This window comes from Equus caballus, chromosome 15 (genome assembly GCF_041296265.1).
Source record: "Equus caballus isolate H_3958 breed thoroughbred chromosome 15, TB-T2T, whole genome shotgun sequence".
Classification (NCBI taxonomy): Eukaryota; Metazoa; Chordata; class Mammalia; order Perissodactyla; family Equidae; genus Equus; species Equus caballus.
In genome coordinates, this window is record NC_091698.1 from 52,496,899 (window position 1) to 52,640,574 (window position 143,676).

The 143,676-nt window shown below is 47.0% G+C and overlaps 5 long non-coding RNA genes across 11 annotated transcripts; 3 read left to right on the forward strand and 2 right to left on the reverse strand.

The window, feature by feature from the left end:
- The first annotated feature begins 3,526 nt into the window (after positions 1–3,526).
- Positions 3,527–23,749, forward strand: LOC138917853 (uncharacterized). The gene is made up of 2 exons (XR_011426424.1): positions 3,527–3,744; positions 17,770–23,749. It is a non-coding gene; the product is annotated as an uncharacterized lncRNA (long non-coding RNA).
- A 564-nt stretch (positions 23,750–24,313) lies between these two features.
- On the forward strand, positions 24,314–62,950 carry LOC111768084 (uncharacterized). 3 transcript variants are annotated; one of them, XR_011426422.1, is made up of 4 exons: positions 24,314–24,431; positions 32,066–32,132; positions 60,605–60,812; positions 62,568–62,950. It is a non-coding gene; the product is annotated as an uncharacterized lncRNA (long non-coding RNA). The 3 variants fall into 3 exon arrangements; XR_011426423.1 differs by lacking the exon at positions 24,314–24,431 and adding an exon at positions 31,792–31,895; XR_002800117.2 differs by lacking the exon at positions 24,314–24,431 and having other exon boundaries at positions 32,013–32,132.
- A 5,378-nt stretch (positions 62,951–68,328) lies between these two features.
- On the reverse strand, positions 68,329–84,169 carry LOC106781697 (uncharacterized). Of its 3 annotated transcripts, none has more exons than XR_011426425.1 (7): positions 83,925–84,169; positions 81,690–81,842; positions 81,307–81,399; positions 81,051–81,125; positions 79,823–79,970; positions 79,030–79,182; positions 68,329–68,680 (listed from the first exon to the last, which is right to left on the reverse strand). It is a non-coding gene; the product is annotated as an uncharacterized lncRNA (long non-coding RNA). The 3 variants fall into 3 exon arrangements; XR_011426426.1 differs by having other exon boundaries at positions 81,292–81,399; positions 83,925–84,161; XR_011426427.1 differs by lacking the exon at positions 81,307–81,399 and adding an exon at positions 77,152–77,648 and having other exon boundaries at positions 83,925–84,061.
- Positions 84,170–96,248: 12,079 nt separating this feature from the next.
- Positions 96,249–105,815, forward strand: LOC111768085 (uncharacterized). Of its 3 annotated transcripts, none has more exons than XR_011426429.1 (3): positions 96,249–96,406; positions 96,491–96,637; positions 100,708–101,403. It is a non-coding gene; the product is annotated as an uncharacterized lncRNA (long non-coding RNA). The 3 variants fall into 3 exon arrangements; XR_002800120.2 differs by lacking the exon at positions 100,708–101,403 and adding an exon at positions 104,174–105,815 and having other exon boundaries at positions 96,262–96,406; XR_011426428.1 differs by having other exon boundaries at positions 96,268–96,406; positions 101,008–101,395.
- LOC138917854 (uncharacterized) lies at positions 104,376–115,212 on the reverse strand. Its single transcript, XR_011426430.1, has 4 exons — positions 115,076–115,212; positions 114,520–114,681; positions 112,880–112,959; positions 104,376–105,137 (listed from the first exon to the last, which is right to left on the reverse strand). It is a non-coding gene; the product is annotated as an uncharacterized lncRNA (long non-coding RNA).
- Between the last annotated feature and the right edge of the window lie 28,464 nt (positions 115,213–143,676).

A 143,676-nucleotide genomic window follows, 5' to 3' on the forward strand; every position in this document is an offset into this window, starting at 1 on the left:
ACCTCTTCTATCCCGCCGGCGCTCAGCCGTCTAGTGAAAGTGCAGACAGCTGTTTAGCCAGCTTGCAAAGATGGTTCCTTAATGTTCACATTTGATTCACTTCTTTTTTTTTTTTTTAGGAAGACTGGCCCTGAGTTAACATTCGTGCCCATCTTCCTCTACTTTATGTGTGTGATGCCTGCCACAACATGGCTTGATAAGCGGTGCATAGCTCGGCACTAGGGATCGTTACCCGGGACCTGGGGTCACTGAAGCCAAGTGGGCGAACTTAACCACTATGCCACAGGGCTGGCCCCTCATTTCCTTTTTATTTCAACTTTTAATATCTGCTCTGGTCACAGCAGATATAAGAGAAACCTCTACAGAGTCGTTTTACTCTGTCACATTTATTAGATTTTTATATTTTCTCATTCTGCTTTTGAAAGAAATTGTTTTTTTAAGACTTCTGTGAAAAGGAAGTCTTCTTATGTGTGGTTAACCTGAACGAAGGAGGAAGGTAGTTTACTATAGATCTTGCTGAAAAGGAATCATGTTTTAAGATTAAAACATGTCACACCAGATATTTGTGCAAATCAAAACACTTTGGTAAGGAACTTGGAGGAGCTGTGCAAATCTGGAGACCGTGAGGATTAGCTGCTTGAGGCTGGCAAGCCAGCCAGCCATTGGCTGGAGCCTGTCGGATTTTTTTTTGAGGGAGGCAGGGGGTAGTGTCAGGTGAAAAGCTGTACATATTTTTATCTGGTTTTGCAGAAAGAAGTTTGTTACTCTGTGTGCACTGAAGAAAGAGGAATTTCTAAGACACACTCTGTATTTGACCAACGAGCCCCTCTCTTTGTTTTGACTACCACTTTTATGCAAAGGACTCTCAAATCATGCTCCAGAAATGAATTTCCAATTGCCTGCTTTCCATCTCCACCTGGGTATCCTGCTGGCATCCTAATCCAACATGTCCGAAACCGAACACGCGCTTGGCTTCCTCAAGCCTGCTCATCCTTCTGACTCTCCTATTTCTGTTATCAACATCATTGACCGCCCGGTCACCTCTGCTTGAAACCTCAAAGTGACCTTTGATTCTTCGTTCTCTAGTGTCTCCTCTCATCTGATCAATTGCGAAGTCCCACAGACACTCCTTTTGCAATATTTATCACAACCACCCCTCCCATCCATTCCCACTGCTACCATACTGGCTCAGTTCTTATTTCCTCACTTTTTATCTTGACTATCAATGTTCTAATTAGCCTTCCCGCTTCCAATGTTCCTCTTGTTCCAACCATCCTCCATTTTGCCTTGCCTCAGGCCAGTCATCCTTAATGAATAATATGCGGGTCAGGATTAGATGCAGCTCCCATCCAGCAGGAAAAAAAAGAAGGAGCAATGCCCTCTCCCTTTAGGAACACTTCCTAAAATTTGCACACACTATTTCCTTTATATTTCATTGAACAGAATTTAGTCACATGACCACTCCTGGCTGCATGAGAAATAGGAAATGTAATCGTTATTTTGCACAGGCATATACACAGTTAAAAATTGGGGTTTCTGTTAATAAAGAAGCAGGAAAGAATATACTGAAGGGCAAGTCCTTCATATCACTTAATATTCAAAAGCTTGCAGTGGCTCCCGTTGAATTAAGAATATACTCTTCAGGGACCGGCTCCGTGGCCAAGTGGTTAAGTTCGCATGCTCCGCTTCAGTGGCCCAGGGTTTCACAGGTTTGGATCCTGGGCATGGACATGGCACCACTCATCAGGCCATGTTGAAGTGGTGTCCCACATGTCCCAACTAGAAGGACCCACAACTAAAAATATATATATATATATGCAACTATATACTGGGGGGATTTGGGGAGAAAAAGCAGGGAAAAAAAAAAAAGATTGGCAACAGTTGTTAGCTCAGGTGCCAATCTTTAAAAAAAAAAAAAGAATATACTCTTCAGTGTGGCATTCAAGACCCGCCGTGATCTGGCCTCAGTTCACTCTCCAGGCCTGTGCCCTCTATGCATGCAACATAAATGGGGCTCTGAGGTCCTTTTGCATTTTCTTGCCCCTCCATCCAGTCCCAGTTCAGATACCACTTCTCTCCCAAAGCCCTTCTTAATCCCGCCTGCTCCAACCCTGCTTTGCTGCCTATAGCTTTTTGTGCTGTTCTCGTGCACCCCAGAGCTGTGTTAATGGTTAATCCTCAGTTGGGAGTGGAGAACTCCCTGCTCTATTGGCACCTTCACTGGACATAAGTGAGCTGCTGAGTGGGAGAGTAGTGTTTGGGGGTGCCTTATGCCATGCCGAATGTATCTGTCATTGAACTAGCAAAACCTCTTGTTAAGGAGGAGCTGGTCTCTTGGGGCTTCTTTCAGGGACTGGCTGCCCTGTGGCTGCTCTGCCTACTTGTGAGGCAGACCAGGAAACAGGTGTTCGCTCTTGGCCTCCCCAAGAGTTGGTAAAGGGTTTCACCTGCTGCCTTCTTTGTCTCTCCTTTCTTTTTTTAAGCCCTCTCCTTTTGCTCTTCCATCACATTTCTTGTGTCTTTTCACAATTTTACATGCCTCCTGCTTCTAGGTATTTAGTACCAAAAAAATTATTGATTCTTGTACTTAGACACCTTCCCTCGCAACGCTTGTAGGTGTTCTCTCAGGGTTCTAGATGTATAAGTACCAAATTATAGAAATACTACAAGTGGTCCAGTCTGGCACCACTTACCATTTCCACCACCATCATCTGATGGTTGAATCTCTCAATAGGTTAGACTATTTTCCAGCAGGTATTTATTCTCTTCTTTCTCCCACTTGGATGGGAGTATACTTATTCACCCCTTTGACTTTGAGCTTGACCACGTGACCAACTTAGCCACTTGGAGTAAGTGGATGTGAAGCAAGCAGAGACATCAAAATGTTTTTGCAGACTTGTACTTGAACTCCTGCATACATGTGATTCAGTGTGCCCCACATAGATGTTGTCCCTTTAGCCTGGCACCAGAACAAAGACAGAGTGTGTCTGAATCCAGCCTGCAGCCTTGAGCAAGCCTAGCTCCCTCACAGCCTAAAGAAGAGCACCCCAGGTAATGCACAGACCTATGAGCGAGAAAAAGAAATGTGGTGTTGACAGAACAGGGTCCTCTGTTTGACCTCGCTCTGTGAGGGGCTCGTGGTGGCTGAGAGCTGCCATCCCACTAGCTCAATTGCATCCCTGTTATATCCCTTAAGGGACGTGCCCCCACTCCTCACCCCCGCCTTGGCCCCAGCTGCCCTTGGCCACCAGTCCTCTGGACTAATGCTCCTGTGCCAGTGACGCTGCAGTTGGCAAGGAGACAGTGTGGGCAGCCCCGTACCTGTCCTCTCCCCCGCCCCGGTCCCCAGAGCCTCCAGCTGACACTCATTTGGCCTTGTGTTGACTTTAAGAAGTGTTTCCCGTTGTTGAGTTTGGGGGTTGTTACTGGTTGAAGTGGGGGCAGGGTTCTGTCTCCTAGGCGTTAACTGTCTGGGACAAGCAGTCTTTGGGTAACAGATTTTGCAGAGCAGGTCAGAGAACTTCCTAGAAACAAGCAGCACCTCTGTCCCAGAAAGAGGTGGGGCTCAGGCTGAGAGGCGGGGCTTGTCCTACTCTTGAATTCACCGCCTTCGGCTTCGGGGAAATGAGTTGGTGGCCTCCGCTCACTGGTGGGTGGCCACACAGGTGGCGTCCTCTCCAGGTGCCTTCTTGTCCTTCACAGCGTCTGCCCCGTTGTGCGAACAAAGTGATGGACTTTGCCAAGGTCAGTGTGCGGTGGGAGGATGTTGTGAGTGTTTGCCAGGCCTGGATGGTAGTCATCTCACACAGTGTGTCGGGAGAAATCAGCGTTACATAATTCCAATGAATTTTGTGCTTTTTTGGGGAAAAATTATTTAGAATAACTAAACATGAATTTTTTGAATGTAGCCCCTGGGCAATGAATGGAATTTTGTGCTCCTTTACAATAAGTAAGGTTAAATTTATAACACTGAGGGAGAGACTCTTTCTGAAAGAAGTTACGCAAAAAGCACTTTAATGCTGCTAACTTTGTTCTCTGTTTTTATGTTCATTTGCTGGAGTGCAAGACATGCTTGACACAGTGAGTTTTTTCTCCGATGTATTTAAGATGATATATTTGCCTGAATTACTCCTGTATCATTGCTGATAATATTGGAAACTAAAATAAAACCTAATTGGAAACCCTTAAAAAAAAAAGGGAAATGTGGTGTTGAAACCCCCCAAGTTTTGGAGTTATGTGTTACGCTGTGTTATCCTCTCTTCAACATCTGTTCCAGTTATCTATAACTGCATAACAAACCACTCCAAAAAGTAGCAGCATAGAATAATAACCATTTTCTTGCACTCATGAGTTTTTAGGCTAGAGATTCAGAGAGGACACAGCATCGGGTCTCATCTCTGCTCCAGGATGAGTGGAGCCTCAGCTGGGGTGGCTTAATGGCTGGAGATGGCTGAGATCGCTTAACTGGGGCCATATGGCTGTGGCCTCGGTTCTGGCTATTCTCTGGGATCTTCGGTTCTTTTACACATTGCATCTACTGAGGCTGGAATGTCCAGCATGACTCTTTCATTCACATGCCTGGCACCTGGAGTAGGGTGGTTGGAAGACCTGGGGCTGGCTGGGCATCTCTCATCAATATGGCTAGCTTGGGCTTCCTCACAGCATGGTGATCTTAGTGTAGTCAGACTTCTTACATAGTGGTTGACTTCTCTTAAAGTGAGTGTTCTAAGAAATCTAGGTAGACGCTGTAAGACTTCTGATCTGGCCTCAGAAGTTCCAGAACATCACTTCTTTCACATTCTGTGAGTCAAGGAGGTCACTAAGGCCGGCCCAAATTCACAGGAGGAGAATTAGACTCCAACTCTAAAAGGGGGAGAGTAGCAAAGAATTTGCAGCTGTCTTTGATCTTCTGTAACATGTTTAAAGTTTCAAAGTGAATGCGTTCTAGAGCGGCGCAGCACACCTAAGAAGCGCCCAAGCTCTAGTGTCTCTCTGAAAGACTTTTAGAAAGTTCCTATGGCATCTTTTAATCATGTTGTTAAAACCATGACTGCATCATCCATCAGGAAGAAGAATTAGTTTCCCTCATCAAAGCAATGCTATGGACTTTTTACTTAATGAACTGATAAGAATGATGTTTTTCCTACCTTGTCAACGTGACTGTTTATCACTCCCCATGTACTTACGTACGGTAGGTGGTTTGTATTATACACACATGCTGGCTTCTGCTTATCTCAGTTCTAACTTCACATCTGATGACAGTTCAGTATTTTCCATATTATTTCACTAGAATTGCTAGTGGCATCATTAGGTCACGTAGTCGGAATTATTTTCTGCCATGAAGAGATTGAAAAAGGAAAATTATATCCTTCATCACAGGCCAGTTTGTTTTCCAGAGTACTTCTTTACCTTTATTGAGAGACACCAGGTAGTTTAACAATTATATTAAAAAGGTTACCCTTCAGTTTAATTCTTTCCACGTCAGCAAAACACAGCTTTGTAGACAATGCAATGTGATTTTTAAAAAAGAATATTTGTCTTTCAAATAGATCAGGTTACTGAGCAAACAGAGCAAGTCAGGTGAAAATCCAAAATCATAAATAAGTTCTTTCTTCCCTGGTGGACAACTCTGTACGGGGTGACATACTGGAATCACAGTGCTGGTGACTGTGACCTGCACCCCTCCCCCTAGGCTCCCCTCAGTGTCACCTCTACCCACCAAAAAGGAAAAAGGGGACCATGAATGCTCCTGGAACCAAAAGGTCAGGCCCAGACTCAGATAAACAATTTGAGTCAATACTAAAAGGGAATTTGGTCAGAGCAGGAGTAAAAGGCAGGATGAAACAGAACTAAGATGTCTGTTTCTATGGTTTTAGAGAAAAGCTAAAACTGTATTAACTGACATTTTCTTCTTAGAGAGGACTAGTGAAGTAAAAGCATCGACAGAGATGAGTTCAAAGATGAGAATATCAAGTTAGTTTGGTGTCTGTGTTTTGTGGGCAAGGGTCCTAAGGGTAGGGATTTAATTCAACGACACAACCAGATGTTTACTGAGTTGCTTAAGAAGAGTAAATCACTCTGCAAAGCCCACAGAGTGAAATACAAAAAAGGGGAGTACGGATTACTTGGAGAGCTGATTAAAATGCATATTCCTGAGCCTGGAGGAGCGCCTAGGAACCTGCATTGCAATGAACCACTCCTCCCCTCCCTCATCTCACCTCCCGCAGATTACTCAATCAAAAAGTATTAATGAGGGCATTCCATTAACAGAGTTTAGAATTAAAGGGAATTCCAAAATAAGGTCTAGGCTAGGCCTTCAAAACCTGTCAATCAAGTCGTCATTACTGAGCACAGTGCTAAGCGGTGGAAGCAGGTGTGCTTGGAGGGGAAGGGGACTGGCGAGCGTAGAGAAGAAGTGGATATCAACTAGAATGAGTTATAGTTGTGCCAAGAATTTCTTATGCCTGGCACTGGAATTCACTGAAATCTGTTTGGGAAACAGCCCTAGACACCTGAAAAGACAACTAACCTTACAAGTAGAACTCAGTGGTCTCCAAACTTGACTCCCATCAGAGTCATCTAGAAAAAGTTTAAAAAGGATAGATTCCAGGGCTCTAACCCTACAAACTTTGGTTTTGTAGCTCTGGGATAGGAATCCAGGTATGTATCTGCATATCTTTTTACTCTTCCAGTTAATAGATTAATGAAATATAATAACCAATGCAATGGAATCTGGATTAAAAGAAAACTAAAACATACTTTTGAGACCCACTAGGGAAATTTCGTGTGGATGGTATGTTGAACTTAATGTTGAGTTTCTTAGGTGTGGCAACAACATTCTAGATGATAGGACAGTGGCCTCATTCTTGGGAGAGGGTGGAGAAGTATTTAGGGGCCAAATGTCATGGTGTCTGCACACCACTCTTGGATGGCTTCGTAAAGGGGCAACGTGTGTAAATGTAAAGAGAGCAATGCCGTGGAGGAGGCAGGGTGTTAACGGCTGGCAAAACTGGGTGAGGACTGTGTGGGTGTTCATTGTTTTGTTCTTAAGACTTTTCTGTAGGCTAAAAATTTTTCAAATTACAAAACAATTTTTTTCAAGAAAGAATGAATGATGGAGATCCTTGACTTTATTGCACAACAGATTTTGTCACCGACTGGTTGCCTGAGGAACTCAAGGGTGGGTTGGGAAGCATTTAATTGTTGTTCCAAATTGGTTTTTTTCCTTTTGTTATGTTCAGGAGATGCAAACACCAACCACCCTGAACCAGACCAAGCCTCATGCCTATGACCTTTGCCTTATGTATAATGCTAAGATCTCTGCAGGAGGAGCTTAGGCCTTATTACCACAACCTGCAGTATGTGGAAGTGTGTTTCCAACTGAGCCTGTGCAAGCGAATACCCACCTCTCCCTTTTAAATATTCATTTCCCATCCAGAATAAATGTCCCTGCTTCCCTTTCTTCAGGGACACCATGACTTTGGAAATGATTCCTCATGGTCTCTTATCTGCTGCAAATATACTTTACTTTGTAGACAACTACTTCTTTTTTTTTCTTTTTGAGGAATATTAGCCCTGAGCTAACATCTGCTGCCAATCCTCCTCTTTTTGCTGAGGAAGACTGACCCTGAACTAACATCCGTGCCCATCTTCCTCTATTTTATATGGGATGCCTACCACAGCATGGCTTGCCAAGTGGTGTGTAGGTCCACACCCTAGATCTGAACCAGCGAACCATGGGCCATGGAAGCAGAACGTGCAAACTTAACCGCTACACCACCAGGCCAGCCCCTTAACATCCTGTTCTAATAAATAACAGGTGCCCTTAGAGGGAGGCAGACAACACTCCTATGGGAGTTTAAAGGAGCAGAAGATTTCTTCCATATAGGGAAAGGACCAAGGAAGACTGCCTGGAGGAAATGGCCTTTGAACTGGGTGAACCCCAGGCCGCCAAAACAAAATATGTGAACTTAACTGCTGCGCCCCTGGGCCAGCCCCAAAATGTGTCTCTTTGCTTTATTTTTTGAAGAAGATTAGCTCTGAGCTAACATTTGTGACCAATCCACCTCTTTTTTTGCTGAGGAAGACTGGCCCTAGCTAACATCCATGCCCATCTTCTTCTACTTTATATGTGGGACACCTGCCACAGCATGGCTTGCCAAACAGTGCCATATCCACACTCGGGGTCCAGACTGGCGAATCCTGGGCTGACAAAGAAGAATGTGCAAACCTAACCACTGTGCCACCAGGCTGACCCCGAGACAACTACTTCTGGTGGAGAGTCTGATATAACTCACCAGGAGGGAACCCACTTTGGTTTTGGTAACAATTTGAGCAACCATAGTAGAAAGGAATAGATTATAGAAGCTTGGAGCCGTGAGAGGTCACGGTGGCTAGAACTGTGGTTCTCCACTCACTTTCCGCTAGGACACACATGACAAACGATGCTCATACACAGTGCCCACAGCCCCAGGTGGGCCGAGGCTTAGATGTAATTCCTGGCTACCCACCTTGTAGCACAACAGATTTTCCTCCTGTTTAGGAAAGAATGCTGGCCTTGCAAGTAAGTGACATTATCATAGGGATAACTGAATTCATTCAAATTTATTTAAAAAATAATAATGTCTGAACTTCTCTACTTTTGTGTGGAAGGGATTTGAAAATTCAATCAATCACTCTAATGTACAAAGAAAATGTAGATTATTTGCTGTCTGTAACAGATCCAGTCTTTGTCATGGGCAGTCCCAGCCCTGGGTTATTGAGGGGAGAAAATGGCTTTAACTTGATGGAGACTGTGCTGGCAGTCTTTCCAGTTTAAATGGCCTCATGTGGATAGCTCAAGTCTTTGGGTAAATACTCAGCCTTTCAGACTTCCTCTCTAACAATAAGTGATTCTACAATGATGTGATATAGAATATTTTAAGAGAGATTATATTTTTTTAAAAAACTGAGAAAGAGCGGTCCTTTGCTAATAAGAAGAATGCAGGGACGTTGTGGTAGATTATGAAAATAGTCCCATTCTTCACTTCTCCCTATGTCCTGACTCTTTGTCATGCTACTTTTCAGGCCCTCCAACTCAGTCTGGGCTCAGCCATTTGATTTTCTTTAGCTGATGGGTATAGCTGGCCTGAGGCAAGCAAAAGTTTGAAATAAGCTCATACATCGGGCTTTTCTCTTATGCCCATGCCAATGCCATTAGAACATGCCTGGGCTAACCTGCTGGAGGATGAGAGACACGTGGAGTACAGCTGAGTCCCCAGTTATCATCGTGGAGTTCATCCTGCGTAACTACCAGCCAGTCAACCCCAGATGTGGGAGCAAGCCCAGCCAAGAGCAGCAGAGCAGTCTAGTTGGCCCCTCCTGAAACGTAAGCAACAAACACTTACTGTTGTGCGCCACAGAGGTTTTGTGGTTCACTGTTCCTCTGTTCGTCCAAGTCCTCTAAGAAGCAGATGCCAAGATGGGATATAACATACAAGGATTTTATACAGGAAATACCTATGAGAGAGAAAATAGGGAGGGAGCTTCAAGCCAGGAGAGCTGTCAGAAGGTGATGCAAGTCCAACCCCAAGTGAAGGAGAGCAGGAAGGAAGGTTGGATAGAAATGTCCTAGACTGTTTGCAGTCTAAGGAAGGTTCAACAAGGCTACCAGGGAACCTCAAGCCAAAGTCAGCTGTCAGAGGAGTCTCGATCCTTCCAGGAGCAGGTTTCCCGTAGTATCTCCACTGCACTCAGCCATTGCCTGGGAGCAACCTGTGGGAAGTACGGCCTTGGCACAAACTTGGCAGTGGATTTCAGAGCACACTAATTGGCCAATTAGACTAATAAGCCTGTAAGCTTTTTTTCTGATGGCTGCCACGATTACACAGCGTTATTGTGGTAAGACTGAACTCCTAGAGGCATAGACTCTCTACTTACTGTGGAACAGCAGATCTTATATGGGCGGTACTGCTTCTGAGGAGGCATTCTGGAAATGTCTGGGGGCGTTTCTTGGCTGTCGTCATGATTGAGGGCGTGCTACTGGCATTTAGTGGGCATGGGCCAAAGATGCCAGACATCCTGCAACGCACTGGACCATCCTGCACAACAAACCATCTCGTGTCCTTCACGAAGTTTCAGTATCCTATCTGAGATCCACAAGGGGAATAATCTGTTCAAAATGATCTCAGCCGAGAACCTAATTCTATCTTACACAGAAACATCAAATATTTTTTTGCCCAATGTGAACATGCGCTGAATTTCTAAGACTACAATTGTGGACACTGAAAAAAGATTGCTTTGTTTCAAACTTTACTAAGTGTTGGTTTCCCATATTAGGAAATCATGCTACGAGCAACACTACTTGTGGTGTGTGAATCACCAATACGATGCTCCTGAGACAATCTACATTTGCGGCTGTGGCCACCGTGTGCTGTGCACAAATGTTTGATTATTTCATTATATCCCCTGGGATCATTCCCAGGTATTTGCTCATGGTGAGACATATGTCATTTTATTATACTGATTTTCCCGAAATTAAGTGGTAGTTAGGCTATATTACTTATGAATTTCATTTTGGGATGAAAGAAGGTGCTAGGTCTGACATTGTTAAGAACCACTCCTGTTGAATGAGGATCAAAAAGCTACAGAAGGATTGTAAGAGAGAAGGGAAATGTACATCCATATTCGTAGCAGCATTATTCATGATAGCCAAAAGGGTGGAAGTAACCCAAGTGTCCATTGATGAAAGAATGGGTAAGCAAAATGTGGTATATATATACAACCGAATATTAAAAAGCCTTAAAAAGGAAGAAAATTCTAATACATGCTCCAACGGGGATGAAGCTTGAAGACATTATGCTAAGTGAAATAAGCCAGTCACAAAAGGACAGGTAGTGTATGATGGCACTTGGAGGAGGTACCTAGAGTAGGCAAATTTGTCCAGACAGAATCTAGAAGGGTGGTTGCTAGGGGCTGGGAGGAGGGGGATGTGGAGTTGTTGTTTAATGGGTATAGATTTTCGGTTTTGCAAGATGAAGAGTTCTGGAGATTGGTTGCACAACAATGTGGATATACTTAACACTACTGAGCTGTGCACTTACAAGTGGTTAAAATGGTTAATTTTGTATTATGTATATTTTACCACAATAAAAGAAAGAGAGAGAGAAAGGGAATGTAATTCTAGCCCAGGTCAGACTCTGAGTAAAATATAAATGCATACTACTAAGTAATAGTGTCCATTGATGTTATATTGATATTTAAATACATAGGTTCACATGAATGTATGTACATATATATTTGATATTATATTAAAATTGATAAGAAATTATATGACCCATGGAGAAACTGGTAACTCAGGCAATCCTTTATACCAGAACAAGATTTTTTTTTAGAGAAGAATTTAAAGAAGTTGGAGTTTAATTGGAAAGTCTGGGTGACCTCATGACCTTTGTTCTGGTTAACCACCTATTGTGGCCCCCCTCCAGGACGCCCTTCTCTACTCTGTGATGTTGGGGCTGAGCCGCATTCCCCTCATTCCCTTGCCAGCTGGCTTCCCGTGGTCCTGGGAGGCACTGGTGGGAAAAGGGAGGGCAGAAGAAAGGAGGGAGGGCTTCTTTCCTGCTCCTACCTCCTGCCGGGAGACGGCTGGCAGCAACAGACAGCTCTAGCTACAGCTACCACCTTCTGTCTGCAGTCTCAGCATCAGCCTTGCACAGCCCCTCGGAGGTGCCAGCATCAGCCGGGCCACACCTTCCCCAGCAGTCAGCCCTCACCCAGCTGTGCCTCTCATGGAGGACTGAGCACTCGCATGTGGAGAGAGGTCTGGGCATCAGCCTCCTGGTTTCTAGTGATACCACCTCTTCCCTTTTGCTTCCCAGCCCAGTGGTAGCTGCTGGGTTATTAATCTCTCAGTTATTAACCTCTGGGTTACCTCAGCATTCCTTTTTGATTTTCCCCCCAGCTATCTAACCACCTTGGTAATCAATTGCCTGTATTATATCTCTTCCGGTGGAAGTTCCTGGTGTGATTTCTTTTTTCCTGGCTGGATCCTGACTAATGGAATCTTTTAAAGATATACCATGTCTGTCTGTCAATAAAGTGGTCTGGTGGCGATGCTGCCTCTACCTGCGTTCCTAGGGAACAATCCCTGTGGCAGCTTGATTTTGGTCTCTAAAACTATTTTCTACTGAAAGGAAGCAAGGCTCCTGGGAGAGTAGCTGACTCTATGACGCTCTGTTTGCGGCACAGAAAGCAAAATAGGTTAGAAAGTCTCATTGTGAAAAAGCAAAAATGCTTGCAATGATCTCTGGGACTCCCGTTGGCCAGATTGTGACAACTCAAGCATTGAAAAGAAAAGCAAAATATTTCATGAAAAACTTGATAAGCATAATGATACTTAAGAGGTGTAACTAAAATATAGCACATTCATGGAAAAGCAATCATGAGTTTTTTGATAGTGCTTGCAGAAAACGTTCTTTATGCTAATGCAAACACAACACCCCACAGTCAGGTTTAGTTAGCACCTGATACCATCAGTCAAAACCAGGCAGCAACAATTCAGCTTCACCCAACAAATACTAGAAAGAGAAATCCTAGAAAGAAAACTGTGATCCTGTATTCTAGCCCCAAATAGTAATTCATGTCTTCACTAATTCAACCAATCATTTCAATAACTATTTATTGGGTGTCTATTATGTGCATTATACTGGGCACCTGGGCTACAACAGTGAGGAAAATAAAACACAAAAATATCTGTCCTCGTGAAGCTTACATTTTAGCTAAGAGAGTCAGTATACAATAAGCCTAATAAAGAAGTAGACTGCGTAATAGGTTAGAGGGTGGAAAATGCTATGGAAAAAAGAAAAAGGAGAACAGAGTGAAAACGCTCAGGAGACCCAGAGGTGGGCCAGTATTAAATCAATAGGCCTCATTGCGAAAGTGAGATTTGAACAAAAACTTGGAGGAGATGAGGTTACCCAGGTGGGTATCTTGGCAAAGAATATTCCAGGCACAGAGAACAGCCACAGCAGAAGCCCTAAGTTGGAAATGTACCTGGTGTGTTCAGGGAAAGTGAGGAGGCCATTGTGGTTGGAGGGAAGCAAATCAAGGGGAGAGTAATGGGAGCTGTGGTCAGAGAGGTGTCGAGAGAACCACATTGTGCCGGGCCTCGTAGGTCATTATGAAGACGTTGGCCTTTATTGTGAGTGACGTGGAGGGCTGTTGAAGGGTTTGGGTTCTGATTTGACTTGTTTGAAGGGATCTGCTGGGTAAAGAATAAGACTGTACCAGGGATTCTAGAAGAGGAGCTGCAAGACCTGTTGGGAGGCCTTCGTAATTACTCAAGTGAGAGGAGGTGAGCACTCAGGTCAGGGTGGTGGCACAGGAGGTGGTGCAAAATGGTTCAATTCTGAAAATTTGTCAAAACTTGACAAAAAGGAAATACTAAACAGCTAACACACGTGTCACACAGCTGTTATGAGAATGGGGGTTGGGATCAAAACTTACATCTACTTCAGGATCCAGCAAATATATCTTCAATGAAGAGGAATAAAAGAGGATGTCACCTTTTTATTGAAATATGGGAATGGGATGGAGTAAAAGCCAGGGTATAGGTTAGGTTAGAGAATAACAACTGGTGAGTGTCAACAAAGGAGGAAACGGTAAGAGGGTAAGCATAAACGAAGGAAAAAGGGGTCTGAACTAACAGTATTCCGGGGCCAGTTAGCGTAAGGGAAAATAGCCTTAATAGTCTCACCTCCTGTAGTGATGGCATGGATGTTCAAGGTGACAATGCATCCATGTCAACAGGGTATTGAATAGGTTTCTTATGGCATATTTAAGATGGCCAGAAAATAGGCAAGACATTTTAGGGGAAAAAATTCATCCAAAATGATTGAACTTTCTTTCTAAGCTTTAGGGCTTTACAAGGTATAAACTTGATTCCTCCAATTACATCTCACATCACATCTCCTCCCCAGACGAGAGGCAAATGAGGCATGGCAGTGCTGGGGTTGGGTTTTGGGTTTCGCACATCAGTGGATTCAGTCAAGTCTGGGGTTCAAGGCTTAGTCAAGTCCTTGCTTCAACTGCAGTGCTCTGTGCTCTGTGAGCCTTCCAGACGCTTGCGTGGCTGCCTGGCCCAGGCATATGGAGGCCTGCCCAGTGGTGGGGGGCTTTGTGCGGGGATGGAGAGAGTCTTCATATTTTGTTCCTTGCATATAAAGCATTATCGTTAACAATATCAGGCTTATCTGATGATGGGATGTGATTCCAAGTGGAGTGTTATGTTGACTAGGCCTTATAGTTCCTTACTGAGCAAAATGCTGATGGCGTTTTTAGCCCATAACTTTGTGTGTTCCATTGTTGGTATTTTGGTTCTTAGCATCTCTGAGGAATCTCTACTGAACCATTTCTTAACTTTTGCAACTATTATCCAGTTGTTACCAATCATAATTTAAGGAGATTTGAATAAAGGCCTGTCTCACCTACTTTTGTTATTTAGTTATCTTACCACATTCGTTATTTCATGTTGATGTGGAGTCCCCTAAAACAACAAATCCTTAACAATTTTTCCAACATGACTCACATATCAAAGCTATTAATAATATTGACTAGCTTCCATGGGGCCTCACAATATACAAGACACCAAGTTTTATATTACTGAATTCTCCCAACAATCCTATGGAATAGACACCTTTATGATCATCATTTTACTGGTAAGAAAACTGAGTGTTGGAGAGATTAAGTAACTTGTTCAAATCACACAGCTGGTAGATGGTGGAACCAGGATTCAAATCTAGCCCATCTGACTCCGGATCTAAACTCTTAACCACTCCTACCTATGTGCAGAATTTGCCTGGGAGCTTATGAACACCAGCAAGTACAGCCTGTGGGCCAGATCCAGCCCTGTACCAGTGGGGACTGCTAGAGCCAGCCAGTGCTGCATCTCCCCTACTCCTGTTCCCCACTCTACTCCCAGAGCCTGCCTCCTTGGCCAGTGGCCACAACTTGCTGCTGCCCAGGGCCTACTGGTCACCACCAACATGTTAGGGACTCTACAATTGGTAATTGCTGGGCAACAAGCAGTCAAATCTCAGTCTGAGAGCTGATGGCTGGGCAAGTCACCTTGCTTCCAATGAGGTACTCCAGGTAACAAGGCCAGGCTCTCTGAGAGGCAGGAATCTGGGTGTTATTGGAGCGGAGTAAGACTGACAGTGCATCAACCCCGTGCCCTTCCCCACTGCCAGGTCCCTCCCCCTTGGGCCAGCAGGTCTTCCTTCTAAAATGCCTGTGTTGAGTTGGCAAATGGGCACAAAGCTGCTCACCACCCAAGAGGACCCACTCCACGCAAACTGGGAGGGCTGAGGCAGAAATTTTCTCTCTGGTTATATAAGTACCTATATAATACCCTCAATTCTACCTCTTGGTTCCAAAGCTTAAAATATTTGTTATGTGCACTTTTACAAAAACTTTGCCTACCCCTGCTCTGCACCATTCTAAGGAAGTTCTGGCATTTCCACTAATTTAGTGTAGACCATATTTTGGTCCAGGTTTCGGTCAACCAATCAAACAAATGAATTGCTAGTTACTCCTGGCCCCTCAAGCAAACATTGAATCTGGAATCTCTGTATATTGAGCCTACATCAATAAATTCAACCTGACCCAATTTTATACTCCTTCCACTCTGATCCCACATCCTTAAGATCCATTCCCGCACATATCCCCCAAGTTTCTGTCTATATAAAGGGGCAAAATCATACAATTCTCTTGGTGTGATATCACACCTCCTCATGGATCATAATTTGTACCTCATCTTATGGGACTTTTGGGAACTTGAGTCTAGTTATGGGTCTAGAAGGAGAGGTGGTGGGGGTAGTTCCTTTGGAGGATCATTACGGGATCATTACCAGGAGGATCAACATCCTCAGATGGTAGAAGTGCTGCTCCTACTGGCAAAGAAGGCTCAACAGAATTTGGGGCTTAAGGTCCCCAGCTTCATTAGAATTTGCTCATATATCCCCATCCCAGTTCTCAGGGTTCATTCCATTCCAATCAATGCCCTTGCTTTAACAAAAGAGGTATTACATGGTTGGGAATTCCCTTTGTGTTGTAACTCAGCCACCCTGGGATTAGACCTTGGATTTAGTTTCCCTGTGGCTACAGGAGACTAGGACCTCTTTCAGGCCAGTCATTGGCACTTCCACGTCCTTAACGTAGACCTTGAGGTGGGAATTTGAAGTCTTAAGCTCATCATTTTCTTTCCCTGTGTTCCCCAACACAGTTAGAAGCATTACACTCTTTATTTCGTTAAAATGATCTATGGCATCAAATACTGCATCACCCAGAGCCTTGGTGTTCCATAGACACTTGATTACAGGTATCTAAAGGTAATAATTTTACAAACTGTCTTACTACTGCAAGCCATGGAGTATCAGTGCTCAGGACGACTGAGTGTCATTCTGACAAGGCTGACCCAAGAAGGCCTTCTCCCTGTTTATCTTCCTTCCCTCAGAACACCTTGAGTTTCTGCCCTAGACTTTGACAAAGTAGTTGAGTCTAAATTCTACTAAATATTGGGTTCTGGGAACATCATTCTCTCTGGAAACAATTTTTTTTTTTTGGTGAGGAAGATTTGCCCTGAGCTGACATCTGTTGCCAATCTCCCTCTTTTCTTGCTTGAGGAACATTAGCCCTAAGCTAACGTTTGTGCCAATCTTCCTCTCTCTCTCTTTTTTTTTTTTAATTTTTTTCCCCTGCTTTTTTCTCCCCAAATCCCCCCAGTACATAGTTGTATATTCTAGTTGTGGGTCCTTCTAGTTGTGGCATGTGGGACGCTGCCTCAACATGGCCTGACGAGCGGTGCAATATCTGTGCCCAGGATCTGAACCGGTGAAACTCTGGGCCGCCAAAATGGAGCATGAGAACTTAACCACTGGGCCGTGGGGCCAGCCACATCTTTCTCTCTTTTTTTCTATGTGGGATATCCCCACAGCATGGCTGATGAGCAGAGTAGGTCCGTGCCCAGGATCAGAACTTGCAAACTTGCGCTGCCAAAGCAGAGCACGGGGAACTTTAACCACTCGGCCATGGGACTGATCCCTGGGAACATTGTTAAAAGCCAAAGTGTTATAGGTGGTGCTGAAATAATCTCCTGTGTCTTATTAACTTCTGAGGTCCATTCTTGGAGAGACATCTGATCCTGGAGGAACTGAAGAACCCAGCTTTATCCAGGCATCAAGGAATTGATGGGAGTTAGAATAAGCAGTGAATTTTCAAGCTGGGGGTACAACTTGACTTTGGAGCATATGGCAAATTGCATTTTATAAAAATGGCCCCACAGTGAACTAAACCAGACACAAAAGGACAACTATTGTATGATTCCACTTATATGAGGTACCCAGAATAGTTAAATTTATACAGACAGCAAGTAGAATAGAGGTACCAGGGGCTAGGACGGGGAGGGAATGGAGAGTTATTGATTAATGGGGGCGGAGTTTCCGTTTGGGGAAGAAGACAAAGTTCTGAATACGGATGGTAGCTATGGTTCCGTAATAATGTGAATGAACTTAACCACTAAATTGTATACTTGAAAGTCGTTAAAACAGTAACTTTTTGTTATGTATATTTTTACCACAATTTTTGAAAAAAGGAAAGAAAGAAAATGGCGCCATAACACTATTTCCAGTCCCACGTGCTCTTTTAGAACCTGGCCACTCTCCCATGAAGAGGGGGAGTCTGTGTCCGCACATCTTAAACTTTTTGTGTTCTGCTTTGTGACTGCTCTTTCAGCCTCCTTGCTCAACAGAGGACAGCAGAAGTGTTGCTGGGCGACTTCTGAGACTTGGTCGTAGAAGAGGATACCACCTCTGCCTGGTTCTCTGTTCATTTTGACACGCACCCTTGGAGCCCTGAGCTATGCTGAAGGCCCCTTGCAAGAGAGACCATGTGAGGAGGTCGCACAGAGACAGAGAGAAGCCCAAGGAGCCCCAGCTGTGTGAGTCTTTCCGGGGCAGATATCAGACAGGTGAGTGAGGAAGACTGCAATACTCTGGCCCCAGCTACTGTCTGAGAGACGAGGGCTTGAGAGAACCCAAGTGAGAACTGCCTGCTGAGCCCTGTCAACTCTAGAACTGTGAGAGAGAATACTAATTGACTGTTGCTGTTCGACACTAAATTTGGAGTGGTTTATTGTGCAGCAACACAAAACTGGAACACAGTTGACTTAATGTATTCATCTGACCCATTCCAGAGCCTCCTGGGGGTAAAATGTACACTGCCCGGTGGCAGTCCTGAGAGGATCTCAGTCCCAGAGGGTGGGAGCAAGACCGTCTAGGAAGCTTGCCTCTTCCTCTTTCCTGAGAGAGATTGCCACATCCCTAGTTGACAGCAGACTTGACGGAGAAACTCAACACACTGGGAGAACAAATAGCTGGATACGGTTATGGGGGACATTTGTTCCCCACCCCTCACGTTTCCTGTGCAAGCATCTACCTAGAGCCACACTCCTGGCCTTTCTCCATCCTCTCTCTCAATCTTCCTCTCAGAGGTGGCATCTGGTAGGTGGCTCTGAGAGAAAGATCTGGGCATACGGCGCAGCCTCTTCCTTTCTTGGGATAGGCCTGTTTTCTGGTCGGCACCTCTGCTGTGCAGGACAAAGCTTTCACCCAACTGGGTCCCGGACTGGGGAGTGTGTCTAATTCAGAGAGTAAGTCTTCGTAAACCCACTTGGCCACAGAACTTAGCCGTGTTATCTTGATGGCTTTATAGATAATGAGTGATATTTTAATTTCCATCTGCAGACTCTTGTGTCTGCATCTCAAATAGTTCAAAACTCAGGAGGGAGGGAAAAAGGATATTATTTCTTTGACTTCTTAAAACCCCAATAATTCCTATCTATGTGTCAAAATTTTCCCCATCCTTTAATGCCCAGACCAAGGGCCCTCCCTAGGACCCCTCCCCATGAAAGCAGAGCTGATGTGTCCTTGTTCCACCCTCTCACTGTCCTGCCTTGTCTCCTTTACAGGCGCTTGTCAAATTTGGCTTTAGAGTTAGCTGTGGACTTATTATATTTCACTGCCACATAGCATAGCTTGTTCTCAACTTCAATGGTTGGGCTTTAAAACAACCGAAACTTCCCTTTTATATTCTGACACTTCCAAACTGAGAGTTATATGCCAATTTCAGACCCTCATGCATCAGCTGACAGAAATGAACATTTCCAGCTATCACACGGCAGAGCTGCTTGCCAGCCAACTGCTCTCTTCTGCAGTTGCATCATTTTTTGTCACTGTGGAAGTTTCGGGACAATTTTTAAAATTTTATTACATCTCAGTGGTTATTTTAGAAAACAAATATAAAGTGGAAAAATGAAAATGCTCACCCTGGTGATAAAAAATGAAGAGCTCAGACTTGATTCAGTTAAGGCAAAGATAGAAATCATTAGGCATTCTGCATGCTAGGAATAGGTAACCTCAGTTTGGATATTTGTTTTATTTATAGTAGCTGACTTTTGTGTTTAACTGTGAAGGAAAAGAGCAAAGTGGAAAAAAAAAAGTATAACATGTTGTATTATTCAGGGTTCTCCAGAGAAACAGAACCAATAGGATGTGTGTATAAATATAGAGAGATTTATTTTAAGGAATTGGCTCATGAGATTATGGAGACTGGCAAGTCCAAACCATGCAGTTCAAGTCTGAAGGCCATCTGCTAATGGAATGCCCTCTTGCCCAGTGAAGCTTCATCATTTATTCTGTTCAGGCCTTCAATGGTTGGATGAGACGCATCCACAGCTGGGGGAAATCTGCTTTACTTAAGGTCCACAGATTTCAGTGTTAATCTCATCCAACAATACCCTCACAGAAACATCCAGAATAATACCTGAGCACATATCTGGGCACCATGGCCCAGCCAAGTTGACACATATAATTAACCATTGCACACAGTGGGAATCTATCTTCAAAATTATGTGCAAAAGACAAGGGATATTATGCTTCTTAATCCCTGAGAATATTTAAATATTATTTTTGTATATTATTTTGAAATCCCTGGAAATATACAAATTTTGTATATTTTGGCATAGTTATAAGGAGCAGAAAATTAAGGGACTGCTTATAAACTCCTTGAAGGAAGGTGTTGTATAAAACGGGGATCATGTGGGTGTAGATCTAGGTGGAAAGCCATTTGCAATGTTTAGCAAAAGGATATTAAATCAAAGCAATTGTCAATGAATTTTATCAAACAGCCAAAATTTTTACAATGAACATTGGGTTAACTGGAACCTCAAGTACCCACATTTTTTTTCTAAACTCTGAAATGATGAGGAAGAAGCAAGTCACCTGATGATAAACTCAAATTAGGAATATAACTAATATGAAGGAATCGCAGAGCCATCTCCAGCACTGGCATATATCACCACCTCAGCTCGTGCTTCAGAACTGTAGTGATCAACCTTTGCATCATGAAAGACCTGGTTAAGAAAATGGCCAGAAGTTCTGGAGATGGATGGTGGTGATGGTTGTAGAACAGCTTAAAATAGCTAAAGTAATAAATTTTATGTTATGTATATTTTACCACAGTAAAAAAAAAAAAAAACCAGTATGCTGATCACTGACTTTCTTGGTTTGGTATGTATTATTCCTGGTGGTTGGTTAGGACTCTGTGGTTGTAAACTACAGAACCAATAATAGCTAGCTTGAGCAGAAAAGGAGAATTTTAAGGATGCCAGGGTATATCTCAGAACCCAAAGGCAGGAGTGCTAAGAGGTCTCAGGGAGGACTAGAATCAGGACCTGGAAGGCCAGTGGGACTCTTCCTTGTCTCTGCTTTTCACCGTGATTCTGCTTCACCCTCATCCTTTCTACAGCCTGGTGTCTCTGTCTCTCTGGCCCACAAAGTGAAATATGCTCATTGCCTTTCTCTCTCTATGGCTCCCAAGTTTACTTGGCATGTTAGAATCCCACGTTGAGATTAACTTGCAGTCTCTCACTCCCAATTCCATATTCCTAAGAAAGGGAAGCTGATTGGCCCATCCTTGGTCAGGTGACCTCCCCTGGTCCAATCAGCAGTGGGCAAGGGGTGGTACAAACATGGTTGATTCCTAGAGAGGCGTAGGTGAGCATATACCTTAGACAGTGTCTTAGTATTTGGGAATACCCATCACACTAAGCCAGATGTTCTTCCCTCAAGCTCTTGTCACACAGTCACATTCAGTTTAGTGAACATAAAAGAATATACAATGATGTGAATTATATGGTTAGTAGGTGAGTCAGTGTCACTTCCTCCTCCTATACAGCCAGATTCTCCATCTTGGGAGAGCCTGTTACCTCACTGTAATGGCTGAAGAAGTGGGTAGCCTTCTTGGAGTGTTTTGTTTCCAGCCTAGTCCTCCGTGGAGCTCTAGCCCTGAGGGGAGCACAGTAGACTGTAAGTCCGTAGTCCACAGCCCTGACTGCTTGCCTCGCTTTCTCTGAATTCCCAGATCCCACGTGGCACTGGCAGCCTCCCTTATCCTGTGATAAGCGGAGTCCTTTCTATTTTGCCTGTACCCTGTATGTCTCCCTCTTTGTAAATTCTTGGCCAAGGAGAGAGTCTCTTCGCCTCCTCAGAGGACTTTGTTCTCTGAGCCTCCATGGGTCCCTTCCCTGTGGCCCTTCCTGCAATGGCTCTGAGTTGCCAGGGAGTTGCAGGGTGGCATTTATGCATGGTCTAGTCTAAAAGGTATAAATTTGCTTTGCAACATTCAAGTGCAAGAAACATTGTATTTCTTCTTTAAAAAAATCAAATTAATCCATTCAACTGTGAGCTCCCACCTGCCAGCGGATGGGAAGTCCTGTGTGGCCATTACTGGAGCTGGCCCTCATCTCCATGGGACCCATTGGAGATCCTGGAGTTTACATGACGCCAAGAGCTGTGAGAAACCAGATCCCTGGCCCAGGGGGATGGCCAGCAGTGCAGTTGTTCCCTTTGCTGCAGGATAGGCTGCTGAGCTGGTCCCACCACCTGCTGCCCTGAGTGGGTTCAGAGAAACCCTTCATGACTTATGGGGCTCACAAAGAACCTCCCTGAGGTCTTGAGGCCCCCAGAGATCTACAGGGGGTGCATGCTGGCCTCACTACTGTGTTCCAGGATCCTCTATCTCCAGAGTCCTTTTTTTTTCCTCTTGGCAGATCATATCTGCCCTTTAATCTTTAGCCTCATCTCACCCCTCTGCAACCTGAGCCTGAACTTTAGAAAATAAAGGCCTATTTATTATCCCACAAAGCAAGAAAAGTTCCTACTTCTAGGACATAGGCATGGGAGTAGGGGGCAGGTGGAAAAGTGGATACCACACATTCCTCGATGAGCCTAAAAAACTGGCACCATTGATTTCTTCATCAGGAGAAGCTGCCAAAGCCACCCATTTGCACAGCCCCTCACAGTTTTCCCACCCCAGAAAGGAGAGGAAGGTGTCCAACCAGATCCCAGACCACAGACTTGGAATGGGAAGACCCCCTCCAGAGAACTTCACCCCCAGAGGCCGCCTGACAGCAGCAGTGTCAGGGTGAGCACCCCTCACTCTGCAGCTTCCTGTGGGAAGTGGTGAGCACAGAAGTTTTTTTGACAGAGTAAAAACATCCTAAGAATGCAATGCATTCCTTATGATGATTATCTGTAAGGGTAAAGTATTAAATCATAGTTAGTAATTATTTGTTTTAACACATAATAAATGAGAGATGTTACATCGTGGGTACAGCCTTCCCCAGGAAACAAAAGACTTGGGTCTTCAGAATTTCTATTACAACTCCTCTAAATTGTAAGCCCACAGAAGTTAGTGTCCCCATTCTGAATTGTCTCTGCCCTTCCACATTCAGACACTACAGGCCTCCGTAATGATTCAGCAAATTGACTTCTTTCTGCTCCCAGTTCTTCATTTAAGCGCCCAAGTGAAAGTGAAAGATAAACCCTTGCCCAGCGTTTCCCTGTGGACCTGTACTGAGGAAGCGCTTGTGATATTTGCATCAGAAATGAGGCCAGGTGACCCAACTGCCGGGAGAGTTTTGTGAACACATGGGTTGGGAGGGTCTCTAATTCTTCCAGGGAGTGAGAGCTCCTGAAATGAGCTCACTGGAGATGGGTGCATCCAGAATTGAGGCCAGCGTCCATCTATCCAACGGAGAAGTTTCCTCAAAGAGGGAGACCCATTGTTTCTCCGTCATTAGATATCCATCACCATTGGAACTCTCACTCTCCAAATGTTTGCTATAAAGACTTGGCAACACTTTTACTCAAAATTCACTATGTGAATCAAAAATCATTCCATCGTAGAATTGTTGTTGCTCCAACAACAGCATTGAGGTTGTTGAAATCCGGGGTGGAAGGTATGCCCTAGACACATCTCATTCTCCTGGTAGAAGCACGCCTCCTGTCTACGTTGTTCATATAGATTGTGATGATGTAAGAAAGCTGAAAAGCCTATGAATTAAGTATTTGAGCCTATGAGGCTTAAAAAACCCCATAACTTAGAAGAAGAGAAGTTGAGAAATGATAAAGTATATTATGAGAAGTGAAAACATAAGGCATAACCCATGTGCATATTCTTTCTACTGTGTATGTAGATTTATTTCTGTGCATTCTATGTATTCATTTTGGATCTTTAACAAATAACTCATTATTTATTTATATTACATTGTTGTGATGGAGAAGGAAAATGTAATTCATATCCAATAATCTGAACCAGTATCATTATGTTTTGCATACAAAGGTACCCACTAATAAATTCATTAAATGTTAAATAATTAGGTAATTATTCACTGCTTTATATCAGTGGTTCTTACACCTTAGCAAGCATCAGAATCCCCTGGAGGTCTTGCTAAAACTCAGATTGCTGGACCCCATTCCAGAATTTCTGACTTAGTAGGTTTAGGATGAGGTCTGGAAATTTGTATTTTTAAGTTCCCATGTGGCGCTGCTGCTTGCTGGTCTAGGATCACACTTTGGGAAGCACTGATTTATATTATTCAGAGCTCCTTGGCAGATTGTTCTCTGTGTTTGAGTGTTTTCGTGATTGAGAGGCTATTGGTTGGCGTTTTTGGATAGGTTGGGCATGGATGATCGTTTTCCCCATTTTAACTAATGACACATGGACACTTGCTGTTCTAAAATCTCCAGCATATTCTTAGGCTCAGATGAGATTCAGATAATCTATTATGCCTGTGCTGCCAACTTGAGGCTGCCTGGGGAGTTGGTTGGGAGGCACCTTGCCACTCAGCAGGCCCACATTCAGGACGTGGACACCTTCTGATGGGTGGGCTGTGCTGGGAGAGAGCAGCAGCCTGAAAGGGACTCCACAGACCCGCAAGGAAAAGAGAGGAAAGCGCTGCCTTCTGCCTCAAGGCTAAGAAGCCCTTTCACTGCTGATGAAAACATTTGAAGAACTTGGCCCAGAGCCTGGAGCTGGGAGAACCAGAGGCATGGGTAAGTTATTAAGTGCCCTGTATAAAAGTCCCACTGGGCAATTTAGGGAGTGCCTGGCTTGGCTATTGAATGGCATCCATGGAAAGGAATGCATGGCCACCAGGCCCTCTGCTGGGTCACGAGGAGGTGTTAGTACCCCACCCTGGGTGGGGGCTGCAGGTGGGACACTTGGGGTCAACACTGGGCCAGGTAAAAGGAGAGAAAGAAAAGAATGAAGAGAGAGAGCCATTTTCAACTTTTAGGATGCCAAATGGGGTTTTAAACATTTTGGAGAACTGGAGCAAGGTAGGGAGCATTTATTTGCCTGAGGAGTCATCCTCACCTCTCTTACCCCAGTATCATTTTTCAGAATTCATCACCAGATTCTTGAGTCACGTCTGGAAGCAAAGCTTTCTTCTTGACGTTAAATCAGAAGATGTGCACATTCAGGTTTTCCCAGCCCAGGAGAGGAGATTGATAGAGGCCTCAGGAAGGGAGATCTGAGCCTTTCCCCTCTGTTGATGTTTCCTTAAAGGCTGCAATGTTCATGCTGATGCTCCTCTCTCATGTTTATTACTTCTTGGTCTGGCTGTTTGGAAAATGGGGCTAGGAATTTCTGTCCCATCCTCTGGCATGAGGGTGTTGTGGGAATCAATTCACTTTGATTTGAAAGATGAGTGAATGAATTATTGGAATATTGACAAAGAGTGGGAGTCTTTGTGTTCTGAGATTGTTTTTAAGGTGTTCTGAAATCCACGAGGGTGAGGTTTGTCTGATTTTTCATTGATATCCCCAACTCTTGGTACAATGACAGATACAGAGTAGACAATCAAAAAGAATATTATTTGTTGACTGAATGAATGGGAAAGAGAAGAAACATAGAACTATAGAATTCAACAACCGGAGGGATCCTTAGGGTCAATGTCAGAGCTTGGTTTCTAAGCCCCGGCAAGGTTTATACTTCTCTTCAAGCCCATGTAGCCTCAAGGGTCGAAGGCCAAGCAAGCCTCCGTGATGGAGCCCCATGCAATCTCACATTCAGGTCCCCTTCTGCTTTGCAGTGATATGAAACTCATTTGGAAAAAAAAAAAAAACTTGAGCTCTAATTATTGGCTCTCTTTTTGGCAAGGAAAATAAAAAACATTCCAATCCAGCTCTAAGCATAACATGTCTGGTCTTAGTCACTTTTAGAAAGTTTTTTACAAAAAAAACCTTGGAAACTTTCATGGCAATCTATGCCTCATTCCAGGTTCACGGAGCGGTCAGAAAACATATCTGTGAACCTCTTCTCAGTCACAACTAAAGGCAGCCTGGCCTCCCAAAGGGTTCTCCAACATCTTGGACCCACCAGCAGGTTAGCTCTTAGCTAAAACAATCTGGATGACAATTGTCAGTCAGAAAGAACTGTAGAAGTTGTGTGGTCCCTTCGTTACCAAGGTTACACGGCTTGCCATGGTCACCCAGCTGACCAATGGCAGACCCTCTCCATGTCCCAGCCTGAGGACACTGCTCGTCAACTGACCCTGGACACTTTTCAGGCCGCGGGGCCTGTCATGAGAGGGGTGTGGGTTGCGAAACTGGCAGGCTGTGGGTTAACGGCCAGGGAAGTTACACACCTCCCTCTGCAGCCCCTGCCTGCCCTTCCTCTCACCACTGCAGCACAGGACAGGCAATCTCTCCACGTGGCTGCCCCTGGTTGCCCCCGCCTGTCTTGAACCTTCCCCGGCTTTTCCCTCAGCATTGAGCCGCTGTGTGTTTGTGCGAGCAGAAGCAAAGGTTCAGAAAGACGTTTTCCCCCTGTTAACAATGGTTACCTCGGGCGGTGGGACTGGAGAGGCAGATGGAGATGATTACCTTTCCTTTATCCACGTCTGTAGTGCTTGACTTGTTACAACCAGCATCGATTTTTAAAAATCCAACAAAATTAAAAAGCAAGTTGCAAAAGGATGCTTATGGTATGATATCACGTGAATAAAATCAAAAACTATAAAAATCAGTATTAGGTATTGTTTATGGGATTATACCTAAGTAGCAAAAACCCAAACCTGCCCAAACACTACACACCTGCTGGGGAGAGCTGTTAGAGAAGGGAGGGGCGGTGGCATCAAGGGAGGCAATGCCACTGGATCTGTGATATCTGTTTCCTAAAAAGAAAACAACCTCAAAGCAAATATGGCAAAGGTTAATGTTCATTGCAGCGGGAGATGGGTAGTTAGATGACTCTTACATTAGCCTCTATAATTTCCACGTTTGAAATATTTCATAAGTTCATTAACTACAATAAAGATGAAAAGCCCTGAGTTTACCTTATTTATGACTTATCATCTTAGCAACTCCCTAGACATCCTCCAGGTATAAAAAATGTGGGAAGGAAAGACGGCGGAAGGAAGGAAGGAATGATCAACATGAGTTTGGGAGAGCTAGTTTGCTTTTCTGATTTTTCTTATTCTTTGTCTTAGTCGGTTTGGGCTACTATAATGAAATACCATAGACTGGGTGGCTTAAACAACCAATATTCACTTCTCACAATTTTGGAGGCTGGGAAGTCCAAAATCAAGGTGCCAGAAGAAGCTGTCACTGAAGGTCCTCTTCCAGGTTTGCAGATGGCCACCATCCTCCTCTTCTAAAGGCACTAATCCCACCATAGGGGCCCCACCCTCATGACTCCATCAAAACCTAATTACCCCCCCAAAAGCCCCACCCCCAAATACCATCACATTGGGGATTAGGGTTTCAACATATGACTTCTGCGGGGGGACACAAACATTCAGTCCACAGTATTCTTCTACAGTGTCTTATTTGGCAATACATAAGAGAGAGGGGCACAATTAATGTCCTTTGGATAAATGGATAGATGGGTGGATAGATGGATGGATAAATGGATAGATAGATAGATGGAAGGAGGGTGGGTGGATGGGTGGATGGATAAGTGGGTAGACATCCTAATGAACTGACAGCTGTCAGGTTCTTGGTGCAGGTTGGAATCTGCCTTCATCGTGAAGGCTCACAGAGGTCATCCCGTGAGGCTGTGGGACCGCTTGCTCACCTCTGGAGGTAATACAATGCATTTGTGAAACTAGGCCCCTTGTGGTTTTGCTCATCAAACTACAAATAGCCCCACATGGTAATAAGTAGTTAGAACACAAAGAGCACCGGCTGCCAATCATGCCCCTGGTGCCACGGGTGGATATTGCTGGCATCCTTCCCCGGTCCTGAGTGGAGACCTGCAGCTGCGGCTGTAGGGACCCAAGGGGACAGCGGCTCCCCTACTCTCAGGGGATGGGAAATAATAATAAATTGTGTGGTCATTCCATATGCACTACCGCAATTTTTTTATCCAAAAAAAAGAAAAATTCCTGAGAAATAGTGGGCAGGGCAGATGTTCTTCATTTTACCCCTTTTCTTGGGGCGTGTACCCTGGATCTGGGGAGTGCAGGCCTGGCCAGGGTCACAGCTAAGGGCATGTCTCCTGGCTCAGGGAGTAGAGCAGAACTTGCCCATCAGCCAGCACAGGTGGGCTCTAGAGGCCAGCTGTTGGGGACGCGCCCAGCCTACAGGGCTGCTAATGTTCACTGAGCTCTCACTGTGCTCCAGGGGCTGTGCACAATCAGAGAGTCTTTAATCCTCACAGCAGCTTTGAGTTAGGTGAGCTGTGTGACTGGAATGTCAGGCGTGCCTAAGGGATGTACTGGGAACAAACCTGCAGAGTCAGGTCAGGGCTGGGCTGGAGAGGACCAGAGGCCATGCTAAGGATCCATCCATGGGGTGAGCAGGAGTTACCAGGGCCTTTTCACAGGATAGTGGCACAACCTGACTTGGTTTTCGGAGAGGTCATTCTGGTTTGAGGGTGGAGAATGGATTGGAGGGGGCAGGAGTGGAGGCTGAGAGGCATCAAGGAGGTCGCTGCTGTGGTTGGGCATGAGAGGTGGTGGGCAGGACTAGTGCTGGGACTTTGGCAAGCACGGTCTCCCAGGTCTGGAGAGGAAAGCAGCATGGAGGGTCACCGGAGAAGGAGCTGGATAGGAGGCAACAGTCAGACAAGGGGGAAGAAACCATGGACCATGGTCTTCCTTAGGCTCTGCCAACAACTAGCGCCGGGACCTTGGGCAAGTCACAGCATCTCTCTGGGCATTCGTTTCCCCTTAGCTCTGCTACCAACTAGCCCCAGGACCTTGGGCAAGTCATTCTGTCTCTCTAGGACTCAGTTTCCACTTCTGTAAAATGATGGGGCTGGATGCAGTCCATCTCGCCGCAATGACTCTGGGTCATTTGTACCATGGCCTAGTGCCTGGCACCGCCAGGAGCACCAGAGAAACTGCCAAGGTGGCAGGGAGTGGTGGGCACACGGGAGCCAGTTGGCATCACAGCAAGCAGAACGACAATGCTAAGGCAATGAGCAAGCTGCCCGGCTCGCCAGTGTGGCCGGGACACTGAAGTCAGGCGGTAGGGCTCCAGCCGGGCGTGGCAGCGCCGGGCCGTGAACCGCATCCTCTCTTTACTAACCGTCTTTATAACAACATGTTTTCTCAGCCGGGCAGTGCTGGGCCTCTGATCAAATGGCTTTTGCAATCCTCACTGTCAAGTTTCAGCTTGGGCTATGGAGCAGGAAAAAGCAAATGGTGAGGTGGCCTTGAAATCACCCCAGCCCTGCAGCTCAGTCTGCTGTATGTGAGGGACAGGGGGTCTTCTAAGGGTCGCTCCTGACCCTGCTGTTGCAGAAGCCTCTGGTTAGAACCCCACCTTAGAGCCGAGCTGAGGGTGCGCCCTGCCTCTGGGCTGAGCACCTAGGTGTACTTTTCCAGCACCACCTCGTCTTAGAAATGGGACAGGCCGTTGAGGGCAATGGCCAAGTGTCAGCGTGGCCAGGTTCAAAACCTAACCCCTTTTTACACACTTTTTGTACATTTCCAGCTGTATAGCTGTGGTGAGTGACTTAAACTCTCTGTGCCTCAGTTTCCTCGTGCCTGTAGAGAAAGGGCAACGAGGCCCAGTGTAACCCTATACACTGGGGACGATAATGCTACCTACTTTGCTATTAGGAATATTGAGTCAGAAAATACCAGTAAAACCTTTAGCACACAGCCAGGCCCACCGTAAATGCTCAATTAACTGACAGCTGTTACCGTAATTATGCATTTGCTGTCAGTACTCACTGAGCGCTGACGTTGTGCCAGGCTCAGGGGATACAGTACTATCCTATTAGCCTGGGAAGCAGGGCCCCTGGCCTCAGATTACCATCTGGAGGGCAGGCAGACAAGTTAACCCATGTGCCTTAACCAGTACACGTGCACTCTGCTAGTGACACAGGAGTTGGGACAGGAGCACACATGAGGGCCACCTGCCCAGAGCTGGGATTCTTAGTCCCCAGCAGCCTGCCTCCCTCCTGGTGTCTGGAATGCGCTCCCCTGGCTGGAAAGATCTCCCCTCAGATATCTGCATGACTCACTCCCTCGTGTGCATTCAGGACTCTGCTCATATGTCGCCTCCACACAAGGAGCCTTTCCTCATCTTTCTGTCTAAAATATCCCCACCCGCCCGCCCCCTTCATTATTCCACACCCTTCTCCTGCTTTATTTTCTTTATAATACTTATACTCTCCATGCTTATACTATGGATCCGTTTTGGAAAACATGTTTGTTGCCCATTTACCTACTACAAAGTGGGCTTGATGAGAGCAGGGTCTCGGGCTCCCACTCTTTATTCCTTCCTGTGTCCCCGGTAGATGCAGGAAGGAATAGAACAGGGCCTGGGCCCCAGCGAGCTGTTGATAAATGTCTCTGATGGAAATCAAAACCTGTCAGAAGCCGGGAGCAGTGGTCCAGGCTGTTGGGGGTTAGGGAGATCAAAGCCTAGTGCCCTGCTTTTCTCCATCCTTGTTCTGAAGCAGTTTGAGAAACACACACAGGAGGCCTCCTGGGGGAGGGAGGACATCCCCTTTACTCCTGAGAAAGCTGTTAGAGAACTTGCCTTGGTCGTGAGGGCTGAGTGGGCTTCCTAGCGCTCCCAGCCAGTTGCTCCCTCAATCTCAACCTTGAGATGGCCCACCCAGGTGTGAGTGTGGGCCTCCCCTGCAGAGTCACTGCCTCACTCTGGTGCAGGGTGAGGAGAGAAAGAAGAGGCTGAACCCCAGCTCTTACTGGGGTCTTTTCATTGTTTAGCTCCACCCAATGGACGCCTGTCACCCAAGGGGACAGTAAATGGGTGGGGGCGGATGGGTGTTAGTCTTAGAAGCAGAAGGATAGGAAATCAGTGTTCCCCACCATCACAGATGAGAGAGGATGGCGGCCCGGGCCAGGGTGGTGGTGTTGGAGTTGGAGAGAGGAGGACAGAGACAACCGACAGGACTTAGTAACTGACTGGACAGTGGGAGTGATGGTTCTGTGTGCTCACAGAGAGGCCAAGGATGAGGCCCAGGTTTTTGACTGGCAGGGGAATGGTGAAGCCATTTGGTTCCACTCTCGGCCCACTGCTAGACTGTAAGGTACTATGATGATTATTTTCATACAACTTCACTGGGCCATGGGGTGCCCAGATGTCTGGTCAGATGTTATTCTGGGTGTGTCTGTGAGGATGTTTCTGGATGAGATGGACGTTTGAATTGGTAGACTGAGTGAAGCAGATTGCTCTCCCTAATTTGGAGGGGCCTCCTCCAATCAGTTGAAGGCCTGAACAAAACAAAAGGTCTGACCCTCCTGCAAGGAAGAGGGAACTCCTGCTGTCTGACTGATTGAGCTGGGACATTAGTCTTTTCCTGCCTTTGGACTCCCGCTGAAACATTGCTTCTTCTTGGGTCTCGAGCCTGCCTGCTTTCAGACTGGGACTTGCACCATCAGCTCCCTTGGTTCCCTGCGGACTTGGACTGGAGCTACACGACTGGCTCTTCTGTGTCTCCAGCGTTCTGACTACAGATCTTGAGACTTCTCACCCTCCACAACCGTGTGAGCCAATTCCTGATTATAAATCTCTTTCTACATAGTTCAACATTTCAACATTCATATTTCAACATCCTGTTGGTTCTGTTTCTCTGGAGAACCCTGACTAGTACAGATACCTTTGTAAGAATTCAGGGAAGGGCCCTCTGCGGAGATGCAGCCATTGCCAAGGTGAGGGTCTGTGAGTGGAACAAGCCGGAGCCCATCTCCCACACTCTCTACCGGCTGAGGACTCTTGTCTACAGCACAACTTGCACAGACACACACGGTGGTGTAGACGCCATCGACTGAAACAGAGGACAGAGGGGCCGGCGGAGTTGATGGGTTTTAAACATGTTGGGTTTGAGGTGTCTGAAGGTAGCATGAGATTCAGAGTCTTTTTTTGTTTCTTTTTGTTCTTTTTCTTTTATTGGGTGAAATTCATATTAACATAAATTTAACCGTTTTAGAGTGTACAATTCAGTGGCATTGAGTACATTCACGATATTGTGCAGCCATCGTCTCTATCTGATTCCAAACATTTTCGTCACCCACAGAGGAGACCCCTTAACCAGTAAGTAGTCACTTCCCATTCCCACCTCCCCTCAGCCACTGGCAACCTCTAGTCCTCTTTCTGTTTCTATGGATTCATCTATTCTGAAAATTTGATATAAATGGAACCCTACATCACTTGACATTCTGTGTCTAGGTTCTTTCGCTTCACATATGTTGTTTCTCTTTAAGACCAAGGAGACAATGGGAAGGAGCCAGTCGAGGAGGGAGAAGTTGAAAACACAGGAGACAAGGAGAGGTAAGCAAGAGAGCACATCCCTGAGCACGTGCTGGAGGGATGGGATGAGGAGGGGGCCAGGGTGGACCGCCCATACACCAGTGGAGGGTGCCTCCCTCCCGGAGGCAAGGCAAAGGACATGGGAAGGGGCACATGTGACATAAGTACAGGTTTGGTGCCAGTCGAGGGGATTTCCATCTGATGCTTTCTATCTTCTCTGTAAAGTAAGTCTGCCATCTACAGAGAGGAGAGCAAGTGGTGTTGGAGGTTTGAAGAGAATGACGATGACGGGAAATAGGTGCTCTGGAGAAAGGGCAAAATCTGGCAGGGAAATACAGGTGGTTTTTCAGGCAATATTGAGGGACTGGATAAGATTGAGATCAGTGGATTCGTAGTGACGTTAATCTCTAGTGTTATCTGGCTTTATCTGCTGCTCTCAGCAGCCTGGACATGAGTGGTGTTTACATGTAACACTTGGAGCCAGGGCACCCATCCTGTGACCACAAGGACACAAGTTTCAGGGCTAAGCCAATACACCGAGGATGGCAGAGCAGAGGATGTCGGTAGTTGGGTGATCCTGTTTCTAAGTCAGGTCTCATTGCTCATCTGCTCAAAGCCCTCTAATGGCTTTCTGTCTCTCCAAGAATAAAATTCCAAGTCCTGTCCCTGGTCCATAAAGCCCAGCATGATCTGGCTCCCTGCTGCCTCTCTGATCTCATCCTTCTCCCCTCCCCCTTTCTCCATGCCAGCGTCTGGCATCCCTGCTGATCCTTGAATCTTTCCAGCACATTCCAGCCTCAGAGCCTCTGCCCTGGCTGTTCTGCTAGGCTGGGATGCTCTCAGCTCAGATGCCTGGCGTGTTCCCTCATTTCCTTCAGTTCTCTGTTTAGATGTCACCTCATCAGAGAGGCACTCTCTGACCACCCTCTTTCTAAGAGCACCCCCCCTTCATCGCTCTGTTCTCTTTCCCGCTTCATTGTTCTTCGGAGCTCATACCGGCACCTCACGCTTTATGGAATTATTTTTTTATGTGTTTATTCACACACACACACGCAGAAATGTGAGCTTCCTGAGAGCAGCACCCTGTTTAATTCCTCAGAACCTAGAACAGTGCCTGGTATTGGGGCCCAGGGCAGGCCACCCCAAAACATCCCTCAATAGCATGTGATTATTTTGAATTAAAGTTACTTGAGAAGGAAGAAGGGCATTCTGTCCCTCCTGTCTCTGTTCCCCCTGAAAGCAGGAAGAAAATCTCCCCTCTGAAAGGTGCTCTCCCTGCGTCCTTATCCCCAGAGCCAGGGACTCAGGGCTGAGAAGCCTGCAGAAACAAACCTTGCTAATTTACTACCCCAAGCCAAAACTCCGCTTAAATTGCTCACTATTAACACACCCCAAACCTAAGTTTCTTCGTCCTGTCATTCCTCACAAATTTATTGTTTCCGTGTGTAAAAGATATAAACACTGCTGCTTTGTTCACTCTCTGAGCATCATTTCTCTGTGATCTCCAATGCCTACATATTAAACTGGAATTGTCTCCGGTTAATCTGGTCTTGTGTCCGTTTTATTATTACTCTGGCCATGAGAACACTAGACGGGTAGAAAGGGGATTCCCGCCCCCTGGCAGCACTGGCACCTCGTAGGACTTCAACAAATCTTTATTGAATTAATGAATTAAAAGAAAAAGCCACAGGCCTGGATGAGTACTATGGAGGCACTGAACTGACCCCGGAACCACCCGGGTCCACATTTCTCATCACACGTGAGAGTTGCCAGCTGCCAGGATGTAGCGGCCAAGGCTGAGTCAAGGGACAGGGCACTGCCACCAGGGGCGATCGCTTGTTCGTTTCAACAAGAGAAGTCTCACCCTTCTTCTCCAGCCAGGACACACCTGTGTTTTCAGCACTCCTTGTCCCCAAACAGTTAGAGACTGTGCTCAATTGCAAATAACAGGAACCTGGGAGATAGTGGCTTACACAATTCGTGGTTTAAAGTTCCCAGCCTCACAGGGCTAGACTAGAAGTATGTGGTGAGGGCGGGCTCAGGGTCCCCTCATGTTCTCGGTGGCCCCAGCTCCTTCATCTTTCTGCCCCGCCCCTGCCCTGAGCATGTGGCCCTCGTACTCCTGCTCTCAAGTTGGCTACAGGCCCTCCAGCCTTCTGTCCATGGTCCAGGGAGGAAGAGGAAGAAGGACAATGGAAAAAACCCACGGGCCAGCAGAGCTTTCTCAGAACCCGACTCAGTGACTTTAATTTGCATCTCACTATGCAGAGCTACGTGTCATGGTCACCCCGCCTGCAGGACAGTCCATGCTTCTGTCACCCCAAACAAAACCAGGGTTCTGTTAGTGAGGAAGAAGATGAGAACTGATGATAAGCCAGTGGTTTCGAACTTTAGCAAGGCTCAGAATCTCCTGGACAGCTTGTTAAAACTCAGATTTTGGGGGCTGGCCCGGTGGTGTAGTGCTCTGCTTCGGAACTTCCCAGGGTTCGCAGGTTTGGATCCTTGGTGTGAACCTATGCACTGCTCATCAAGCCATGCTGTGGCGGCATCCCATATACAAAACAGAGGAAGATCGCCACAGATGTTAGCTCAGGGCCAGTCTTCCTACCAAAAAACAACCACCACCACCTCAGATTTTGTCCCTTCCCCTCCTCCATCACCAGTCTCCCAGTTGATGCTGGTGACCAAGGAGCACACTTTGAGAACAGCTGGCCACTAGCATTGCCTGCCACCCCAGGGTATAGCACTGTGAAATATGCAGCGTTGGGGTGAGTTTGCCACTCAACACTGAATGGCTTATTCGTAGAGTGGCCACCACTGACTTTCAGAGACAACCTCAGTGTGGCTAACGTGTCAGCTGGTTTGGCTTTGTCCTGCCTGCCATCCTCCCACTTCCAATAGCCCACCTGCCTTCCTCTTTAGCCTACACAAGAAGCTGGCTTCAGAACCTTCTGGCCAAGCCATGAGTGGTTTGCCTAGACTTTCAGTCAAGGGGACTCTGGATCCCACTCCCAGGTGCATGGAAAGGCCAGGACGGGGCTGCTCCCGGCAGACCTTTCCTGAGACACTCCAAGCTGCCATCTCTGACAGGCAGGTTCTTCTGGAGAAGTACTCCATACCCTGTCACCCATGTCTGCAGGATTCATTGCTGCCTTTAGTTGCAAGCTTCTAACCATGTGTACTGCATGAAGATCTAAATGTCCCACAGCCAGAACAGCCTTCCACACAGCCAGGGGCCCACCTGTGCATCTGATGATGAGGTTATTTTTTAATTGAGATAAAATTCACACACTATACAATTCACCCCTTTTAAGTATACAGTTTAGTGGCTTTTAGTATATTCACAGAGTTCTGCAACCATCACAGAATGTTTTCATCACCCTAGGAAGGAAAGCCCACTGCCTTTAGCCATTACCCCCAGGCCTTGGCAACTGGCTTTCTGCCTCTGTGGACCTGCCTATTCTGAACATTTCATATAAATGGAGTCGTACAATATGTGATCTTTTGTGTCTGGCTTCTTTCACTGAGCATAATGTTTTCACAGTTTATCTACATTGTAGCACGTTTCAATACTTCCTTATATTTTATGGCCAAATAATATTTGATCATAAGGTGTACCACCTTTCGTTTATCCATTGATCAGTTGGTGGACTTTTGAGTTGTTTCTACCTCTTGGCTATTATGAATAATTCTGCCATGAACATACCTAGGAGTTTAATTGTTGGGTCATGTAGTAACTCTGTGTTTAACTTATTGCAGAACTGCCTTACTGTTTACCAAAACTACTGCACTATTTTACATTACTATAGCAGTGTAGGAGGGTTCCAGTTTCTCCTCATCCTCATCACCATTTGTTATTACCTTTTTGGTTGTGGCCATCCTACTAGGCATGATGTGGTAGCTCATTGTGGCTTTGATTGATGCTGTTATGTTAAAAGGATATGACTGAGCAGCCGGCCCTGTTGCCTGGTGGTTAATTTCAGCGCACTCCACTTAGGCAACCCGGTTTGCAGGTTCAGATCTTGGGTGCAGACCTACACCACTTGTCAGCCATGCTGTGGTGGCGACCCACATACAAAATGGAGGAAGATTGGCACCGATGTTAGCTCAGGGTGAATCTTCGTCAGCAAATATGTGAGGACTTGTCAGTTGTAAGGGAGGACTTACAAGTTGCTAAGGATCCCGGCCCAAAGGTGGAAGGCCCTGTTAATCATAAGGAGGCACCAGTCAGGCAGCATCTCAGCGCCTCCTGTGTGTTCAGCACCGTCACAATTAAATCAGTCAGCTCTTGCTGCAGGCCAGGCCCCTGCAAAGCGCAGGAGATAAAATAGCTCCCATCACCCAGTAATTCCAGGAGGTAGACCGTGTTATCCCCATTTTAGAGATAAGGAATCTGAGGCTCTGCTGGGTTATATCACATATGCGAGGTCACACTGACTGGATCTGGGATTTGGACCCAGTTCTGCTTGACTCCAAAGCCAGTACACTTAACCATTACATTCAACTATCGTGAAGGACGTAAAAGCCTGAGATGTGGGGCTTGGTTTCAAACAACTGGGCAGTCCAGTTGTAGGGGCAAGCCTACAATGCGTGGAATAATGGCAAATTAAAGGAAAACAGTGTATAATTAATTCCTGAGGGGTGTGGTGGTGCCAGTCTTGGCTTGAGTAGGAGTTTGTATCAATCAGGATTCACTAGATTATGCTGTGGTAACAAAGAGTCTCAATGTCACAGTGGCCTAAAGGAACAAAGCTTTCTTTCTCACTCACGCCTCATGTCCCTCAGGGTTCACCAAGGATCTCTGCTCCGAACAGTCCCTCAGAGTCCCAGGCTGACAAAGCTGCCCCGTCTCGCGTGTTGCCAGGGGCTTTGCCAGAGTGAGAGAGATTGGCCAGTCGTGTGCTGGCTCTTGAAGCTCCTGTCTGGCACCTCGGTTCCCTCCACTCTCCTCACCAAGGCAAGTGATGGAGCCACACCCGACTTCAAGGTGCGGGGAAGGACCATCCATCATGTGCCAGGAGGAGTACTAAATGTATTTGGTGGCCACACTAATGACCCCCACCTAGTTCACAGAATCAGGTAGGATTTATGGGTAGCAAGCACCAGTTCAGGCCAAGGCCAGAATAGTCTCACTTTTACACAGAAAAATCTAGGCCTGCAAATAAACAGATTGGTGAGCCACCCATTGACCAGTGAGCCAAAACACAAGACCATGATTCATGCTTCTATCACTGCCAAGAAGTGGTGCCCCATGCCCGAGACATGGACTGCCTTGGTTCCTCTTTGCCATGGAAACACTCACCCACTGATTTGCATGGTCTTCCTTCCTTAATGTGACCTTTTCAGATGAAAATGCTCTTGTCTCCTGCAGGGACTCAGAGGTAGGTCTCTTTGACCAGTTTTGCACTGTGTGCTTCCTGTCACAGCAGGGTTGGACAAAGAGGCAGGAAACCAGGCTGGGATGAGAGGCTGCCCATATCACAGCCCACATACTGCTGCCTCCAGAGACCGGGCTCTCAGGAAGTCCCCAGCCAGCGCCCCTGGTAGACCAGGCCTCCCTGCGAAAGATTAGGAGAACACGTGCAGCCCTGGGTGGTAAAACAGAGAATGAAGGCAAACACATACAATGATTGAAATAAAACCTGGCAAGGACTGTAGAGAGCTATGTTTCTTAACTTTTAAAAAACTGTGTCTTCTTTAGATCAACATAAAAATCTCGAGGTCACTCCCCACCCAAGATTATGATACATTGAGAAGTACCTCTCATCTAGGTATATCCATTTACCAAGAATATTTCATTGAATTTTATTTTCTGTACTTTTGTTCTAAAAATACACTTTCCAAATATAAAATTCTGTTGTCATCTTGAATCCTCCCTTAACCCCCCTCCCACCCCTTCTCGCACACATGGAAGTATTCCTCCCTAGAGACAGGAGCCCTGGCTGAGAGTCTATGAGCTCCTACATGGACTCTGACAGAGGGTGATTCAGCATACTGATTCAGAGCAAAACTCTGGAGCCCAGCAAACATAGGTTTGGATCCAGATGCTACCATGCAATTAATGTGTGGCCTTGGGCAACTTCCATAACCTTTCCAGACCTTATTTTTAATTCATCTATAAAATGAGAACAACCACCACCTTTGCATCCGTATGGCCCTACATATCCTCCTGGTGACAGTGATGTAATAAGGTGGTCCAATCAGAGGGCATCTCAGGACTTCTTCTGGGGAGGTTGAGACAATGACTCTCACTCCTTTCCCACTCCTTGGAATAATGAAGGCCAAGATGCTGCTGGTGCTGTCTTACACCATGAAGGGAGATCCTGCCTGAGGAGAGAGGTCACCTGGAGTTGAGAGATGGAAGAAAAGATACAGAATCCAGATGGTTTGATTCAGTCCCTATAACCCAACCATGTCTGAATGGAGATCTACCCATAGACTGCTTTTTGCTTAATTGTTTGTTAGACCCAGTTTGTGTCAGATGTTCTGTCACTTGAAATTTTGTTATAATTAATGGAAGAGCTCAAAGTGCTATGAATATCTAAGGAGGAAGACTTCAGATCACAAAAGTCTTCCTGGACCAGGTTGCATCAGAGAAGAGTCTGAAAGAGAGAATGGGATATAGGCAGGCTGAGTAGGGAGAGACAATCCCAGGAAGGAAAGACCTTGAACACATGCCTGGGCTGGGGAGTGTCTAGGGAGTTATATTTAAATCAGTTTGGCTAGAACGTTGGGTACCTGAAGGGAGTCGCAGGAATTAGGATTGAGGATGTAGGTTCCTACCAGTCTGTGAGGTTTGTTCTTTTGCCTTGCCGATAATAAGGAGTAGAACCATCAGAGCTGGGTTTCAGAATGAGTTGAGGAGGGGGAGAGAGACGAGAATGAAAGGAGAGAACTGTGTGGGAGGCAATCTGTAATTGTCGAAGCAAGAGAGACGCCATGGCTTCTAGGGTGACCAACTGTCCCGATTTGCCCGGGGTGGAGGGGTTTCCCAGGAGCTGGGGCTTTCAGTGCTAAAACTGGAACAGAGTCAGGCAAATCGGGATGGTTGATCACCCTAAAGCATCACCCAAAACCATAAAGGAGAAGATTGATAGATTTCATTGAGTAAAATTTCATTGAGTAAAAATAACATATGAATTAAAAAATAGGAAATAGTCTAAATAGATTTACATTTCAGTGTTTTTCTTCAAAGAAAGTAAAAAGAAACGAATATCTCTTTTGAGACTCAAGCCATCCAGTGACACCTCCCTCCACATCCTGATTCCTATCATCCGAGCTTCCTGTGCCCTGGACCCCATCAGCACCAGGAATCTTACCTCCTCTGCATCCCCAAATTCCTATATCCCACTTTAACCAAAATCATCCGTCTTTTCAGCACTCTCTTTCAGAATAGTAAACTCTTAAGATATACATAAAGATTTTCCAATGCTAAAATATTTGCCCCTTGAACAGTCCTGAATGGATTATTAATAATTTCAAACAATAATTATACATTTGTTTAACAATAAACCTAGGATTACAAGACGTATATCTCAAAAAGAGAAAAAAGAAACAAATAGATGTCCCCAACAGCAATTAACATCAATTTAATAAGATGAAGTTTAGGACAGTCTATGATTCCTTAAATGGAAGTCAATTTCTGGGGCTTTCTCCCCACACTTGAATCCTTGCACCTAAGGCAAACTCCTCCTTTGGTCTAATCCAGCTTTTCACAAAGAGCAACAGCTGCTGAGGAGCTCCTGGCCACGTGAGACAAATTGTAAGTAGATGGCTGCTAAGAGCTTGTTTTTCCCCGAAGGGGAAAGTGTGCCAAACCCAAGTGGGAGAGGGCGGCCAGGAGGAGGAGAACAGGCTCACCACAAAGTAGAACAACAAAAAAGGAAAAGTAGGGGCTGGCCTGTGGCCTAGTGGTTAAGTTTGGCTCACTCTGCTTTGGTGGCCTGGGTTCAGTTCCCGGGCGCAGACGTACACTGCTCATCAGTGGCCATGCTGAGGCAGCAGCTAACATACAAAATAGAGGAACATTGGCACAGACATTAGCTCAGGGTAAATCTTCCTCAATCAAAAATAAGAGGAAGATTGGCAACAGATGTTAGCTCAGGGCAAATCTTCCTCAGCAAAAAACAAAAAGGAAATGTGCCCAGACCACAGTGCCTGAGTGTCCTAAAAAGCCCCTTGGAACTGACATAAATGTTTCCTATAGAAGGAGAACACAGGGGCCCATGTGACAGGCAGCACAGTCACCTGCCAGCCCGGCAGCCATGGGTGAGCTGCCTGGCCTGCCACACCTTGGTTTCCTTGCCTGTCAAATGGGAATGCTAACCACCACCTCACGGGGGTGCTGAGCTGCAAAACATTGCTAAGACCCTGAAAGTGTTTTTGAAAAAGCCTTTTATAAACCTAAGGTTGGCCATGAAAAGTAGCACTGTCTGGGTACCTACCAGAAACCAGAGAGAACTGAGAGAAATCAAGTCCATACCAGGCTTCTCCATACTTTTTAAACAGTATCCCACCAAACATGATTAGGCTGAGCTCTAATTTCTGCCTGCTGTGTTACAAAAACAAATAGGTATTTGTCTTGTTTCCCAATTGTGCAAACGCTTGCGCCTCTGGAGATCTGGATTTGTTCTCCAGGCCCCACCCACCATGATGTGTTGAAGGAGATTCCAGTTTGAGACCAGACTCAGGGACAGAACGGGGGCTGGTTTTAAGGTCTGACTGGAAACCGGCAATCCCACCTGGGTCCTCTCTCTCGTCCCACCCCTTGTCTCTCTCCTCCCCAGAGCTGAAGTCACAGGCCCTTACCTCTCGTCCCAGCCAACTCCAGCCTCTCTAGCATTGGCCTGTTCCAGCATCCTGTATTTGGTTACGTTAGCAAGCAAATTGCTATGCTGTCTTGTTCCTGAGTCTCAGACATTATAACCTGCCCAGGAGCTCCAGTCACTTGAGATGGGGTCCTCCCTTACCCTTTCCAAACACTGTTCATTTCTCCTGTCCCGGCCTGCCGTGGGAGTGGAGTTGGGCCCTGAATTCTGGCCAAGCGCCTGGCTGTTGTCCTCTGTGAACCACATGCCTGGTGAGCTGATGTGACCTGTGAGGACCTCTGGGTACAGCAAGTTTCTCAACCTTGGCACTGTTGACATTTTGGGTCAGATAATCCTTTGTTTTGCGGGGGGGAGTCTGTGCATTGCAGGGTGTTGAACGGTACCTGTGGCTTCTATTCACCGAATGCCAGTAGCTCCCCTCTCCTGAGTTGTGACAACCCAAAACATCCTCAGACATTGCCAAAGTTGTCCCTGATTAGAAATCACCAGGATAAAGCTTCCTCTGACAGTCCCTTTGCTGCCTCCTGGAGACCCTGTTACTCTGGGTTGGAGCCCAACTGTTGCCCCTTGAATGCCTTCCACCTCCGGTCAGTGAGCACAGCCTCCGAGACGGATGGGCTGGGGACGTTTGTTGAATTTTTGGCTGCCCAGCCTCTGAACTCCCTTCCTGGGTTTGGGAAATCCCATCCAACGTGAGTGGGAGGCAAAGATCACTTGATGGAATGCAAAGACCGCTGCTGAGGTCAGGCCGTCTCTCCCAGCTTCTCCTGTAGCTAGGGCAGTAGTTGACCTTCCTGCCCATCCAGGTCCTCAGAGGATGGAGATGCCTTTTCATCTCCACTATCCGTGTTGAAACCCTTCTAGAACAAAGGCAGCTCCCAACTCACAAGCCCCTGGCTTACAAGGGAGCCTCGGCTCACCATCTTTTTCCGAGCCCGGGCTTCTCTGGAGCACAGAAACCTCTCAGAATAGTAAACCCTTGTGTGAGTTTAGCATGGAGGTTTGGAGGCCCTGTGCATCCAGAGAAGGAGGAAGGAATCAGACCTGCATCACCAGCCCTGACTCCACAGAAAACTGTTCTTTTTTGGCCCAGTGCTTTCTAAGGAGTAATGGAATAAAGAAAGCACAATGGGGGAAAAATCAACAGACTCTACTCTACAAAAATAGAAAATGACTGAACGTGAAACAATGCCTTGAATAAAATGAAACTGTTCATAAACTGAGAAAAATAATTGCAATAAATCTAACAGGCAAAGTTTTGCTAGTCTTAATGTAGAAGGAATTATTCAAGTCTCTAAGAAAAACATTAAAATCTTAGTGGAAAATAAAGACAAATCACACATCAGATTATTTGCTGAAACAGAAAAATACAAATGACTAGTAAACCTAAGAAAAATACTTAGATGTACTCGAAACCAAAGAAATGAAAATTCAAACAGTAATGAAGTCTCATTTTTCAACCTATGGGATGAGAAAATATGAACAAATACAACATTCGATGTGGGCCTCGCTTGGGACGAGCCTGTAGAAGGAGAGTGAACTGTGCTGCTCTCTGGAGAGAAGCCGGAACACGCGTATTAAGTGCCATGGGAAGAATGTTCGTGTTCTTTTCACCTGGAAATTCCTCTTCTAGAACAGAATCAATAACCAGCAACACATCTGAACCCAGCACACAAGATCTGAGCACAGGTGCTGGAGCCAGACTGTTTGGGTCAAATCCTGGCTCTGCTATTGGACCTCTCTTGGCCTCAATTTCCGTCTCTATACACATGGGCATTGTGAAAGGTTGTAGCACTGTTATATGCCTGGCATATAGTGAGCACTCAGTAAGTACTAGCTATAAATGCAGTACTATTTATAAGAGCAACACACACACACAAAGGAAATAAATATCCAAAATCTGGAAAAAAATTAAGTAAATCATGGTACATTGAGACACTAGCATTTTAAGCAGGCATGAAAATAGGATTTTATTTACGTATTTATTTTTTTCCTGAGGAAGATTAGCCCCAAGCTAACATCTATGCCAATCTTCCTCTATTTTATATGTGGGTCAGCATGGCTGATGAGGGGTGTAGGTCCGTGACCAGGATTTGGGTCTGTGAACCCAGGCCACCAAAGAGGAGCACGCTGAACTTAATTACTAGGCTGTGGGGCTCGCCCCAAAACAGTTTTTTAAAAGACTATTTCAAGACATGGTAATGGGGGCCGGCCCCATGGCCCAGTGGTTAAGTTCTCGCACCCCGCTTCGGCAGCCCAGGGTTTCACCAGTTTGAATCCTGGGTGCGGACATGGCACCACTCATCAGGCCATGCTGAGGCAGCGTCCCACATGCCACAACTAGAAGGACCCACAACTAAAAATACACAACTATGTACCAGGGGGCTTTGGGGAGAAAAAAGGAAAAATAAAAAATCTTTAAAAAAGACATGGTAATGATGGAAATAAGCAAGCCCCCCTGACACTATAAGTAAAAGAACTTTATGTTAGATATTAAAAACGGTAAAAATTCTGGATCAATATTATGTCCTCTCCCTTTTTTAAATAGACTTTATTTTTTAGAGCAGTTTTAGGTTTACAGCAAAATTGAGTGGTTGGTACAGGGGTTTCCCATATAGCTGCTGTTCCCCCTCAGGCATAGCCTCCCCCACTGTCAACATCCCCCACCAGAGCGGTACATTTGTTACAACTGATGGACCCGCAGTGACAGATCATAATCACCGGAAGTCCGTAGTTTACACTAGGGTTCACTCTTGGTGTACATTCTATGGGTTTTGACAAATATATAATGACACGTATGCACCATTGTAGTGTTATACACCATAGTTTCACTACTCTAAAAATCTTTCATGCTCTACCTAATCACCCCTCCCTGCCCGCTAACCCCTAGCAACCACTGATCTTTTTACTGTCTCCATAATTTTGCCTTTTCCCGAATGTCATGTAGTTGGAATCATACAGAATGTAGGCTTTTCAGATTGGCTTCTTTCACTTAATAATATGCATTTAAAGTTCCTCCATGTGTTCTCATGGCTTGATAGCTCCTTTCTCTTTAGAGCTGAATCATATTCCCTTGTCTGGATTTACCACAGTTTATGTATCCATCGCCTACTGAAGGACATCTCAGGTGCTTCCAAGTTTGGGCAATGATGAATAAAGCTGCTATAAACATTTGTGTGCAGGTTTTGTGTGGACATGTTTTCAACTCATCTGGGTAAATACCAAGGAGCATGAATGCTGGATTACATGGTAAGAGTAGGCTTCGTTTGTAAGAAACCGTCAAACTGTCTTCCAAAGTGGCTGCACCACTTGCATTCCCACCGTCAAGGAATGAGAGACCCTGCTGCCCCACGTCCTCGCCAGCATTTGGTGTTGTCAGTGTTTTAGATTTCAACCATTCTAATAGGTGTGTGGTGGTATCTTATTGTTTTAATTTGCAATTCTCTAATAATCATGACCCCTTTGTAAAACTTAAATTTATATGTATCTCTGATCTCTTTCAGATGTTTGCTTTACCTTGCTTACTGAAATCTCCTTATTTTATACAGAATCTCTTTTCAGGGATATATTTTACCTTGTTTACTAATACTCCACCTGCTTTCAAAATATCTACTTGAATTGTTTTTCAAATGTGTAGCAAAATTGTGTTTACTTGTAAGTACAAGACTTCTTTCCTCTGTGAATCCTAACACCATTCTGGAGAAGTGGGGGTATGGGTGGGGGGATCTAGGAGGGACCTCTTATGGAACTGAGGACCCGTAAAATGATAGTTAAAAACAGAAAAAGTAGTTACCACTTTGGGTTGGTGGCTATTTCCCTCACCTCTGCCTACAGAATTTTTAGTAAACCTCAAAAATCACATTTCAAAATATTCTGAGACCGTGGTCTTATTTCCACAAAAGTTAGAAAATGACAAGTGGAGACAGCACAGAGAGGGAAGTGACTGGTCCGAAGGCCACACACCTGGCTAGCAGTGAGGAGGGGCAGGAAGGGAGCCTTGGGCCCCCACTGGGCCACCTGCCTTGCCTCAGTACGTCTAGTTCTGAGCTCTGAGACTTTCGGGTTCTGAGATCCACACGAGTCTGCTCCTAGGGGTCCAGGGGGCTGAGTTTCTTTTCAGAAGGATACGAGTCTTCAGCAGCTGTTCAGAGAAGCCGCTGGGTTTTGTAACTGGACGTTACAGGGATCACAGAGGCAGCAGCCACTTGAAACGCTTCCAGAACAAAATCAATACAGGCCCTGCTAGCCAAGATTTCACAGCAAGTTTCAGCTGCTTGTTGGTGCTGAACTGGAAAAAGTTGAGCGGGGCCCCAGCTGCCTTGTGGGGGAGGGGGAGGAGGAGGCTGTTGGCAAAACATGTTTCGTAGCCACTCAGGGAAGCTCCCAAGAGAGGGATCTGATCTTTCTTAGATCTGAGATCAATGGCTTCCCCAGGAAGCACGAGGTGGGATTCACACAGGACAGCAGTCAAATAACCAGTTGTGCTGAGCGGCTGCGATTGCTACGCATTTGCATACGCAATTACTGACCTCCACAAGGAGCCAGTGAGTCCGACAGGGGAAGGTCATGACGTGCCCAGGGTGGCCCGGCTGGTGCAGCTGGGAGCTGTGGTTCCAGCCTGTGAGCCCCAGTACAGAACCCATCTCCCCACAAGGCCAACTCCCAACAGTAAGAACACGGCTTAGACGGTGTTGAGACAAAGGGAGCACATTTAGGTTCTCAAAGAACAGATTTAAAACTTCTGCTGTGTTAATAAAAACATCTCTTTCTCACCTTGGAAAACTGGCATCGGCTCTATCCACCCTGGCCACAGTCAGCCCCTTCCTCAGCCCACCAGGCTTCCCCAAAGATACCCCCACACCCCCGAGTCCGGGAGGAGGTCCGGGCCTCTCCCCCTACAGCAGATCCACTATCATCCCAAGGGAGAGTCTAACAAACCCGGGAAATGGGTATTTAACTCTAAATTTTCTTTAGGAGTTTCCTTATTTGGCTGAGACCTAGCCTAATTTCTCCCAAGACAGGTGGCACGGGGGTAGCAATAATCATTTATGTAACCTTGAAAATAGTGCCATGGTTTTTATTGACATCAAGCTGCGTGTTGGACTTCTCCAACACCCTCACAACGATGCACAAAAAAAGCAGATGATGGTATAATCCCATTTCGTAAAACCAAAATCTCTATATAAATTCATGTGTATTTGTAGGAAATAATCTGAGAGGGCGTTCCATAAACTACTAACAACGGTTGGCTCCTGAGGCTCTGTGTTGTGTTTGTGTAAAAGGCCCTTATAATTTTCCTTCCCATACTTCTCTATCATTCGACATTTTTAAAACAATATGAATCTTTATTTTTAAACTTACATACAGTAAAATTTACTCTTTTTGTTATACCATTCTATGGGTTTTGACAAGTATATAGAATTGTGTAACCACCACCACAATCAGAATATAGTTCCATCACCTAAAAAAAGTCCCCTTACCGTCAAGCCCCTCTCGATGCCAACTCTTGGAACCAGGGAGCTGTTCTCTGTCACACTAAGTTTTGCCTTTTCCAGAACGGCATATCAATGGTATCTTATGGCATACAGTCTTTTGAGTCTGGCTGCTTTCGCGCGACATAATTATTTCGAGGTTCGTGCGTGTTGTATCAGCGTTCATTCCTCTTATTGCTGAGAAGTCTTCTACTGTGTGATGCATGCAGTTTGTTTATCATTCACCACTTGAAAAACACTTGGGTCGTTCCCAGTTTTTGATGGTCATGAATAAAGCACTATAAACATTCACGCACAGGTTTTTATATGAATATAATTTATTTTGGGTAAATACCTAGGAGTAGATTGCTGGGTTGTATGCTAAGTGTAGGTTTGATATTATAGGAAATTGTCACACTGCTTGCCACAATGGCTGTACGATTTTCACCCCTCATACAGAGATGCAGCAGCTCTGCATCCACTCTGGAACTTGGACTTGCTATGGGGAGTGTTTTTGATTGTAGCCATTCTCACAGGTGTGTGGGGATACCTTTTAATTTGCATTTCCCTATGGACTAATGGTGTTGAGCATTGTTTCATGTGCTTAATTTATTTGCCATCTTTTTTGGTCAAGTGTCCGTTCAAATCTTTTACACATTTTTGTTCTATTGTTTGTTACTGTTGAGTTGCATTGCTATTTTTAAGGGCTTTATTGATGTATGATTGATATACAATAAGCTGCATGTATTTAAAATGTATAGTTTGGTAAATTTGACATAAAATATACATCCATGAAACCACTGCCACAATCGAGATAATGAATATATCCGTCACTCCCCAAACTTTCATACCGCTATAATTCTTCTTCCACTACTCTTCCTGCCACCTCCAAGCCCCCCAGTCAACCAGTGATCTGCTTTCTGTCACCGTGGGTTAGCTTGCATTTTATGTAAATAGAATCATACAGTGTGTACGCTTTTTGTCTGGCTTCTTCCACTCAGTATAACTGTTTTGTGATCCATCCATGTCATTGTGTCGATGGCTTCATTCTTTTTTTATTGCTGAGAGTATTTCATTGAATGGCTACACCTCAATTTGTTTTTTCACTCACCTGTTGATGGACATTTGAGTTCCTTTCAGTTTTTAGCCATTACAAATAAAGCTACTATGAATATTCATATATAAGTCTTTGTCTGGGCATGTATTTTCATTTATCTTGGGTAAATACAGTAAATTTATTTACCCAATGGCTGGTCATTGGGTAAATGGAATGGACCTATTGGAATTACTGGGTCATACAGCAGGTGTATGCTTAACCATTTTGCATTACTATCTTAACTAATAAAACGAATGTTTTTTTGAAGGAGGGCATATAATTTAATTTTCAACATTTACATAAAAGTTTCACATAAAATATTAAAAAGCCCACACTTATGGTTTCATATGAAAGAGCATACACATACTTCTCCTTTCCTTTACAGGATCCCAATGAAATAATTTTTTAATTGAGGTTATGATAGTTTACAATATTGTGAAATTTCAGTTGTACATTATTATTTGGCAGTACCATATAGGTGTGCCCCTTTACCCTTTGTACCCACCCGCCACCCCACTTCCCCCTGGTAACCACTAAAAAGTTCTCTTTGTGCATGTGTTTGTTTATCTTCCATATATGAATGAAATCACAGTGTTTGTCTTTCTCCGTCTGGCTTATTTCACTTAACATAGCACCCTCAAGGTCCAACCATGTTGTGGCAAATGGGATGATTTTGTCATTTTTTATGGCTGAGTAGTATTCCATTGTGTGTGTGTGTGTGTGTGCGTGTGTGTGTATACCATATCTTCTTTATCCAATCATCAGTCAATGGGCATTCGGGTTGCTTCCATGTCTTAGCTAGAGTGAATAATGCTGCAATGAACATAGGGGTGCATAAGTCTCCTTGAATTGTCGATTTCAAGTTCTTTGGATAAATACCCAGTAGTGGGATAGCTGGGTTATATGGTATTTCTATTTTTAATTTTTTGAGAAATCTCCATACTGTTTTCCATGGTGGCTGCACCAGTTTGCATTCTCACCAGCAGTGTATGAGGGTCCACTTTTCTCTAAACCTCTCCAACATTTGTTATTTTTTTGTCTTGGTTTTTATAGTCATTCTAATGGGTATAAGGTGATATCTTAGTGTTGTTTTGATTTTCATTTCCTTGAGGATCAGTGATGTTGAGCATCTTTTCATGTGCCTATTGGCCAACTGTATATCTTCTTTGGAAAAATGTCCGTTCATATCCTCTGCCCACTTTTTCATCAGGTTATTCGATTTTTTTGTTGTTGAGTTGTGTGAGTTCTTTATATGTTATGGAGATTAACCCCTTGTTGGATATATGATTTGCAAATTTTTTTTCTCAGTTGGTAGGTTGTCTTTTCATTTTGATCCTGGTTTCCCTTGCCCTGTAGAAGCCCTTTAGTCTGATGAAGTCCCACTTGTTTATCTTTTCTTTTGTTTCCCTTGTCCGTGGAGACATGGTGTTTGAAAAGATTCTTTTAAGACTGATGTCAAAGAGTGTACTGCCTAGATTTTCTTTGAGAAGTTTTATGGTTTCAGGTCTTACCTTCACGCCTTTGATCCACTTTGAGTTTATTTTTGTGAATGGCGTAAGAGAATGATCTACTTTCATTCTTTTGCACGTGGCTGTCCAGTTTTCCCAACACCATTTATTGAAGAGACTTTCCTTTCTCTCTTTCCTTTCCTTTCCTTGTATGTTCTCAGCTTCTTTGTTGAAGACTAGCTGTCTGTAGGTGTGTAGTTTTATTTCTGGCTTTCAACTCTGTTCCATTGATCTGTGCACCTTTTTTTGTACCAGGACCATGCTGCTTTGATTACTATAGCTTTGTAGTGCATTTTGAAGTCAGGGATTGTGATGCCTCCAGCTTTGTTCTTTTTCCTCAGGATTGCTTTAGCAATTTGGGGTCTTTTGTTGCCTTATATGAATTTTAGGATTCTTTGTTCTATTTCCGTGAAGAATGTCATTGGGATTCTGATTGGGATTACATTGGGTCTGTAGATTGCTTTAGGTACTATGGACATTTTAACTATGTTTATTCTTCCGAACCGTGTGCATGGAATGTCCTCCATTTCTTTATGTTGTAATCAATTTCTTTCACTAAAGTCTTGTAGTTTTCATTGTATAGGTCTCTCACCTCCTTGGTTAAATTTATTCCAAGGTATTTTATTCTTTTTGTTGCGATTGTGAATGGGATTGTGTTCTTGAGTTCTCTTTCTGTAAGTTGGTTATTGGAGTACAGAAATGCAACTGATTTTTGTAAGTTGATTTTGTACCCTGCAACTTTGCTGTAGTTGTTGATTATTTCTAATAGTTTCCCAATGGATTATTAAGGGTTTTCTATATATAAGATCATATCATCTGCAAACATTGAGAGTTCCGCTTCTTCCTTGCCTATTTGGATTCCTTTTGTTTCTTTTTCTTGCTTAATTGCTCTGGGCAAAACCCCCAGTACTATGTTGAATAAGAGTGGTGAGAGTGGGCACCCTTGTCTTGTTCCTGTTCTCAGAGGGATGGCTTTCAGTTTTTCCCCATTGAGTACGATGTTGGCTGTGGGTTTGTCATATATGGCCTTTATTATGTTGAGGTACTTTCCTTCTATACCCATTTTATTGAGACTTCTTATCATAAATGGATATTGGATCTTCTCAAATGCTTTCTCAGCATCTATTGAGATGATAGTGTGGTTTTTGTTTCTCATTTTGTTAATGTGGTGTATCACGTTGACTGACTTGCGGATGTTGAACCATCCCTGTGTCCCTGGTATAAATCCCACTTGATCTTGGTGTATGATCTTTTTAATGTATTGCTGTATTTGGTTTGCCAATATTTTGTTGAGGATCTTTGCATCTATGTTCATCGGCGATATTGGCCTGTAATTTTCCTTCTTTGTGTTGTCCTTGTCTGGTTTTGGTATCAAGGTGATGTTGGCCTGGTGGAATGTGTTAGGGAGTGTTCCATCTTCCTCAATTTTCTGGAATAGAAGAAAAGAAGAATAGGTATTAAATCTTCTTTGAATGTTTGGTAGAACTCTCCAGAGAAGCCGTCCACTCCTGGACTTTTATTTTTGGGGAGGTTTTTGATTACCGTTTCAATTTCTTTACTTGTGATTGGTCTATTCAGATTCTCTATTTCTTCTTGATCCAGTATTGGGAGGTTGTAAGAGTCTAGTTTCACTGGTATTCATGGATTCCTACATATAAACTATAAAGCTTTCCTCAGTCACAGAGTTTGGGGGGGAAGTTGGGAGAGAGCTAAGTCCTTTCTCGTAATAAAGGGAAAGAATTGGAGTTGGTGGTATAGGGTGGGGCCCCTAGATGGAGCCAGGAATTTGGGCTCTTGTGGCAGAAACACAGAAAATTAAAAGACCCAGTGACTGTGTGGCCATTAATGGACTTGGGAAGAGCACAAATGTCTTCCGTGGAATTTTATGGCTGTTTGGGGTGTGGGCTGTGCCATATAAAGACCCCTCTTTAATCTTCTGAAATATTAAATCCCCAGTGTAGTCTATGTTACTCACCAGTGCTACTGCGTGAGTGGATTCCGTGGGCCATGTTTCCCAAACTTCTGATAAACACTATCTGTAACTTATTTTTCTCTAAATCAACTTACTTTTACCAAATTCATTTCATCTTGATATCAAAGTTAAAAAGATAACTATTTTTAAAACTATTTAAATTAAAAACATTAGCCTCTGGACTCCCTAACATCTCATAGGCCACCAGTGGAACTCACTTCACACTCTGGGAAACACTGTCTTAGGGTGTAGGGGAAATTAAAAATCCTTTCCTCTACCCTCTTATGTTCAGTACCTGGGGACTGCAAACCAAACTGAAAGAAGACAGATTAACAGGAGAAAAGGATTATTTTACATACATGTGGGGGGACTTACAGAAAAGAATTGAAACCTCCAAAGAAGATGTTTGACCTGGGGGCTTATATACCATTTCACAAAGGGTGATAAATTGTGGAGAAGTAACTAGACAAAGGAGGGGGCAGGGATAGGGCTTCCTGGGGCATAAATTGTGGGAAGATAAATATATGGGGAAAACTATTGATGACGAGAGTTATTTAGTAAGGTTTATTATGCAGCCTCCAGTTGGGACCTTCTCCATTGATAAGAGTCTTCTCCTCTCTGGTGATTAATAGTCATCCTCCTCCTCCTGTTATGGGAGAGGACACCTTTACAAAGGGAAATTTAGGCCCTGCTTTTAGACAGAAAGAGGGAGGGCAGAGAGCTAATTGTCTTCAGATAAAAACAAACCTTACACCAAAGTGGTATATTTTGGGGTGGTATATTCTTATCCCCTTCAAGGGAAATTCAGAGAAGGTCCAGAGCCCAGCGGCTACATGAGGGGCATGAGACAAGGGGACCAGTATACATATACGCTTCTACTTACCCGTGTGTTCTCGGTGACGAGGATGTGGGCTCCTGGTGGGCAAAAGCCCATGAGATAGGGCCTTCAGCTTTCCAGCCCAGGAAAGCATGGTGTTGAGCCTGGCACATCATGACGCTCCACACACCCTTTCTGAAGAAATAGCTAAGCTCACAACTCACAACCAGCCCATCCGTGGTCAGTGCCACCTTTGCAGGGGCCCTGGTGCTGGAGGGACTCCGAGGAGGGACTCAGGCTCCGTTCCTGTGGCTCCCCCTCCCGTGACAAGCACTCCAGTCAGCCCATGTGAATCACTGATTGCCCTAAACTCACTTGGAGATGCCCAACCCTCCCATTAAAATCCAGGCCCCTGCCATTTCCACCCATTTCTAGGGGGGAGTGATGCTGCCTTGGATTGGTGGCACCAGGCAAAGAGAGTGGTCTCTGCAGGTTTTCTGCCCGAAGTGGGGCTAAGTGGGCTTTGAGAGTCTTAATCACCCCTCTTGGGACAGAGCAAGGATTATGAGTTATGAGCCTCGCTGGGAAAGGAGGATGAACATCCCCTGAGAACGGACCCTGGCTCTCAGCTCCCCAGCCATCTTTCCGGCCCGCACTGCCTGTCTGACTAACAAGTACCCCGACGTGACCTGCTGGTGCAGGGAAAGCTTGCTGAGGGGGGTGAGGATGTCGTGGCGCGGGGCGATGAAAGTGGAGATTTGGTGTAATTGCCTTTGGAGTAACATTCTTCTCCTGAACTGGGATTATATCATTTGTTTCAGGGGAGTTTTTCAGACACTTTTAGAGTGCTGGTTCTCAAAGGACAGTCCCTGGAGCAGCAGCCTCAGCCCTACCTGGGAACGCGTTTGAAATGCAAATGATCAGGCCACCCCAGACCTCCCACTGACCTGGAAACTCTGGATGGGGAGCCCAGCGACACATGTTTGAACAGATTTAATCTGTGTTTTGACAGGTGATTGTGATGTAGGCTAAAGTTTGAGAAACTTTAGAAATTGACTCCTTAAAAAATTCCTCCACCTTCCCACCCCTGCTCACCTAATCCTTGTCTTTCTCTCTCTCTCACATGCACACATGCACACACATGCACACGCATGCTTGGCTGGCCAAGAGCCCTAGCTTGAGTCTGCGGGATGAGGAGCCCAGGTCATTCAGAAGCTGACTCACAGAATCCTGGGCTTCCCTCCCCCCAGCTTTCCAACAGGAGCCTCTCGCTTCCGCTACAACTTTCACACAGTCCTTATTCAACTCTTTGGGTCAACCTCACTTTTGCATTCCAGCCGGGCACAAAGCGGAGGCCTGTTTTCCCATTATCTGTCAGATAAATGCTTGGATTGGTGTCCTGGCTGCTCAGTCATGCTTAGTAATCAGAAACAGAGACCTGGAAGTCTCGGGGCAAATTCTGGCTTCCTGTAGAGGAGCCAGCTGGAAGCCTGTTGGAGAGGAGAGCACGTTGGTGACACAGCACCACCCTGTGGTGGCGAGGGGAAGAGCCAATCTTGGGCCCACAGTCTGCATCCAGCTTGGGGTTGCTGGGCAGGGACCTTCAACCTCATCAAATCCAAACATAGCAACACGGCCATTTAGAGCGCATTTACTGTGTGTTAGCACCGTGATCATTGCTTTCTCTTGTTATAGCCTCAGCTTTTCCTATGTGGTAGATAAGGTCACACAGCTGATGAGAAAGCCAGGCTATGTGTCCCTGGGGTCTATACCGAGGCCACACAGCTAAGCGGCACTCTTTCCTTCCAGCCACCTCCTTGGTGCCAATGCTCCTGGTAGCCACTCTTCTCAAGCTCACATGTGCAGGCAGTGCCTGGGGATTCTGATTAGATCTGGGTGGTGACCCAAGATCCTGCATTTCTGAGGGCTCCCAGGTGGTGATGATGCTGGTGCGTGGACCACACTGAGAGGCAAGACCTTCGAGCAGTGCTTCCAATAGAACTTTCTGTGATGATGGGAGTGTGGTAACTCTATGCTGTCCAACACATTGGCCACTAGCTACGTGTGGCTGTCGGGCACCTGAAATGTGGCAACTGCAACTGAGAAACTAAATTTTAATTTTAGTTAATTTCAATTTATTTATTTATTTTTTAAATAAACTTTTCTTTTTTTTTTTTTAAAGATTGGCACCTGAGCGAACATCTGTTGCCAATCTTTTCTTCTCCTTCTTCTTTTCTCCAAAGCCCCCCGGTACATAGTTGTGTATGGTTAGCTGAGGGGTCCTTCTAGTTGTGGCATGTGGGACGCCGCCTCAGCATGGCCTGATGAGTGGTGCCATGTCCATGCCCAGGATCCGAACTGGCGAAACCCTGGGCCGCCGAAGCGGAGCACGCGAAGTTAACCACTTGGCCACGGGGCCGGCCCCTAATTTCAATTTAAATAGCCCCTGTGGCTGGTGTCTCCTATACTGGACAGAGCAGAGTCTCTCAGGAGGGGGGCTCAAGCTGGCTTTGAGAGAGCTTGTCACTGAAGAGAGAAAATTCCATGGCAAGTTAGAGTCACTGGAGATTAATACCCCCAACCTGGCCATTTTATATATGAGGAAACTGAGGCCCAGAGAGGCAAAGTGACTTATTCCAAAGCCACAGAGCTCTTCCAGCATTCTTTCCACCATTCCATACTCTCCTCCAGGGCTGCTGGCCTTCAAAAGAAAAACGTATATTCCCAACTTTAGAAACTCCTCTGTGAGCACAACAACGTGGGTGATATGTTGGAATCCAATGTTAATTATTAGATTATCCAACATATGAATCAGTTAAGCAAGCATAAAAGTTATCCAACTTCCCAAAGAAATTAACTGATTTTTAGCCATATGTGCAAGATCTGTATCACACAAAAAGAATCATTCCCTTTTATGGGATGCTTTGCAAGGTCAGAGGTCCTGGCACAACCAAAATTAAGGACAGCTCCCCTTCAGGCCCTGCTGGTGTAGCTGGTGTCTTTGCACAAAGACATGGCCGCCTTCAGGTGGAATAGGCACGTCAGGCACCCGTGTTAACCATACGACTCAACAGGTTGTCCTTTATCACACTGGAATGAAGGATTTACTTGATTGATCATTTAAAAAACTTTCTGTTTGGAAAGCAATATATGTATGTTATATAGAATTTGAAAACTGCACAAAAAGTATTGTATTACTTATCTATTTCTGCATCACTAGTTATCTGTCAAACCTAGCTGCTCAAACCACAAACAGTTGTTATCTCACAGTTATCCGGAGCCGTTAGCCAGGCAGCTCTGGCTCAGGGACTCTAAGGAGGTGGCAGCCAAGAAGTCGGCTGGGCTGCCATTATCTGGGGGCTTGACTGAGGTGGAAGGATCCGCCTCCAAGCTTACGCACGTGGCTACTGGCAGGAGGCCACACGTGGGCCTCTTGACATGGCTTCTCATGACAAAGGTTTCCCCCAAGAGCAAATGAGGAGAGAGCAAGAGAGAGAGCCCAGGATGGAAGCTGCAGCCTTTTGTAACCTCAACATGCAGTGCCGTACCATCACTTTTGCTGCAATCTGTTGGTTACACAGAGTGACCCTGCTGCATTGTGGGAAGGACCACACATGTGTGAGTACCGGGAGGCGGGGGCCATTGGAGGCCATTTTGGAGCCTTCCCATTATCACTGGAATGAAAAAGAAGATATAACTCACCCGGACCCTCACTCCCCATAAATGATCACTGTGGCGCTGGGAGGGGATATCTTTATGTCTTGTATATATATGGCAGATTTTTTTTTCTGACTCTTAACTCATATATTATTCCTGTATTTTTCCTCCATCTCCCTTTTCAGATGGAAATCCAGGCTTTGTTTAACTTCCATCCCCCATGGAAGACGTACATTCAATTTTTGTTATTTTACCGGATACTCTTTTTTTTTTTTTTAACATATGGGTTTTTCTTGTACAAGATTGGCACCTGAGCTAACAGCTGTTGCCAATCTTCTTTTTTTTTTTTGGTTTTTCTTCTTCTTCTCCCCAAAGCCCCCCAGTACATAGTTGTATATCCTAGTTGTGAGTGCCTCTGGTTGTGCTATGTGGGATGCTGCCTCAGCGTGGCCTGATGAGCGGTGCCATGTCCACGCCCAGGATCCGAACCTGCGAAACCCTGGGCCGCCGAAATGGAGCGCGCAAACTTAACCACTCGGCCACGGAGCCAGTCCCTGGATACTCCAACTTTTGAACATGCATATTTGATGTTACAAAATGTCTGTATTCCCCTCCTAAACAATTCAGTGACATTGAAACATTCAATCAGATCATCCACACTCCGTTTAATATATTATTGTTATCTAGTATTTTAGTCTCATCTCATTTTTGTATATCCTAAATTAGTTTTATAAATTATTATTATTTCTAGACTTACCCACTGGTTTGCAGGTTTCATCACTCGCTGTGCCTCTCGCATCCTGAAGCAACATGAAGTCTTGGCTTTAGACTTAGCAGTGGAGGTTTCCTCCCTTTTTTTTTTTTTTTTTTTATCTTGAAAGCTTAGCATTTCCAGGAGTTTGTAGCCAGGAAATTTTCAAATCATCTAGTTTCCGTGTTGCTAGTAATCCCTTCATTCAAGTATTATAGCAGAGCTAACATACTCCCTTCAGAAAAACGTACACACCCAGAGAAGAGATGATGTGTCGTGAAGGGGCAGGAGGAGAGAGGTCTTGAGGCAGCAGAGAATTAGGAACGAAGGGAGAAAGGAGAACCGAGTATGTGAGGAGGGAGTTGGCGAGACTTCAGAGGTGATGCTTCACAGGGGGCGTCTAAAGAGCAAGTCTCCAGGGTCTCCAAGATTCCTGCGCCAGGCCAGGCACCAAAGCCCACAGGGACCGAGTGGATGGGGGAGGCTGCAGTGGGATCTGTGCTTATATACGACCAAAACTCACAGAAGCATTGCCGGTGTTCTGCTGCTGTGGACCAGGGACCCCAGCACAACTGTGGTAATGGGGAACCTGAGAATCCCTGAGCGAAAATTCCCACCAGGACGAGCGAGGGCTCCGAGGCAGAACTAAATTGATTAAAAGGCAATAAAGGACTTCTTGCTCATATGGGCTGAGATTCATACCTGCTACACACACATTCGTTTAAAACTGTAGTCCAGTCACACTTTTTGTATCCTGCTTTGTTCACTAAGCTTGTGTTATGGACACGATGCAATGTCATCATCTGTACCTCCCAACCACATCCACAAAGTAGCCCATCATGTGGAGGGCCACTCGTCACATGTCCTGCTTCATGCTGGGAGTGCAAAGTGAGGTCACATTCCCTTCACTCCTCAAAGACCCCATGTCCCCCTCCTCCCTCCCTGGGGGCCCTCGGCCCTGTTATAAAACCTATCATAACCTTACCTCCCCAAACCCAGGTGCTTCCTCAGCCCAGCAGGCTGGGCCAGTCCTGGTAACTGTCACCTGGAGGTGAGAGAGAGGGTCACCTGCTCCTCCCCAGGAGTCAGCTGCTTCTTGGAGGCCACAAGATGTCACCAGCAGCTTGGCAGGTGGATGCATGTCTTGTCCCTAAGGATGGCAGGGACCCAGGCTGTTTCCTCAACCCTAAAACGGAGCACAGGTTTTGTGAGAATTCAATAGAAAATGAAAGGATTAAAGTATTGAGCTGATCACTAAGGCTGGCCGTCCATGTTCTCATTCTCCCCCTTCTGGAAACACAGTAGAATTGCACTTCCCCCCTCTCCTAATGAGGCCATGTGAGTTTTGGTGGTCAAAGAAAAGAGAGTGCAAGTGACAATGGGTCACTTCCAAGTGACAGACTCTATGGGCCAACTCACAATTTGTCATTTTCTTTCTTCCTGCCACTGCTGCTGTCACCATGCCACATGGTGGCTACTCCATCAGCTTGGTCCCCTGAGAGAGGACCAGGGAGGAGAGCCCCCAGTCACCCCAAGAGGGACATGTAGGATGAATAGGAAACAAATCATTGTTGCTTTAAGCACTGAGATTTGGGCTTCGTTTGTTACCACAGCATAACCTAACCTATACTGATGGCTTAAATTTTTTAAAAAGATTGAACCTACTCAAAGTTATAGAATCTTAACATCAAGACAAAAAGGAGGAAAGTATGCAAGCAGTTGGGACCATTTTCGGGGTCTCTCTATTCCGCATTCACTGACAGAGGGTTACAGTTGCCTTAAGACAGAACAGCTTCAATGTCTGGACATTGTCCAGACACTTTCCTTTCCAGCCTTGTGGGAGTCCAGCTAATCAGTTTCAGGACATCTCTGCCAGGCCTCCATTTTGCCCGTAAAATTTTATGGCCCTGGTGGGGATCTGGATTCCCCATTCTGCCATGGAAACATTGGACAACTTGGAGTTTTCAAAAGTGAGGTGGCAGACTGAGCTCCAGAAGGGCTGAGATGGGTGACATAAAGGAGACAAAATTCCCGGAAAGATGGATATCAAAAGTTTTCCTCCCGTTGTGCACTGGGGATAAAGGCCAGGCCAATTTGTCCATTAGGCACAATAGGCAAGGTGCCTAATGGGTGAGTGCCCAGCGCCCATGACACTTTTAGGGGCCCACAAGAATGCTTTAATTTCTTTTTTTTAATTAGGAGGAAAAAATAAACTTTGAAGATGGATAAAACATTTTAATATTAGTAATTTAATACTAGTGTTGTCACCTTTACACCAACTCAGTAATAAGATATAATTTTTAATGTTTTTTATGGAGGAAGGGGACCACGAAAGCAAAAGTGACTGGGACTCATGAATAATCATTCTGTAGCCCTGAGAAAGGGTATCTTAACCGCTGCCAATCTGGGTTACAATGTACCTCTTGGAGATGAGTATGGACATGGCATTGCTGTCACCTACAGTGTCTTTTTCCTTTATGAGTATGTTCAAACTTCCAGAGTTACAATGACTGGCTCTGTCTTTGTCTTTGAAGGTTATCTCAGGACACCCAGAAAGCCACAACTGCCAGGGGGAGGGTCCTGGATCAAAACAGTGCACATGGAGAGAGCAGATTCCTCCAGCTCGTTTCCCGAGCTTGCCTCTTCCGTTCCACAGCCTCCAACTTGGAGGAGGGTTTTTTGAATTACATAAGCCTGCAAATCCCCTTTTACAGTTAAAGCCAGTTTGGATTGGGCTTTCTGCTGCATTTAACCAACCTCCCTGAAACTAAATGTACTGCTATTATCCTCACTTTATAAATTCGGAACAGAGAGGCAGGTTGCTTGGCCAAAGTCACAGAGCTAATTACTATAGGAGGAGGATTTGATCCTAGGTGGTGAGTGAGACTCTAAAAATTATCCAGGTTAATCCCAACGTAGTTTTACATTGATATCAAATGCTATGTTTTCACAAATTTTATCTCACCTATCCAAGCATGTGTTACCTTGTAAACACCATACGTATCAGCAGATGTAAGCAGAGAGGAATCACTCTACATAGGACTTTTGCCCTACTTTGTGTGACTCCTTTAAGGAGCTACTCCATTCTGGGAAAGCACAGCTGGTACCACATGAAAAGGACACCTCCATCACCCACATACTCAAAGAACTGGAAGATCAGGAATTCGAAAGGTGCGCCCTCACTGCCTCCTGTCTGACCTCCCCAGCTCTTCTCCCAGCCACTCTTGGCTGCCAGCCTTGTTGTCTTGCCACCATTTGTGCCCTGGCCTCTTTCCTTCAGTGTGACACAAGATCTCCTCTCTCTCGGCCTCCAGCCTGGTTTCCCTCCTGCTGGTGATTTCCAGTCTGCTCTTTGGCTCAGCACATTCCTGGACAATCGTGTCAGGCTTGACCCAGCTCCCCCGACCTCGCTTTTCCATGCATGGTCTTCTCAAGTAGAGCACCCCACCCCTAATATGGCCCACCTTCAAGGAATGGACTTGTGTAATATTCTCTCTTTCTTTCTCTAAAACACTTTTGCAAACCCTCATCCCTATGGACGACAAACACAGGGAGGAAAGAGAGAGAATGTGTGCAGACAACTCCTTTGAAAAGTTAGACGGAGAACGAGAAAATCCCCTATGCTTGGAGGGGATGTGGCATGGGGTGGCAGAAGATGCTCACCGTACCCCAGTATCCATCCTCCCTTCTTCTGTAGTAATAGAGCCTCTGTGTTTAGCTCAGAAGCAGAATAATAGCTCCATTTCCCAGCCTGCCTTGCAGCTAGGCGTGGCCATGTCGCTGAGTACTGGCCCACGGGGATGTGAATGGAAGTCATACCCTTGTAAGGAAGGGCTCCTTGTCCTCCCAGTTGCTCCTCGCCCATTCTGCCGGCAGGAATGTGAGTTATCACAGGTTGTGCAGACAAGGGACACACCCTGGGACTGGTCGAGCAAGGAGGCTGAGGTCCCTGACACCACGGTGCCTGCTACCCTGCCAACCCTGGGCTGCTTAGGCCCACATGCTGATGTGAGAGACAAGTAAACTTTCATTGTTTAAACTCCCGGTATGTCAGGTCTTTATAGCAGTCAAATCCACTTCCTCATTAACACAGGTGGAAAGAAGACTCTTCACTTTTTTGTTTTTAACAAATTTTTAACTTTTTCCAAGGTCGGTTGGAAGAAGCTGGGAGAAAGGGGTTGAAAACAAAGAGTGACCTGGGCCGATGGTTTAGTGAAGGGTCCTGAGAAGGCAGAGGAGAAGGCCCCAGCTGGGGGGGCCTGGCCTTGGCGGCAGGAGGGACCCTGCTCCACTTGGACAAGGGGACGGCAGAGGAGGGTTTGGGCGCAGGAGATTTGAGATTTGGAAGCAGAAAGTTGAGGTTGTTCCTTCCTAATGGCTTCTGTTTTCTCAGCGAAGCAGGAGATCAGGTTCTCTGTCGGGAGAGAAGCAAGAAAGTGGAGCTGCAGGAGTTTCTGTAAGTGTCTAGGAGGGGCTGCGCATCCTCCCAGGGCCGTCCGTGCTTGTGTCGTCTAAAAGCACAAGAGCTGAAAACTGCACGCTGGCGATTCAACTCGCTGTGTCAAATACCACACAAGGCCAACCCTGAACAGGACCGGAGAGTAAGAACTTTTTTGTATGATTTATTGCTTTAAAAATGAAGAACATAAAACAGATTGACAACCTTATCCAATATATCCAACTTACCCAAAAATTTCAAGCCAAAATGTATTCATTGTCTATAGTGATCAAATTGTAATAGGTGCATTTTGATGAAAATACTGGGATAACTGAGACCCAAATAAACACGTAAGTGTGACCATTTCAGCTGTGAATCAGCCACAGTCAGACACCATGCTAAGCTTTGCACATGGCTTAGCTCTCAATCCTAGATCTTTTTATCCTTAGTTCATAGATGAGAAAACTAAAGCCCAGAATGATTAAATAATTTGCCCTAACTTGTACAATTACTAAAGCAGAGGGCCAAAATTTGAACCAACGTAGCTCTGACTCCAAACGTGCTCTTAGCCGCTGCCCACTGCCTTCTCTTGGCCCAAGACGGCTCACCCGCTGTGCCAGGACCTGACTTTCAATGCCAAGGTTTTGCTGCCCTTCTAGAAAGCTATGGCGTCTTTGAGGAAGCAGAACTTTTGGGGTCGGCCTGGTATCTCAGAGTGACCAACTGAGAAATCAGATTGGACATCTCATCCACTCCCTTACCATCCCAACAACTGTGCTACAAAAAACAGCTTCCAGCTGGTCTGCAGCCCTGCACTTTCTTCACACCAGTGGATGGTGTACCTAGTGGCCAAATGAATGTTACTAAAACAGCATCTGTCATATCACTCTCCTGCTCCCCACTGGCCCATAGGATAAAGACCTGACTCCTTGGCCTGGCATTCAAGGATCCTCCATGGGGCCGGCCCCGTGGCTGAGTGGTTAAGTTCGCGCACTCTGCTTCAGCAGTCCAGGGTTTCACCAGTTCAGATCTTGGGCATGGACATGGCACCTCTCATCAAGCCATGCTGAGGCAGCGTCCCACATGCCACAACTAGAAGGATCCACAACTAAAAACATACACAACTATGTACCACGGGGCTTTGGGGAGAAAAAGGAAAAAAATAAAATCTTTAAAAAAAAAAAAAAGGATCCTCCAATGATTTAGGCAAGCTACAGCAGTTAGGAACAGCCTTGGCTACATGTGATAGAAAACCCCAAATAACCATGATGTAAACAAGATAGAAGATCCTCCCTAGTACGTAAGTGAAGATCACAGATTGGCAGTTCAGGGATGGTATGGCAGGTCCACATTGTTATAGGAGTTACAGGCTCATCACTACATCATTTTCCAAAGTGTGGCCCTTGTCCTCATGGTCTCAGATGATGGTTAGAGAACCAGCCATTACATACATCTCCCAGGCACCAGGATGGAGGAAGGGAGGAAGAAGGGTCAAAGGGGAACTTGTTTTATTTTGAGAAGGTTTTCCAGAAGTTTCTATAAAACACTTCTACTTATATCTCATTGGCCCAAACCAAGTCACACGATCACACATGGCTGAAAGGGAGACTGGGACAAGGAAGTGTTATTCTGGGAAGCCTTTAACTAAGGAATAGGGTGGAATGGATACAGGGATAGGCCACCAGCAGCCTCTGGTGCTTCTCGAGCTGCCCCATCACTAAGTGCCTCCCTGGGAACCCTCTCCAGCTGTCTGGTGGAAGCTGTCCGTGCCTTCTAAACACGATCCATGCAGGGGGACCCCCTCCAGTCCCCGGGGAGAAGCCCAAGCCCTGTTTCTGTGCTCAGGTCACACCTCCACTTCTCTTAAGCCTTTCCGGACTATCCTGACTTCTGGTGATCTTCCTTCTTCTTTCCACAGAACCTCCTGGAACAGGAAGCAGAGCGGTGGAAAATGCCCATGCTTTAGAGCCAGATGGACGTGGGTCCAGTCTTGGCTCTTCTCCCACTCCCCGGGTGATCTTGGGCAATTTACTTCTCTTCCTTGAGTCTCAGTTGCCCCTTTTTCACTTTGACAACTTGGAACAGGGAACAGAGTGAGGCAAGGTCTGGATTAATTCTGAAGGAGAAGCTACCAGCCGCCCCTCTGGAGAGATAGAAGGAGAGTCATGTTGGGGCAAGCCTTTTTCTTATGAAGAGCTGCTGTTTGCCACCTTTTACTTAAAACTGTGTATCTATTTTGCAAACAGGCCCCTTGCCCGAGGTATCAGATCATTGCCTTTGTCAAATAAAGGAATAACAGGACTTTTTGCTTAACCTAGCTAGGTGGTCCATCACCAAGACCCCTTGATAGGCAATGTTCTGAAGGGGGGGGGGGGGGGCGGGCGGGGACACACGTTGGCAGAACCATCTCAGAGTCTGAAGGGAGGAAAGGAACTAAGACCCCTACCCCTGGCTCCCTGAGATTTAAACTTACAAAACCTTGTTGGGGTGTCATCGACTAAAGTCTGATGGCAAGAAAGGACACCCCAGGCCACAAAAGGTTATAGGGAATCTGGGATGGTGACCTCCACACAGGCGCATAGCGGCAATCCAGAGGCAGCCACCCTGGCACAGTGTCAACTCTGGGAATGCGTATGTGTATTGATTAAAAGCATTGCCAACCTAAAGCCTGGCATGTGGCACTACTGTGGGCTGGAAAGGACCTGTACCAGCAAGGGCATCCCCAACAGACAGGGCAAGTGCGCGCTGACCTGAGCAAAAACAGTTTCCAACAGCGACACCTCGTGGCGGCAACTGAAACAACAGTGCTGGTGAGTAGGCTTGAGACGCAATATCGACCTCCTTGGACTAAGAATTTACCCTTCTTGGAAAGTTTAAAGGGACAGCTCAAGAGGTAGATGACTAGACTTCCTGCTAATAAAGGTAGCGTTATTAAAGGGGTTATTAATGGTAGAAATAAGAAATGTGACTGTATCTGTACCCAGAGGGAGTCATACATCATACTTGTATGGCGTGCCACCCCTGGGTCTGTCCCCAGAACAGGACAGGGAACTTGGAAAGAAAGTGTTTCCGGTAGCTGCCTCCCCTGGGATGCCTTGTTGTGTGCTGTCTCCTAGAACTTCTCCAGCTCCATGCACGGCCTGGCTCCTGGGCCTCACGGTCCCAGCAGTGGGCAGGGCACCACAGACAGCCCCAGGAGGAGGAATCAGCCCCGGAAGCTCCAGCTGATGGAGGCATTTTCAAGGTGATGAAATTGTTGATGCAACTTGCTGGTTGATCCTTCTCAAACTGTGACTTGGTTTGTCTGTGGCTTCTTGTTCCATCCCTGGCAGGGAAGGCCACTGCTCGGTAATCAGATTGCAGAGGCCACGGGGACTCTTCTGAAACAGGAAGTAAGCTCTTTTCAGAGGGTTCTTTTTATTTGTTGCAGATTAAGCAGTTAGGGTTGGGATTTTTAAAATATTTATTCCTTGGTCCAAAGGAGTATTTTAATAAAGCTAAGTTCTTTGTATAAAGCTTCTCCAAACCCTGGCTAATTAATTCCCAAAGAAGGAGCACGTGGCTCTCAATGATCGGCAGCCCCTCATTCTACCCAAGACTCCAGGGAGAGAGAGCCAACAGCAGCACAGGGGCCCCAAACGGCGACCCTCGGCCTGAACCAGCCCACAGACGTGTTTTGTTGGGGACATTTCACATGAAAATCCAGATTTCTTCCCCCTTTTGTACAAGTGGGCAATGTGGCAAGAGCGGGCTTGCACTCTCAGAAAGCAATAAAGAGCCACTGTGCCCTCCAAAGGGCGCCGTGCGTTTCCCATTCTTCCAGAGTTGCCAGCACCCCTCTTGTCTTAAACTTGCTCACTGCCTTGCTCGTGTTGCCTGCCCAGACTCGCGAGGATTTGGATTGCCCCCCCGGAGTGGTGTGAGCTCTACAGAAGCTTCTCTTATGCCACCTCTGCAGACAGCGACATCCTGGACAAGGGGCACATCCATTTCATCTCCCGCTCATGGCGAGCACTGAGCATCGGTTCTCAATAAATGTTGAATGAAAGAATAAAGGAATCAATGGGCAGATAGCCACTGTGTGTGCCCACTATGTGCCAGGGATGGTGCTAGACACCACAGGACCACAAAGATGGTATAAGCTGTGATATCAAAGAGTTTGCGTCATAGTGAGAGAGATGATTACATGGGGGGGGGGGTCATTTTAAGCAAATGTGATGCATACACAGTCAGAGGGACAATTTGGCCTGCCCCTGCTGAGAACTCCGGCAGGGCTATGGATGGTCTCGCCATCCCTGGGGAATGGCCGTCTTACCGTCCTTAGCACCTTTAAGGCACAACCACATTCTCCTGTCAGTGGAAAGTCCAGTCCTATAGAATAATGGAAACCTTGAATTTGATTTGGCATTACATTTTCCTCTATCTCCCTGGCTGCCTGAGAAGGAGGTGGGTGACTTTTCCCCCCTCCCCACCCCACTTTCCCACCAGCAGGCTGACAGTCCCTGCCCACAGGGAGAAAGGGCAAAATTCAAGGCGGTGCCCTTGTCCCTAGACCTTGGGGCCCTCTGGATGGCAGGTGGGTAGGGTGACTCGTGCTCATGGGCGCTCTGAGCATTCCTGAGGGAGCGCCCAAGCCGGGGGCCTCCCTGCAGTTCCTGGGACTCTGCCACGGTGCAGCCATGGCATCTGCAGGGTCACCCTCCACTTCCTTTCGGCTGAGATCGCCTCTCAGCCCCCTACCACCCTGTCATATTGGATGGGATTTAAGATGTCCTCAAAATGGCTGCCTTGGAGATGTTCCTTGGTCCCCAAGAAACAGTGACAGTCCCCTTGCTCTGATCTGTGTGGAGGGTAGATCCTTGGCTCTCTCTGCCTGGCCCCAGGCCGCTTCAGCTCTCGCAGGGGGTCGTGAGTCCCTAGGGGTCCCCAGTGCAGACAGCCCGCATTAGGCTCTAGCGGCCATTGGAGCACAGTCCCTCTGGGCTCAAGGGGAAGGAAGTGACACCATCATTTGATCTTACCTTCCCCAATCTAGGCTTACAGCACAGCCCTCTCCGGAGAAACCCTCCAAAAATCCTCTCAACGATTTCACACTCCCAAGATGGCCAGGGGAAGTCCAAAGGTCTTGAAACCTGAATTCTTCATTTGATGATCTCTCAGACTCACTTTAGGGCCTGATGTCTCTTTAACAAAAATTATAAAAAACAAAGCAGAAAGAGCCCCATTTAACATCCTGTTGGGTTTTTTTGTTTTGAGGAAGATTAGCCATGAGCTAACATCTGCCGCCAATCCTCCTCTTTTTGCTGAGGAAGACTGGCCCTGAGCTAACATCAGTGCCCATCTTCCTCTATTTTATGTGGGACGCCCACCAAAGCATGGTTTGATGAACAGTGTGTAGGTCCACACCCACGATCGAAACCAGCGAACCCCAGGCCACCGAAGCAGAACATGCGAACTTAACTGCTATTCCACGGGCTGGCCCTTTAACATCCTTTTCTAATAAATAACAGGTGTCCTTAGAGGGATACAGACAACACTCCTATGGGTGTTTAAAGGAGCAGAAGACTTCTTCCATATAGGGAAAGGACCAAGAAGGACTGCCTGGAGGAAGCAGCCTTTGAACTGGGCCTTGGATATGTGGAGGTCAGGGATGAGGGTATTCCAGGTAAAGAAACCAGCAGAGAGGAGGCCCACAGGCAGGAATTGTGCCATATCAATAGTGTCTGAGGGACATTTCCATTGCCAGGAACAGATACTAAGTTAATTCAGAGAAAAAGGGAGACGTATAGAAAGGGTTCCTATGAATACCTCCAGAACAGTGGTTCTCAAAGTGTGGCTCCTGCACCAGCAACATGAGCATCACTGCACAACCTGTTAGAAACGCAAATCCTCAGACCCTCTGAACCAGAACAGAGAATCCAGAAATCAGTTACATTCTTGTTTTAACAAGCTCTCCATGTGGTCCTCACCCACAGGGAAGTTTGAGAACCTCTGCCGTGGAGTCTTTCTGGAAGGATATGCGAAGAACTGAGAAGAGAGGTTACTTCTAGGGAAAATATCGGGGTGCTGGAAACCAAAGCAGATTTTTGCAATTGTGTACCTTGTGCATATATTCAAAAAACAATCAAATAAGAGGTGTACTAGGGGCCGGCCCGCTGGCGCAGCTGTTAAGTGCGCACATTCCACTTCGGCAGCCTGGAGTTGGCTGGTTCGGATCCTGGGTGCGGACATGGCACCGCTTGGCAAACCATGCTGTGGTAGGCGTCCCACATATAAAGTGGAGGAAGATGGGCACAGATGTTAGCTCAGGGCCAGTCTTACTCAGCAAAAAGAGGAGGATTGGCAGCAGATGTTAGCTCATGGCTAATCTTCCTCAAAAAAAAAAAGAGGTGTACTGCCGTTTCGTCCTCCCATCTCCTTCTCTCCTGCTCCATAGCTGCTCCCACACCTCCCTCCTCACTGCCTTCTCTCCCCTGGGCAGCCTGGCTCTCCTTTCCCCTTCCCCATTCTTCTCTTGCTTGGTCGTTATTACTCATCAGCTAAGCCTCTGAAGGAGAGTTGAGGGGGAGGGCAGAGAAACTGGGCTGGCAGTTGCTGAGCTCTCCCTGGGGAGCTGGGGCGGCAGGAAGTCTAGGAATCCCACCATGGTCCACCTATCCTGAGGAATTAAGAGAAAGCCTGTCTCCATCCTCTTTTCGGTTGTCAAATATGCAGCATTTTCCTCTTTTGCTGTGCCTTTGTTCCTGCCCCACTCTCACCCTAACTCAGCCCTCAGAAGCTGAACTCTCGGCCAGCCTGACTCCAGCCACATAGGAACCAGGGAGCGGTTTGTCCCTTGTCTGGCAGATGTTACTGCAGCTGAAACTGCTGCAAGAAGAACCTCCTAGCAGGTCACTGACACCCCAGTATGGCCAGGACATGTGTCCAGGGAAGGAGGGGCAGATGCCTGTGGTGCCACAACTCCTCAAAGGCCCAAACATCCTGCTGATCCAGCGAGTGGCCCTCGGCTTGTGGTTTGGGACTGAGCTTACAGACACAACCTTGTACCCAGGAATTCAGTACATTTGATGCAGTGACATGCTAGTAAATTAACTGAAACGAAAAAAGTCCTGGGGCCAGCCTGGTGGTGTAGTGGTTAAGTTCACATACTCTGCTTCTTCGGCCCCAGGGTTCACGGATTCAGATCCAGGCACGGACCTACAAACTGCTCATCAAGATGCCATGCTGTGGCAGCAGCCCACATACAAAATAGAGGAAGATTGGCACAGATGTTAGCTCAGCCACAATCTTCCTCAAGCAAAAACAGGAAGATTGACAATGGATTTTAGCTCAGGGCTAATCTTCCTCACCAAAAAAAAAAAAGAAAAGGTCCTGATTTATAGTATTTGCCAATTTCTGTGGTATAAATATTCATGACATGGCCAATTTCAAGCTACCAACATGAAGTCACTGACCCCAGGGTTGGGAAGAGGGCCACACAACAAGGGGCAGAGTTATTGGACTTCGAAGGGAGAGCTGCTGAACCACATGGACCCGTGGGGGCCCAGAAACCATCAAATGACCTGTATGATGCAGAGTAAATGTCCCCCAGGAGGCCAACATCTGTGTGTCACCTTCCAGTCTTGCAAATAGCACACAACAAGCCTTTTCCCCAAGAGTCTTTGATTAACATTTAAAAATTTTTGCATTCATTGGTCAGCTGATTTTATTGATCTTTCTGAGAGCTATAAAAGAAATAAGCACTTATTATGGTTTCTCCTCCTTCAGGATCATTCAGTGAAGGGTCAGAAGAAGGGTTACTCGTAGAAAGCTGGGCAACAGTTACACATCGTAATACCAGCCAAGTAGGTCCATTATTATTAATCAGATTTTTAACCATCGACATCGATACCATCACTGCTCTCTGTCAGGCCCTGTGGTGAGTGTTTCAGACCCATTGTCCCATCTGGTCCTCTCACAGCCTCTCATTATGGGAAGTAGGTGCCTGTATTTCATCGCTGATTGTAACACATGTCATAATTTTATGCTCCCCTAAAAAAGAAAAAAGTGCCAATTAATTGACATAAGAGTTTCTTAGCACTTAGAATTTTTATTTTATACTTACTGAAAGAGCTCTTTCAGATTTACTTAAACAGAGATGTTTGCCACACATCACTCTTGTGCATAGATAAAAAGAAAAAAAGTGAAATAGATTGGCTATAGTATCCCCAAACTTCCTCACATGTGGGGTCTGCTCTTCTGATCACCCTTTGACTCAGAGTCATCAAGGCCCCTGTTTGTCCCCACAGTATTGTCCTGTGCGCCAGGAGCACTGGGGATGCAGCATTGCTAAAAAGAGGCTCCACTACTGTGTCTGGAGTTTTCTCCCAGGCAGCTGACGCCTGCTGGGCGAGTTTTGATGTGTAGGCCCAGGCCGTGACAACTATGTCACAACTGCAGCCAGCCTGACTCACATTTGAGGAAACATCCTCGTTTCAGAGGTGGTGAGACATGAAAGAAGTGTATCTTAGAGTCCTCAAAAGATGGTAGCACCCCCTTAAATGATTCCCATTTCAGAGATGAGGTGTAGGAAGTCTTAGTAACTTGCCTGGGGTCACGCTTGCTACTAAGGGACAGAAGTCAGGTTTGGACTTGATCCACTTGGCTCATACATACCACCCGCTGTAGTGTCCTCGGTCAGGAGGAGGTCTCCAGGCCAGTTCCCGATAGAGGGAACAGGGGAAGCAGGACCACAGCCTGTCTCCTGCTGGCCTAACGCAGAGAATCCGCATGCTTTACCACAAGGAGCAATGGTAAAGGGTGGCTATTTTCATGGCTAAAGGATAGATTTAGCCACAATGAGATACCACTCCTCACCTTTAGGATGGCCATACTAAAAAGCAACAGACAATAACAAGTGTTGGTGAGGATGTGGAGAAACTGGAACCCTCATGCGTTATTTTGGGAATGTAAAATGGTGCAGGTACTGTGGAAAATGGTCTGGCGGTTCCTCAGAAGGTTAAATGTGGAGTTGCCATATGACCCAGCAATTCTACTCCTAGGTCTGTCCCTGAGAGAACTGAAAACATAGGTTCACACAAAAGCTTGTACATGAATGTTCGCAGCAGAATTATTCACAATAGCTAAAAAGTGGAAATAACCCAAATGTCCATCAACAGATGAATGGAAAAACAAAAGTGGTCTATCCAGACAACAAAACATTATTCAGCCAAAAAGAAAGAATGAAGTACTGATACATGCTATAACATGGATGAACCTTGAAACTATTATTCTAAGTAAAAGAAGTCAGTCAGAGAGTGACATCAGCATCATGGTGGGGCAAGCTTTCCTTTCCTAGTAATCTCTCCCCTCCAACATACAATGAAAAGGTCATTCATACTCCAACAGAGGACATCCAAACACAACATAAAAAATGTCAGAGAGACCCACACAGCCACATGACGGAGGGCGGAGAGGCTGGAGCCCCCCTCACAGGAGGTGGAAGGGGTAAGAGAAAACTTTGCGCACTCCCAAAGACTGCAATCTGGGACCACAGGAGGCCTCCAAGAGGGAAGGAATGGGGGAGGGGATGTTCATTTGCAGGAACATCAAGGACTCCCAAGGGCCCCTGCAGCCTAGCGGGCAGCCCTCTACCAGGGCAAAAGCTTTCGCGGGGGGTGACCTTATCAAGCCAACACCCCAGGAGAGCAGATAGCGAGAAAACCCCAAGAGCACGCAGGAAATAGTGCCCCTCCCCTCAGCAGCCAACGCAGCTCCAGCCTCTGGAATTTCTGCTGAAGGCAGAAGGCTCAGAATATGCAGCTCTTCACCCCCACCCAGTGGCAATAGGTGATAACTTTGACCAAATAACACCAGGATGCGAAAAAACAGAGCCACTCCCCTCTAGCAATATAATATAACGTCGAACATCACATTAGATCTCCAGACCAGGGAGAAAATGACAAGTACCCAGAAATCAGTCCTGAGGACACAGAAATATGTAATCTAAATGACAAAGAATTCAAAATAGATATCACCACAAAACTCAACGAGTTAAGAGAATGTAGAACAACAATTCAACAAGTTCAGGGGCTACTTCACAAAAGAGATTGAAACTATAAAGAAGAACGAATCAGAATTATTAGTGATGAAAGACACAATGGAAGAAATAAAACAAAATATGGATTCCCTGAACACTCGGGCGGACATCATAGAGGAGTGTTCCAGCATAATCAAAGATAGACATGTTGAAATGCTCCAGATAGAGCAGGACAGAGAACCAAGACTAAAAAGAAATGAAGAAAGTCTCCAAGAAATATCTGACTCAATGAGGAAATGCAACATAAGAATTACAGGTATTCCAGAGGGAGAAGAGAAGGACAATGGAGCAGAAAGCTTGCTCAAAGAAATAATAGCAGAGAACTTCCCAAACCTAGGGAAGGAGAAGGAAATCCATGTGGAAGAGGTATCAGATATCCTAAATATGTCAATGTAAAAAGACCTATTGCAAGGTATGTAGTAGTGAAACTGGTAAAAGTGAATGACAAAGAAAGAATACTAAGGGCAGCAAGGCAGAAGAAAATGACCTACAAAGGAAACTCCATCAAGGTTTCAGCAGATTTCTCTGCAGAAATCTTACAGGATCAGAGAGACTGGAATGACATATTCAAATCTTTGAAGGAAAAAAACTTTCAGCCAAGTATACTCTATCCAGAGAAAATATTTTTCAGATATGATGCAGAAATAAAAAATTTCCCAGACAAACATAAGCTAAGGAAGTTTGTAGCCATGAGAACCCACCACGCACACACACAAGAAATCCTCAAGAAGGCCCTCATACTTGAAGGAAAAAAAAGGGAGAAAGGGGTTACAAAGCATGGAGTAAGGACATAAATAGGTAGTCAGAATCAGAGGAGGATAGCAAATATTCAAATATACCATTAAAGACAAAGAGAAGGAAAACACCAAAAACAAAGATAATATTGTCATTCTAACCACAAACTCATAACACAAGATGGAATAAGATGTGAGAAAAACAGCTTGGGGGGAAGAGGAAAGGGACTGAATCAGTTTAGTCTAAGAAAATAAGAAGCCATCAGAAAAGGAACTATCTTATCCAAGAGATTTTGAATACAAACCTCAGGGTAACCACTAAACAAAAAAGCAGAACAGAGACATGAATAATAAATAAGGAGAAACAAAGAAACACAACATAAAAATCTACATAACTTGACTGGTAGACCAAAATACACAGGACGAGAAACAAAGGAAATGTAGGAAAACCAGAAAACGAGTGATAAAATGGCAGCTTTAAGCCCTCATATATCAATAATCACCCTAAACGTACACGGATTGAATTCTCCAATAAAAAGACACAGAGTGGTGAGATGGATTAAAGAACAAGACCCAACAATATGCTGCCTCCAGGAAACACATCTCAGCTCCAATGACAAACACAGGCTCAGAGTGAAGGGATAGAAGATGATACTGCAAGCTAATGGCAAACAAAAGAAAGCAGGTGTTGCAATACTTATATCAGACAAAGTAGACTTCAAGGTAAGACAGGTAAAGAGAGACAAAGAGGGGCAGTATATAATGATCAAAGGGACACTCCACCAAGAAGGATTAACAATTATAAATATCTGTGCATCCAACACAGGAGCAACAAAGTACATAAAGCAACTATTAACAAACCTAAAAGAAGATGTTAATAATAACACAATAATATTAGGGGACCTCAACGCTCCACTCACTTCAATGGATAGATCATCCAGACAGAAAATCAACAAGGAAACTGTGGAATTAAATGAAAAGCTAGACCAGTTGGACTTAATAGACATATATAGAACACTACATCCAAAGACAGCAGAATACACATTCTTCTCAAGTGCACACGAAACATTCTCAAGGATAGACAATATGTTGGGAAACGAGGCAAGCCTCAATAAATTTAAGAAGATTGAAATAATAACAAGCATCTTTTCTGATCACAATGCTATAAAGCTAGAAATTAATTACAAGAAAAAAGCTGAGAAAGGGACAAAGATGTGGAGACTGAACAACATGCTACTGAATAAGCAATGGGTCATTGAAGACATTAAAGGAGAAATCAAAAAACATCTGGAGACAAATGAAAATAAAAACATACCATACCAACTCATATGGGATGCAGCAAAAGCTGTATTAAGAGGGAAATTCATCACAATACATGCTTACCTTAACAAACAAGAAAAATCCCAAATAAGCAATCTCAAACTACAACTAACTGAATCAGAAAAAGAAGAACAAACAAAGCCCAAAGGTAGCAGAAGGAGAGAAATAATAAAAACCAGAGGAGAAACAAAAGAAAAATCAGAGCTATTGAAACAAAAAAAGGCAGTAGAAAGGATCAATGAAACAAAGAGCTGGTTCTTTGAGAAGATAAATAAAATAGAAAAACCCCTAGCCACACTTACAAAGAAAAAAAGAAGAGAAAGCTCAGATAAATAAAATTAGAAATGACAGAGGAGAAATAACAATGGATACCACAGAAACACAACGGATTATAAGAGAATACTACAAAAAACTATATGCCAACGAAATGGACAATCTAGAGGAAATGAATAAATTCTTAGACTCTTACAACCTCCCAAAGCTTAATCAAGAAGAAACAGAGAATCTGAATAGACCAATCACAAGTAAAGAGATTGAAACAGTAATCAAAAGCATCCCAAAGAATAAAAGCCCAGGACCAGAGGGCTTCCCTGCGGAACGCTACCAAGCTTTCAGAGAGGATTTAATACCTATCCTTCTCAAACTATTCCAAAAAAATCAGGGAAGATGGAATGTTTCCTAACACATTCTACGAGGCCAGCACCACTCTGATCCCAAAGCCTGACAAGGACAACACAAAAAAGGAAAACTGCAGGCCAATATCGCTGATGAACATAGACGCAAAAATCCTCAACAAAATATTGGCAACTCGAATACAGCAATGTATAAAAAGGATCATACATCATGATCAAGTGGGATTTATACCAAGGACATAGGGATGGTTCAACATCCACAAATCAATCAATGTGATAAACCACATTAACAAAATGAGGAACAAAAACCACACGATCATCTCAATAGATGCAGAGAAGCATTTGAGAAGATCCAACAGCCATTTATGAGAAAAACTCTTAAGAAAATGGGGATAGAAGGAAATTACCTCAATATAATAAAGGCCATATATGACAAACCCACAGCCGACATCATATTCAAAGGGGAAAAACTGAACGCCATCCCTCTGAGAACAGTAATAAGACAAGGATGTCCACTATCACCACTCTTATTCAACATAGTACTGGAGGTTTTGCCCAGAGCAATTAAGCAAGAGAAAGGAATAAAAGTAACCCAAATAGGGAGTGAAGAAGTGAAACTCTCACTGTTTGCAGATGACACGATCTTATATATAGAAAATTCTAAAGAATCCATTGGAAAACTATTAGAATTAATTAACAACTACAGTAAAGATGCGGGGTACAAAATAAACTTACAAAAATCAGTTGCATTTCTGTACTCTAATAACAAACTTACAGGAAGAGAACTCAAGAATACAACTCCACTAACAATCGCAACAAAAAGAATAAAGTACCTAGGAATAAATTTAACTAAGGAAGTGAAGGACTTATACAATGAAAACTATAAGACATTATTGAAAGAAATATATAATGACATAGAGAGATGGAAAGAGATTCCATGCACGAGTTGGAAGAATAAACATAGTTAAAATGTCCATACTACCTAAAGCAATCTACAGATTCAGTGCAATCCCAATCAGAATCCCAATGACATTCTTCACTGAAACAGAACAAAGAATCCTAAAATTCATATGGGGAAACCAAAGACCTCGAATTGCTAAAGCAATCCTGAGAAAAAAGAACAAAGCTGGAGGCATCACAATCCCTGACTTCAAAATATGCTACAAAGCTACAGTAATCAAAACAGCATGGTACTGGCACAAAAATAGGCACATAGATCAATGGAACAGAACTGAAAGCCCAGAAATAAAACCACACATACAGACAGCTAATCTTTGACAAAGGTGCCAAGGACATAATGGAGAAAAGACAGTCTCTTCAATAAATGGTGTTAGGAAAACTGGACAGCCACATGCAAAAGAATGAAAGCAGACCATTATCTCACGCCATGCACAAAAATAAACTCAAAATGGATCAAAGACTTGAAGATAAGTCCTGAAACCATAAAATTCCTGGAAGATAATATAGGTGGTACACTCTGTGACATCAAACTAAAAAGGATCTTTTCGAATACCATGTCTTCTCAGACAAGAGAAACAAAAGAAAAAATAAACAAGTGGGAGTTCATCAGACTAAAGAGCTTCTGCAAGGCAAAAGAAACTAGAATCAAAACAAACAGACAACCCACCAAGTGGGAGAAAATATTTGCAAATCATTTATCTGATAAGAGGTTAATCTCCATAATATATAAGGAATCACACAACTGAACAACAAAAAAACCAAACAGCCTGATTAAAAAATGGGCAGAGGAGATGAACAGACATTTTTCCAAAGGAGATATACAGATGGTCAATAAACAGATGAAAAGATGTTCAACATCACTAATCATCAGGGAAATGAAAATCAAAACTACACTAAGATACCACCTTACGCCTGTTAAAATGGCTATAATCACTAAGACTAAAAATAACAAATGTTGGAGAGGGTGTGGAAAGAAGGGAACCCCCATACACTGCTGGTGGGAACGCGAACTGGTGCAGCCACTATGGAAAACAGTATGGAGATTCCTCAAAAAACTAAAAATAGAAATACCATATGACCCAGCTATTCCACTACTGGGTATCAAACAAAACAACTTGCAATCAACAATCCAAAGTAGCACATGCACCCCTATGTTCATGGCAGCACTATTCACAACAGCCAAGACATGGAAGCAAACCAAGTGCCCATCGACTGATGATTGGATAAAGAAGATGTGGTATATACATATACAATGGAATACTACTCAGCCAGAAAAAAAGACAAAAATCATCCCATTTGCAACAACATGGATGGACCTGGAGGAAATTATGCTAAGTGAAATAAGTCAGACTGAGAAAGACAGACACCAGATGATTTCAATCAGAGTAGAATATAAACAAACACATGGACAATGAAAACAGTTCAGTGGTTACCAGGGGAAGAGGGGAGGGGGGTGGGTACAGGGGGTGAAGGGGAGCACCTACGTGGTGACAGACAAGAAACAATGTACAAATGAAATTTCACAATGATGTAAACTATTATGAACTCAAATTAAAAAAAAATGAAAGGACAAAAAAATTATTAAAAATAAAAGTCAGTCACAAAAGACCACACACTGTAGGATTCCTTTTATATGAAATGTCCAGAATAGGCAAATCCATAGAGGCAGAAAGTAATTAGTGGCTGCCTAGGGGCTGGGTGGGTGGGAATGGGGACGGACTGCTAACAGGTACGGGTTTCTTTTAGGGGTGATGAAAATCTTCCGGAATTAAATAGAGGTGATGGCTGTACAACATTGTGAATATACCAAAAACCGCTGAATTCTACCCTTTAAAGTGATAATTTTATGTTATGAGAATTATATTGCAATAAAAGAATCATTTTTGAAAAAGGACTGATTCACTTCTCCGTCTACTCTCCTGTGGGATAAAAACGTAACTGGTCGCCCAGGTGGAAAACTGATGTGGATGCTCCCTCTGGCAGGGGCAGTCCAAAGGCTGAGCTTTGAAAGTCACATTCTGTGTGACCCACAAGGACCTTATGAAAGTGGTGTTTGTTTCCATCTCCTTGCCTCCAGTCCCTTGCCATATTTTAATAATGCTCTAAATTACAGGACCCAGAACTGCTCTTTAATTACAGAGTACTTTAATAGGACTTGCTGGCAAATAGCATAGAATTAAGGGAGCCACTAATGAAATACAGCATCATTTTATCTGTTCTCCGGTGGCAGTTTTAAAACGCAATTAGTACCATGAAAGATATTTATTTAGGATTTTATCTCATTTATTCATTCCATCTCTAGATGAGTGTTGTACTTCCAGCTGCTTTCTACTCCTTCACATGAGCATTTTCTCATTTTCAGTCCACTCTTCCTCCCTCTTAGATTCCAAGGGAAGAAGAATGTCAGCTGCCTGGGGGGCTGATTAAGGGAAGCAAACATCTTAAAGATTTTCACCCATCCCGCGCCCCCTGCTCTTCCCTGGCGTGGAGGGAGGGAGGAACAGACACAGGGAATCAAGTTACAACGCTTGCTGGCTGCCCAACCATCACCTCCAGGAAAGTGGCACGGCTCCTGGGCAAAGCAGGGCAGTCCTGTGCAGGTTGGTGCCCGACTCCGTACCAGCTCCAGGCACACTGCCTGTGCTGTCCACTCCTTACTCTTGGAGGCATCCAGGCACTCCCACACCTCTCCACTTTTGCCTCAAATGCCCACAATAGTGTCATATCCTCTGGAAAGCCCCCTCTACCCACCTTCCCATCCCAAATCACTCAACTCACCCTCCTACCCCAAAACAGAATCCATTCCTTCTGGGATCCCTTGGTCCACACTCAGTGATACTCGCTTTGGTCCACTGCTTGGCAATCAGTGGGGTGTGTGTGTCTTCCCCTTTATGGTGAGACCCTCGAGGGCAGAGTGATGATTTCATCTTTGTCCCAGTGCCACGCCCCAGCACCACACACAGCACGCTGCACACAGGAAACGCTCAACAAATATTTGCTTAATGATATCATTTCAAGTCTCTCCTACTCGAAGGAGCCATCAATGAATCAGTGTTTCTTAAACCTCTTGTCCTCCTGAAGGCACTTTAGATTTATCTGGCTTATGGCTTGTGGCTGCGCTGCTTCCGAACAGGAAGAGACTTCGATCAGTTTTTCACAAGTGCCCACACGTGCCAAGAGCTGTGCAAGGACATCACAGAGAACAAGACAAGGTGGTCCCCGCCTTCAAGGAATGTATAATCCAGTAGTGGGAGACAAGACAAGGATCTGTAGCCCTAGGATGGCAAGGAGGGAAAGCTGGCTGTTTATAACCCACCTGCCTTGTAAGGAGAGTAGATTGTACGCCATGGAGGCCCTTTGTTCTCGAGCCAGATGTGTGAGTTTGAGAGAAGGAGCTGGGAAAGTTGAATTTTTCTCCATCACCAGGGGCAAAAAAATTGGCGCTCCCCCAGTAACCCAGTGGGAGGGGATCAAGTACAGAGCTGGGAAGAGGGCAAGGAAAGCAATGAGACAAAGGGGCAGAAGACTGCAGTATGCGCCCCCTTGACGCTCACGTCACAGCAGAGCCCACCTCACCACAACTGTTTGCGTGAGGAGCTGTTTTTGCGGAAACGAGTGCAGCACTGAGTTTCATACCAGCCATGACATGGCAGAACAAACAAAACTGCTCTTACAAGTGGGAGCCCACGACGCAGAGGCGTCCATGAGAAACGAAAACCTCTTCCCTGCTCCCCAAAATTAGCAGAAATCGGGGGGGGGGGCTTTTGGATATCACTGGCTTTGGAGTCTATGTGTCTGGGGTGGGCAGTGGCATCAATGTGATGTCACATAGCTCTCAGGGAAAAGACACCCCCATCTGACATTTGGGTTACAAGATAAAACAGTAAGATAAATATGAAGTGCCTCCCTCAGTATATTCACTTAGTAAACTGAAACTGCTATGATGATGGTGATGAGGAAGATGATGATGGTGGTGATGACAAAGACACACACACACACAGAGCTATGTCCTGCCCTTCTTCGTGCCCCCATAGACTTAGTGCTGACTTGACCCCTGCAGTCCCCTATGCTGAGGAATGCTCTAGGAAACTCCTCTCTGTATGACTGGAAGGACGTTGTTGAGGACATTGCTTAGCACTGTGTGTTGACTAAGGGAAGCCATGGTGAAGAATTACAACCCCATACGTGCAGATGAGAACTAATCTGACTCCAGGGCTCACGTGCTTTCCAAGGAGATGGAGCGCACGCGGGTGGCTCTCTCTTCTTGCTCCTCTTTCCAGGTGACCAGTAAAGGCTGGCCCTTCCCTCTGAGCAGACTCACCCATGCCTTCCTTTCTGAGTTGCTCTCCTCCTCCCTGCTGGCGGCAGGCTAGGCCTGGGCCAGATTGGCCCCGGGCACTGGAGAAAGACGCAGCCTCTCACCCTGGCCCTGCTAGGGATCCACTGGGTCAGGTTCCACTGATGGCAGTGGTAAGATCAGAGACTGCTGTTGGGGTGCAGGGGCCGTGAAATGGAGCACACCTCCCAGGCGCTCAGTCAGAAGCCATCTAGGTGTTAAGTGACTTAGGAAAGGTGAGCTGGGTCAGGAGTGAAAATCCAGCTTCCTAGAGTTCTCTGCATTGGAGTTGGAGGCTGGGCCCCAGATAAAAGCATTACCTTCTCTGCCATTTGCTTGTCAGAGCCTTCTTGGGTACATACATTCCTTGGAAACCTCATGGCCACAAACAACTTGGGTTCAAATATCATTTCTTGGCTCGTTGTGTGGCCTTGGGCAAATTACTTAACCTCTCACTGCCTCAGTTTCCTCATCTGTAAAATGAGACAAAGGTCACTGTGTCAACGAGTTTGCACCTGTAAAGCACCTTGAATCATATTTGGTTCGCGGCTAGCACCAAGCTAACGTCGCCTGTTGTTTCTCCCACCAGAGTCCAGTTGCTGCAGGAGCCTGACTCTGTCAGTGTTCAATCTCTTCCCCTCAATGACACCGTGTCGTGGTGGGTAGCACCCCTATTCATCCAGCTGCTCAGCCACAAACCTTGAGGTCCCTGGTGACACCTCCCTCTCCTCCCCACAAACCATCAAGGCTGGTAAACTTTACTAACTTACTAACTTCTGTCAAACTTACCCAACTTCCTTAAAATCTCCCGCATCTGTTCCCCTCTCTTCTCCATAACCTTTCACCAGAGCCGGCCTGTGTCCCCCTAACTGCAACCACCCCGGCTCCCCACTAGCCCATTCCCACCCTGCAGCAGAGGGATGCTCTGAAATGCAGATCTGATCACGTCCCCCTCTCCCCCAACTCGCCTCGCTTATACCTCATGATGACTTTCCCCTGTTACCAAAATCTAACACCAAGCAGACTGAGTCACTGAAATTGTTTCCAGCCCTGAGGATCAGAAAGCCCCTTCAAATGGGCTTAAAATCCAAGGCAATTTATTAGCTCCCTTACGGATAACTGGAGTAGGGTAAGTTTCAGGCATTGCATGATCTGGGCTCCAGCATCATATTCTGCTGTTCTCTCAGCTCTGCCTTCCTCTCCAGGTGTCAGCTTTATCCACAGCCCATCTTCCTTTTGATCAGCATCAAGTGGAACACTTCTAGAGAAAAAGAAAAAAGAACATCTTACCCAGCCATGAAATAAAATTCCTTCCCTTCAGCCTGAGTGAGCCAACTGAGGCCATGTGTTCACTCCCAGCCAGAAAATTCCTAGTGATATGCCATCCACTGAGTCCTTCCCTTCCCTGCCTCTGGTGGGAAATGGGTCCTTTAGTATGAAAATACAGTAAAATCATGTTAAAAGGTATAATTTGTATTAAACCCAGAAAATTTTGCTTTAATGATGCTCAACTCTGAAAAACATGAAAGAACTATCAAGCTTAAAGCTCCCCACCGTCCTTGATAAAAATTTGAGGCCAGAGATCCCCAGGGCCTTGACCTCATGGTAATGGACAGTTATAGCAGAGGGCAGGAGCATGGAAGAAGGAGGAAGACAGGAGACAAGGGGCTTGCTGGCCTCCTAGGAGATGGATTCTGAACAGATGGGATGGAAAAGATAAGAAAATGTTGCTGTAGCATTGTCTGCAGCCTGGATGGGATCTCAATCTGTCTTCTTTCTGAAAATGGACTTAGCCACCAAAAGAATTGAAAGGAGGGAGTCAAGCAGCTATTTATACACCAAAGTTCTTAGCAGCATTATCCACAGTAGCCAAAAGATGGAAACAACCCAAATGCCCATTGATGGATGAATGGATAAGTAAAATGTGGTATACACATATGATGGAATATTATCCAGTCTTAAAAAGGAATGAACTTCTGACATACGTTTCAACATGGAGGAACCCTGAAAATACACTAAGTGAAATAAGCCAAACACAAAAGAACAAATATTGTATAATCCCACTTATATAAGATTCCTAGAATAGCCAAATTTGTAGAGACAGAAAGAGTAGTGGTTGCCAGGGGCGGGGCGGGGTGGGGGGGAGTACAAAATGGGGAGCTCTGCGTAGAGTTTCAGAATATGGGACAATAAATCGGTTCTGGAGATGGACGGTGGTGATGGTTGCACAACAGTGTGAATGTGCTTCATGCCACTGAATCGTACAGTTAAAAAATGGTCAAAATGGTAAATTTTATTTATATATATTTTACCACAATTAAAAACAATAGACTTAGCTCACCTGTCCAGGCACTGAGGGCACAACAAAGAGGTGACAGGAGATTCTCAGAGAATGATTGTTGACTGACTGGTCTATCTGGATAAAAGACACACTTTTCATGATACACTTTCATTTTGGCCCCATGATGCTGATGCTGATAACGATGATGGTGAGACTTGCCCCCACCCCATCCCCGACCCCGTGGGTGAAGCCCCGAGGCAGCCGCGTGTGAGAAGGAGCTCCTCCCAGCCCCTGCACAGACCAATCCCCAGCACACCCGGTCCCTCGGAATCACAGCAGGCACCCTGTTCTTGGCACGGAGGAGGCTGCAGGGTGGTGGGAGGAGGAGGGGTGCAGCCGGGATTTCCTTCTGTCAGGCAGGAAAACAGTGAGAGGAAATGGAGCCATCCCCACTCTTTGAATGGAAAATGTCTCTTTCAGACCTCGTTTTAGAGTTATCCCCTCCCCACCTCGCTTTGCCAGAGGGATGACGGAACAGCTGTCACCAGTTGGGTCTGACTCATTAGTTTATCATCTCTCCCACCCCTCTCCCTAACCCCCTCCCCTCCAAACCCACCCACCCTGAAAATGTCTAAGCACAGTCGACTATTTTAAGAACTGAATTCCCTGTCGGCATGGCAACTTCCCAGCCGGCTGTACCTCTCGTCACTGTGGCCTGGATGGAAGAGCCACCTTTCAGCAGGGCTCCAGCCAGCCTACCGTAGAGGTGGTTCACACATCAGACCTGGCTGGCGAGTGGACATCTAGTTTCTGTCGCAGAGTCTTCTTTGTGTGTTTGCTTGTTTTACAGCCCTTTAACAACGTAAAAACCATTCTTAGCTGACTGGCCGTACAAAAACAGGCCCCAGGCCAGAACTGGCCCAAGGACCATAGTTTACCCAGCCCCTGTCGCAGGCAGGCATTCACAGTTGCTGGGTTTCTCACTGTGGAAGTTAGAAAGGTTGCGAAGGGTGAGGGAGCTGCATGGGGAAAAGATGGAAAGGTTGTGGAAGAAGGCCAATGTGATTGATTGAATTGAATTTTTTTTTATTTTTTGATTTTTTGTGAGGAAGATTGGCCCTGAGCTAACATCTGTTGCCAATCTTCCTCTTTGAGCTTGAGGAAGACTGTTGCTGAGCTAACATCTGTGCCCATCTTCCTCTGTTTTATGTGGGAGGCCACCACAGTGTGGCTTGACGAGCGGTGCTAGGTCTGGGCCGGGGATGGGAACCTGTGAACCCTGGGCCCCCAAAGCAGAGTGCGTGAACTCAACCACTATGGCTTCCCCCTAAGTATCTATATTTTCTTATGCTTTTTAAAAGTTTGTTTATATTCTTCTTGTGCTTCAGAATTAAAGTCTTAGGCTCTCCCATCATCACCGTACCCCAGATAAGGATTGAGGCTTACAATCTATGATTTCCTTTTGTAGAAAATGGTATTTATTTCATAACCTCATATCATTCTGCAAGAAGACCAGATTTTCTTAAGAAATGTAGAAAGAAAACTATTTTGAACATTTCTTTCCTTTTTGTTTAAATTTTTTTTTTAGAAAACATTAAAAAAATTTTAATTAAAAAAATTTTTCATTACGGAAAATTCTAAGCACACACAAAAGTAAAAATAATAATAAAATAAACCCCCATGTACCTGACATTGCTGGTTTATTTTTAAAGGGTATTTCCGTGTAAATTAAATGGTTTGTATTTTCTTAGGACACGGATTGCAAAGGGGGAAACAATAGCTTTGCAAATCGTATTTGTATGGAATCCAGTTCTAGGTCATGTTGGAAAGTGACTGGAGGGGGAGGGGTGGGAGGACCGTCTGTAGGAGGAAAACTGGACCAGTCTTTGACGGTTACCATGGAAACCACTGAGTTAAGATGGTCGAGTTTGCTGATGGGGCAGTGAGGTTCCTGCTAATGGACTCTGAGTCAGAACTGTAGGAGAAACCCTTACGCTGGTTCCTGAGGATGCCTTGCTGTCTCTGAAACTCCCTCTCAACACCCAGTGTCTCCCAAAAGACAGACACTTTGGTTTTTTCTTCCTCGATTTTAGGGCTTACCTTCCAGTAAGCCAGAGTCCGAGTGTTCATCCACCTACTCACTTCGAGGAGCTGTGGGATGTTACAGCAGACCACTCCAGTTCTGTTTACAACGGGAGGGCCCCTACAACCCTGGAAGAAAGCCCTAGAAGGACTAGTGGAGATCTTGGGGTATTGATCCCCACATTAGAATGTGGAAAGTATAACCATGCACTCCAGAGGAGCAGGGAATCGGGCCTAAGCCAATGAGATTCAGAAGGTCCAGACTCACATTCCCCCTCCTGAAGGAGCTTGACCCAAGCGTCGAGTTTCCATCAATCGTCAATCGCTGTAGACAGCAGATTATTTGCTATCGGGCATATCAGTAAGAAGTGTCACTTTGGCATCGCGCTCCCTGGACTTAGGTCCAAGCCGCACCACATATTATTTCTACCGTGACATACTCTTTATGTCACCTACAAATGGATTGGTGGGGAAGAAACACACAAGATGCCTAGCACCCATAAAAGGCAGGCACAGAGGCAGGATTGGACTGGAATTAGTCTTCAAGGGGTAAACGTGCGCAGAGGGACAGACGGAAGACCGCCGAGGACGCAGATACATCCTCACAGCGATGGGGCCCCAGCGCTGGGACCCCCAGACTAGAGATTTTACCCTGGTGCTGGTCCGGCAGCTCCAGAAGGAAAAGGCTGCGCAGACGAGTCACGGCCCCCAGGGGGCGCGCGGGGCCCGGGATATCAGGAATCTGGGGCTGCGGGAGCGGCAGCGGCCGGAGGGCTGGCTCCATACCCGCTCTGCCCCTAGGGTGTTAGCTGGCAAACAGCAAGGACTGGTATCTCGTGGGCAGCTGCTTACCTGTCAGTATCTCCCACAAAATCAGAAGTTCCTTGAGGGCAGTGGCTGTATTTTCGTCCCTGACTTCCCCAGCTGCGCACGAGTCCCATGTCCCCATCCTAGGTTTGCTGAGCGGAGTCAAGGGAATGCATTCTCCCTCCGGAAGGCGGGAAGGGCGGCCCAGGAGGAGGGGTGTGCAGGGCTGTGAGGAGCTTTGAGGCAGCTGTTCTGGAAAGGAGTGAAAGATGGCAGATCGTCACCAAAGTGAAGCCCAACCGTTGGCGGAGCAGGGGAGCTCCTACGCTTGAAAACTCTGGGGTGGAGCCTGAGGGACAATCTGCGATTTGAGGAAGAAATAAGGCAGCGATTCTCAAACTTCTTGATCTCAAGTCTCCTTTACACTCTTAACATTACTGAGGACCTCAAGTTGTTTTTATTTATGTGGGTTCTACCTCCCAATCTTTACCATATTAGAAATTAAAACTGAACATTTAAAAATATGTATTTATTTACTTAAAATTACAATAATAAACCCACCATGTTAACATAATTTTTTAAAAAATAGCTATGTTTTCCAAAGCAAAAACTGTTAGTGAGATGTGTGGCACCATTTTACATTCCTGCAAATTTTTTAAATGTTTAGCTTAATAAAAGACAGATGGAGTCTCATTTCTGCTCCTGGACTCACTCTGTTGTGATATCAGACTGAGTTTTCCCAAAGCACATCGCTTCATACGTTCCCGAGAAAAGAGTGTAAAAAAGGCAGATAACATCTTAGTATGAAAATAGATTTGACCTTGCAGACCTCCTTCCATTTTGATATTAAATGAGTATAAATTGCACACAGTGTTATTTTTGGATAAGAATTGAGAGGCCTTTTGTAAAAGGAAGGTTGCCTTTGGTGAGGGCTGAGGGCTGAAGGCCAGACTGCCTTGAAGTTCGGCCGCTGGCACAGATGTGGCCTCCATGGCTAGTGGTACCTAGAAGCAGGGCCTCAGCTCATGCAGATGCACATTCTGTGTCCATTCACATTCGGCGAGAGTTAGAACTCTATTACAGCTGACTTTTCACTGCCTGCTGTTCTGAACTGCAGCTGGCAGAATGGTGGCCAGACTCCCTCTCTTGAGGGCAAAAGCACATGAGAAAGTTGATTCTCCTTGGGAAGGGTCTTGTTTTTCTGATTCAGATACTCTACTGACTTTGAACCCATTTTGTGGGTTCTTTTTTTTTTCTTTTGAGGAAGATTAGCCCTGAGCTAACATCTACCGCCAATCCTCCTCTTTTTGCTGAGGAAGACTGGCCCTGAGCTAACATCCATGCCCATCTTCCTCTACTTTATATATGGGACTCCTGCCACAGCATGGCTTGACAGGTGGTACGTAGGTCTGCACCCGGGATCCGAACTGGCAAACCCCAGGCTGCCAAAGCAGAACATTCAAACTTAATGGCTGTGTCACCTGGCTGGCCCCCCATTTTGTCGGTTCTTATGGAGCCAGAAATATTTCAAAACGATGGCCCCATTCACCTCACACCTGTTAGAATAGGTATCATCAAAGACAAGAGATAACAAGTATTGGCAAGGATGTAGAGAAAAGGGAACCCTTGCGCACTGGTGATGGAATGTAATTGGTGCAACCACTATGGAAAACAGTATGAGTTTCCTCAAATAATTAAAAATAGAACTACCATATGATCCAGCAATCTTACTTCTGGGTATATATCCAAAGGAAATGAAAATAGGATCTTGAAATATCTGTACCCCATTGTTCATTGCAACATTATTCACAACAGCCTACATATGGAAACCTAAGTAACCGTCAACACGAATGGGATACACACGCACATACATGCACACAATGGAATATTATTCAGCCATGAGAAAGAGGGAAATCCTGCCATTTGCAACAACAAGGATGGACCTTGAGGGCATTATGCTAAGTGAAATAAGTCAGATGGAGAAGGACAAATACTGTATGATCTCATTTATATATGTGAAATCTAAAAAAGGCAAACACATAGAAACGGAGAGTAGAATGGTGTTACCAGGGGCTGGGAGACGGGGAATGGGGAGAAGTTGGTCAAAGGGAACAGACTTCCAGTCAGAAGATGAATACATTCTGGGGATGTAATGTACAGCATGGCGATTATAGCTAATAATACTGTATTATATATTTGAAAGTTGCTAAGAGAGTTGATCTTAAATGTTCTCACCACAAAAAAGAAGTGGTAATTACATGACACGATGGAGGTGTTAGCCAACTCGACGGAGCCAACGCCACGGTGGTAATCATTTTGCAACATATACGTGTATCGAATCAACACGTTGTACACCTTAAACTGCCACAGTGTTATATGTCAATTATATCTCAATGAGGCTAAGAGGGAAAAAAACAACAACGCAATGGCCCCAGCATCTCCACGCCCCAAGCCTGCTCTGGGGTCTGCGCAGAACGCCCTGGTCGGAATGAAGAGGCAACGTGGAGAAATTTCCAGAGTTGAGTAACAGGTCAGGAAAGTTTCTTCCCAGTTAATTCCCTCCAAGGACACCTAACCTGAGGGATTATCACAGTCATCTGAGGAAAGAGATAAGAATGTTGACTCCTGGGCCCACCTCAGCTCAACCAGGGGCAGAGACCGGCTTTGAAAGCTCCAAGCCCATTCTCAAACCCCTAGGTTTAGGAGCCACTGGCCTCCTCTATCCCCATCTAACAACTCTACCAGAGGCCCTTGGTCCCTAGGCACCTGGGCATCACTCAGGGCTTATATTTAAAATTTTGAGAGGCTGGCCTGGTGGTATAGTGGTTAAGTTCGTGTTTTACTTCTGTGACCTGGGGTTCGCAGGTTCAGATCCCCAGGGCGGACCTACGTACCACTTGTCAAGCCATGATGTGGCAGTGTCCCATATCCAAAATAGAGGAAGATGTGCACTGATGTTACCTCAGGGCGAATTGTCCTCAGCAAAAAGAAGATTGGCAACGGATGTTAGCTCAGGGCCAATCTTCTTCACCAAAAAAAAAGAAAGAAAGAAAGAAAGAAAATTTTTTTGAATTCCCCGGGCCCAGTCCCTAGAGAACCTAGTATCTAGAGATTAAGTAGATTTGGGACAGGCCCTGAAACAAGTTCTGAACAAGCAGGCCTGTTCATTCTGCTGTAAATAACCCAGGACCACCCTTTACCTCAAGGGTTATTGCAGCCTGTGTGTTACAGTCTGTGTGTCACAGAGACTTTAGGGACCCACTCAGGATCAGCACAACCTTCGCCTTACTTCCCTTATCCTTTGAACAATCAGATCCCTTCCTGGGGGCCTAAATTTAAATTCCAGTGTTTACAAGTCTCATTTGATGCAGGAGACAGTCTTCCTCCCCAGTCCCAGAACTGTGTGCTCCAAGAAGATCACCTCCAAGATCACCTCTTCTCAAGCTCCAGCCAGCTCCTGCCTGAGTCCTGCCTACGCCGCATTTGCTCCAGGTGCACCGACTTGGCTTCTCCACACTCTTCTACCATCTTTCTAACACCAGCCTGGACCAGTGTGTTGCACGTGGATACACATCCATCTTTCAAAAGAGCTAGGCCAAAAAAAAAATCAGGTTTACAAACTCAGCCTTCTTCCTCCTGGGAGCCCTGCTCCTGCCTTCTCCTCCAGTTCTGTAGAAGATACTTTAGTCCCATCATCACAGGAGGAGCTGCTCCTTCCTCTCCACCCGCCCCCTCCCCAGGCCAGTGGTTTGAACGGCCACCTGTCTGACTGGCTCGCAGATTTCCTAACAAGACTCCCTAGCGCCAGTCCACAGGAGCCTGGAGCCTGCTGTGCAGCCAGCTGTCTTCATCCTCCGCTGTTGCTGCTGGCTTTCACGTTTACTCTGCATAGCACACATTTGTGGATATTAACTCATTTCATGAATCCCTTAAAGCATCAAGTTAGGATAAGTGGCTTTTTTCCCTCAGTGGTGCCTAGGCACACACAAACACACACTTTGTAATGGAACTGGGTTCGTGGTGTCCTTTTTAATCGCCGTCCAGCCTCTTTCATTTTCCCCTGCGGTCTAAACTGCATGGGAACCATCAGCGGGATCTGGGGCTCCTGCCTGTCAGCTTTGGAAGGCTGGATTCCGGGAGAGACGCGGTGGAAACGACGAACATGCACAAATCAGGGCTCCCTCCGGATTCTGGACACCGAGGCTGTTCCCCGGCACGGAGCGGGCCTGGGCTTCCCTGATGATGGCAGCCGGCAGCCTGGCTGACGAGCGTCACCGCACTGCCCGTTCTCAGGCACATCACTTCCGCCCTAGTGGGCTGACTTGGTTTGGAATTCATGCAAAAGAATTCGGTTTCACCCTCGGAAAAGATCACTATCAGAATGAAGCGAAGTCCTTGACGGAGTTGAGGACATGCCACCCCCAAAGTGTGCTGTTTTGGTATATTGATTATTTGGAGCCAAAGCCACTTGAAAACCAGCAACTGCAGGGAGAGGCTTTCTCTGAACTGCTCTTATCTGCCTAAAGACAGATCCTGCACAAGGAACTCCACAGTCATTGTCCTAAATCCCCTTCCCGGGAGTTTGTCAACCAGGGAAGATCAACCCTTATCACAGGAAGGGAGACAGAAGGCCACGCCACACCCAGACACACTGTCACAGACCATCATCCCTCCCATCTCTTCGTCTGAGGCCCATTCATCTCTCCTAAAAATCACTTACTCTCCCCTAGTTGTCTACCTCAGACCTGCCCTTCCCCTGTTAACATGATCTATAAGCTCTCAAATCTCATCTCTTTTTTGGGTATTCACTTTCTTTTCCTGTGATGCCCCTGTCCACTTTGCTTTTTGTAATATTAAAAATTAGTACATTTGGGGCCACCCCTTGGCCGAGTGGTTAAGTTCGTGGGCGGTCCGCTTGAGTGGCCCAAGGTTTCGCTGATTTGGATCCTGGCCGACATGGCACTACTCGTCAGGCCACATTGAGGCAGCATCCCATGTGCCACAACTAGAAGGACCCACAGCTAAGATATACAACTATGCACTGGGGGAATTTGGGGAGAAAATGCAGAAAAAGGGGGAAAAATAAATAAAAATTAGTAAATTTGCATACTTTTCTCCTGTTAACTTGCCTGTTGTTAACTTATTACATAGACCCAGCCAGAGGGAACCTGGGAGGGTAGGGGGAAGTCTTTCCTACATCCTCATTCATTCTTTCTTTCTTTCATCAGACATTCGTTGGGCGCCTACCTCACCATGTTGTGTGCTAAGCGTTCGAGACACTAGGTTGAAGATGAGACATAGGTACAGGCCTCAGGGAGTACGATGGACGGACCAGACATCACACCAACAGCCACAGGAAGAGCTCCGCTCGTTCCCCAGGAGCCTGGCCCATCTTGACTGAGGGAGGGAGGGCTCTATGAGTGACTAAGAGTATTTCTGGGAAAAAGGATTCATCATGGCAATTTCTCAGCACCTCTGGGAGGGGCAATTTCTGGCACACACAGGTTCTGTGTCCTATGAGCACCAGCATTTTTAAGCACAGACTCTTAAGTTCTTCATCTCATGTTTTATATGCTCTGTGGGAGGTACTGCTATTACTTTCATTTTACAGACAAGGAAACTGAAACTCAGCGAGATGAATTAGCTTATCTAAATCCCTCAGGAAGAGAAGCTGGCAGCAACCTCCAAGTCCGTCTGACTTTGGAGCCCTATTTGTAATGGCTAACCTGTCCCAGCTCTAGAGACGGGCTTCAGGGAAGGAGCTGGTGAAAACTGACAGGACCATTTCACTGGCATCTCAAGTGGGGTACTGGAAACACAGGCGCCACCAGCAGAGCCTGCAGTTAGGGGCTGCCAGTGCCAGCACTGGTGGGAGGGGGCTTTGGGGCAGCTGTGAAAGATGGTCCTGGTGGCCTCAGGAGTCTTAGTGGGGAGCCAGCAGTCACCCCATGGCATAATAGCTGACATCTATTGGGCACTTATGACGTGCCCAACAGCACCTCACTTAATCACTGAATATGGATTAACTTAGTTAATATTTTCAACAACTCCTATTTTCACAGATTAGGAAGCCGAGGCCTAGAGAGGTAAGATAAGTTTCCTAGGTCACACATCTGATAAATGTGGAGACAAGATTTGAACCCAGGCTGGTTGACCGCTGGGCTTGTGTGCTTCAGCCCCATGCTGTGCTGCCTGTCCTAGGTGTGCATAGGGATGGAGTACCTCAAAGTGTGTTTACTTTATGTGTAGGGTGCCCCAAGAAAGAAGAGGGCAAGTGTGGGGATTGCAGAAATGGCTACAACACTCTGCAGCTCCTTCCATCAGGAGTTGATGACCATTTCCCCATCCCCTGAGTTTGGCTTCACCTTGTGACTTGCTTTGACCAAGAGAACGTGGCAGAAGTAAGGGTGTGCAAATTCCAAGCCTCGGCCTCAAAGAAGCCTTGTGGCTTCTGCTCTGTCCATCCCTGGAAGCCTGCTGCCACAGGAAGAGGCCTGGGGTGGGCTAGCCCGCTGGTGAGAGGCATGTGGCCCAGTTGCCATTGCCCCCCGCCGACAGCCTGCGGACTGCCAAAGTGTGCGTGAGGCCGTCCATCCTAAACCCTCCAGCGACCTGCCACCTCACCATAGACACATTGTGAGCCCAGCAGAGCCAGGCTAGAAAGTGCCCAGCTGACCCACAGACTCAGGAGCAAATAAATACATGTTTATTGTTTTAAGCCACTGGGTGCCTTGTTATGTAGAATAAATATAGCAGGAAATACCTCAAAGAGAAGGCAGATATGCAGTTGGGGAGGTGGAGGAATTCCCACCAGGCAGTATGGATGAGTAGAAATTCTTCAGGCAGGGAAAAGAGAGGTTCAGAGGAAAGTGGTGGGGGTTGTTAGAGAACCAGCCTGGGTGCCTCAGAAACCCAGCAACTCCACCTCTTCTGCCTTCCACCAGACAGAGGAGAGGGGCAATACTTTTCTGGAGAGAAACTCTGCATAGACAAAGCTGAAAACAGGAGTACTCTGCTAACTTTGGGTCGTGAGTCCCCAACGAGCATGAGGTGGCCACCTCTTGACAGACACGGTGGTGTTGCACGTTGGGCAGAGGATTCCACAGAGCCCCCGGCCTCTGCCTGGGATCCCGTGTGCCAGGGAAGGGCTCCAGCTGCTGACATTGGAGCAGCCGTGATACGGGCAATGAGCTCGGTGGGCCTATACTCATGCGTCAGCCGCGAGAATGAGAAGTGGAAAGAGGGAAGAACTATTTAGGATGTACAAGAGACAAGAAAACTTGGAGCCCACTGAAATGGAGGGAGTGGCCACTGGGGGTGGGGCAGCCTGAAATAACACTGCTTTTCCGAGTACAAAAGGATGCCCCCCCAACTAACAATAGGGGGGAAAAGATTAGATGATACGTGTCAGACGTCATCACCATATCCAGTGTACTTAGGGTATAATCATGTCTTTTTGGTGATGACATTGGCAATTTTTTGACATAGTCTGCCATCTACCCTTGTTTTAAAGGGTTACCCTTCCATGAGGCATTTGAATTTTAAAAAGAATCAAAGTCTGCAGGTAAAACGGGGGGGATGATACGGCGTTGGTAGAATTTCAGGCAGCCATTGACAGTGGAACAGGGGTTTTTCTTTTACGTTGGCCCTTCCCTGGGCTCTTGGCCTCGGTGCCAGCCACGGAACCACAAAAAGCATTCCCTAGGACTTCGGCGTAGGACACCTTTAATTCTCTTCTCCCAAAGTTGCCAGCGTTTCTCGCACTTGGGGGAGCGCCTCTTCCCGCTGCCGGGCGCGGGGTGGGGTACAGGCGGCCGAGCCGCGCGTGGTCGCCAGAGGGCGCTGCGCCGTCGCCGGGCGCGCGGCCGCCTGGGCGTGTGGCCTGGCGTGGGCATTTTTGTGTTGTTGAAATGCCAGCGTTGACTGCTCACTCCCTTCCCAAACATGTTTCTAATTTACCCAGTATCTCTTCTACGTGAAACACTTAAGAAGGGAAAAAATGCATGCTTAACTTTAGTTCCAGGGTGGGCAAAAGGGGTTTGACACCAAATGCAGTTTGTCCCGGAAACCTCTTGGACTGGGGCAGCACAGCCAGCAAGGGCTCCCCAGACGCTGCTCCCCGGCCAGGACAGAGGCACGCTGAAACAAACACCCGGAACCCAGCCCTTGGCAATGCTCTTGCTAAGAAGCAACAGCCCGCGGGCGTTCCTCGCTAGCAGACGGGGTCGCTTCCGGCCACCAGATTCGGGAGCTGGTGGCACAGGAGGACGGGGCCGCACGGAGCGGGCCGAGCAGGCGGCTGAGCCCGCCTGGCCGCCGTGTCCCCCGCGGCGTGGGCGCCCCGGGTAGCAGAGGAACCCGGGCTGGGCTCCGAGGACCACAGCATGGGGGGGGTGGGGCATAGTCGGGGCGCTCCGGGGCACCCGTGCGGGCACAGGGCGACGTGCGGGAGGCAGAGGGCAGGAGGACGAGGAGGAAAGCCGCGGGGGTGGGGGGAGCCCTGTCTGATGGGGGTGGCGGGGACGGGGCCTCTGGCTTGGGTAGAAGCTAACAAGCCCGACCGCCACAGACAGAAGTCATCAGCGAAAAGACCCGAAGCCGTTTGAGCGCTGAGAGGGCTCTGAGAGAGAAAGCTACTAATCGCGGGGTGGGGGCCGGAGTGGGGGCCTGGTGGGAGTGTCTGATTGGCGGACACGGTATGTTTTTCAGACCAGAAAAAAAAAAGAAAAACAGTCCCCGGGGGAGATTTCTCAGTCACTTTTCTCCTGCTGGAAGCTGCTTCTTGTTGGAGCCTCCTGGGATTGGCAGAGTTAAAATCCTTTAACCCAGGATGCCTTGGGCCTTTTGTTCAGCTCTGACAATGGAATTGGGCGGAGGGGGCTGGGAAGGCAAGGAGCCGGGTCCGGGGTGTCTCCGTGGTGTAGGGGGTCTGGCGAAGCTGTGTTCAGTCACTGGGTGAAAAAAAGCAATTTAGTTGTGTGTGTGTTGGGGGAGGGTGTAAAGGAGCCCAAGGCACGGGGCACCAGCTCGTTAACACATGTGTACGAGCGCCTCCTGTGCGCTCAGCAAACCCTTAATTACCCAGGGAGACCTTCCAAAACGGAGAACTCAATATTGGTCCCTAAAAGGTTGGGTAATGGGTTTTTCTTGCATCAGGAATCCAAGCAACTGATCTCTGGCTCCCCTGGGCTCCCAGATCCTTCTAGATGTCTTTGTCTTCTAAAATTCTGTGCTCCCACAGGACAGCACTTAGTTAAGGACACTCAGAAGTGCATACCCTTCAACCATATTAATCATCCTAAAGCCTTTGCTTTGAACATATCCTGTCCTTGGTTCATAATCGTCGGCAGCCCCCACTAATTCGGAGGACTTGGAGTTCAAGGACGGCATTCAAGCCCTCCCACCATGCAGACTTCTCCTCCCACTCCCCTCACGCATTCTTCCCTGTAGCCAGCCTGGCCCCTCAGGGTCCCTTGGATATATCTTGAATTCTCCAGCCTCCCTCTCTCTGGCCCTGCAGTTGCCTTCCTGGGACACCTATCCTATTTTCACAGTCCAGCCAATCACATCCCTTTTCCATTCAGTTCTGGCATCGGTCAATCAGCCAACATGCATTACTGAGAGCCCACTATGTGCAAGGCATGTTCTGAGCCCTGGGAATACAGCAGAGACCAAGACAAATACCTGCTCTTAGGGGTTTTATGGGGTTTTTTTCTTTTTTTTTTTTTATGAGGAAGATTGGCCCTGAGCTAACATCCGTTGCCAATCTTTCTCTTTTTGCTTGAGGAAGATTTTCGCTGAGCCAGTATTTGTGCCACTCTTCCTCTATTTTGTGTGGGATGCCTTCATGGTGTGGCTTGATGAGCAGTGCTATGTTGTGTGTCTGTCCCCCGTCCCCATCCCACCCACTCCCCATCCAAACCTGCAAACCCCGGCTGCTGAAGAAGAGCTCACAAACTTAACCACTACGCCACTGGGCAGGCCCCAGGGGTTTTATGTTTTCATGGGAGGGAACAGAGTAGACACAATGCCAAACAATTTCACATGTCAATAAGTCCTACAAAGAAGCTGAACTAAGGTGACAGAGGAGGGGTAGTGGGGGTTGCAGGGTGATAGCACTGCTTTATTTAGACAGGGAAGGCCTCTTTGAGAAAGTGACATTTGAGGCTTTATGGATGGGAAGCGGCAGCCCTGTGAAGATTTGGGGAAGAGTGCTCTAAGCAGAAGGGATAGTAAGTGCAAAAGCCCTGAGACAGGAATGCTATTGTTCTGTTCAAGACAGACCACGAGCTTGAACAAGGAGATTTGCTGGGCTTGGGAGACATATGCAGGGACTAGATCATCAGGTCCTCCTGGGTTAAGGTAAGCAGGGTGGGTTTCATTTTGGTTGCAATGGAAAGCCTTTGGAGGATATTAAGCTGGTAATGGAGAAATTTCATTTACCCTTTACAAAGATCAGTCTGGTTGCTTTGTGGAGCATGAGTAGGAGCTGAGAACAGTTAAGATGTGGTTGCAGAAGTCCTGGCAAGAGGAGATAAAACCAGGGTTGTGGCTATGGAGATGCTGAGATGTGGTACTGGGTTCTGGACCAATTTTAGAGGTGTAGTAGACAGGACTTACCTATGACAGCAGAGAGGAATAGAGGATGAAGCCTCCATTTTGGGGCTGCCTGGGGTGGATGAGATGCCCATGTGAAGCGGAAGTCTCAGCAGTTCTGTTTGGGCCATGCCAAGACCTATCAGACATCAAGTGGACACATGGAGACAGGTCTGAGTCTGGAGTTCAGAGGCATCTTGCCTTCAGACTTAAATCTGAGAACCAGCATGTAGATGGTATTCAAAGCTGTGGCCTGGAAAATTCCACGTAAGGAAAGAAAAGATAGAAGAGAAAGGGCTGGGGCTGGCCCGGTGGCGCAGCGGTTAAGTGCACATATTCTGCTTCTCGGCGGCCCGCAGTTTGCTGGTTCAGATCCCGGGTGCGGACATGGCACCACTTGGCACACCATGCTGTGATAGGCGTCCCACATATAAAGTGGAGGAAGATGGGCACAGATGTTAGCTCAGGGCCAGGCTTCCTCAGCAAAAAAAAAAGAGGAGGACTGGTAGTAGTTAGCTCAGGGCTAATCTTCCTCAAAAAAAAAACAAAAACAAAAACAAAAAAAGAAAGAAGAGAGAGGGCTGAGACTGAAGCCCCTCCAACATTTAGAGATCTGGTAGAGGAAAAGCCAGCGAAGAAGACTGAGAAGAACAACCTGTGAAGCCGGAGGAAAAGCAAAAGATTGTGATGACAAGGAAACTGAGCAAGGAAGAGTTTCAAGAAGGAGGACATATTGGTTGGCTATCACTGGGTAACAAACAAGCACAAAAATCTCAGTGGCTTATAACAGTAAATATTTATTTTACTCATGCATTTGTGGGTCAGCTGGAGGTCAGCTACACGTGGCTGACCTTGGCTGGGCGGCTCGAAGCTGCAGTTGGGCTTGGGTCTGCTCCACAGACATATCCCTCACCATCCTTGCACCAGCAGGTCAGTTACGTGAGGTTTTTTTCCCCCATGGTGATAATACTGGCACAAGTAGGCAGGTGGAAACACGAGATGCCTCCTAAGACCAGGCTTAGAACTGGCACCATGTCACTTCCTCCTACAGTCCATTGGCCAAAATGGGTCAGGCAGCCATGCCCAAAGTCAAAGAGCGGGAAAGATTACTCTACCTCGAGTGGGAGGGACTGCGACGTCACAGAAAGGGATATGGACACAGGGAGGAGTGGCAAGAATTAGGACCAATAATTCAGTCCACCACAGAGTGGTGAAACATGTTCACTGCCACTGGGAGACCCGATGAGACAAGGACCGTGAACTGGCCACTAATCTAGTCAAGACGTAGGTCACTGGCATTCTTGGTAGGAGGTATTATAATAGAATGGTAAGGCTAAGAGCCCAGTTGGAGTGGGCGGAGGTGAGGATGGGAGGTGAGGAAGAGGAGTGTCAGTATACAGACCACTCTCTCAGGAACATTTGCTCTGAAGAGGTGCAGAAAAATGGTGCAGTAGCCTGAAGGAGATGTGAGGCTAAGCCTAATATGTTTTTAAATTTAGGGAAAATTAAGTCCTGTTTTATTTCAGTGGGAAGGATCCAGTAGAGAGGAAGAAACTGATGATGCCTGAAAGAAAGGGAATACGGGTGCTGGCGAAAGGGGAAGGGGCCCAGGGCACAGATGGAAGGGCTGGCCACAGATGGGCGGGCAGGGTGCAGAGCTGCAGGCATTCCCGTGACTTTGGTGGTGGGAAGATCTGGCAGTTGGTCTGATTGTACCTATTTTCTTTATGAAGGATAGTCTGAGGTCAGACCGAGAACGAAAGAGGAAGGGGTGTTGAAAATACGCAGAGAGGGGAGAAAGTGTGAAATGGTTGCACTGTGGAGAGGGAAAAGGAATTTTCTAAGAAACCGTAGTAGGATTGTCCAGCAGTTCAAATGCCCATTTGAAATTTATGCCATAAATGTGAGGTGACTCCATCCAGAGGAGCTGGGTAATTTTCTTCGGCAGGGTTCAACTGCTCCGTTGCAGGTGTGAAGTAAACAGTGTGATTTAACCACAGTTGGGTTTTCTCCAGGTGGATCCGAGAACAGCGCAAGGAAGTTAAGAGTGTTTGCAGGGGATTTCGCGTGCTGGATTATGAAATCTCAGCTGGCTGAGAAGTGAAGACCTGAAGGGAGATAAATCCTGAAGAAACCGCAGAGCGATGGCCTGGAAGTCTCTGGTAGGAGGACTGGTGGAGCGGAAGGACGGGAGTGAGGGAGCTGGAGGGCTGGCAGGGGGTGGGATCTTTGAGATTTTAAGGATGGTGTAGACATTCAGGGTTCTGAGGTCTAGGGCATGACCAGGAAGCTAAGGTGGGGCAAGAAAAATGTATTACTAGGGCTAAGGCACTCAAGGGACTTATGGGCCAGGGTGTTGGATGGGTCACTAGCATTGATGCTAGGTCACCAAGAGTGATGACAGTGGAGGAGAAAGAGCCTGGTGCTAAAATCATCAAGGGACAGAGAAAGTGACCAAGAGGATGATAAGGTGACACTAATTAGGAGGAGGAGGAGCGGTGGGTAGTAAACCCTGATGAAATGCATTCCAAAGGAGCTGGGTTTTTGAAGGTGGAAGAAGAAACAGATTGGGAACTTCAATGCTGAGTGAGGACATCTCCAGGCCGTCAAGTGCATGGCCTGAGGGGTAAAACAGCCTCTATTGGAGAGGGCTATGGAGACTGCAGTGTCCTCAGGGTACAGGCTGGCTTCAGGAAGAAGGAAGCCAGGGTCCTAGTCTTGGAGGAGACTCAGAGTAGAAGCACGGAGTAGGGTTTGGGAGCGAAGGAAGGGTGGGCACCACGTAGGGTTTGGCAGGTTCAGCAATGTGGGGTACGGGTGGGGCTGAGGTGGGTGGGCGTGAGGCACGATGGGATTGCTTTCCCTGGGCTTTGGAGGCCCGGAGCGGGCATCAGGGCAGCCCCTTTGTGGCAACTTCCCAGATTCCCCCTGGGGGACTGGGGGTGAGGAGTGTTTGGACTTCCTTTTCGGGGAACCCCAATAACTTTGATTGCTCAAGCTTCTCCGTTAGGCCTTATCATCTACTTCCTGCTGTCTTCAGCGTTCTTCCGTGTGAATATCTTGTTGCCTCAATTAGACGCGAGTCCGGGCAGAACCCCAGCTATGCCACTCTGCACCCGCTCAAGTCCAACACAGCACCTGACCCGTCAGGGCGCTTCACAGCTGTTTGTTCATGGAGTTGGATACAAATGCGGTCATGGTTTCCCTTTAAGGCCGAGGACGGGGCCCGTGCTGGGGGCAGGGGAGGGGGGGGGGGTCCCTCTGCCCGGGCGCGCCCCGCCCCCACCCGCCAGCTGCCGCGCGCCCCTCCCCGCGGCCGCCGCGGGCGCCCAGTAACCCGACGCCGCGCCCGCGCCCCCCCGCCCGCCTCCGAGCGGCCAATGGCCGCGGCCAAGCCTCCGCCGGGAGCCGCTGGCTGCGGCGCCGCCCCGGCCGGGCTGGAGCGGGGGCGCCCGGGGGCGAGGGCCTGCCGGCTGCGGGCCCCTCCGCCCCCGCCCCTCGCCGCCTCCGGGCGCGGAGCCGGAAGGCAACTGCGCCACCCAGAGGGCCCAGCCCTCCCCTCCCCGGCCCGGGAGACAGGACGCTGGGGACCCAGGCCCTGCTCAGGGGTTGCCAGCAGAGAGACCTTGGGCAGTCCTGGAAGCTCTGAACCTCAGTTTCCTTATCTGTAGTGGAGGGTGGTACCTACCCCCTCTGAGCGGGGCGATGTGAGGACCCAACCAGGTGAAGGGTGTAACAGTCCTCGTGTTAGCCAGGGCGGGCCAAACCCAAGTCACTGTGACTTGTCCCCGCCCGCCCTGCAGCAGATGAGAACTGCAGCTCTTCCCACCCCCACGCCGGTCCCACTCGCTACCCAGGGGATTCCCTGGGTTCAAAGGCAGCGCCTAACCCAGCTTTCCCTAACACCCCAGCCGGGCCTCTGCTGCGCTCGCTCCCAGGCGGAAGTCAGCTGGGGCGGTTTAGTGACCCTGGGGGAGGCAGCTGGAAGTCCATGCTGGGCTGACAGGATGGGGCACACAGGCAGGGCGCCTTTCCAACTACTGGTTTATCTCTTACCTACTTACTAGGGTGTCAGACGTGCAAAGAGGAAAACCTCACCAACAGTGCCCTTTTCCTCCTCGGATGATTATAATTGCTCGCCCCTGACTGTTACCGTCGATGGGCTACAAATACTTGGGTATTTAGTGGGACCTTCAGTGATCGTGGTACCTAAAAGAATAGCAAACGAGAGCTCAGGAAATACATTATAGCCTGAAAGAAGAGGAGGAGAGAAAGTTTTTGTCAAGGATGCATTATTTGGACATTCACAGCCCCCCTCACCCCCAGGATGGCAGGGCATGGGTCACCTATGGTGATGAGGACACATCAGGGTCCCCAGGTTCTTTGCTTCTGTGCCCATGTCCTTAACAGGCTCCCAAGTTGGCTCCTGGAAACTGCAGCCCTGGCTCACACCCTTTCTCTGCACTGGCCTGGCAACCCTTGGGCACCTTGCCTGGGGCATGGTGTCACAACGGTAAACTGCTGGCTCTTCCCTGGGGCTTAGACTCCAGGGGCTAGTGGTCCCATCAGGCCCTCTGCCCCAGATGGATCCAAAGGCAGGAAGTGACTGGGGAGTCTATGAGGGTTCCTTAATCAGGGAGAGGGAGAGGCCCACCAGTCCGGGCCTGATGTTCTGCAGGCTTCCTGAATTCATTTGCTTCCAGACCTTTTCAGCCTTGCCAAGCCCTGTGTGAAAGATCAGAACAGCTGGAAGTTTCTAGCAGGAAAGCACCAGGTGCTGAGCAGGTCCTCGTCTGCCTTAGAAACAGTTAGGGGCTGGGGCGGTTTGGGGTTGGCATTCCTGCTTTGCAGACAGGCAGGAATTGCTCGCTCTTGGAAGGCAGTGCCACCCCTGAACCTGAGGTGGGATGGCAGTAAACCCAGGACACAGGGCTGGGGACGGAAACTAGGAGCCTCCTCCCTCCCAAGCGACAGGACGACGACACAAAGGGCCTCCTCTGCTGGCCAAGCAGAGGGGATGGGCTCACTGATGGGGAGGGCCAGGACTGTCACCCAGTTAGAGCCAGGCGGCTGCAAATGAAACACAGGCCTCGAAGGCTCAGACAGGCACTCAATCTCTCCCAGAGCCAAGAAATCCTGGCTAGAAACTTGACTACGGAGCAAGGAAAGGCACCGGGAAATACTTGAAACCAGGCGAGACCCCTGGTAATGCTGGACTCCTGACAAACAAGGAGCAGAGCCAAATGCTTTTTTCCCACTTGGCCCAAACACAAAACGGAGCTGGCCAGAGAGGACCCAGGGGAGGTGGCGGAGGAGCTGAGGAGGGACCCAGCAGGAAGAGAAAAATAGGCAGCGGGGTAGTTTTTACCCTGCTCAGACCCCAGAGCTCTCACAGGGCAAGTCAGCAGAGGGGGAGTTCCCGCTTGGCTTTGCCCAAGGCCAAGGTCACTCAGACCCACTGGAGGTTCTCACGAGGGGCTGTGGAAACTTCAACGTGGCAGCGTGGAGTCGCTAACACCCAGTGGCCAGGCTGCATGGGTCAGCTTCCACTAGAAGAAGGGGAGTTTGCAGGGGCAGCTGCTGAGGGAGAGCGGCACCCCCACCCCCAGCCCCAGGCGGTGGAGGGACTCACCTTGGCCCTCAGAACGAGCTTAGTCCTTACGCCTGGGCTCAGCCTGCTTTATTTCAAATGAATCTGCACAGTAGCATGTTATGGATAAAATTTATAAACCTACTAAGCAATGTTCTTTTATTCATATTTCCTGTAATGTGTGAAGGGGAGTTACTTTTTTAAAGTTCTAAAATTAGAGAAAAAAGAAAAATCATTCTGTGTTGAGGATGAATTCAGTGCCTCAATTCTCTTTATCCTTTGCTGGATCTTGGGGGGTAAAAAAGGAATAAAAAGAAATATGCCACAGTACGAAGCCTTCTTCTTTAAAAAAAAAAAAAAAAGCTTCTTTCTGAATATAAGTAGAACATGATCTATAAAAAGAAATTCAGACAAAAGGTATAAAGAAGGGAGCAAAAAAATCACCTACAATCCCACCACACAGTGGTCGCCCTGATAGCACTTTTGTATATTTTTCCTGTACTATTTTCTGTGCGTGCAGATACATGTTTTTACATGAGACAAAATTATTAACATGAGTGGTCCTAGGCTTTCTCCTCCCCCTGCCCACTGAAGAAAATCCTGAATTTGTCTGTTCGGTTTCCCCTCACTTCTGTCTTCTAGAGAGAGGAAGAGTTATTACGTGCTGAGAAGAGCTAAGTTATCTACATAACAAAGCAATGCAGTGGGACGAGGAAGAGGTCCAGAGCAGGGAAAAGTCAGGAGCGTGTTCAGACTGTAGCCCATTCGAGGCTGTGGAGCAGCTACAGGGCAGAGAAAACTGGGCTTGGAGGAAGGAGCCTCTGAGAGGGGCCGATGTGATTACAACCTGGAGGCTTTTTATTTTTTTATTTTTTATTTTTTTGAGGAAGATTAGCCCTGAGCTAACTACTGCTTGTCCTCCTCTTTTTTTTGCTGAGGAAGCCTGGCCCTGAGCTAACATCTGTGCCCACCTTCCTCTACTTTATATGTGGGACGCCTACCACAGCATGGCATGCCAAGTGGTGCCATGTCGGCACCCAGGATCCAAACCGGTGAACCCCAGGCCGCAGAGAAGCGGAACGTGCGAACTTAACCGCTGAGCCACCGGGCTGGCCCCTGAAGTCTTTTTAATGTTCTTCCAGAAAGGTGATTAAATAATGGAATTTATTTTGTATTAATTTTGCCCATTAAACTATGCACTAAGTCTAAATAGAGACTGAACCCTGTGGTCTCCCCTCTCATTTACAAGGGTTATGTTGTTTAAAGATGAGGTCATATTATGCTTTCTTTCTGTATCCTTTTTTAAATAATTAAATTTCATGTTCAGGTCACTAAGTGACTTGTTGTGTTGTCCTTTTAAACAGCTGCATGGCAGTCCTTCATTTGTCTTCACCGTAATTTATTTAACCCCTCCCCTGCTGATGATCATTTACGTTATTCTATGTTCACTGTTATCAGCAATTACTCAGAGGCTATCCCTATGTGTATAGGTCTCTGCACCCTTGCTGACTTTTTGCTTAAGATATATTCCTAAAACCATAACTGCAGGGTCAAAAGATAAGAACGTTCAAAATTTAGCACACAGTGCCAACTCACTCTCTGTAAAGACTAAGCACATTAACACAGCCACCTACACAGCTGGATTCTGCTCTTGAATGGAGTGGTGCTGGCAAGGGAGGTCCCAGTGGGCCCAGTGGGCTGAGACACTGGGAGGGAGTTGAGCCTGGGCACGTGGTGGGGGGAGAGGTGAGGGCCATCCAAGAAGGCAAGAAAGCCCGTTGAAGGCTCTGTGGAGGGTTACTTTTGCTACCCAGCATACTTTCCTTTGGGGAATCACACTTTCCCCATCCACAGTAACCCATTCAGCCCGTGAGCTTTGGGTGGCGCTGACCTCATACCTTCTCCCCGACCCCATTCTGGGCTGGCCACGGGGGTGACCATGTGACTGGAGCCAGATCAGTCAGAAGTCTCCAAACCCTGGTCAAGGGTTTGACCCTTGGATTGGTCCAAGGACAGACACATGACCAAGGCAGGAAGAAGTCTCCTTTCTTGCTCTCTAAGCATCATGTGACACCAGAACTGGCAGCAGTCGTTGGCTCCCACCACATGAGGGCTGCCGAGATGAGCAAGGAGCTGAGACATGGAGACAAAACCCTGAAGCATCGCCAAGCCCCAGGATCCAGACATGTCTGAAGCCAGCAGGGTCCATCTCGGACTTTTCGTTTACAGGAGCCCATAGATCCCTTTTTTCCCCAAATTGTCACTAGATTTTATTTTTTAAGGATTGGGTTTTTTCTTTCTTTAGTTTTTTAATTGAGGTAAATTTCACATAGCATAAAATTAACCATTAACCATTTTAAAATGTGTGGTTCAGTGGCATGGAGTACATTCACTTAGCATGATGTTTTCAAGGTTTATCCGTGTTGTAGACTGTTTAAGTACTTCATTCCTCTTTAGGGCTGAATAATAGTGCACTGTGTGGATATACATACCACATTCTGTTTGTCCATTCTGATGGACATCTCAGTTGTTTCTACCTTTGGCTATTATGAATAATGGTGCTATGAACAGTCATGTATAAGTATTTGCTTGAATACCTGTTTTCAGTTCTTTGGGGTATATACCTAGGAGTGGAATTGCAGGTCATACAGTAATTCTGTTCACATGTTCCTTTTCTAGTTTAAGCTAATGCGAAGTGGGTTTCTTTCATGGAAAACCAAAGGAGTCCTGACCTACTCGGGCCTTCAAAGACAAAGGAGGGTGGCCAAGTGGGGAGCAGCGAGGGAAGTGTTCTGCCTGGAGAGGCTGGCCAGGCGGCAATGGAGATGTGGGACCCGGAACAGGGAGGAGCACATGCTCGAGTGGGAGCACCACCGGACAAAGTATTTTCTGGGCAAGTAGCAGGGCCGTATTGTCTGGAAGACCCACAGAGAAGAGGACTCTTAGAGCAGCTGCTGCGTTGGCAGCCCCGTCTGTGAGAGGAAACGCCCCCTCCTTCCTCTTTTTCTTCCTCCTCCCCTTCCTGCCAGGGCTGGTGCAGAGATGAACCCACAGGAGTAGTCTGGGGGGCAGAGAACACATTTTCCTTTTTAAACGAGAAGGGTTTGTTTCGCTCTGTGCTCCCACGGCTCTGCCAGGGACCGATTTCTCCACGGTGAGGAGCCGCAGGTCAGCCCTCAGAACCACGTTTGAGGATGGCCAGCCACCTTCCAACATGGCCACTCTGCCCGGGACTCCAGGTGGAGTGAAGCTCCTGACCCATCTTAGAAAAGAAATCACTCTCTGCTCCTGCTCCTCTGTGCCTGCCATCCACCCAACTCTGCTCCCCTGATGTTATCAGTCCATTTGAGGGAATCAAACCAGCACAGTTGAGATCCATATTTCTGCTTCTCTAATTGAACACGGGTTGAGACTCTCCTCGGAGTCAGTGTTTTCCCCGCTGCAGAATGTACTACAGGTAGAAAGGGATTCTATTGAATTCCCTTCACATTGAGCCCCTTCTGTGTATGTGTCATGCTGGGCAATGAAGGAAGAGGAGCTGGGCAGGGACAAGGGGTGGCAGGGCACTAGAAATATGAAAAACCCAAGGCTCCTGACCCCAAGGAGCATGCAGCTCATGGGGGAGACAGACGTGTACCCAGGGGAGACAGGTGGCAGCATAAAGCAGAGCAGACAAAATTACTACGATAGGGAAATTTGGTTTTAGATCCTTCCTCATGAATATTTATTTACTTAGTTTAATATATATATATATATATATATATATTTTTAACTTAGATTATTGATTTTAAGCCTTTCTCTTCTTTTTCTTTTTTTTAAAGATTGGCCCTGAGCTAACATTTGTTCCCAATCTTTTTTTTCTTCTTCTTCTCCCCAAATCCTCCCAGTACATAGTTGTGTATTCTAGCTTTGGGTCCTTCTAGTTGTGGCACATGGGATGCCACCTCAGCATGGCCTGATGAGTGGTGCTAAGTCTGTGCCCAGGATCTGAACTGGCAAAACCCTGGGCCACCGAAGCGAAGTGGGTGAACTTAACCACTTGGCTGTGGGCCGGCCCCTAGTTTAATATATATTTTAAAAATTTAATCAAAGTAATACTTTCACATAGTTTAGGAGCTGAGACCTCTTACCAACAGCCAGCACCAAGCTGCCAGGCAAGTGAGGGCGCCATCTTGGAAGTGGATCCTCCAGCCCCAGTCAAGCCTTCAGATGATTGCAGCCTCAGCTAATATCTTGACTAAAACCTTGTAAGAGACCCTGAACCAGAGCTGTCAAGGTAAGTTACTCCTGAATTTCTGACCCACAGAAACTGTGTGAGATAATAAAAGTTTATTGTTGTTTGAAGCAGCTAAGTTTTGGGATAATTTATGTTACACAGCAATAGAAAACTAATATATAATGTTTGCTATTATTATTTTCTTGGGTCAACACCGTGAGCAAAGAAGCTGGGGACGGAGATGTTCTGCCTCAGGTGTGCTGTGAGCAGTATTAATAACTGAGGATACCTTGCTGCTAGGTTGTGCATAATGTGATGGGCTAAGGACCATCTGGACAAGTTACAAAGCTTCTTTTGAAATGACCAGTTTCACACCCATCTGAAGTGTGCTGCAGAAGCCAGTGGTCTCAGGGAGGACCTGCCTGGGCTGACAGACCTCATTCACATGACCTCCAGGGCTCAGGTGACAAACATTAAAATGAGAGTTATGGGCTATTGATCTAATGCAGTTCCCACAGTTAGGAATTGATGGAGCACTTTCTTTAGAAAAGGCAGTCCAAGCGGCAGGTTCATTTGAGTCTGGCCCACCTTTCCAGCGTGTGGAAGCTCAGCCCTTCGCGTGAAAACCTCTGCAGTATTTCCCAGCGACACTGGCTTCCTTCCCTGTCACCAGGAGCTGGACGGAGCTGTGGGGCACATGACAGCTGCGTTTCATCAGCGAATGTGAACTCATGTCCAAGAAGTCCCCACCCCTCTCGGTACCTGAGATTCTGGGAAATCAGCTCTATTTTCAGCCTCTAGGTTTCCTTGTCATTATGAGTGCTGAGCTCCTCGGAAACAGGTGGCCACCGGGGAGCTGAAAAAGAGGAAGATGAAGTGAGACCCACACAGCCCCGCAAGGAGACAGTTCTAAACCCCGAAGACTGGAAACCGTTGTCCAAAGTCCTTTGGGCAGTCACCCCGGAGACGTCCGCTGTGTTTGGGAATACATCTGGCAGGGCTTCCCTCAGGAACCGAATGGTCAGCCAATTTGAGCCTCCTTCCTTGAAAGAACTTCGATATAAAACATTTGAAAAGAGTGTTTTAACACTTCTGTATTTCTTGCTGCTTATTCCTTTCTTTCCTGGCTTTGCTGCTCAGAGACAGACCTTCAGTCCAGCAACAGCTATCTCCCCAGGGCTCTACCGGAAAGCGGTAGAGAGGTGACCACTTTTCAATTATCCCCTGTCCCTGGGAAGAAAGAACACAGAACCCAGGTTTGAGGTTTTGAGGACCAGGGTGCTTACGAGTCTTTCTTCCTCCATCACAGGCTCATGGACTGTAAAGGAATCAAATCCAGCCAACTGGTTATTTAAAAGCCTTCGCTTAGCATTTGATGAGGCGAAGAATGAATTTTGGATTAACCATTAAAATTGACGTCCAATTCCCAGCGGAAATTGAACACGTCCAGGCTCTGTCTAGAGGGTAAATGAGGAAACTGATGTCAAAAAAGTGAAAACTGGGTTTCTTAGAAATAAACAAAGTTTGTGTGGAAGAGAGGGCTCCCCCACGTCTCCTTGGCCTCCACTGTTGTCCTCCCTGAGTGGACAATATCAGTACCATAGCGGAAGGGTAAATGGTGTGTGAATAAGTTGTCCCTAGCAGCAGCTTTAGACAAGGCTGGCAGTGAGAGAAAAGCAAAAATGAAGTCAAAGTAAAACACCGCCAATGCTTCTATTGCAATTTGCATCACATTACCCATAATGATTTGTAATTTTACATTTAAAGCTATTATCTTTTGGCAGACACCTTGACTTTAAATAAGTGTCTGTTACCCCAAGGGCCTGCGGCAAACTGTGCCTCGCATCCCACAGCAAGAGCAGAGTGAGGAGATCCATGCAGGAGGGCCGCATCCAGGCAGCAGCCTCGCCAGCCTGAGGCTGCACCTCCCTGCTGGGCGTGAGGCTGCCCTAGGTAGACACTTACCACGGTCACTGCTTTCGTGACTGTCATCCTGCCAAGGGCTTTAAGCTACCACCTTCCATTTACTCCCGCTTCTGTCTGCATAGAAAGAATGGAGTATCTCGCATTCCTCCCTTGGTGCCTGAGGACTGTCTGAGAAGTGCACTAAAGGATCGTCTCTTGGTCCCTGACATCTAGGAACCTACAGTTGCTTAAAAACAGCAAGAAAGCTCCCCAAAGAGCTGCTTGCAGGATGAGAAGCTGGATGGATTCCAGCTGGAGTGCCACTTCCCTCACCCCACCTACCTTTAAGTGACAGCAGACTGAGGAATGGTAGGGGGTTATCACAGAACATTCTGGTCCTTTTGTCAGAGGCTGAAAGCTCCTTGGAGCAAATGACTACACAGAAATTCAATCAGAACAGAAGAACAGGCAGAAGCAAACTGAGGAGCCAGCTGGGGGCTATTTTTCCCCAAAATTCATATTCTACACACTGCTAGGTACTAACATTGTTCAAAGAAATAGGTCAATTACAGAAAGTACCTAACCAGTGTCTGGCACATACTACGTGTGTCAGTTAGCTCTTTGTTTAACAAACCATCCAAAACTTAGTGGCTTAAACCAACACTGTTCCTTAGCTCACGATGCTGCAGTTTGGCAGGCTCTGCAGTAGACTGCCTGGTGGGCTGGGGCCGGCTGGTCTAGGATGGCCTCCGTGGGGGCGGCGCCTCTGCTCCACATGGCCCTGCATTCTGCAGCAGGCTAGCCCAGCCTGTTCCCATGATTTCCAGAGAGAGAAGGGGCAGGCACGTTCTCTTGAGGCCTAGGCTCAGAACTGCATAAACAACACCCACTGCCTTCTACCAGGCGAAGAAAGTCACCAGGGCAGCCTGAATTCAGGGAGCGGGGAAATGGCCGTTGCTCTTGGTGGGAAGGGCTGCAAAGTCAACTTGCAAAGCAGCGAGCATAAGGGAGCCGTGACGGATTGTGGCCGTTTTTGCAATCTAGCACTGTAGGTATCAATCCGTTTTGTGAGTGTGTACAGCCTGTCAACCCTTTCCAAAAGGATTCGTATTAACAGGTTGACACACCTAGGATGAGAAGATATTTGGAAAAGCAAGACCACCAGACTGGTAAAGAAGGTAGTCAAAAGGCGACACCTTTATTAATGTGCTTGCTCCCCCAACAGCCAATCCCTCCCCGGGCTCCCCCCCCAAACCCGACTCAGCCCCACTTCCCGCTCCCCTGGATGCAAGCACCTGGCCGGGCCTTGCCCAAGGTGCGTCCTGCCCTCAGGACACTGGCATGTGGTCAAGGAGACTTTCCCACCTTCTGGCTCCCTATCAGCAATCCTGTTCCCTTGTGGGCTACTGTCCTCTTGATGGAGTCCTTTCCGTCTCTCTGGGAAGAAAGGCCTCTCTGCTCCGAGTCAGGGGTTCATTACCCTGATCTGGAATGTCTGTTTCCCTCGTATTTGGAGTTAGTGAGTGGTTAGTAACATGTGGCCAGTGTCTCTGAGACCATCCTGTTCCTCGAGCTGGCCAGATCTCTGGAGACAAGTGTGAAGAAACCCAGGCTTTGCCTCAACATGTGCTGACTGGCTTCTGTCACGGTTTCAGGTGAGACACATCTGTTTAGCGATTTCCCTTCAGGAGTAGGAAATGGGGCCCCTCCTCCTCCTGATTCCCACCACCAGTGCCCTCAAACACTTAACACACGGCGCGCTCATGAGAGCTGCGTTGTGCTGTTTCTTCAGCAGAGCAGACACTGTTGCTTCTCATCTTCCTCCACAACTCCCTTGTGCATAGCCACCTTCTAACTCAGGGTGCGCATATGACACCACACTGACCTACCAGATGGAGGCAGTCAGCCAAGTGAGACTTCTGGAAAAGCTTGTTTTCCTGACTTAAAAAAAAAAATGGACTGACAAGCCCTTGGCCCTTCCTCCTTCTTCCTGCCTGAGACATGGGTGTGAGGCCAGGAAGTGCAGTAGCCATCTTGTGACCATGAGGACTAAAGTCATGAATTAAGGCTGGCAGAGCTAAATGATAGAAGCCTAGGTACCTGATGACTTATTTGAGCAGCTGCACCAGCCCTAGGAGTACGCAAGTTAGTGTAAGTCACTATTGGTTGGATTTTCTCTTATTTGCAGCCAAACAAATTCCTTACTGTTACAGACAGTATCTTTGTTGATTTCAAAGGAAAGTGTATTCACAAAAATATAACTGAAAGAGCTGAATATTCTAAAGAAGTCCCAGAAATAGACCAGTCAGAGAAATCATTGTTCATTTCAGGCTTCGGGTTTCTACTGTAACTTGCTTGGATGGAAAATAAATCAGTATCAAGGAGGGCTAGGATGCCATCCCCTGAATTATATTATTATATTTTATTAAATCTCAGATGCCATCAGTTGTGAGGTGCAACATTATTTTATGTATCACTATCAAAGAAAAAATGTTCTGAAGACATACCACCAGCTGTAAGAAGCACCCCCTCTGATCCCAGAGATTTTTTATTGGAGGGGGGCATCCTAGAATCAGTGAATCAGTGAAATATGGCATATATTTGCTTCCTGGATTATTGTCTGCCGTCCCCACTGGGGGGACGTCAAGACCCTGTCTGCCTTGCTCTCTGCTGAGTCCTCCACAGCTGGAATTGGGCCTGGCGCAGAGCGGGCTCCATAAATATATGTTATTGAATGAACCAAGGATCTAGTCCAGCCTCTCCAATAACTTCCCGTGTCACCCTGGTGGAGCAAAGCATTTCCCTTCTCTGCGCCTCGTCTCTCCGTGATGCGGATCAACTGAACCTCACCAGGACGGAAGCAATAGAAAGCCCCACATAAACGCCACGCGGGCGCACACTCTGCTTCAGCATGGCGAAGCCTGCCGGCCTCAGACGATGCTTCTCCACCATGCCTAGAAAGCCCCGTCTCCCCCAGAGCCCGTTCCTGCTGCGGCTCTGGGCACCACCCTGCCAGCCAAGCCTTTCCAGCGCTCCGCCTGGATTGCTCAGTGTGCTTCCGGCAAAGGCAGCAAAGGCACAAGGGCTGAGGAAATACGCAAGGTCCTTCAAGCAGGGACCGTGTTTCGTAACTTCCCTGAAGTTCTCCAGGAAGTCGCCATACCAGGATGTCATTGCGGTGAAATGTTTTTGAGTAACATGGGCCTGCATCCCGCAGAGACAGGGTCTTGCCTGCCCCAAATCATGGAGCTGGGGCTGTGTGTGCCCCTCCTGCGACATTGACTCAGAAACAGTAAAGATAACAGCAATAAGTCAGAATGAGTGACAAACCCTTTGAATGTGCTCCCCCATTTAAACTTCAACAAAACTCGTCGGGTAGGAAGTAGCTTTATCCCCTTTTTACAGGAAGGGAAACTGAGGCATGGCAATGTTAAGTCACAGTAAGTAGCAGAGCTTGGCTGTGAACTCAGGTGGGTGGCACCAGAGTCTATGCTTGTGACCATTATGCTCTCCTGCCTTCCACTGTGCTTGGCATCGAGACAAGAATAATGCCCAGTCCCTGCTCTGAAAGAGCTCATGCTCAGGGGTAGAAGACAGACCTGCTGGCAGAGATGGGTACACAAAGGGTCACAGGAACACAAGAAAGAGAAAAAGGCCCATGCCTGTGGGCAATCAAGGAAGGCCTCACAGAGGAGGTGGCTGTGATCAGGGCATTGAAGGGAAAGTAGGAGTTTGCCAGGTAGGCGAATTAGGGGCAGAGCATTCCAGGGACAGAAGCTTCTTGGAAGCTGGATCTGGGCAAAGGGAGGCAGAAGGCGGGGCTGAAAATAAGGGAAGGGCCCCATGGGGAGGGAGTTGCCCTGCCTTGGTCAGGGAGGCTGAGAAGGATTTAAACAGCGGAGGGACGGACTTGCTTTCATTTTAGAAAGAGCTCTCAGGTGGTTGCCTAGAGGGTGACTGTGGTGAGATAAAGAGAAGAGCATGACTCACTCACTGGAGTGGACTGTGAGTTTCACACTCCACCTCCGTGAGTGACACCGTGACATGGAGAAGGGAGGGGCAGACAGACACGCAGTGCAGGAGGGAGTGGACGTCCGTGCCTATGGAGGCCTCCCACAGACGGGGCAGGCCTTCCACATGTTCACGTGGAGTGACAAGGGTCCCTGGCAAGGTCTCAGCTCCCACTCCTCAAACACCACCGTCTCTCCAGTGCCTGAAATTCCACCTCCAGAAATTATTCCTCTGGGTTAAGCACTGATCTTTCTTTTCCAGAGTTTTTCTCGTTTTTTCCAAAGTGGTCCTTTTACTTATTTTTTTTTTAATTTCCAAAGTGACACATCTTTCTTACACAAAAAGGAAACTTAAAAACATGCTAGAGATGTCCTATAGTTCCTCCCCAACTGTGGCTGAGATTCTTTTTTTTTTTTTTTTTGAGGAAGGACAGCCCTGAGCTAACATCTGCTGCCAATGCTCCTCTTTTTGCTGAGGAAGACTGGCCCTGAGCTAACATCTGTGGCCATCTTCCTCCAGTTTATATATGGGATGCCTGCCACAGCACGGCTTGCCAGGCGGTGCCATGTCCACACATGGGATCCGAACCTGTGAACCCCAGGCCGCCAAAGCAGAATGTGAGAACTTAACCGCTGTGCCACCGGGCCAGTCCCTGTAGCTGAGATTCTGAGTCTCGCTCAGTACCCATTCTTGCTTCTTTTTTTGGTGGCTGAACTCTAATTATATTCTGGGTGTCAATGTGTCTTGCTAAAAACCTCCATTTCCCAGACCTTCTTGCAGGTAGGTGTGACTAGGTGACTAGGTTCAGGCAATGACATAAATGGATGTGTTCTGTGGGACTCCTGATAAGGCTGCTTAAAGAGAGCTGACTCAGCAGGAAGTAGGAAACAGCTTTAGTCTTTCTTCCTTTCCTCTTTCCAGCCTGCAACCCAACATGATGTGATGAATGGCACTTCGGCAGCCATCTTGGATCATGAGGTAACTTTGGGGACAGAAGTCACATACCAAGGTAGCGATCAAAAGGCAGCATACCACTCCTGGACTGCTCACCTCTTAGATGAGAAAGAAATACATTTCTATTTTTTATTTTGGGTATTCTGCCACATGCAGCCAAACCAAATTCTGTATGACATACCAACCATGCTGTCTTTTTAGAGAAACTAACTTGCCCAATAGTGGCAGCACCACAGCTGATTGAACCTGATGTGGTCAACTGACCCCAAGCTGTAGGCTGCATGAAGCCAGATCCTCCCTCTCAGGTATTAGCAATTACATCAGAGAAACTCTGGTTAGTTGGTGTTGGCGCTTGAAAGAGAAAGTCCCGTAGTCACGAGGTGCAGGGGCCACCGTTTTAGGGCAGCTGTGATGGGCCATGTACAAGCTGACAACTGAGTGAAAAAAGCCATCTGCTGAGAGTAAAGACTGAGGAGGACACAGGCAGGAGGGATGAGGGACTACAAAACCCCAGAGTCAGAGAGGGGAGCTCGCTCAAGGCCACACTGCTCTATCTCCACCAAGTTTCCTGTGGATTCCAGTTTCCTAAAAATAAGCCTTCTTCCTTTTTAACCCAAGCCAGCTTGAGTGAGTTTCTGTTTCTGTTTCTTGCAATTAACAGATCCCTAACACAACCCTACACACTGTCCTGTAATTTCCTTTTCACTTCCTAGGTTCCCTTTTAAAATACCAATGCTCCTGCGAAAGGAATGCATATGTCACTAATACTTTCAGATAAATGGCTTCTGTCATCTTCCTGAGTGGAGGAAGTGAAGGAGGGGGCAGGCAGGTAGCATGAGCTTCAGGGCGGTGGATGCTGAAGGGGTGGACAGTGGCGATGAAGAGTCAGAGACAGGACTGGTTGCTGTTCCAAAGCACAGGGGTCCAAAACAGAGCGTAAGGAATTAGCTGGAAGTCTGCTATCTTCAGATTGGATCTGTGGCTGATACCTAATGCTGCAAAAATTCAAGATTCTTATATCTTGCTCCATCTAAAAGAGTACGGAGTTTCTTTATTCTGTTGCACCAAAAGCTTGCCATCCTACAATTTAGTAGTTTCTCCCACCTTCTCATATCCCAGATGACAAACTGTTAATTAATAAGAAAAAAATCAGGGCTGGCTCTGTGGCCGAGTGGTTAAGTTTGCGCGCTCTGCTTCCATGGCCCAGGGTTTCTCTGGTTCAGATCCTGCGCGTGGACATGGCACTGCCCTCAGGCCACGTTGAGGTGATGTCCCACATGCCACAACTAGGAGGACCCACAACTAAAGTATACAACTATGTACTGCGGGGATTCAAGGAGAAAAAGCACCCACACACAAAAAGATTGGCAACAGTTGTTAGCTCAGGGGCCAATCTTTAAAAAAAAAAAATCAGCATTTTTAGGTATCTACCAAAACAAGCGGCTTTTTCAGGGGCTGGCTTCCGGGAAGGCCGTCTGAAACACCCCCTCCCTCAAAGAGCCCCTCACGGCAAGGGCCAAAGTCGTGACTTTCTTGAACTTATTTATACCTTTTCTCAGCCCACAAGGGATCTGAGGGGGCTGCCGGCTTTCTGGTCATCAGATCATTACTCCAAATTCGTAATGAACACTGGTGATGTGCAGAGGGCTGGAAACACAACAAGCGCTGACGGGAATTGCACGCTTGCTGTGGGCTAGGCATTGTGCGAAGTGAGGTGCGTGGACTTACCCATTCAGTCTGTGAGAGGTACTGCTGTGTTTCATCCAATCGACGATGCCATCGATTGTGAGTTGCACCATTATGTACCACTAAGAAAGAAAGAAAAAAACCCTGTCAATTAACTGGAAGATGCCATACCAGTCAGGATATGCTAGACTGAGCTGTCAGAACACAGAACCCCAAAGTTCAATGGTGAGAGAAGAAAGGCTTATGTTTCTCTCCCCTTAAATGCCCATTTGGTACAGCTTAGCGCACATCATCTTCCCTGTGGGATCCAGGCCCATGGACCAGCCTCCATCTGGAGCTTGGCTGCCTGTTGAGGTGACCCCACACAGTCTTTTATTTTTTTGGTGAGGAAGGTTGGCCCTGAGCTAACATCTGTTGCCAATCTCCCTTTTTTTTTTTGGCGTGAGGACAGTTGCCGCTGAACTAACATCTGTGCCAATCCTCTTCTATTTTCTATGTGGGACACCACCACAGCATGGCCTGATGAACAGCGTGTAGGTCCGTGCCCAGGATCTGAACTCGCAAACCCTGAGTCCCCAAAGTGGAGCATGTGAACTTAAGCACTATGCCACCGAGCCAGCCCCCACCACACTGTCTTTTAAAGCTTCAGCCTGGAAGTCATACATGTCACTCCCCTCCACACTCCATTGGCCAGAGTGAGTCACCTGGCCACCCCTGAGCGCGACAGGCCAGATGTGGGCTCCTCCTGCAGGCAGGGACACTGCAGCAAACAGTAATACAAGTCCCCACTCCTGTCTCAACTGGAAGACCTAGCCCAGTTTCAGAGATATGAAAAGATGAAACCCTGGCCATCCTGGAGCTGATGAAACACAGACCCATCATCCCAGAATACAGGTGAGGACCGGAGGCCTAGGCAGTCATAAGAGACCTCAGAGTAGCAGAGCTGGGGCTTCAGCCCAGGTGTCACCACTTCCACCTTTATCCTTATGGAGGTGTGGCATCTGTGAGGTGCTGGGAAGCCTGGGTTCCTCCCCGCCCCCCCCGCCCCCCCCCAGAGTACTCTCCATTTTTAATCTCTCTCTTTTTTTAAACTCCTTTCCTCAAACATATGTTGAGTCAGCACTGTGCTAGGTACCACACTGAAGAAGTCTCTAGTCCCTTAAACAAAATGTCCCAAGTGGATCAAGGGTCAAAAGGAAGATACACAGAGATCAGCTACTGGCTTTGGAAGAGCATGCACGCAGAGGCTGAGGCACACGTGACCCCTGCCATTACGGGGCTGGCCCTGGTGGTAAACTGTCCCATAAAAAGAGGACTATCTACTCTAGGCAGAGGCCTGGTGGGTGTGGGTCGAGTGCCAAGAAGCGAGTGAGCTGGCCATTGGAATGTGAGCGTGGGTGGGGTGGGGGGAAGTGGCCACCGGCTTCCACTGAGTCAGAGGGCGAGTGGGGGAGGGTGACTGGGCCCCACCTTGGTGCGGGCAGGAAGGAGCGAGGTCAGAGGGTGGGTGGGGCAGGGAGGGAGGAGGGCCGCCTCAGGACGGCAGATCCCTGAGGTCGCTGGCGAACAGGCCTTTGATGCAAACACTGCCCAGTGAAAACCCCCCAGGACCCAGTAGGCTATCCAGAAGGCTCCTTCTGGGGTGTAAATCAGGGTTGCCATGAGAACATCCAGAACCTTGCCTTTGTCTGGTTTACGATTCAGAAGCTGCTGGCTGGGGTGTCCAATGCAGATTCAGAAAAGTAGAGATTTCAGGTCCTTTAGCTGCCATTCCTCCTCCCCAGAGCAGGGGTCTCGACGGTGAGCAAGTTTTCAGACATTTTAAAAATGGGAAATCAGAGAAGCTGAGGGTTAGAAGTGAAAGAATAGAACGGTTGGAGGGGATGTGAACAGAACATGGACATGACACAAAGCCAGCTATGGGATGGCATCACCGGTGAGCTGGGCGTAACCTGAGCACACAGTCCGAGCCCCGCTTTATGCAGTGGGAAGGGATCACCCCGTGCAGAGGAAGTGTGCCCGAGGGAGGCCGGCCCCGCAGACAGCTGCCGGCCTCCCTGAGCAAGCGCTGAGGCCAGGCGTCCTCAGGGCCTGCCTCCAGCGGCAGGAGCCGTAGCTCCCTGCCCAGGGATCCCTGGACAGAAGCTTCACTCGGGCACCCTGTCCAACTGCCCCCAGCCTCCACATGCACCCTCCCAGACCCACCCTCCAGCCTGTCTGGCCATTGTCCCTGCTCACGTCTCTCTAGAGCCTTCTTTCCTGTCCTCCTCTCCACTTGGGCTGCTCTCTCTCCCCTCCATCCTTCAAGGCCACCTTCCTGAATTATTCCAGCCCTGGCTAGACATTGTGTTCGTTCCTGGGGCTCCGTTGACTGCAGGGTGGGGACCTGGCCTGCACTACCTAAAAGGAAAAAGCAGGGGACGCATTGGCTCTTGTAACTGTGGGGAGGAATATGTTTTCCTCAGCCCTCTTAGGGTCCCTGGCTGGGTCTGCAACTTCCCTGGCAGACAGATTAACAGGAGAAAAACATATAAATTCATTTAATAGAAGTTTTTTAGTTTTTTTTTTTGAGGAAGATTAGCCCTGAGCTAACATCTGCCAATCCTCCTCTTTTTGCTGAGGAAGACTGGCCCTGAGCTAACATCCATGCCCATCTTCCTCTACTTTATATGTGGGATGCCTGCCACAGCATGGCGTGCCAATCGGTGCCATGTCCGCACCTGGGATCCGAAGTGGCGAACCCCGGGCTGCCAAGAAGCAGGACATGCGAACTTAACCCCTGAGCCACCGGGCCGGCCCCCTTAATAGAAGTTTTACGTGACACGGGAGGCTTCATAAGGAAATGTTTCTTCGGGTCTGAACGGAAGAAACAGTTAGAGCTGGGTACCTATTTTCTGTTAGGTTTGATGACGAGCAGACGGTCATGGAGGAATATGACAGGTTAAGGAGTAGGAGAGGAGTGCGCTGGGGGACACTCAGCAAGTCCTGTTTGCAGGATTCTTCTTGGCGTCCCTGTCTTCAGAGATAAGGATGCTCTTTCCCTCTGGGAATGGGGGGCACCTCTCACATGGGGGTTTCTGGCCTGTTTCAGGGAAGAGGGGGTCAGAGTGACCTTCCTGCTCTGCCTTTTCTCAAACTCCTTCAGCTTAAAATATTCAGTGTGCCAAGGTGCCATATTTTGGGGTAGCGTGTCCTGAACCCCATCATAACCAATCTGAGGGAAGTTCCAAGCTAGAGCTGGGGGCTCAGGGAGCCCTGGCCAACTAGGGACTTAAACTCCACCTGTCCGTCTGTCCCCACCTGACCTGTCTCCAGGATGTTTTTGTAAAGATTTTATTTTTTTCCTTTTTCTCCCCAAAGCCCCCCAGTACATAGTTGTATATTCTTCATTGTAGGTCCGTCTAGTTGTGGCATGTGGGACGCCGCCTCAGCGTGGTTTGATGAGCAGTGCCATGTCCGCACCCAGGATTCGAACCAACAAAACACTGGGCCGCCTGCAGTGGAGCGCACGAACTTAACCACTCGGCCACGGGGCCAGCCCCCAGGATGTTTTTTTTCTTTAGGTTCGTGTTCCCCTCTCAAGCTGGCTGCCCCCTAAGCTGGAACATGACCTTGCTGCCCCCTATTTCTCCCCTTACAACCTCGTAACCAGGAGAAGTGACCTCCTCTTCTCCTGGCTGGTGGCGTCCACCCCAATGGCTGCGGTGGTGAAGTTGTTGAAGAGAATTTGGAGGCGGATGGTGCCGGGAAGACCAGGACAGTCTGAGCCCACAGATCATTATGGTCACATCATTTGCTAATCGTTGCAGGTGTTCGTTAACCTTGAGGCCTCTACTGCACTGTGACCTCCTCCTAGGGGATTCTCTCTCGTGCTTGCTCTGGTGTCCCCCACATAAGTAGGCCCTCAGCAAACGTTTGCTCACTGGCTGCTGAACTCTCAAAACAAACAAGCCTGGCCAGGACTGCTAATCACTAAAGGAGACCTATCCGTGAAGCTTAGAGTGGATCCGGAATCCTCGGGATCTTTCAGGATCTCTGGGAATCCAAAATAATCAGGGGAGATTCAGACCTGCTGCTGCGGCCATCAGGAATGAAAAGGACCCCAGAGGCTCCCACCCCTCTGGGGAGAGAAAGGCAGGGAGGTCTCTGTGGGCTCTTCCAAGGATGCCTCTTCATCTCCCTCCCACCAAAGATCCCCACCTTAAGGGTTGGGATAAAAATGGCCAGTGACGGGTGGCAGCAGACGGACTCACTTTAGCAGAGATGACACCAAAGTGTATCTTAGAAGACAGTCAAGGGTTATAGTTTGCCAGTTAACATGTCTGTTTGAGGGGTGCTAATTTCTGCGCCTTTCAGCTTTGTGATCGCTTTGTTCCCCACCCTCACATCCCGGGGCTGCCCAGCAGTGCCTCCTGGGTTCACAGCCAGCCTCTCCTCCCTACCTTCCTCAGCTCTCTCTCCTGAGAGCCAGTCTGCAGATTCAAAAGCAGGGAGGGCTACACTCGCTCCTCAGTCTGCGAGCATTTATTGATTAACCTGTCAGTCGATAAGTACTTAGTGAGCATCTGTTGTGTGTATCAGTCATTGTGCTGGGGGCTAAGAGGACCCCTGAGAAGTGTAAAACTGGACCCACTCTCCAGGAGCTATGTCTACACAGGGAGATCCCTGAAGACAGATGATACTGGGCTGGATGGTCTGGAAGTTTCTTCAGGGCACTAATGGCTATAGGCTAAGCAATTCTGTTTGCGCCAGGCCCTGATGGATGGGTAGGCTTTAGCTACCTGTTAGAAGGCTGGGGGGAGGGGCGGGAGGCTATATTCCAAGGACCGGGAAAGGCAAGGAGGTAAGAATACACAAGGTGTGTTCTAGGATCAGGGGCTCGACATGCTTGGCCAGAGCTAAGGATTGTTGTGAATAAATGATTAAAGGTTTCCTGCCATATTGGTTAGAGCTAATGAGTATGTAATGCATCTCATAGCAGAAGAGAGCCAGTGAAAATCTGAGCAGGTGAAAAGCTAAAGTGGATGGGGCTGGCCCCGTGGCCGAGTGGTTAAGTTGGCGCGCTCCGCTGCAGGCGGCCCAGTGTTTCGTTGGTTCGAATCCTGGACGCGGACATGGCACTGCTCATCAAACCACGCTGAGGCAGCGTCCCACATGCCACAACTAGAAGGACCCATGATGAAGAAATACAACTATGTACTGGGGGCTTTGGGGAGAAAAACAAAAAAAATAAAATCTTTAAAAAAAAAAAAACTAAGGTGGAATAGTTTTCACAATAGCATTCGTAGCATAGATGAATATAGCATATATTTCATATAGCATTCATAGCATATATGCATGTAGCATATATTTCATATAGCATTCACAGCACAGATGAATATAGCATGTAGCATATATCTCATATAGTATTCATAGCATATAGCATCAATAGCATTCGTATCCCACTTGCCCACTACTGTCTGTGATGGACTCTATTGGTTTTGCAGTCAGCAACCACCCCCACATCTTTCTTTCTAACAGAACTCCAGTTTTAACAGAGCTCCATGGTCTGTCCCCCATGCAGCCACGTGCCTCAAGGGAAGCCGACCCCACCCCATGCTCCAGAGTGGGTCTGATTGGCCTATGTTGCCAACAATTGGTTCTAGAATAAGTAAGTGACCCAGTCCTGGCCAATGAGAGGTGAAGGGAAGTCCACTAGGGGACCTCTGAGAAAAAGGTCCTTGTTTCTAAGAGAAACTCGTAGGAAGAGACAGTCTTTCTTCTCACTCTACGTTGTCATGTCTGGAGCTGACCATTTCCTCTAGTCTGAGGATGACTCCAACAGTGAAGGTAGCTGGACAGAGAGATGGAAAGAACATGATTCTCTGATGACATTGTTGGGCCACTGAATCAGCCACCCCTAAACCTGCCCTTCCTGTTATGTGGCTGATACATCTCCATATTGTTTAAGCTACTTTGAGTCAGGTTTTTGTGACTTGCAGCCCAAAGCATCCTCATTGCTTCCTCCCAGCTCTTAAAATCCTTTTTCACATTAAGTCCACTCTCCTGGGGAACTCAGTCCCATGGCCCTTTCTGTCTCTCCAGTTCCATCTACTCTTTCCCGTCATTGCCATCTTTCAGTTCCTCCCAGAACCCTTGCATAGCAGGTCACCTTCACCCTTCTCTTGCTGGCTCCCTCCACTCCTGACTCCCTGCCACCCTTCCACACGCTTACCCACGAAGCTACCCACGGGTCCATGCAACTTTACTTTCGCTGCTGCCACACATGAGCTAGGGTAACAAACTGTTGTCCAGGTTTGCCTGGTTGCATTGGGGGACTTCCTGGGATTCCAGGCTTTAAGTGCTACAACTGGAACTGTGCTGGGTAAACTGCAGTGGGGAGTGACCCTATCGGGGGCTGGTGAGGCTGCTGGGGAAAGCACCCAACAATGTGACCAGAGGCCATTCTCAGTGCACGGTCTCCAGTCTCCACACCGGAGCTTACCCTGGCTTGGCAGTCCCATTACCGGGCCTGGCTGGCCTGGCACCATTCGCCTCCTTCACCACAGGGCTGGTTTCAAATCTTCACCATGGCTCTCAAATGGCCTACCCAACTCCCGCCACACTCCCTTTGCAGCTGACCTCTAATTTCACAGAGAAAAGAGAGACTGTTGGCCACAAGGCGCCCCATCTTCTCGCCTTCTGGCTCAGGATGCATCTTTTCCTGCTGCTGGAGGAAGTCTTTCTCCATCCCAATGCATTCATCAGAAACCCAGAGGCCACCCTCCTTTCCTCTGCACCCAGAGCCAGCGATCGCCCTCTCTCCCTCCTTCCCTCAGGACCATACGAGTCTTGTTTGCTGTCTGTTTCTAACTCTCCCTTCAACCTGGCCTCTGCCCCACCATTGCTCTTGTCAAGCTCTCCAAGGACCCATTACTGGACTCATTTCAAGCCACAGCTGGCTGCTCAGTGTGCTCCTGTTGACCTCCCCCTCCTTGAAGCCCACCCTCCTCCCTTGACCTCACCCTGTCCTGTCTTCCAGCTGCTCCTGCTCAGTCTCTGTTTTGGGCTTCTCTTCCTCTGTCTGCACTGGAGGAAGTGTTGGTGTTTCCTTCTCTCCTTCTCAACTGTATACACTTCTTTTGGACAATTCCATCTACAACCACAGCTTCAACTATTATCAAATCCTGACAACCTGACAACTTTTCAATCTGTAGCTCAGGCCAAGGGCTTTCTTTTACACTTTGACCTGTATGTGCTGTGAAGCCATCAGTGTGATCATTAAAGTCCGTGGTTTTAGGGGCTGGCCCGGTGGCACAGTGGTTAAGTTCGCACCTTCCACTTCTGCGGCCCGGGGTTTGCGGGTTCAGATCCCAGGTGGGACATGGCACCGCTTGGCAAGCCATGCTGTGGTGGGCATCCCACATATAAAGTAGAGGAGGATGGGCATGGATATTAGCTCAGGGTCCGTCTTCCTCAGCAAAAAGAAGAGGATTGGCAGAAGATGTTAGCTCAGGGCTAATCTTCCTCAAAAAAAAAAGTCCATGGTTTTAGAGTCAGACAGACCTAAGTTTGAGTCCTGGCTCTACCATTTATTAGCTGTGTGACCTTGGTCAGGTGTCTTAGGCTCTCTGTACTTCAGTTTCCTCAATCGTAAACCAGAGACCTACCGTAATGTACTTACGTTATGGGGCTGCTGAGAAGATTAAATGAGATTATGGAGAATGCTTAGTACAACGTCTGGCTCATAGTAACAATCAATCAGTTATTTTTATAGCATTCGGTTGCTTATTACTCATCTTTTTGTTTTAACCTTTTATTTCCTGAAGTGACAGGCACTAAACAATTTAAATCACTTAATCATTAAAAACAAAAAATAAAAAAATCCATGAGGTAGGTGTTATATTCTCTCTTGACAAGTGAAGAAACTGAGGCTGAGAGACAAAGCATCTTGCATAAGGTCCCAGACTAGTAGTGGCCAAGCTGGTCTTTGAACAGACTGCTGCCAGTCCTTCTTCTCAGCCACTGCAGTTAACCCATCTCCCAACATATTCGCTTCAAAATGCATTCTCTTTTCCGTGGCTTGCACTTGCTCCTCTGCTTAGAATCCCATTTTGCTGGAAGGATGTCAGCATTTACTTTGTCAGCAAAAAGCAACCCTCCAGGGAAAGGAAGGGTGTGGAGGGGGAGGTGGTGCTAGTCTCTGCGCTCGTGCTCTCTCTCTCTCTCTCTCTCTCTCTCTCTCTCTCTCTCTCTCTCGATCTCGCTCTCGCTCTCTCGCTCTCGCTCTCTCGCTCTCTCTCTCTCACTCTCTCTCTCTCCAGCCCCTCCCCCACCCAACCCATCAGGAGGCCCCATCCTCTTCTCTCCAACCATCTCTCCTGCAGATCTTTCAATGGGGCTATTGCTGCGGGCCCCTGCGGGTGTCCGGACCCAGTAGGACGTCAATAAATAACTGTTAAGGACCCCTGGCTGACCCTAGCCTTGCCCCCCAATTCTCCCTCTGCTCCCCCACTAGGGTGACATTGCTGACACCCAGCTACGTTCATTTCATTCTCCTAAAGGTCCTCAATGCCCCCCTCCATTTCTCCAGGACAAAAGGTTAGGGAGATTCAGGCCAAAGAGAAGTCCTGTGTGAAAGCTTTCGGGGCCCCTTGGAGGAAAGGGAATTGCCAAGGTTTGAGCCTCTCAGGTTTAGGCAGGATCCATCCTCCAACAGCGGTTGGGTTTGAGAACCCAGTAGTGGTGTCCGGGACAATTTTATTTCTCTCGGCTGCCTCCCGACCTCCAGTAGCTGCCCCATCACCCCAGGAGGGGTCAGTAGCGAGCAAAAGGTGTTGCCATAGGATAGGGCTGGTGACCTTGCTTCTGGGCTTCCTATCCTGTTCCCCGGGCAGATGTCCGAAGAAAACACTCTGGCCAGACAATTGGTCTTTCATTAGCATCTTTTCTGGCAGTCTCAGGGAGAATTTAGGACTGGAAGCGACTGTAAACGCGATTCTTTGCCCCCCTCTGCTGTGTGGCTCCTCCCCCTCCTGCTCCTGGCGCCGGGAGACTCCGGGCGAGGAGAAGGGACGATCCTGCTTTCCCGGGGTGTCCCCCGCCGCCGGCCCAGCCCCCGTCACAGGCCCACGGCAGACTTGTCCTGTACGTGCTCCTTAGGCATTCGGCTTCTGGCGAGCCCGCCCCCAGGGTGACTCACGCATTTCCCTGCACCGCTGGGACAGCAGTGGGGGCCCAATGAGGAGCCCCGTTGGGCCCTGCGGGGGCGCCCCTGAAGTGGCACGTGTCCTGGTCATTCCTGGGGTGGAGCGTGGCTCTCTGGGGTGTAGCCCGAGCCGGCCCCACAGCCTCTCTGAACCTTCTTTGGATGTCTCCCAGTCCACACGCCACATTAGAGTCGTTTCGTCGGCCCACAGCTGGAGGAAAACAGCGATTCTGGAGTGGGGAGAGCGATCGCCACAAAGACCCGCTCAAAGATCCGCAGTCTCCCGCTCCAGCCAATCACTTCCTGGAAGACCACGTGGGAGAGGGATCTCAGTCACTTAATCAAAGCGACAGTATCGATCAGGGGCCCTAAACTGTTAGAGTGGCGGTGGGAGGCGGGTGGGTAGGAACACCAAACAAAGGAGGAACCCCAGAGATAGTATCCCACTTGCTGTTTACCCCAGGGCGGTGACTGACATGTTGGGGCCAGGAATCAACCTGTGGGTTGCCGCTTACTTGCCGTTAAGTCTTTGGGCTACTTTAAGATTTATGAACATCTTCTGACTCCCTGGAATTCTGGAACTTTAGAGCTAGAGAAACTTAGCACCCATTGTTGTCGCTCCTCATTTTAAGGGAGAGACCTAGAGGGTTAGGTGACTTGGTCGAGGGTTAGGCCATGCTGTTCCTGCTCTTAGTTGATGAGTCACACCTGGAACTCAAGGCCCCAACTCTCCTTCCACCTATTGTAAAAATGGCGTCTGCTCCCAGCCTACCTGCCAGGTGGAGGGAGGCGGGTGGGGGTGGGGAGGAGCTGGTGTGAGGGAAACATCCATCAAATGAATGGGGTCTCCCCTGAGTTAAGAACATTATGTAGAAACAATTTTGTGTTTCAGTGGAAAACTGAATCATCTGTATGTGTTATCCATTGCATACCTTCCAGGGTTATAAGATTCAAGCCTATTCATTATCTTTAAGCTATTTTGCAACTCTGTAAGTTGTAGCTAATTGACAGATATGTAAATTCTGTCCTACCTGGTAGATTTGACTTCTTCCCACCACCACTCCGTCGGCAGGAAAAAAAACACTTGTCTTCATTTGCAATTCATCTCTAACATTCCTTTACTCCATGTAAATTGGTGCTGTTTTGACTTTTCCTTTGAACCAGTTATAACATCTATCTGCCTGGTTCTGTCATATCATGTGAGCAAAATAAATTCTTTAACGCGTGTTCATTTTTTAATATTTTTATGGAAGTCATGATTTTACCTTATAGCAATGTCACACCGCGTCCCCCAGTCCCAGCCATCCCACTGTGTGGGGAGGTGATTAGCTTGGCCCTGGGGGACAGTATGTCCGGGGATGGCAGCTAGGGCTGGCCCAGGGTGGCTGACCTGGGCCCTGCATTCCCACTCACTGATTGGTGTTCCCCCTTTGACACTGTCAGGGAAGAGGTCCTACCCGCTTTGGAGAGCTGGGTCTGGCTTGGAGGAGGCAGAGGGTCAGCCCCTGGAAGCAAGGCTCATGTGGGGCCTGAGGCAGCCTGGCTAGGAGCCTCTCCGGGTCATCTTTCTTCGGTTGGAATTCTTTTTCCTGTCTTTTTTCAAGTGAGTAGTTAGTACACTGAAAATAACAAAGGGACTTGTTTACTGCACTGAAAAAAGCTGGGAAAAGAGAGGAGGAGAGGGGAGGAAATGAAAGAATGAACAGGGAAGAAATGAGAGAGAGAGGACAAAGATTAGGGTACAGAGAACACACCAGAGTGGTCTTCCTACCTTGCTACCTGGGGCTACACAAAAGGGTCTAAGGACACAGCAATAAGTAAATAATACCACATCACTCCTGATGACGTGAAGGAGAAAGCCTCCGACTGGTGCTAGTCTGTCTTCAACACCTCTCTTAACATCTCCTATCTCCTCTCTTAACTAAGGGTGGGTAGGCCTCCAGCTCAGAGCCTGCAGTCACCAACAGTATCCAGCCAGAATGGAACACCGTTACTCTGTTTTCGTTGTATTTACTTTAGCGTTTTGTAATTTTCTCCTATTTATAGCAATGGATACTGATTTTTCATTTATATAAAGTTTCTTTTGAAAGTAATTTTATCTAGGCTTTTAAAGGGGAGTCAAGAGGCCAGCCCCGTGGCCCAGTGGTTAAGTTCGCGTGCTCTGCTTTGGTGGCTCAGGGTTTCGCTGGATCAGATCCTGGGCGCGGACATGGCACCGCTCGTCAGGCCACATTGAGGCGGCATCCCACATGCCACTAGAAGGACCCACAACTAAAAATATACAACTATGTACTGGGGGGATTTGGGGAGAAAAAGTAGAAAAAAAAAAAGATTGGCGACAAATGTTAGCTCAGGTGCCAATCTTAAAAAAACAGAAAAAGGGAGTCAAGAGAAAAAAATTGGTCAATGTCACAAAATTAACTATTAATTAACTAAAATCACAAGGGTGGCACAAAATGACTGGGATTGGAGACTGAAGTAGAGAAGAAAAGGGAAGAAGATGAAGAAGAAAGGAGAAAGAAAACAATACGAATGAGGGAAGTGAAACTGTCAGGGGGTTGAGGGACATTGGCCAGACGGGACCCAGACGGTAAAGGGAGAAAGATGATGGCTGAGAGCAGGGGGAGAGGGTCTGGCTTTTCGGGTGGGGTCTGAGGTAAAGGTGGGATGATTCTAGAGCAGTATTGGTGGCCTCTCAGATGTATCCTGACTGCTTAGGACTTCAGGATGTAATTCAGGAAAACTGGAAGCGGTTTAGGGTGGCCCTGACCTTCGAGAAAGGGACAGGGCATCTCCTTGGTGGGCTGCCCCGCAGGTGAACTCTGCACCTCTCTCTTTCTTCTGTTAAACAGACACTTGAGCAGACGTCACTTCATTTTTTCTTCCTTCGTTAGTATTCATTAGATATTTTTAAATGTCTAATTGCAAGAACCTGTTCTAAGAAGCTTGAATTTTCATGCCGAGGCATGAAATTAGTGTCCAGTAACTCGAAGCCTGTCTGCTTCACCACTTAATTTAGAGATATACTGGTTGGTGCAAGGCTTCTGGTGCCAAAAAATCTTTCCTTTCTGAAGCCTTCTAGCCAAGCTCAATGAAAAATACAGCCATAAATACTCATTCGAACGACTCCCCAGGCCGTAGTCACAAAGCTTTTACATTGCATTTACTTGGGGCTCTGCGGCCAAAATCATCTCACTCATTCTTCTCCAGGGTCCTTGGAAACGTCTGTGTCCTCCCACCACCCACCTCACTGTGTACCCCCTTCCTTGCAGGCTATGTGTCTAGATGCTGTGGGCCCCGATTTCCTGCAGTTTAAGCCTCTGGCTCTCTGACTTACCATGAGGTGATACTCTGGCCAGAGGCACTGGGGGCTGAAGCCTTGGACTTGTGGCTTTTACTATGGGAGGCCCTTGCCTCTAGGGTTCAGATGTGTAGGCCGAACTGATGAGTCCCTGGGGGGTGCCTGCCGGGTGGATTTGCAAATTTGGTTTGTAGGGAGAGGGGGGATGGAGGTCTTAGAAGGATATAGGGGGACAAGTGGGAGTTCACAAATTATAATGCTCCTCCCCTCCACCCCAAGAATTGTCCCTGGAGTTCACTTAGTCCACAGGGGCTTGTCCTGCTTCCAAAGGCCAGGCATAGACCAGTCACTAGCCAGCCCCCACAATGATACGCTGCGAGGGCCCCACTTGTGTTTCTCAATGCTGGCTACGTATTAGAACTAACTGGGGAGCTTTAGGAATACTGATGCCTTTTAGAAATACTGCCCCAGACCATTTAAATCGAGACTTTCTGGAGGGTAAGCTTGGCCATTGGTACTTTTTTATTGAGGTATAACAAAGCATACAAGTCCTAAGTATACAGCTTGGTGAATTTTTGCACCTGGGGAACTACCACCGAGATCCATATTCCAGACATGGAAAGCTTCCAGTCCCTCCAGAGGCTCCTTTGTGCAATGTCAAGGCCCATCAGATTAGGAGCAGGGGCAGCCAGCCCTCTCCTTCTGAACTTTTCTAGTCTTCCCAACTGCTGGGGTAGGAGAGGAAAGAATTCTTTCTTCCTTCTATCCATCTTAGATTCATTGTCTGGGACTGTGTAAATTAGACTGACAAAAGACAGAATTACAAGAGAAAAGCAAACAGAAGTTTATTAACATGTGCATTGCACATACACATGGAGCACTCAGAGATGACAAAAGAACAAAAGGACAATAAATGTTTAGAGAAGTGACAAGACAAAGGAAAAGGACTTTGAGCTTCTAAGGGCAAATTGTGGGAAGGCAAATATATGGGGAAACTAGTGGTAGATAAGGGCTCCTATTAGCAAGGTTCTATGTGATGGAGATTCTTCTGGTGCTGTCTCCGGGCTGATAAGAGTCTAGAGGAGTCTCAGTGATTAACTTCTGACCTTCCTGATAGAGAGAGGAGGGGGACACCTTCACAAACCTGTATCCTGCTCTTTTAGGCAAGTAGGGAGAGAGCAGAGGGCTTTTTTGTCTCTGCTTCTTCTCAATGGCCTTCAACTCAAAATAATCCTTATGCCAAGGTGGCATATTTGGGGTGGCATATCCTGCTACCTTCTCAGGAAACCCAGGTCAAGCCCTCTGGGTCCCCTCACTTAGCTTGATGGGAAGGGAAATGCCCAGGACTCCAGGGCAACTCTACCCCCAGAGTATCGTCACTACCAACATTTAGAACAAATCACCTGAAGATGGGTGCCCCATAGGTTCAGAAAGGCAGAACTCTGGTGAGCTGTTTGTTTGTTTATTTGTTTGTTTTTAGGGTTTTGGGCCCACCCTTGCCTCAGTTGTTTCTTTTTTTCAATCTAATAAGTCCTGTGTAGGGGAGGAAGACACTTCCTCTACCTGCTGTGGGTTCTTCTGGCCGGAGAACGAATTAAATTCACATAAGACAGAATAACAGGAGAAAATTAAACAAAGCTTTATAACATGTATACCTGGGAGAGGCTCAGGCAAGCTGAGCAACTCACCAAAATGGCTGAAGCCACCACCTGAAATATCATCTTCAACTAAAGACAAAGGAGGATGTTGGGGGTGGGGAGAGTCAGTCATGGGAGATTACCAGAAAAGCACAGTAAACAAGGGTAAGGTTATTATGCAGATTTAAGTCCTTGCCTTCTGCATTGCTGAGAGTTTCTAAAGATAAGGTCAACCCCCTTCTTCCTGGACAGAGAGGGAGACACATTTGCAGATGGAGATTTCCTTTACAATGTAAATGTCTCTTAACAAAGGGTAAGTAAATTCTACTTTTCAGAGTTTCTTTCCTGTCTGCAGTTTTTAAAAGTAACGAGCCCAAAATAATCCTCCTGCCAAAGAGACATATCTTTGGGTGGCCAATTCCAGTTCCCCCACCTGCCTAGAAGGTCCAGCATCTTTCTTTAAAAAGGGTGTTCTTGTCACCTACTTTTTCAATATGGGGCCCTCAGCTGTGCCTGACACAACAAGAAAAGTCCCATATTACCTCCTTGGTATTGTTCTTTTGTGTGTGGTAAAACATACATAACATAAAATTTACCATTTTAACCATTTTTAAGTGTATAATTTAGTGGCACTTAGTACATTCACGTTGTTGTACAACTATCACCTCTCTCCTTCTTCCAGACCATTTTCAGCATCCCAGACTGAAACTTGGTACCCATCAAATTATAACTCCCCATTCCCTCTTTCCCTCAGCCCCTGGCAACCACCATTCTACTTTCTGTCTCTATGGATTTGCATACCCTAGGTACCTCATATAAGTGGAATCATACAATGTTTGTCATTTTGTGTCTGGTTTACTTCACTTAGCATAATGTCCTTAAGATTCATCCATGTTGTAGTATGTGTCAGAATTTCACTCCTTTTTAAGGCTGAATAATATTCCGTTGTATGGATATACCACATTTTGTTCATCCATCCACCTGGGACACTGATGATCTGTACTTTTTGGTTACTGTGAATAATGTGCTATGACCATCGGTGTGTGAATAGTTGAGTTCTGCAGCCTCTGTAGTTTTTAGATCCTCCTCTGCTGATTCTAAGGTGCAGCAGAGTTGAAACTCTGCCTTCCTCACAGGGCAGATGAGGAAGCCAAGAGATGGCAGACTCAGGCAAGCCCTCACAGCATCATGGTTTCTTATTGACCCCAGGTCACATCCAGTGCTGCCTCCCTGGAGGTGGGCTCCTGTTGGTGGTCCTGACCTGCTTTCTAATAAGCCACCTCAGCATCCCTGAACTCCAGAAAGTTCTGGGCCTTTTTGCAAATTGGCCCCTTCTTTTCCTTGAGATTGTGGGGGATCAGTATTTGCCACCACAAAATGTCTCTTGCTTGACTGTTTTTAAGAATAAAAGACTCAGACAGAAACTTTGACCCTCCCCCTCTAACTGCCTAAAAGAATTTAAGATAGAAGGGCTGTGCCAGGAAGGAGCTATCACCATAGATAACTCTAGGTGTGGTGGGCAGGAAGGCACCTAGCAAGGCCTATTTTTTATCAAAGTTCTCTGTTGGGTCCCATTGTCTATAGATGGCCCAGCAAACATTTGTTTATCAAACATTTGCTTTTCCATCTCCATGTGAATTGCCTTTCTCCTCTTTGAAGTCCCAAACCACTACCCCCAACATCCTCCTTTGTCTTTAACTAAAGATGGTATTTAAGGTGGTGGCTTCTGCCATTTTGATGAATTACTCAGTTTTCCTGGGTTTCTCCCGTGTATACGTTATTAAACTTTGTTTTATTTTCTTGTGTTATTCTGTCTCATGTCAATTTAGTTCTTTTTTTTTTGGGTTGAGGTGAGTAGCCCTGAGCTAACATCTGTGCCAATCCTTCTCCTCCTCCACTTTGTATGTGGATTGGTGTCACAGCACGGTTGACGAGTGGTATAGGTCCACACCTGGGATCCAAACCTGCAAACCTGGGCTCCTGAAAGGGAGCACACCAAACTTAACCAATACGCCAAATTGAGGGCCGGCCCCTCAGTTTAATTCTTGGGCCAGCCAGAAGAACCTAGAGGATAGAGGAATAGTTCTTCTTCCTCTACAAGATCAACTCTGCATGTAAAGGGTGATGGAGAGGCCTTTGTCTCCCACAAAGGGTCTTGCTGCACTCCTTCCCCAGGGCAGGGAGCACCTTTGAGCCTTTACATTTACATGACGAAGAAGAGGGGCCACTCCAAGTGTCTTCCTAGAACAGAGAAAATCTGCTCCAAAATGACTTCCTGCCTCCACCAAGCCCCGGAAGCAGCTGGCAGCCCTTAAATTGCTGCTTCAAGAGCTAAAAATATATCAGTTTTGCTTAGCCAAGCACCCCACTGTATTCACAGGCCTGCCAGGTGACAGGGTCAGGCCTTGGGTCTGGACTGCGTGGAGCCGCATGGGTGGAGGTTACTCGGGTGCTCAGGGACCACCCTGCCATGTGGGCTGGGAAGAGGTCCGTTTCACTCCACTGCAAGGGGTACATGGCACAGCTCACTGGGTAGTGAGGACCTCAGGGAGTGAAGGCTGTAAAGCTGGCATCTCCAGGGCTGGCAGCCTGGGATCCCGAGGTCAGTGCCCTGGGCTGGGACCTCAGCCTCCTCACTGTGTCTGGCAGGAGTGGCAGCACCAGTGCTTGCCTTGGCTTCAAGGGCCAAGACCGTGAGCTCATGTGCTCCTGGGGCCTCCTAAAATTGGCACCAGAGGAGGCTGAGGCTCCAAGTGGGGGCCTAAGCCAAGGAAATTTGAATTTTTACTGCTAACGGGGTCCTCTTAGGGCCTGTAGGTTGAAGAGGCCTTAGGAAATTCTGATTTCTCTGGATAGTCCTCAAATTCCAATCAACAAACAGTGAGACTAATTCTTAAGAGAAGTAGTTTCGCATCTTCCTATTACCTACAGCTATAGTCAGTTTAATTTGAGTTTCATGCTCTCCAGCTCTGGTCTGGGGGTGCTGATATAGAGTGAAATGGGTGGGATTCTGACAGCAAGGCCAGCCTCTAGAGGCAGGGTGTATGCAAATGGGAATCGCGAGCCCTGGCACAAGGAGCTAGACTTACCAGACTTTCCAGCCTTCTGGTTTTCATAAAGCAGTTCTCATCCTGAGGATGAAGCTGAGAGAGAGTAAGAGCCCAGTAAATTAGAAGCTGCTGGTGGCCAGAACTGGCCGGGCATTTCTGGGGCCCACCACCTTCTCTTGAGCTTATCAAGGTCAGGGTTTTCTCTGATAAGGACCATTCAGCTATTCAGGAGTGGCTGCCTTCTTCATGAAAGCAGGAGCAGAAGCCCTGAAGAAGGAGGCAGGCGTGGGGCCTGGTCAATCCTGGCCGAGAATGGGGTCTTAGAGACTCATGAATTCTTCGATTCATCTTCCCCACACTGGGCTCTGCTCCCCAACAAGCTCCAGGGAGCATCAGTTTTGTGCAAGTCACATTCCTCCACCCTGAGGGATACAGAAAGAGATGAGGGAGCAAGAAACTTACCATGTGGTAGAGGAGACAGCCAGGCATAGAAGGTAAGGAATCGATGCCCCGGATAAAGTGTAGGAGAAGGAAGACTTTCCTCGACTCTCCTAGGGTCCACAGCCGGGTCTATGAAATAAATTGACAACAGGCAGATTAACAGGAAAAAAGGTATACACATTTAGTAATTTTTAATATTACAAAAAGCAAAGTGGACAGAGGCATGACAGGAAAAGAAAGTGAATACCTAAAAAGTGATGGGGTTTGAGAGCTTATATGCCATCTTAAGGGGAGGGGAGATGTGGGTTTCTTAGGGGAGAGTAAATGATTTTTAGGAGAGATGAATGGGCCTTTAGAAGAAGAGATGGGAGATATGATAGTCTGTGACAAAGTGTGTCTGGGTGTGGCGTAGACTTCTAGTCTCTTCTCCAGTGATAAGGGTTGATCTTCCCTGGTTGACAAACTCCCCGGGAGGGGATTTAGGACAATGGAGTTCCTTGTGCAGGATCTGTCTTTAGGCAGATAAGAGCAGTTCAGAGAAAGCCTCTCCCTGCATTTGCTGTTTTTCAAGTGCCTTTGGCTCCAAATAATCAATATACCAAAACAGCACACTTTGGGGGTGGCATGTCCTCAACTCCGTCAAAAGCATGAGAGTAGAGAATGCAAAGTTCTGTTCACAGAGGAAGTAATCCTCAAGCTCTGTGGGATGTTGTCCTATTAAGGATGCTGCATTGTTTTTATATAACTTTGGTATTCTTTTAAATAACAGCAGAAACTAACATCATAAAATTTTATTAGGGTCAGATGTGTGCTAAGCACTCTAAATGCATTAATCTGTTTAGTAGATACAACAAAACTAAGAGGAAAGTACTATTATTATTATCTCTGTTTTACAGATGAGGTTAAATGCTGTTTAGAGATGTTAAATGCTATTCCTGAGATGGTCCACCTGGTAAGAGGGGGAGCCAGAATTTTAACCCAGTCTGGTTCAACTCTAAAGCTTGAGTTGTTAATGTGATGCTATGCCGCACAGCCAGATGTCTCGACAGGCACGTTGAAGGGAGCGCTGAAGAACTGAGTGCTGATTTGGGTTCCAGTTCTATCCAGCCTGTGGCCTTAAGTCAGGACTTTGCCCCCAAGGTTTCCTCCTCGCTTATTTCAGCGGTTGAACCAGATGACTACAACGGTAGCTTTCATTTCTAAAACTCTCTCAGTCTAGGATTTCCAAGTTCCTAAAATGAAACCATCTCATGCTCCCTCTTTTGAATACCTAAATCCCAAAGAAGATTTAGTAGGTGAGTACGCTGTGGCTGCACTTGCTTACCCTCTGACTTCTGGCGAGGCTGCTAGAAATGGCTGAGTGCGGTGACGGGGTCAAAGGCGGGGGTACAGAGGTGGGGAGCCACAATCACAATCATGTTTGGAAGGAACGCACATTTATACAGTGTGTACTAAGGTTGACTGCTGTGTCAGCCAGCCCCCACGTTTCAGCGGCTTCACCCAAGGAGAGCTTATTTCTCACTTAGAAACAGTCCCACCCAAGGGTCCGAGTTCTTTGGCTCTCCTCCAAGGGGCTTCTCAGGGACTCAGGCTCCCCCTGCCTGTGGCTCTGCCTGTCTCCTAGGTCCTCGGAGTACTTTGCTTCCAGTTTTAGAGGATCACATGAGAGACTTTTAGGGTACAAGAAGTAGCATCTCTTACTTCTGCCCCATTCCATTGGCCAGATTTGTTCACATGACCCCACCTACCTTTCCAGGCGAAACTGGGAAGTGTAGTCTCACTGAGTGCCCAAAAGGAAGCTGACTTTGAAGAATACCTAGTAGTCTCTATAGAAGTCCCTAAGTAGTCAAGTCAATCATAAAAAAAGAAAAGTAAAGAGGAACTTACCCTATCAGTTATGCAGACTGTCGGCTGCTGGCCTCTCTGGGTTGTCCATGTCCATTTTCCCACCATGACGGTTGACAGTACTAACCTGACTGTCCCTTGGCAGGAATAAAGCGAACCCCCTCTCCTTCTTTGGTTCTCTAAAAGAAGGTAATAGGACTTTCTTCAGTGTCTTGTCCTGGGATCAAAGTTAATAAATAATAGTAGGAGTTAGCATTGATTGAGCACATATTATATATCAGGCACTTACATGCATTATCTTTGAGTGGGGGCAAATCTCAAGGTCTGGATGAGATAAGTGGAGTTGAATAATGCAATTTAATTTACTTTTTCTATAAATGGCTTTAATTTCTATTTCAAATGCCCATTCTGCTAGGTGGCAGGAACTTAATTTCAATTGACTTGGCTCTAGCCCAGGTTTTGTCTAAGTTCCCAGGTGATGGGAGTAGCTGGGACTCCATGCTCTGGCATTCATTTACCCATAGTGGCATCTGCCATTGTGTCCAGTCAATGAGAAAACTAAAACAACGTGCATTTGATGTCCTTTATTCAAGGGAGAACAATCCATGGATGTTCTCATCTCGGGCCTCACAAGCAGTGAAGCACTGCTCCCTCAGGATTTGGGACAAGAGTGAGGGTTTTTTTTCTCTCCAAAGCCCCAGCACATAGTTGTATATTCTAGTGGTAGGTCCTTCTAGTTCTTCTATGTGGGACACTGCCTCAGCATGGCTTGATGAGCAGTGTGTAGGTCCGCGCCCAGGATCCCAACTTGCGAACCCCTGGCCGCCGAAGGGGGGGCTCGTGAACTTAACCACTGGCCATGGGCCAGCCCCCAGAGGCAACACAGACATAGGTCGTGATTGGCTAGGAGGTCAGGGGTTTCCTTATAAGGCTTGCAGGGACTGTTTTCTAGGGTAAGGTCAGCCAGCTGAAGCTGAGTTAGAGGATTGTGACTGGTATATGTTAGGTTTCCTTGACAGGTGTTTCCCATAAGTGCAGGCTGACAGGTTTAGATTTGTGGTGTGGGCGGGGCCACGGGGGTAGCCTCGGTTGTGTGAACTTTATCACCCCAGATTGCCAGACTTGACATTCCTTCAGAGCCCTGCCTGGGTTGCTCCTTTCCTCCACACCTCAAGGCTGTGGTTCTCTCTGCTACCTCAGAACCACCTCCCACTTCACGGAGAACAAACTACTATTTCTCCCACCTGGAGAGAGCGAAACTCTCCCACCTCCCTGCTCAACCTTCTGCCCCAGAAATTTCTCTGCCCTGGAGCCAGGAGGCGCACCATCACCCCACCTCCCAGAGGGGCAAGCCCCTGTCTCAGAAAGGGCCCTACTACCAATGTTTGGCGTCTCCTCAGCTTCTCTCCTCCCTTCCATAGTCTTGATAATCCTTATATGCCTAGTTCTCTGTTTTTCCATTTCTAATATTTCAGCACAAATTTGATGCTTTAATTATTCAAGGGTTAAATTTTTGCAGTTCCAAAGGGCTCATTCTTACCACTCCTAAGTAGTGGCTTTTCTGCCTTATCACTCCTCCCCTGAAGCAATAAATGCTACTGACTTCAAGGTGATAAGGAAGGACTATGGACTGTGTGTGAGAAGGGCAAGGGACACTAGGAAATAAATATAGGGTAAAAAAACTTTTTCGTAAGTTTCTCAAAATATATTCCTGTCACAATCTCATTTACTCCTCAGTGAGCACTCTGTGATACAGGAGCCATTTCGATCTCGATTTGACAGACGAAGACATTAAGCTATCGTCTTAAGATCTACTTTGCCACGACACTTTTTGAGTATGGTGGGTGAAAGGAGTAAAGGTCATTTTGAATTGGTAAAAACTTAGGAGAAGGGCTATTTAAAAGACAGTGGATGTTACTATTTTTAATCACCTACACAAACTGACTAATACGAAATCTTGTCAAATAGAGACAAATCTTAAGACTTCTCTTTAACAAATACCTAAGGCACCCTTGAAATTTGTAAGAAGCCTGTTATTTGGAACGGATCAAACAAAAGGTTTGGGAACTATCCTCTTAATTAAGTCAAACTCTCTCTTGCAATCTCTTTTAATGATTAGCTTATTAGAAAAACCCTTTTATTTACCAACAGTGTGAATGTAAAGTTTGCTTAATCATTCAATAAATATTGATTGAGGCCATTTCAAGGCCTGTGTCTAAAGAGTAATTAGGTTTTAAACTCTCCAATTTGCAGCTTTCAGATTCTTTAAGCCGCCGCCTCTCCTCAACTTGAAAATCTTCTTGTAAAATTTAAGGGTAAAGTGTCTTTATTCAATGAATACTTGAAGCAGGAGGCTCTCTCTGCCCTGGAGGTGGGGTCTGGGAGCCTCTCAGAGGAGAGAAGGTAGTTGAGGCCAGGGAAGACGTGCCCGGAATGAGAAGAAGGTGGAGGCAATGCCTGCACTGCCCAGGTGTTACCGAACCAAAGTGGGCTCGCTTCTTGGTGAGTTGAAATCAAAGCCTTCACCAAAAGTAGTTGTCACACGAAGTGAGATTTATTTGCAGCAAATAAGGAGCCCACAGGGAATTATTCCCAAAGCCATGGCTCCAGAGCAAGGGAAAGCAGGGGCCTTTTATTTTGGATGGGGAATGAATATTGGAAAGGGAGAGGAGGGGATTCCCTCGCCTGGGGAAAGTTGGAAAACATGCTTCCACATACAGCACGTGTTACGGGAGTGAGGCCTAAGCCCCTCCTGGGGCGGAGATCTTAACATTAAAATGAAGTGAAAGTAATCTCTCAGGCACTTCTGGGCCCATGCATGCAGGCAGCCCTCTTGCAGTGGGGTTTGGACTGGTTCAGGGAGGTTGGTGATTGCATCTCTTAACATCACTAAAAAAACAATTTAAAGAAATAATTAAGTGCTTCTGAAACCTCATTTGAGTTACTGGCGGCAGTTAGTCAGTGACACAGGCACCGATGAGATGCTGGAGGAATGACTGAAACCCGCAATGGTGCTAAAGGGATGAAACTCCCTCACCTGTCCCTTTTGGGAGGATGCCTCAGCTTTCCATAGAATGCTTCCCCCCCCCCCCACCCCCACCTGCCTTCACGGAACTTTGGTGCTCCAGGATGAGTGGACTTTTCTTAGACCCCAGTAAAGGCCATTCACACCTTAGCGTCATAGCTCCAGGCAGCACATCGAAAAATCTGGAGAAGCTTAGGACACAGCAGCAGAGATGAGCCAAAGATGGGTGTGCAGATGGGTCTTTGGAGAGGGTGGATTATGGTGTGGACGGTAGTCAAGGATGGGTGGCAGGGGAACATGGCTGGAGCTCTCATTTCTAAAAGGAACCACGGTAAAAAGTTATTTTTGAAGCACACAGACCTTTGCTCAGGATTCCACATAGCATTTATTAGAGTTCCTCCAGAGAACTCCTATGCTACATGTCCAGGTTCACCCAGTGCCCATCATCTTAGGTGGAAGGATCAGCCACCTCAGAAGGAGGGACGTCTGGCACCCCTGAAGCTTTGAAGGCATTGGGCTCAGTGGTTCCCAAGACACTCACTTCATGTTAGAAAAGAGCAGCTTCCTGTGGGTAGTGGGGTGACTGGGGCCCTTCTTGGAAGAGCTTGGTGAAGCCTGCATTGGCATCTTGAACAAGATGTATATAAGTGGTGCTCATATTGCCACCTAATTTCCTTTCAAACACCAGAATCAGTAATGGCCATTTCCAATAGCTGGGCGGGTTCATAATTAAGCCTGAAGTTTGTAACTCTAAGGGAAGGAGTCAGGCCAACCTGGATTCAAATCCTGGCTTGACCACTTCCTAGGTATGGTAGATTAAAGACGGCGGAATATTCTTTCCTAGTCCTCTTCCCATTGAGAGATGGAATCTGTTCTCCCTGTCCTTTAGTCCAGGTTGGGCCTGTGATTCACTTTGACCAAGAGGATGCAGCAGAAGTGATGCTAGGATGGAAAAAGACTTGAAGCTTCTGCCTGGGTCTCTCAGAATGCTTGTTCTTGGAATGGACCAGAGAAGCTACGTGTAGGCACTCTGGGTGACAGCCCCAGCCAGCATTTGTTCAATAGAGTTCTGCTTGTACAGCAGAGCCTTCAGCTAACTGCAGCCATAGCCAGCATCTGCTTGCAGCTGCATGAGACCCTAAGTGACAACCACGGGACCAAGCTCCAGAGAACCATAAGCCATAATAATAAAGTGTTGTTTTCAGTCACTACGTATTGGGGTGTGCATACAGTATGACTTCAGGTGAAATACTTAACCGCTCAGAGGTTTAGTTCCCTTCTGTAAGAAGGGCAAAACAGTAGGCGCCGCTTCATGGAGTTATTGTGATATGAATGTAATAATGGTGGAAGTGCCAGCACAGTGCCTGGCGCACAGTAGGTCTTCAATAAATGCCAGGCTGCTTCCTGCCCCTTCTCCACGAGGTTGTATATCCCAGGTGTGAGTGAATCTTGGCTGCTGCTCTGAACTTCCTGGGCAAACACCCAACTCTCCTCACAGGGAATGCCGAGGGTCAAATTTGGTTTTTTCTTTCTGGGGCAGTCTGTGACCCTTTAGGGAAAATATCACCACCTTGTATGAGGAAAATTGCATGTGCTTTTTTTCCTCTTCAATTTAAGGGATCAAGGAATTAAGTCTTCGCCACCCTTTTTTTTTTTTTTTTCAGAAGAAATATGCTTGCTCACCCTGAAAAGTACCGGCATGAAATAAAACAACTCCCCTTCTGTTTCACAGCCAGCAGGTTTTCTTCAACACCCCAGCCCTTGGAGAGCCACAGACGGCACAGCGGGTAGACTTTGTTGAACAGATGAACAACTGTGGCTTAATCTGTTTTGAAAAAAAAAGTCCTAAAGCAATTGATAAACAAGAGGCTGAGGTCAGTGTGAAGGAAGAGTAAATTAGGCCAGATTGGGGAACGTTGAAACGTAAGCCTCTTTCATCCCCTGGCCCAGACTGGGTGTTTGGCTAATAGGCAGGCCTGATCGCTGGGAAGGGGACCAAGAGAACCTCCTGGATTGCCTGAATTTGGAGTTATGTTTTCAGCATTATTCAAAATTATTTTAAAATTTATTTTATTATTTTGTATTATTTATGTGCTTAATTAATTTGTTATTCAAAATAACTTTTTTGAAAATTGTATCAGAATATAACACGGAAAAAATACAGGCGAATGAGTGCTCATAAACCAAACACATCAAGTAACCAGCACCCAGGTCAAGAACAGAATGTCAGCAGCGCCCCAGAAAACCCCCAAGTCCCCCCAACAAGGAGAATCACTCTCCTAACTTATAACCTCCTTATTACTTTTAGTAGCTCATACACATTTATGTGTGTTCTTCTAGAGACATGCTACGCATATCCAAAAATATGGATATGTTATTATTTTGCACAAATGTAGTAAAATGTATTTTGCACACTACGTAGCATATTTTCCAGACTGTGCTGCCTCTGGCTTTTTTCACATTCATCTTGGTGATCGTTCCATACCACTACACAGAAAGCAGCCAGATTTCTTTACTGGTCACAGTGTATGAATGTATCACAATTTATTTAATTTTATTAAAAGGCAAAGAGGTTGTACCCCACCTTTTTGGAGCTGGCTTATTTATTTATTTATTTATTTATTTTTGAGGAAGATTAGCCCTGAGCTAACTGCTGCCCATCCTCCTCTTTTTTGCTGAGGAAGACTGGCCCTGAGCTAACATCCACGCCCACCTTCCTGTAAGTTATACGTGGGACGCCTACCACAGCATGACTTGATAAGCGGTGCCATGTCCGCACCCGGGATCTGAACCGGCGAACCCCAGGCCACCAAAGTGGAACGTGCGCACTTAACCACTGCATCACCAGGCCAGCCCCCCAAGCTGGCTTTTTTAAAAAACAAAAAGAATCCTTGGGGCCAGCCAGGTGGCACAGCAGTTAAGTTCGCACATTCTGCTTCAGCCACCCGGGGTTCGCAAGTCAGGCCAATGCTGTGGCAGGTGTCCCACATATTAAAAAAAAAAAAAAAAACGTAGTGGAAGATGGGCACCAATGTTAGCTCAGAGCTGATTTTCCTCAAAAAAAAAAAAAGAAAGAAAAAAATTATCCTTGAGGTATCATTCTTGTCCTCTAGATTTAAGGCGGTAACCAGGCACCGCTCTCTGGAAGCCTTAAAAATATTACTCCAAGTTCTTACTCTATTCAGAAATGCCCTGGGTGTGGTATCACCGGGGGTGGTCGCCTATTCTGTTGCCTTGTCCTGTTAGGACTCACTTGTTCCATGTTTGAATATGTATCCAGGAAGTGGAAATAATGTCCCCGACACCCCCACTTCCTTTTCTGGCAAATCGGTGTCCGGTGAATGAATCCAACTACTTTCACCGCCCCACCCCCCTCAGGCCGCTGCTCGCCCGCCGTGTCCTGGCTGAAAGCTGCAGGTTTCAGAAGATGGACCTCAAGAGTGCTTCCAGATAGGACTAGCTGGAGGGACCGTTGTTGGTTTGGATTAGACCAAGCCTCCCCTTTCTGCCTGCCTTTTCCTCCTGCTGTGGGTTCTGTTCATCCCTCACCCCCAACCCCGGGGTTCTCCCTGCTCTGAACTCAGCTCTCAGAATTATTTAGATCCAGTGTGAGTTCAAGTCAGTGCCTACTTCTTTCTCCTAGGGGTATTTGCCCTTTATATTTCTTACCAACCATAATGGTGGAACAAAAGGCTTTATCTCCTTAAGACTTTTCAATTCCCTGACAGCAGGAAGAATCGTATTCTTAAGGGTCGGGGCAATCTCCTCACCTCCCTCCATCACTCCAGGAATCCCACCTATGCTTTCCCAGCCCTCAGAGGACAGGCGGGAAGGGGCAGGCCTGGCTGGCTCAGGACCCAGGATGAGGTAAGAGTGTCTCAGTATCTGTTACCTACAGCAGAGGGGCCAATGCCACCAGCTTGTGCAAAGGGGTGCCAAGGCTGAGCTGCAGAAACGTGTCCTCCAAAGGCAGGGTCACAGGCAAGTATGAGGGACAGTGGCAGCCCTAATTCAGTGTAGGAGGGAGGCCCTCAGGGGTGTGACACCAGGAGTAAAGATCACTGGATCACCTCTTGGAACTGGCAACCACACCTTCTCTGGGCCTCGGAGAAGGTCATAATAGTAACCACGTGCTAGAGTTGTCACAAAGGTTAAATGAGTTGAGGTACAGCCATGGTAAGTGCTCTGTGAATGTTAGCTCTAATTCTTGCATGAGGTGGCCCAGATGCAGTGGCCCCACTTCCTCTTATCGGTGACCAGGGTCGCTCTGTCCCCGCTCCCTTTCTCCTCCTCTGATTTGCCCTGCTCTCGACTTGGCCCCCGTGGACAGCTCAGGCTTTTCCTGCCTGAGCCGTTCTCTTGGCCTCCCACAGACCCCTCCTGCCCCTTCCTCCTGTCTGCCGCCTTAGCTCTTCCACTCTTCTTCCACAGGATTGTCACTGCCCTGCCCCAGTTTCATGAGGGGCAGAAAGCCCACTGCAAGCCAAAGAAAAAAGCTACATTCCATGGTGCTTTTGAGTCTTTTTTGTCCCTAGACTTTGCATCGTCCACTCTCCTTCCAACCTCCCAACTCTGCCATCTCCCTGCCCCCACCCTTTGTATGTACCGGGGACAAAGTCTGGTGTTGGAAGAGAAGGACGAACCATCCTGACACTTGGGTCTCTACTGAGGTCAAGGACAGCTAGCACATCTCAATCCACTGGCACCCATGTCTGTGCAAGAAGATAAGGGCAACAGAACTGAACACTTTAACGTTGTGAGGACCCACGACACAGACCTTGCTCTGTTCTAGGCATTTTACACTTTACTCTTCGCTGAATCCTCACAGCAGCCCTCTGAAGTGGGTATTGGGACCACTCTGTAGGTTTTCAAACTGAGGCTCAGAGCAGGTACACATCAAGGTCCTAAGGTCCTACTAAGTAGTATAAATGGGATTTGAACCCAGGTCTGCCTGGCCCCAGAGCCCAGGCATGTTAGAGAAAACTTGAGCCAGTGGGACTTTGGATAGTAATGATGGTTTACCTTCTGTTTTGTATTGGGATCAACCAGTGAGAAGTGGTGTTTTCTACTTTTGAACGTGGCATGCACAATGTCTTCACTAAGGATTGCAAACTTTGTCTTGTCCACACATAGATTAGATTTTGAAATAGCCAGACTGTAGACATTTAAAAGTAGCTTTGCTGAGACTCACCTAGCACATTGGTTTGCCCAAAATTCTGAAATACATTCCTCCACAAATAAATAAACTCCCAGAAAAGAGCAGGAACTAGGGAGAAGGTGTCCAGGGGCTCCCCACCTCCAGTGAGGGGCTCATCAGGACAGAAGCACATCGTAAAAGGCATTGGCAAGAAAAACCACTGGGTAGAAAATGATGCCTCATCCTGTGAGCACCTAAAATGGCTCGAGAGTTTTATCCAAAGCGAGCAACGTTCACCTTCACGGTTGACCTCGAGCAGTAATAGCATTCAACAACGCTCTTTCCTAGCTCCAAAAGTGGCGGAGATTTATGAAATGTCTAAGTGGAGGTTCAGTCTTACCTTCTACCCAAGGTCTTCCCAACCTGTTCCCCTCAAGGTTTAAACTGTTCCCCCTCTGAGGTTTTGCCCGAAGCTCTCGTTTGAGCTAGTCCGCCTAATGCTCTCTCCAGTTTTCTAGTATTAAACAGAGGCACCGCACTGGGTTGAATAGTGTTCCTCCAAAATTCACGTCCACCCGAAACCTCAACATGTGTCCTTATTTGGAAATAAGGTCTTTGCAGATGTAATTAGTTAAGTCAAGATGAGGTCATCTTGGATTCGAGTGGGCCCTAAATTCAGTGACTGGTGTCCTCCTTAGTGAAAGGAGAGGGGAAGGAGACAGAGGCAAGGAAGAAGGCTGATGCAGGCACAGATGGGAGCGAGGCGTCAGTCAATGAGCCAGGGAACACCAAGGATTGCTGGGAAATGCAAGAAGCTAGGAAGAGGCAAGGAAGGATTCTCCCCTGGAGCCGTTGGAGGGATCGCGGCCCAGCTGGCACCTTGATTTCAGGCTTCCAGCCTCCAGAGCTGTGAGAGAATCCATTGCTGCTGTTTTGAGTCAGCCGGATGGGGATAATTTGTTATGGGAGCCCGGGGAACTAGTGCAGGGACTCTCGTTTGGCTCTTTAAATAAAAAACTTCCTTTATTATGAACATTTCCATGGGCTTTGTCTTGTTTTTACACAAGACTCTCTGGGCCTCAATTGTCCCACCTAAAAACTGCATCTCAGTCCCCTATTGCCTCGTTAAAACCACCCCACAACTCAGTGGCATAAAACAAGGAGCATGTGTTAGCAGGCCCACAGGTCTGCATGGGGGCTGGGTGGCTCTGCTGCACGTGTCTCTCACTCTTCTGAGACCTACAGGCCTCCTGGGCATCTTCTTACGACAGAGCCCAAGTGGGGAAGCCCCACTGTGGAAGCACTTTGAAAGCCTCTGCATGTGACACATCTGCTAACGTCGCATTGGTCAAACCAAGTCACAAGGCCACGCCCAACATCAATGGCGTAGGAAGTACCCTCTGCTCACAGCAGGAGGGGAAAAGGAGTGAATGTTTGTTCAACAATAATCCCAGCTATCACAGATGGGAGAACACCTACTGCCATAGACTGAATGTTTGTGTCCCCCCCAAATCCGTATGTTGAAACCTAATCCCCAATGTGATGGTATTTCGAGGTGAGGCCCCTGAGAGGTGATTAAATCATCCTCCTGAATGGGATTAGTGCCCTTATAAAAGAGATTCCAGAGAGCTCCCTCGCCCGTTCCTCCACGTGAAGACACAGTTAAAAAGACAGCCCTCTGTGAACCAGGAACCAGTCCTCACCAGACACAGAATCTGCTGGGGCCTTAATCTTGGTCTTTCCAGCCTCTAGAACTGTGAGAAATAAATTTCTGTTTGTTTATAAGCCCCCCAGTCTATGGGGTTTTTGTTTTAGCAGCCCAAATGGACCACGACACCTATTTAGCAGAGTAGTTGAGAAGTTTGTGTATGTATAACTAAACTAGTCTAATGATAAACATTTTTTGAATGCTTGTTATGTGACAGGCACCTTTCTATGGTGTTTTACAGGAGTTTGGTTCTCTATTGTAGCATAAAAGACAATCCTAAAACTTGGGGGCTTAAAACAACCACCATTTTGTTTATTCACGGTTCTGTGGGTCAGGAATCCCAGCAGGCCCAGCTTGGTTTTGCTCCACATGTGTCAGCTGGCCATTTACTCCACTGCATTCAGCTGGTGGCTGAGCTGGAAGGACCCAGAAGGCTTCACTCACGTGTCTGACAAACTGGTGCTCCTTCCCGGGGAAGCTTGGGCTCCCTCACAGCATGGTGTTTCACCATCGTTGGATTGCTTACATGACAGTTGACTTCCAAGAGGGATGAAATTGGAAGCTACAGATCTCTTAAGGCCTAGATATTACGCAGCATAACTCTGCTCCATTCTGTTGGTCTATATTAGTGTCCTATTGCAGCTGCAAAATATTACCAGAAATTTGGTGGCTTAAAACAACACAAATTTATTGTCCTATAGTTTTGGAGATCAGAAGTCAAAAGTAGAACTCTGAGCTAGAACCAAACCTGTCAGCAGGGCTGTGTTCCTCTAGGGCTCTAGAGGAGCATCCATTTTCTAGCCTTTTCTGTTTTCTAGAGGCTGCCCACATTACTTGGCTTGTGGCCCCTTCCATCTTCAAAGCCAGCAATGGACGGTCAAGTCTTTCTCACCCTGTGTCATTCTGGCTCTGGCTCTCCTGCCTCCCTCTTCACTTCTGAGGACCCTTGTGAATACATTAGGCCACCTGGTCACCCCGGATAATCTCCCCACCTCAAGGTCCATTGGTTAGCAACCTTAATTCCATCCGCAACTGTAATTCCTCTTTGCCATGCAATGTAATATATTCACAGGTTATGGAGACTAGGACATGCGCATATTGGTGGGGGGGGGGAGGTGTGTGTGTGTCATGTGGTCAAAAGCAGTGACAGGGACAGCCTAGGCTCAAAGGGAAGGGAAACAGACTCCACTATTTAACAGGAGGAATAGCAAAGCTTCTGCGGCTCTCTTTAACCCCCCATAATATGCATTAACTCATGTAATCCTCACACAGCTCCATGAGGAGGGTACTGGTATTCGCATTTGAAAGCAGGAAACTGAGAGCAGAGGTGTTAATAACCAGGCTAAGTTTAGCCAGCTGGTAAGCAGGAGAGCTGGGTTTCTAATCTAGGCCATTTGGCAGTGGAGCCAGAGCACTGCTGTGCCTGGCAAGCCTGGTGCTCGGCAGATGTTTGTTTTCTCCTTCTCCATTGATCCCATTTTTTCAACTCCTTAAGGGCAGGAAGCTGG